Here is a 144,179-nt window from a genome sequence, read left to right as displayed (position 1 = left end):
CCTCCCTTAAACACACACACACACTATTTTAATGCAACCATTTACTTACCCCCGCAAAAACGTCCGTCCTTTCCCCCCACTCAGTGCATGCGGGATGGGGAACTCCTGCCTGCAGTCCCCACCATAAAAGAGGGCAAGCAGCTTGCTGCAGCCCCCCGGACGCTTATGGAGAGCTTACAGCCCAACCGCGCTGTTCCGAGGGCTGGGACGCCTTCTCACGGAGGGGAACCTTTTTGCTTTGGGCTGCGGGATGCTCCCCGCCTGCGCCGCTCTCGGCCGAGCTCACAGGAGCTTGGCCAGGCACAAGCGCGCGCACAGGCGCGAGCCGGCGGGCGAGGCAGGCAGCGTTCCAGCGGGTAGGCGGCGCGCGAGAAAGCGGCCGCAGCTGCGAAAGAGGCCGCCCCAGGTTAGCAGCTAGGGCTGGAATAGCTCAGCTGCCTTGGGGGCGGGGGGGCACGACCGGACAGGGGAGGGTGGAGAAAGGCGGGAGGAGATCATCACTACTGCTGTAACCTCGGCACTGTCCGAAAGCTTCTTCCCACTTTAATTTAAAATCTGTACTAATTGGTGTTGCTAAATAAATAAATACACGAATAATAGGGTCACCGTGCTGTTTTATTGGGGAGGGGTAGGGCGGGAAATGGTGGCAAGGTTAAAAAGCCGGGGGGGGGGGGTAATTTAACAGATTCCGGGAGACCGAGGCTGCATGAGGCGCTGTTTGGGTTATAGATGAAGCGGCAAACGAAGGGCAGGTGTGCAGGAGTGATATTGCATTAGGCTTCCGCCTACCTTTGATGCACGCACGATGGATTGATCATAGGGTGAGGGAAGGGAGTGGGCTTTGGGTGATAAACAGAAAATCCCAGCTCAGGGCAGGTGCGCAGAGGTGATATTGCAAATGCTCCAGCTGAGGATACTTATGTAGCGATAATTGATCATACAAAGGGCGAGGGAAAGAGAAGAGACGGGCAGCATTGAGTTAGAAATCCTAAATTGGGGCAGGTGTGCAGAGGTGATATTGCAAATATTTCAGATGAGGCGCCATGCATAATGGATTGAGTATAGGGTTGGGGGTTATAAATAAAGCTCCAAGCATAGGCTGTCGTTGTTAAATGGATCTTTGCTCGCCTTTTGGTAGCAAACTGAGCATGTCTCGATAGCAGACTGAGATAGTGGGGAGTCTTTGGGTAAGAGCTTTCAAACCTCAGACAGGTGGTTATTTGCATGGACAGGACTGATCAATTCAGAATCACTATGTCTGTGTTCAATAGCGATAAAGCTGGCTTACTGCGTGCAGTTCTCTGGATTCTTTGCTCAAAAGGAAATAGATTGGACAAATCGGAAACATTAGAAGGAATTAATCAGGTGTCTAGGAGTCAATTTTATTGTTTGCATTCATTTTGCTAGTTCTTATGGGAGTCTTACTGTTCCTAAGATAGCAGCAGCCTTTGCTGATGTTAAAACTATGAGCCGTATACACCAAAAAGTTAGTTGCCAACATCTGTTCTTTAAAAACTGCTCTGTGTAGATGCATGGGGATGTATCTTGCTCATGTCATTAGAGAGTCATGAGTGGGTTTAAAGGAATTCCAGTCCCTTAGTAGTGGATTTTCTGGAAGTGGTGCAGCTGTGTAAAAAGGGGCCATTTTTCTCTTTAAGGTGATTGACAAAGACTGGATGTACGTTGAACATGTATCTTATAAAAAAAAAATCAAGAATTAAATTATTTTTCTTTTTTTGTCAGTTTGAAAATTCCCAGGATCTGGCAAAGTGAGGCATCATGTGAAAACACAAATAGTTTGTGTCGCTATGTGTTAAGAGGTTTGTAATACCCACAAACCTTGAAGAAAAACTGGTCTAGACTCTTTCCAGAGTAAGAACAATTACTCTGGATATGGCTCATGCCTTTTTAAAGAAGGCAGAAGCCTTTCAGATTCATCCTTCTAGTATTACTTTGCTGAAGACACATCAGGAACAAGTAAGAATTATTATGGGGTTTTGAACCTGAGTTTACAAAATATTTTGTGGTGTGTGTGTGTGTTCTGTCTTCAGAACACCAGGAAATGTTGCATCCTATTTAAAGTTTTGGTTTTTCAATGTTTTTTTTTTTTTTTCCTGCCAGGAAAAAATCACTTCAAGTTGAATTGTAGAGGGAAAGTACCATATTCTGTCTATTTTGCTATGCTGGTCATGTTTATGAATGCCTTAAGAGAAACTCAGCAAACATTTCCCGTCTCTGCTATGAACATTTGTTCAGAGGTGTTTCCACAGTCCTCTAATATGAAGGTTCATTCAGATCGATGTTCATCTTCTTTAGATTTGGCCGTTAACCTCCTTTTGGGCTTTCCTGGATCATTTCTTACAATGTAATCAAAGTTCAGAACAAAATAATTGCTTGAAACATGCCCCAGTGTTCAAAGTCAGACTTTCTGAAATAAGTCACAGCTTTCTGTGGATGAAGATCCACAAGGATTACAATAGGCTGACTTATCAGAAGATCCTTAAACAGGACATTAACTTGCATAGCATAGGAGTCAGAGACGGTCTAGCACAGCCAGTTTCTTGGCTTGGTACTTAGACTCCCTACCACCTCAAGCCAAGGCCCTTTTTAAAGATTGGGGAACTGAGCCCCAGAGTGGCTAAGTGACTTGCCCAAAGTTATACAGGAAGCCTATAGAACAGCAGGGACTTGAATCCAGGTCTCCCATTTCATAGGCTTGTGCCCTGACCGCTGCACTATCCTTCTTCTCTACTGTCACTCGTTGACTCCCCTCAAAAATGAGGCATTGGCTACTTCTATTCACTTGTGTTTAAGGCTTTGGATGTGGTAGGGCTGGATTCAGTTTCTGCCTCTGCCACACGCTTCCTGTGTGAGCTCAGGTGAGTCTTTTCATCTTTCTGTGCCTCCACTTCCCAACTGTAAAATGGGAATGTTAGCACTTCTCTATTGTGCAGGGAGGATAGAGTCCCACATTTGGGAAGCCACCCTATATTGGAGTGATAGCCTGCAGAGTGAACATCTCTAGCTGTCTCTTCTCAACTGAAGCAGCCAGGCAAGGAATCTCAAATTTTTGGTTTACTGCATGGGTTTGTTTTTTTTTAAATGGTGGTGGTATTCCAGTAGTGCCTCAAATCCCTAACCAGCTTTGAGCCCCTACTGTACTAGTCACTAAACCAACTAAATGGAAGACTCTCCCTGCCCTAAAGAACTTACTAGACAATATAAAAGAAGGACAAACACAGAGGGCAGATGACAAATAAGCAAACAGTCAAACAAAAAGATCTTCTAAGTTGTCATTTCTCCTCAGTCCCTCTCCCTTTCCCCACAGTAAACATCTTCCCTCCCATTTCCCTCTACCTAGCTGCCACAGAAAATCTCCATCACTGCCCTTTGTGAATACAATCCCATGACAGAAAATGTCACTGCTGCCCAATTGAATCACATGAGTTGCTATAGTTGGAATATCAAGTAGTTGCAATGTGTTTTCTAAGGCACATTAGAATACAAATATTAAAGACCTGAGCCTGCACCTTATGCTCATGCAAAATATCCATTCAGGAATTTTCCTGAGTAAGAACGTCGGGATCAAGCTAATTGTTTGGCTAAGAGAAATGGCCTGAAGTTTCCTTATCCCCTTAGCTCAACAACTGAGCTATCATTTTGTCTTATTGTTTGGATCACCAGCTGGGGAGAGTTGAAGAGAAACGGGGCATAGTGTTTCATGCTAGCAGGGAAGCAGGACTTCTTGCAGAAGGCTGACTTACGAGGAGAGGCTGAGGGAACTGGGGTTATTTAATCTGCAGAAGAGAAGAGTGAGGAGGGATTTTATAGCAGCCTTCAACTACCTCAAGCGGGGTTCCAAAGAGGATGGAGCTTGGCTGTTCTCAGTGGTGGCAGATGACAGAACAAGAAGCAATGGTCTCAAGTTGCAGTGGGCGAGGTCTAGGTTGGATATTAGGAAACACTATTTCACTGGGAGTGTGGTGAAGCACTGGAATGGGTTCCCTAGGGAGGTGGTAGAATCTCCATCCTTAGAGGTTTTTAAGGCCTGGCTTGACAAGCCTTGGCTGGGATGATTTAGTTGATGATGGTCCTGCTTTGAGCAGGGGATTGGACTAGATGACTTCCTGAGGTCTCTTCCAATCCTAATATTCTATGATTCTCAGAACCAGAAATGTCCAAAATGGTGCAATGGATGATGGACATGCACAACATTACATATTGTAATTTATATGTTAATAGACTGCCTAGGGACTCAGCCTAGCTTGTGGCCTTTTGGTACTACCACAATATACGTGTTATTTAGTAATCATTCATTGCCACCTGAACTGTAAGCTATGAATAGAGGTGGTTGATTTTTCCACTAAAAGTTTAAACCATTTTCTGGCCAACTCTAGCCATGGGAGTGGGACTGTATGCATGTATAGATTAAGGGCATCAAGGGTGGATTTTCTAGTTAGGCCAATACAATTTTACTTATTATAGTGTCTTTCATGTAATCTGCATTGTTGAGTTAAATGGGGCTACAAAGGTAAGTATAAAAATAATTGCAGAGAAAGAGAGACATGAAGAGGAGTATATAAGCTTGACGAGATTTTCAGATGAAGAGCAGATGAGACAGATGCATGCAGGTACAACTGTGGATGACAGGTGGCACTGTCCTCTGTCAGACACAGCATACTAGACTAGATGGATCAATGTTCCTCTGATGCACTGTGGCAATTTCTATGTTTCTGCAATAGACAGGAGAAGACTTGTGTACTAATACAACAGAATAGTGAGGAGGTCAGTGCAAAATGACCAGAGGGTAGGGAGGGAAAGAAGGGCCAAGAGGATGGTAGGAGTAAGATTACGGAGAGTGTTAAAAATAATTCCTTATCCTGCCCACTTGTATTCACAGAAGTCGTCCTTACTCCAGTGACTGGTCCCAATGACATTAATGGGAGTGTTTGCAGGAGAAGGGACTATTCAAGTAACAGGTCTGCAGGATCTATTAGCAAATATGAGGAAGAGTTCCTCCGGATGGCTAGCCTGACTTTATTATCAGAAGTAATCTGTTGCTGAAAGGATGTGCTGTCACTAATTCAGCTCCCTGCTGGATTAACGGACAGGGAAAATGCCCCAGATCAGCAAAGCATTTAACCATGGGCTTAAATCTGCTCCAATGCAGCAAGCACATGCTTAAATCCAATTGATGGCAGTAAGATTATGTGTTTAATTTTAGGCGCATGCTTAAGAGCTTTGCCAAATCAAGGCCTAATTGATGATTTCAAGGTTTGCATAGTGAATTTTATTTTTCTTAAAAATTAGAAGATGTGTAAGGCCCAGCTGAAAATTAAATCATTATGAAGTTTCTACCTTTTTAGAAAAATAATTGCTTTATTTAAGCAACACAGGAAAAATTTAGATGGCTACTGCATATGGCCACGTGCCCCAAATTTGATTTATATTTTTCCTCCTGCATTTTTTTTTGTGGAATGTGATTGTAAAACTGTTTTTTCCTTCCTTGCACACCTTTTATGCTTTAATTCACAGTGGCCTAACCAGAAGGAAATAATTTGACATACAATGATAACTATATTTTATTCCTTAAGCAGATTTATGACAATATACAGGAAAATGGGGAGTTGCCTCTTCTGTGATTTCAAGGAAGGACAAAAGAAATGGGATATGTTGTCATTTCATCTAGATAAACACGTTCCGGGCCACAATCTGCCCTTATTTACCCTGCTACAACTCCGCTGACCGCTACTGAGCCTTAAAGGCTGGTTTTGAAGTCATTTCCACCACATTGGCTCCTGGCATAAATGGCACAGCTCCACTGGAGTTTGGTTCTGTAATGCTGAATGGCTGTAAATATGGGCCATTCAGTTTTCTGAGAATAACTGATTAAAAAAAAATCAACATCATAAAAAAAGCAGCTTCTAAGAATCCATCAATACAAAGTACATTAAGACAATTCTCTTCCTCTGTTGGTGGTCTTTGTCAAAACTGAGATGGAATTTATACTTGTAAACAATAATGCAATTTATTTACAAGTTAAAACATTGCTCGAATTAAGGGAACAAGGAAGCTGATTAGCTTAGCAGTTGTCAATCAATCAATGTTTTTGTTTTCCCTGTGAGTTAGTCTGCAAGTTATTATTGTAAAGACATATTGTCAGTCCAATTTACTCTTTCATGTCTGAAGACCCATAAATAATGTTCAGACATCAAATTTATCTGTGAAATAACATTCCTTAAATTCAAAAAGACAGAAGTAAACTAGTGTCATTTAGACGTTTCCAGAAGCGAGATATTAGAGAGTCAAAATGTATTTAAAGCATTTCATTGTCCTGCAGTCCCTATGCAGGGAAAACTCTGACTTGGATGGAGTTTTGGCTGCTTACAGACTGTGGGAGGAGGCTTTACTGAATAGGACATATGAAGAGGGAAAACTGGTTTGCCGTTAGTATCAGTGTCCAGATAAATTTGGATTTACATCTCTGTGAGATAGGAAATGTATCCAACAATTTTCCTGTAAAAAGAAAAATTGAAATATTATGGCCTGAGCTAGAGTTGAAGTGTGCTTGGGGTAAGGAGAGGGGATACAAAGAGGGCTTTATGAAACTTTTCCATTCCTGTGATCAAGAGTCCAGACAAAGCTGATCCTCTTGTGCAATTTAGAGCACCCTGAGGGCTGCTCTAAGTTACACCAGCTGCCAATGACTGGAAGGAGACATTTCAGCTACCAGAGGTCGATGGGGCATGCTGATGATTCTTCCATGCCTTCTTTCTTCTCGCCGCACACTGGCGCCAGCTATGGGGAATGGGATTGTCTAGGAGATGCCTCAGCACTTCTGACTCACCCAGGTATCCTCGCTTTAGCTACATTCACATACATTCTTTGTGCATGAAGAGAGGCATGAAGCTGCCCTATTGCATCCCAGGATCTGGCCATTTCCAAGAAACTGATTTTACTCAAAACAGAACTTGCTGCTCTTGTTTTTTTTCTGCCTCCATCCTTTCCCCTTCCAAGATGATATTAATTAAAGATCAAAAGCAATATACTATTTTGAGTGCAATGATTTCTTAACATCTCATATTTGAAAGCAGAGGAGATCATGCTGCTAATCTTTAAAATGGTTCTGATGGGGATCTAACTGATTTCTTATTACAGTTTGACTGTCAGTTGTCACCTGGTGACTATTTAACATAGCTTCCTGTGGCAGTTAGAGTAATATTAATCTGATATAGAAATTACTATTATGCATATGTGATTGTTAGGGACTATATACTAAATTTCAGATCAGGGTGAGTATTGTGATTGACACTTCTCTGCAATGTAATCCCATGCTCCAGGGGAGAAGTCATGTATCCAGTAGCAGGTTACTCCCCCCTGTGTCCTGGCTATGGTGTACTGTCTGTGCATTAGTTGGGGTGAGGAGTGGACGCCAGGTCTGTCCATTCCTGACACCTGCATGCCCATGTATATAGGGAGAGTAACTGCTTCAGAGGTTGCCATTGCCAGTTACCTGGCCAATCTAGGAGAAAGAGGTGCTCATGCCCTCCAACTTTCCTATGTGCACCAGTAGGGCAAAGGACAATCTTTTATGCTTTCTATTTCTATTTTTTTTAGGACGATAAAGACAATGTAAAATTGATTTGATAATACTGAAATGAAACATTCTCTCATCTTCTCTAGGGAATTTATTGCCATTTTTCTGAAGTGATTAATATAATTTAAAAAGAAGGAAATTGATTTGCTGAATAGCATCATTCCTGGTTTTCTTCAGTTTTTTTTTAAACATTTTGCACTCGAGGCTTTCTTTAACCATAGTGACTTAGGCAGGCAGATCCTTCGCTCATACAGTTATTTAGGCAAAGTCAGCCCATAGAAACTGAATCCGAACCTAGCTGTGATTAAGGAGCTTGTTCTCAGCATTTAGAAAATGTTTCCTTTGACTTTTCTCATGCAAAAAGTCCATAGAGTGCTGATCAGGGACTGAACCTGCTACCATTGAATCAATGGAAATTATGCCTTTTGACTTCAGTAGAACAGGGTCCCTATCCAGCAGAGCACTTATACACCTGTTGGAATTACACATGCTTGAAGTTCATTAAAGTCAGTGGAATTACTCACGTACTTAACATTAAGTGTGTTCACAAGTGTTCTGCTGGATCAGGGCCCAGGAAATGACCAGCAGTTTAGTATCTTGTACCACTCATGGTTTAGAGGCAACATGGTTGTTTGTGGCTGTTGGAGTACTTAGATCCATTCTTCCTTTCCCCAGCTAAATCCCAACCCAACCTTACAATTACAAAGGAGCACAGAATCTCCTCTCCCACACAACAGCTGAGAGAAGATTCCTCTCCTTCTTTCTCCTACATGCTTCCCAAGCACTGAGTTACTTAAAGTGGAGGCTCGGGTTTTAAATGGGCCCTGGCCCTTTTCCCCTTAGATTTCCTCTGCAAAATGGGGATAATACTTAGCTAATTGCTTCTTATGGGGACAGAAGACTAAATCAGTAAATGTTTGCAAAGTTGTCTGAAGACATGAAGCACTACTTAACTGCTAAGAATTGCTGTTACTCAAAAAAAGAAATTTGTGCCAGACAGTCAGTAAGTGTTATCAGTAGAATTACAGGACCAGTGAAACTTAAATGATGTATCTTTCTAGAAAAAGAGTGTGGAGTTGGTATCTAGCACAACTGAAAGTGTGAGAACAAAACCTTCCGGCAGAAAATTCAGCTGTTACTTTTAGAAATCTTTATAAACGTCATTTAGTGTTGGTTTCAAATATCTTGAAGGAATCAAAACTTAGCTCTTCTCTGCACGTTGTACCACTTAAAAACCATAACCCTCAAATGTTAACAATACCTGGGACTAAAGGGGGTTGTAAGATGGAAGCTTTGATAACAAAGACATAAAGATGTCAGTCAACTATCTCAAAATGTACACAGTTGTTTTAAATGTCACATGAACCTACAGCTAAGTGATGGATCACAACTTTCTGTTGTTTCCAAGTACTCCTGTTGATTGTTTTAACTCCTTCATGAATTGATCATAATCTGCATCACTTGCCCCAAATGCTTGATTTCTGTCCATGTATCTAGAATCACTGACAAAAATCACATTTAATATCATTCGTTCACCTATAGGGTCTAAAAATTCAGCCACGCTCTGCAGAGACAAATGTAACTAAGAAGGTGTTTGAAACACTGCACATTCCATTTATAATTTTCATAAATTTACCAGCTGTGAAATCTTCAGCTCTATTTAGTATATAAATAAATGGTGTGCTAAACTATTTGTTGTGAATTCACTGAGATCCAAGGACTAAATTCTGCCCCTGTTTAGGCCCTGATTCAACAAAGAGTGCTCTTAGGCATGTGCTTAAATCCATCACCATAGCCTATGCGTAGGTCCCACTGGACACAAAGTTAAGCGTGTGTCTATGCGCTCTGCTGAATAAAAGCTGTGCTCTTTTTCAACACTGTTAAAATCAGTGAGTTTGCATAGAATGTACATCAGAGTAGGATTTGGCAGCTTAGGGCCTGATCCTGAAAACTCTTATGGATATGCTTAACTATTACTCAGAGTAGTCCTGCTGAAATCCATGGGATTACTTGTAATAGCAAAGTTAAGCACATGCACAAGTGTTTGCAGGATCAGGGCCTTTATTTTATTTTTTTTTTTTAAATACAGTCTTAATCTTGTAGCATGGTTTGGTAGTGCTTTCTCTTTGTCTCCCCTGCTCTTATCACCCTTGTAGGTATCCACAAGATCATTAAAAAGCCCAACGGAAGCAAGAGCAGGCTAAAAGAAGACCTATTGGGGTAAACATTTTCAAGTGGGTTGAGATTTTTCTTCCCCTTTTTGTGTGGGTGTAACATTTACCTGCAACTTGGTTACACATACATACCTACGTATGGAACAGAAATGTGGTAGTAGAGGGCTCCTCAATCTAGTAGACAAAAGGTACGACAAGACCCAATGATTGGAAGTTGAAACGAGGCAAATTCAGACTAGAAATAAGGCACGGTGTTTTAAGTGAGGATAATTAACCATTGGTACAACTTACTAAGGGCTGTGGTGATTCAACATGGTTTGATATTTTAAAATAAAGATTGGATATTTTTTTTTTTCTGAATGATGAACTCTAATTCAACCATTGTACTTGAAGCAGGAATGCATTCAGAGACATGCTGTGTGCCTGCATTGGGCAGAAGGTCAGATTGATCACAGTGGTCTTTTCTTGGCTTTGAATCTGTGACCGTAATAATTACTCTGATTACCTGATTTGAGCCTGCCGTTGGAGAGTTAATTGCCTTGCAGTGGAACTTAGGAGCCTCCGTCATGGACCTGCACCCTGTTGTGCTAGGGGCTGTCCAAACAGAAGAAAAATGGTCCCAAGATCAAAGTTTTTAATCTGAGTTAAGGATGTACCCAACTGATCAGTTTACTGAAGTTAAGAGGACTAATCATGTGGTTTAAACTGGACACATACCTTGCTGAATTGAGGGCTACCTAATTTTTTGTGTGTAGTGACTGCTTTATCATTTGGGCTCAATTTAAATTTGCCCCCAAAATCCCCACAGATATTATACCTTCTTATCTCAAGATTTGATATGCTGCCTTTTCCATTAAAAATAAAAAGGGTGTTTATGTTTCAGGTCAAATCCTGATGACTTTAAATGCAACTATTCATGGAAAGCAAATGGACTATTTAGAAAAGCCTCTGGCAAGCAGGACTTTTGCCCAATGCAAGAGAACATTTTGCAGGATATGTTTTGAGTAATAAGTACTAACTGTGATAAGAAATATTGTGTGCAAATTCATTTTTTTCCACACACTAGAGAAAGTAGGACCTGCGTTTATTCTATTAAATGATATGCAATAACATTTTTTCCCCCAAAAAACACAAGAAGAAAAAAATCACTTTGGGTTTCAGGAATACAAAAAATGAGATGCAGGATAGCAATTTAGTAATCCCCAGTAAAACCAATTTTAAAAGCAATTAGCTATTGCATAGTACCTAGAGCTACATTAAATCTTCAGCATGGTATTAACAAGTATGTGTTAGTCTGGATTTACACTAGCGTAACTGACCGCAGAATCTGGCCCTATCTCTGTAGACTAACACCACTGAACATCAGTGAAGTTGCATCAGATCGAGCCCACCTTTTTCAGGTGAGTAACAACTAACCTACTATCTCACAGTAGAAGAAAAGAGAAGTGTGTGGACTTTGGGGGGAGAAAAGGCCCCTATCCAGCACCATCTGAAATCAATGAGTCTTGCCATTGACTTAAACAGACACTGGATCAGGACCTAAACTTGGTCCTCAGCTGGTGTAAATTGGCATAACACCATTATCCTCCACTGGTCAAGTTCTTAATCAACTGCAGTGTAGCTGTGACTTTGTTGATTGAAACCAGCTGAGGATCTGGACCATTGCTGGAGGAAGCTTTGCATCTCTTCCCCTACCCCCATATCTCTCTGTAGCTCCCTTTTCCTTCTCTACATTCCTCTTCCTATTCCCCATCAGTTTGTGTATTACGTAAATCCACAATATTTTCTTATAAACCTTTTTTTGCACAGATTGGGCAGCTATTACTTCATTAGAGAAAATTTGGAATTAGCTTCTCCATTGCCCTATACCTCATTTAGTCATGCACAGCTGTGCAAAGTAGGTATAAAATGCCACCATTCCAATATAGCAGTGTTTTCCACCTACTTCATACTAAAGGCTTGTCTACACCTGGAGTTATTCTGGGATTGCTATAGCTATTCTTTGAAAGTGGGTTAACATAAACAGGAACAACCCATTCTTGTTCCAGAATAAAAGCGTCCACACACGGAGTTTATCAGGAATACCTATTGTGCTTCTATTTTACACCCCATTTTCATCCAAATTAACTTTCAAGTGTAGACAAGCTGTACATTTGCACTGCTGTAAATCACTGCCTAAGTGCAGCAGACCAGATAATCTCACCCCATGGCTGTCTTTAGAAGAGGAAAAAGATGTGTTCTTAACTCAAGTTAACTATAACACAAAGTAAAATCCAAGGGAAGACAAGGCAGTCTGTAGTTTTTACATCAGTTAGCTAGTCAGGTTGAAGTCTAAGTCATTGGCAAGTGTAGACGCTCCCATGGTTTTTGTTCAAAGAAAAGGACTTTTCCTGCTTTAAATGGGAAGTGTAGACATGCCCTTAAACTTGATCTGCTAACAAGTGTGAAAACTACAAACTGTCTTGTCTTTTCTTGGATTTTACCTCATGTTAGTTAACTGAAGAACACAACTTTTTTCTTAGTGAAGATGCACTCAAAGCGTACAAAGGTGAGAACACATACATTTAAGCAACAGGGTTTTACAGTCTTTCATTATATGAATAACATAAGTACCCATGACATTTATACATAACTCTGTAACACTGCTGTACAATGCATAAAGAAATCTAATTAACCATTGGTTTCAGAGTAACAGTCGTGTTAGTCTGTATTCGCAAAAAGAAAAGGAGTACTTGTGGCACCTTAGAGACTAACCAATTTATTTGAGCATAAGCTTTCGTGAGCTATGGTCTTGCAGCACTTCTGTCAATCAGCAGAGCCACAACATATGATTAATCATTACATGTGCTATTTGCACTATATACAGATTAACTGACATTTTAGACTGATCCCACCATGATTGTTTTACTGATTAAATTTAAAATAAAGTAATATACATAGCAAATGGAATTAGATCTAACTGAATAATACTAGCCTTAGTCCATTTCCCCCCAATCTAGGTTGTAATAGGTTCTGAAATACTAATTATTAATGACTTGCAATTTTTAGACTAGACTTCCACAATTTAGTCAGGCTACACACCAGTCTGTAATTTTTGAATGATCTTTTAATTTATTTGGATTACAGATTTTAATATGACGATTTTTCCCTCCCCCCCCACCCACCAGAATTAATGCTTTGATTAAGTTCTGGGAATCCATGGCTCCTGTGATCCTTGTTCAGGCAAAACTCCCATTAGAAAGGTTGCTTTAATGAAGACTGCAGTGGGACTTCACTGATGCTACTCATCTGAAAAAGGTGGGCTAGATATGATGTAACTCCATTGATGCTCAGTGGATTTACACTGGCATTAACTGACAGCAGAAGCTGGCTTGTATTAACAGGTGTCTGATATACAATGCTGAAAGTTTAACGTCCCGCCTATGCAGCAGCTAATGATTCTTAAAATTGGTTTTATCTGGGATTACTAAATTGCTACCCTGTACTTTTTTTTTTGTATTCCTGAAAGCCCAATTGATTTTGTTGGTTTAAAAATATTTTCAGCATGTTTTTGGAAAAAGTGGGATGTTACCTTTATTCTATTCAAATGATATGCAGTATCTCTTAATTTCTTTATTGGGTGAAAAAAATCAGTTTGCCTGTTCAGTAGGAACTGGAAGGAGATCACCAATTTCTTTACCAAAACCAGACTGCATAACGCTTTGTTGCTTTCCACTACCATCTTTTCGTCTTGTTCTGCCCATGGTGAATTCAGCTGCTGACACACTTACTTGTTTTTTTTTTTTTTTTTGTATGTGTCTTCAAACAATGTCCAAGGAAACATCTTTCCCTCATCCGTGGGTCTTCTGGAATCCATGCTGTGACTCAGACTCTCCCTTATCTATAACGGTACTCCCCCACTTCCTGATTTATAACTCATAGTTGTCTCCTGAACAGCTGCAAGGTTCAGTCTTTATCTCCCGATGGTTTTCATTTTCCCTTGCATTTCATTCAAGCCATTTCAGAGTAGCAGCCGTATTAGTCTGTATTCGCATCCGATGAAGTGAGCTGTAGCTCACGAAAGCTTATGCTCAAATAAATGTGTTAGTCTCTAAGGTGCCACAAGTACTCCTTTTCTTTTTATTCAAGCCATTATCACTGTGATAACCCTGTGTTTGCGTATACTTGGCACTTCTCTGTTTTTTCCCATGTGTCTCGTTTGTGTTTACTATACGCCCTTTAGGAATTTCCTCCGACTGACCATTTTGTTGTCTGGAATTCTTTCCCTCCTCCTGAGACTATTCAGGAAACTACTTAACTATGTGCATATATCACTCTCCCTATGCAGAACAGTACTTAAGCACACGTTTAATTTTAAACATGTGGTAACGTCCCATGGATTTCAGTGGAATTCAAGCACATGCTTCAGTACCAGCCTGAATATTGATGCTTTACTGAACGAGGCCCTCCTTTCTTTCGTGCCTTTTTCTTTTTTAAAGCCTTGCTGCTGTACAGCTGAATATTATTTTGTGCTCTGCTGTCTAATTTATTTATTACAGATACTTTCCCTGGCTTATGTAGGGCACCTCTTGTTCTGTCACCTCATCTCCATTAGTTTAAAATCTTAAATTCCCGTCCCCTACTCTTCATTTTATATCTTTTCAGCTATCAAGTTTTGTTTACTCTTTTATCTGGATGTAACCAGTCCCACTTGTATAAACCCAATTTATTCCAAAAAGAGACTTAGTGCGCCATAAAACGAACAGGAATATTGCTCTCAAGGTGCTCAATAAGCTGACACAGCACACAGGTTATGTTTTTATGGCAATATCACTTCATGAAATACTATACCCTGCACTGCTTGCAAATCACACAATAGTTATCCATTTGAGGCTCTTAATCACCAAGGCAAGTCACTTTATCAATAAACAAGCAAAAAAGAAAAAAAAACTTGAAGGGCAGGAAAAGATAATTTATACGGACATCCAGTAGTTCAAGTCTTCTGAAAGTTCTCTGCAGAGCGCTGTCCCAAGCTGAACTCAACAGTTCAGACCCAGAAAACAAAACAGACTTGACCAAGAAGTCTAGGTTGCCTCTGTTTGCTTAGTCATTTTCCCATGTGCAAAGCCTTATTATATAGTCTCACCAGTTAATTCTCCCCTGAGATCTGGCAGCATGCTGTACAGTGTTTTGGTAATTTAAAATTGGAGTCAGACATTATTGTATTGAAATCCATAATATTCCAGGGGTAGGCGCTGTAAAAATTGAACTGAGCTGTAATAACAAAAATTGGCAAGGAAAAGGACAAACACGAAGCTAAGAGGAGGCATAGCATGTTCCTATTCAAGTCGTGCACGTTAACAGCACTGCAGTAAGTTAAAACACTAACTCTATTTAGCCTGTTCAAAAAACAAACACACACCAAAATCACAACCGGTAGTGGATTTAGTATCCATAATGGAAGCAATTTTTGTCAATAACATTCATGCATTCAAATCCTTTCTTTCTGACTCAGCAGTCCTATCTTCATTCTATACTCTTGGCATTAAATGTCTAGCAGATGCAGTGGCTCAGTAAACCTAGGAGTCATCCTCAGATTATTCTTTCTTTTGATGAAAAAAGAGAACTGGTGGCACATTTTCATTGCTAAATTTGTATTTAGAGAGTTGAGCCAAATAGAGCAACTCTTTCTGACTACGTCCGAACTTATGACCACTGGCATAAAAATCTAGGATAGCAAAATCCTTGATTCACAGGCTAAGTCGTTTACCTGGAAATGGACAGGTTATGGTGACAGACCTCTTTCTTGGACCAACAAACTCTACAGTTAAAAGACTTGAGTCTCAGACAAAATTCTCATTAGCATCAGTGGGAATTTTTCCTTCAAGGAATAGACCCCAGTAGTACTGTTGTCTGTGATCACGAATAGTATCACATTTCATGTTCTTTCCCTTGCTAGGAATGATGGGCTTGACCCTGTACTGTTTGCACAGCCCAAGCTCCCATTGATTTCAGGGGGAGTTTGCATGCATAAAAATGCCAGATGGGGACCTATGTCCTGATTATGGACTTCTTGGTCTGCAATGTCTTTCCATCTTAGACTTCTCTGCTGGCAAAATGATGGATATTACTTAAATTATTTCAGGTTTACCTGGGAAATTACTTCACTGGAGTTTGGCTCTGTCAGTTTCAAGTCTTCTATGCTGAGAAGTGGTTTAATGAGTTGGACAATGTCCTCTACGTGCTATGGCCCAGATCCACAAAGGTACCTGATGCCTAACTTCTCTTGATTTCAAAGGGAGTTAGGCACCTAAATACCTTTTGAGGATCTAGGCCCATGTAACTACTAAACTAATTTCCACTTTTGACCTGTGAGCTGAACCCAGATTTCCAGAAATAAAAGTATATTGCACAAAAGCAATGTACCATCTTTCTGTTGCAAAATAGAGTATTATAATCAAAAACACTTAAAGCCTCTTGGAAATAATGATCCACTGTTTGCCCCTCTACTGAAACTCTAAGAAAGAACTATAAAGGCCAATATTTATGCAGTAGGCAGAAGACCCCAAGGCAAGATTTTCAGCTCCGTCCTTCAGTTTTGTGTCATAATTAACTGATTCTGCAAATGAAGACACATATGGAAGTCTGTACAGCCTAATAATTAGAATAGGGCCTGCGAAATAGGAGATCTGGGTTGTATTTCCCCACTCTGCCACTGACTCATCCTGTGTGCTTGGGCAAGTCACAAGTCACTTAACCTCCTTGTGCCTAATTTTACTCAGATATAAAATAATACATATCTAGCTTTATAAAGCACTTTAAGGTCCTTGGCTGGAAGGAGCTGTTTCAGTAGCTGTATCAGCACCATTATTATACACTGTTGTTATAACTCACTTTGTGCATACAACTACAAGCCTTGGGCGTACAAAAATGGGTGTACAAAAGTGGAGGATGGCTGGTAATCTGTACCATTATGTATCTCACATAAACCTTTTCATTCACCTCAAAAATATGGCCAAATTGAAACTGACTTGAATAGAGCTAAATTGGAAGAGTTATTCTTTTTCAGATTTTTTATTTTTATTTTATTTTATTTTTTTTTGCCAATTGTGCCTCACTAGATGATTGCCTGAACATGCTTCATGGAGGGTGTATTATTAGAATATTGGCATGTAAAGTCCTATAGCATATGGATGCTTTCAATGCACTGTGAGTCACAAGGCCAATTAGGATGAAAAACCACCAGCACCTGAAAAACAGAGATTTCTGTGAGGCTGCACACCCTGAGGTCTGATCTTCCTACTCCTAAAATGGTATAAATGTCATCAATCTTATATCTTACTGGTTGCTGGTAATCTCTCAGTGAAGTGAGTTGGCTTTTTAGATATAGTTGTGTGGGTAGCTACACCTAAGGGGAAATAAATCACGAGAGTGGGGCAAATTTGTTAGCAGAATATTAAAAGCAAAGCTTTGGAAAAGGATGCTCGTAGTGAACCAGGAAACAGTAAGGATATTTGCTCTGTGCTAGTATTTATGTGCTTTCTACTTATACTCCAGTTTACCCTGAAGACTATTCTAAACTCTGGCCCCCCTCAACAAAATGTTTCCCCTAAGGCTTGATACAGCATGACCAGAGGGCAGCAGAAGAGTGTTAGAAGGAAACCTTATTCCCTGTAGAAGAAGAAAGTTTGCTATAGATCAATTAGAGCACCTGAAGCCAGTCACCTGATAAAATCCCCCTGCTTCAATCAGACAAGGGAAGGAGTTGAAGCAGAGTGGATTGGTGTTGGAGCAGAGAGCAGTTTGGCGGGGTTGAAGTAGAGTGGATTGGTGTTGGAGCAGAGAGCAGTTTGAAGGGAAGCAGAGGAGAGTTTGGACAAGTGCTGCGGTGGGCTAAGAAGACCAAGACCCTAGGTAAAGGGACACCTGGTTTGTGCAGAGGGAGGGCAGGAAGCCCCACAAGCTGAAGGGCAGGAGAGGGAAGTAGCCCAGGGGAAGGAACCGCTAGTTCAAGCGGTTTACCGCTATCCCGAGGGCCCCTGGGCTGGGACCTGGAGTAGAGGGTGGGCCCAGGTCCCTCTCTGTCCATTCCCCTCCTCTAGGACACTAGTGGGGCAGTTAATACCCCAGTTCAGGGGCAAGAAACGGTGCCTAGAACCCTCCACAAGAAAAGAAAGTGCGAGATCCATTGAAGTCATGCCAGCAATTTGCCGCAGGCTTTAAGCTTGGATCTCCATTACAATTTTGGAAACCATTTTCATAGTGGTAGGACTACAAAGCTGGAACTCCCCATGTAAATATACTTCAAAAGAGAGGGACCATTCAGACATATTTTACAGTTACCTGGTTCTTTAGAGACTTGTCAGACAAGAGGCCTAAGATGCTATAGAGAGTGAGGCTTTTAAGGAGCTATTGTATTTACATAATAAAAAATGTTAATGATTAATTTCCTTGGTTGATTCATGCCCTGCCCATACAGGCATCAAATGTTAACTACAGTTACATTTCAGCATGGTTGTTGCTAGCAGGCTTCTAGCACAGAATCCTATTCTCCTCGAAAAGGAATAACACCTCAGGGAGAAGGAATAATGAGTTTCCTCTGAATAACAGGGATTTGCCCCTAGTACTCACAAAACTGACTTTTACTGCCCTCTCACTGTTCACTATGCTTGTATGTGACATTCCTCTCTCCTTCCCTTTGTCCCTCTGTTTTGACTGTAAGGCCCAGGTCCACAAAAGTAATTAGCAGTAGTGTGCTGTGATATTTTCAGTCAGGCATGCAATTCTACACTTGCATGCAAAATGGAATCCTCCGCGTAGTGTGACTCTATGCATGTGGCGTGTGTGAGGTCTTGCTGTGTTGAGGACACCATTTTGTTCTACAAAATGGCACCCTCCATGCATGTTCAGGGGCTGGATGGAATTGTCTTGTGGGCACAGCCAGTCCTGGGGCATGCAAGGCATGTGTTGCGTGCACACACACGGCACATCACTGATAATTAGGCTCCAAACACTCATTGAGCTGAATGGAAGTTAGGAGCCTAAATACCTTTGTGGATCTGGACCTAAGCTCTTTAGGGCAGGGAATGACTTTGTTTGTACAGTGTCTAGCACAGCAGCGTCCTACTTTTGCTTGGCCCCTAGGTAGTACCATAATAAACCTGATTAATAATAATATACTACTTCCACCAATGAATTTGAGGGTTTCACTCCTTTAGCTTGCAAGTCTCTGACAACTGCCACCTGCACGTACCTGAGATCTCTGGTAGTTGGCATCTGGTCAGATGTACTTTGCTTTTGCTCCTGGCCTCATTAACTCCCGCTGATGGGATGAAAAAGAATGGTGGCCCTATGGGCTTCCACTACTGGGACTGACCCAGAACTGCCTCTAAAGGGCGGGTTTCCACAGTTCAGACCGGAACATGGCCCAAGTTAACACAGCATCAAACTTTAACTCGGCAGAACCCTTGCAAAATGGCTTCTATGGTAGGGAAGAAGAGGGATTCTGGGAAGCTTAGTTGTAGCTAAAACATTTTGGGGTTGTTTTTTTCCCCAGAGTTTTAGGCCAGAAGGGACCATTAGATCTATTCCGACATCCTCCTCATCACAGGCCCTTGAATAATTTCACCCTTTGAGTCTGACCTCAACGTGAAGAAGGCTTTAACTAATAGGTCTCTTTATTACAACTTTTCAAGTTGCACATCTGATTCCTTTTATCTGCTCTGTGGTTCAAATGTGGTCACTCTGCCCAGTATTTTGCCCTTAAGGTATAACCTAAGATACATGGCCAAGGTAAGGAGTGTGGGAGAGGTTTCTTTTTTGTAATTCTCCACTACCTGGAAAATATAGGGCCAGGAAGAATACACTATTGGTAGACTCTGCTTGTGCAATCCTCACTTGAAAATTGTGGTGATCCTACAGCCAAAAGTTGCACCAATACACAATGCCCCACTGGTCCTTCCATACTATCGCTGCCAGTTTGGGTTGGCGAATCCCCACGGCTGCATTTGGAGGTATATACAAGCTTTGTTTTAGTTTTTAAAATGTCTTGTATCAATAAATGTTAATAATTAAGCTAGTAAAAGGCATAGAAGATTTGTGAACGGATCTAGCTGATCCCGCTGCATCTCTTCTTTCCAAGCTACATTCACAATGCATTATATTAATTCATTATTTAAAGTGGTAGGAAGAGAACCCATAATGTCCTTTACTGAATGCAGAAATTAATTCCAGATATAAATCTGAGCTCTGACTGTAAAACACTTGAGAATTATTTTAGCTATCTGCACCCATCACCACAGAAAAAAATGTTGTCGCCCTCAGAGGCTCATTAGACAGGATGTTCTACTCCCCAGCCCCGTACTATGGTCCACGTCTTCCTTACTAGCAGCTGCACTGGTGCAGATAGCTAATGGAGACAGGCAACTTAGTTTGCTGGTGGCCTGCGCGTTGGGTGTAACAGTGAGTGTAAAATTGTTCCATTTCAGATCTGGTAGCATTATGCTCACTTGGCACTGGGACGGGAAACAGAGAATCAAGCCCACTGTTTCCTTACATGGAACCTTTCACCAGGAGCATCACAGGGTATGTCTACATGGCATTTTGGAGCAAGTCTCCAAGCCTGGGTTGACAGACCTGGGCTAGTGGGGCTCATGCTAGTGCTCTGAAAATGGTTGTATAGACTGTACTTTGGAGTTTTGGCTCAGGCCTCCAAAGGCCCAATCTTGCAAAAGATGATCTGCACAGGCAGACCCAATCAGCTGTAAAGAGCCAAATTGGGGTCAGTGGGGCTCCTGATGAGTGCAGAAGTCCACCCATCTGCAGGATAAGGGCCAGGTCCAGATTTGCTACAAGGGAAAGTGAGGCACAGAGAGGTTAAGTGATTTGCCCAACATCACACAAGAAATTTGCGGAAAGTCAGGAACAAAATCCAAACCTCATGTCTCCAGTTCTGTGCTTGGGCCACGTAGCAGGGCCTTACCCTGTTCAGCACCAGACCCCACCACTGCTTCGGTTTCTCCTGCTTGCGCTGAGAATCACATTCCACACTGGAAATATTTTCTCAGTAACTCTGCCCTTCCGGGAATCAGGTTTATTAAGATAAAGTTCAGAACAACCCAAATCTTCTACTCAGCCCCATGCAACTGGCTCAGTCTCTTGGAGCAGAGTTCTTAGTCTTTCTTGCCTCTGCTGAGACTTTCATTCTAGAAGGCTACTACACCACTTACCCAGCCCTCCTGCATGGTGTCCTCCTCACTGCCCTCCTGAACCTGAGAGACTCTCCCTCACGGACATCAGGCTGTTCTTACCTCACAGCAAGCCTGGGTCTGAGATCCATGCGCCTATCATCTGACCCTAGTATTCATTCCCTGCCCTTGGAGAGATGATCTAAGCCTGGCACAAGTGAGGCTGAGCCCCAACCCACCTCATCGGTCTGCTTGCCCTGTGAGAAGCTGCTAGATGGTTTTTTCTTTATATTTGTTTGTATGTATGTATGAAATATGTACATCAGAAATCACATGTAGACAAATAGTTCTATTTAAGTATTCTTAACCCGCCCCCAAACTAATAAGCATATTTACAAAGCAACTAGTGAGCACTACTTTTGAAAGCCTCAAGGCCACTCCTAACGCTTTACGTCCACTTTCTGATTTCATACGTCCACTTTCTGATTTCACTGCACGTAAAAGTACTTCTTTAGATAAAACATATACATGGAACATAATAGTGTCCTATTAAACAGTATACACTATTCACAAGTTCAGTTTCCATTAGCTTACCTTCATCGTGGCCTTCAGAAATCCAACTAATACTTGCAATACTCATGTCTGACTTTCTGCCTGAATTTTCAGATTAACTCTCAAATCCATTCCTTTCTATTGCCAGCACAGACATGACTATGAGGGTACTTTTATCATGCATTTGACTGTAGCATCTGGGATCTAAACAATCCGCTGACCTCCTGGGTCATTCTATCTTTTAGGTTCTTTTGCAGTCATAGATTTTTAAGGCCAGGCGGGACCATTTTGATCATCTAGTCTGACCTCCAACATAACACAGCTGAAGAACCTCACCCAATAATTTCTGCATCAAGCCCCAAGGATAAACCCTGGAGCTCTGTCCCTGCTCACTGTTTCCCTTCATCCTTCAGCACTATACCTCCATTCATTGTTCACTCCTTCAGCAGATTCTCTACAATTTTGCTCTAGGTCCTGATGTTTCTTCTGCATGGCCATTTTCTTTTGTTCCTCTTTCCTTCCAAACCAAGATTTTCCTCAGTTCTAGAGCTCTTCCTTATTTCTGAATTGAATCAGAATTGAAATTGGCCTGAGTCAAAACACGAGACAGGAACACGAGACAGAGTTTTAGATTCAAGTCTCAATCCCAGTGTTACAAATGACTTATATCATTATAATACTGGAAGAAAATAAAACAAACAACCCCAATCAATCACAAATGCCTGGATCTGAGCTCCTCTGAATTTGAGCTCAAGACTCAAGATTTAGAAATGGACCTTGAAAGGCCCCATCTCCAATTTTAATACTGCTGCTTTATTGCTACCCTGATTCTCCCAGAACCTATCAGTGTGCGTGATAGCTCACTGAGTGACCGTGGGACTGTGAAAGGAACTGTCCCTAATCATCACTCTTCTCAGCCCACCCTTGCAAAATAGCACTGCATGCAACTGACAGCTCAAAAATCTGATTCTTGGGGAAATTTTGAAACTCTAGGTCCAGGTTTTCTAGACTGGTCTCCAAATATGCACCCACAGGTAACTATAGGTGACACGAATAAATGGAAGTGTATTTTGTAGCAGTTAAATGTCTGTCTACCTAGTTTATTAGTATTATTTCTCATTTATATTGTGGTAGCACAGAGTTCTCAACCAGGTAAGGGCCCCATTGTGCTAGATTCTGTACAAACCTATAGTAAAGGATGGTGCTTTCACGAAAGACTTTATCATGAGTCCTTAAATTACTAAATAAGTGCTCCCACAATGATTTGTGCATGCAGAATTACAGCTTTGGTTATTTTGGGCCTGATTCTGCCATCCACATTCACTATAAGTTGTATCTTGCATTGCAGGTAGTCAGCTGGAGCTCAATGGGAATATATAAGGAGTGAGGTACAACTCAACAAGCTTATCCAAATCTGACCCATAGTGTCTGAAAAATTGGAGGCCACTTCCACAAACCAGAGCACGAATATTTAACTGAATGACTATTCTTCAGGCTGCAATTCTTAACCAGATAGAATATGTATGATATAATGTAGACCTAAAACCCATTAAGTAGTGATTACTAATATCTCTGTATGCAAAATACTCATACAGTAGAGTATAACATTACAAGACAGAAGTCACAAAGTTAGCTGCACCCAGGCTCACTGCCTAAGCAATGAGGAGAGCTGCTATTTAAATGGAAGGGATTGCAGTCTGTGGTTAGAGTAGGGGACTGGAACTCAGACTCCTGTGCTCTACTTTTGGCTCTGTGAACCACAGAAAATCATTTAACGTCTGTCATAGTTCACTCATCTCTAAAATAGATATGACAAGGCCAGGGTGTTTGGGGTATGAAATAATGTTTTGAAAGCATTTTGAGATCTTTGGCTGAAAGGTGCAATGGAAGTATAAACTACTGTGATTATAATAAATAGACTGCCTCCTCCCAAATCTCTGAACAATTTAAATGCCTCAGTATTTCCAATAACTTCTCTGATCCTGCCTGTAGCTTGGTTTCTTTATTGAATATTTTCCACAGCTGGTAGTAAGACAGAAGGAAGGAATAGCAGGAAGAAGAAATAAATGCAGACTTTGGAGATATAAATGTGGCTAAGAGTATAATGTCTAGATAGGACTGCACTGAAGTGGGAGCCTGTAATCACAAAATCTGCAGGAAAAACAGGACATTTAACATCAAATACTATTCAGTGATGCTGCACTCCTTTAAAAGTAGCTGAGTCAGAATGGCCAAAGCTGCAACCCTGTGTTTTAGATGAAATGTCCTGAATCAAAGACCTTTTTTATAGATATCTGAAGCTTTCTAGTCAATTTAGTAATCGAATAGTAATTAGAGTTTTTATCAGAAAGAGTCATCGAGAAGTAATGGAATAATGAATTATTTGGAGTTTTTAGATAAATGTCAAACATTTTCACTCCGTGATCACAGACGTTCATATTAACATTTCCCCTCTCTGACACAGAGCCCGTTACAAAGGTACCGGCAGAGCAAGCAGTGAGCGCAACTCTTAACTGGCAAAATACAAGAGCCCTCTATGATTTATGCATTTGATCTGAATGATGAAAAAGATCCAGACTAAATGAGATCACAACAGTGGTAGGAAGCACATACTGTATGAGACAATCAAAGCCAAATGTGACGGTTTATATCTGAAGGCAACCAGCTGTTGTATGGAATGTTACTTTTTTAAAAAAAAAATCTACGCTAGTAGTAGCTTTACTTGGCATTACCTTTCTCAAGGGTAGGGACACTTTAAATCTGGTCCATGGAATGATTGGAGCAATGGAAAGTACATATACGGTTGTCACCTTTTTAGATGCATGATGCCATGTATGGATGGAAGACACAGAAGAGGTAAACCTATTCTTGGCAAAAGTTCATAACTTTGATTGCTTGTGATAAATTTTAACACTATGGAATAAACTTCAAAATTTATTTGTTCTCTTACTCACCCTAAGTTTTATGAAAGAATATCTATGGCGTTGAACTCTGACCATGACTGGAAGTATCCGCTGTGCTATCAGTTATGTCATAACATGAACAGCGTTCACTAGGGTGAAAATCGCTATGTTCAGAGAGCCCGACACAATGCTCATGCACCACTTAAGCCCTGTTTTGAGAACTTAAGTGGTATATTGGCCTGCATGGGCTTTGTGTAGGCTTTGTGCACAAGAGTGAATTTCGCTCTAGGTGGTGCATGATCAGACGATCTTTTTTTATGGGTAAGTGTTATGGTGCAATAGCATAAAATGCTTTAGTCAATACCTTTTAACTGAATATTGCATTTATGGGCTAGGTGAGAAACTCTGAGCAAATTTTTTCAGCAGCGCACAGGGACTTCCACTCCCATTAAAACCCAGAGGAGACATGCATCTAACTCCAAAGCCCACCACTTTGAAAATGTTCCCATTGGCCTTTTGCATCCTGCCTTCTACCCCCCAGAGTACGCTATGGTCAGAAACACAACGTCTGTTTAATCTTTTTGCTTATTTCACAAATGGAAGGAACTTAAAATCAATTGGAAGAAATTAGGCCAAAGGCTGAGTGCTTTCATCACCCGAAAGAAAAATCTCCATCTTTTGGGCTATGTGGACTGGAGAGTGTTATTGATCTTATAAGATGGCTTAGTAAATTTTTAATAACATTCTTATATTTTAAATCTTGTTTTCAAGATATCCTTCCACTCCTAAAAGGAGTTCTTGGCAGGATGCTAAAACCTAAGAGGAACAATCTGAGACCTGAGCAAAGTGCATGAAAGAGAAACCAGATTAAAACAGAGAAGGATATGGGGGATGTTCATTTGTGTACCAGTACCAAATACAGCACTAGATGCTAGTTTCAGGGCTGCAGGTTGGACTCCCACTGATGAGAACATAGAGTGAAAACTATCCCCTATGAAGAAATAAGCACTGGTCTAAGCACTCTTTAAGTCCTACTTAAGACATCTACATAAATCTACATCTACATAAATAATCTTCATTCTTGAGCCAGCCCACTGCACTACAGTGTATTTCACTGGTTTTTCTAACCCATTCATTCCCAAGCGGGGTGTTGAAATTAAGAGGACTGTTTTGTATGGTATGTACTGTCCGGAATGAGGACTTGCAGCTGTGCCTGCCCAATCAGACAGCCCATGAGCACAGCTGGACCACAGCAGAACCACCAGATGATTGCCGTTAGGCTAAGGCAGTTAGGGGCTTGTTTTTACATTGCAGTTGCTGGGCTTATCAGTGGATGCTGGATATATATGTTTGTGGATTCTCTGCCTCCCTGTGCTTGCCTTGCTCCAGCCTAGACCCTTTCTTGCACCTGCCCTTATTCTAGTCCTGTACCAGCCTTGCTTCTGCCGTGAAATCGGCCTTCCCTGATTCCAGGTAATCTGGTTCTGATTCTTGGCTCTAACGCTATTGTTACCCTTGATGCTGGTATTTAAACTCTGACCACAGGCCTAACTCCTGCTTAAACCACTAGGCATGACAGCCTATGACCTGGCTCCTGACATGTACACGTCATATGTGGTGCTCTGTTCCTCTAGAGAAATCTTTATTCTCAAGATGAAGTTATACAATTGTAAACAGTCCCTGGCCAGCAAAGGTCTCTTAGTTCTTAGGTTCCCTTTTAAGGATTTCCCTCCATTTTCTAAGGGTTAGAGGGTGTGGGAGAACCTAGCCCCTCTTTCTGCTGCAGTGCTGGGGGCACAGTAGGGAAAAGGTTAAGAACCACTTTGTCATAGGGTAGGCTGGCCTTTTAAAGAGTTGGGCTTAGCTGCCACCTGTGACTCTTCAGCTATTTCCAAGGGGGTGCGACGATAAAAGGGCAACAAGCAGCACAGGTAAGAAAGAACTGCAGGTAGACTCTTCCAGAAGACCCTGGAGCAGTGGTGCCCAAACTTTTCCTCTCGTGCACCGCGCCCCCCACCCCTTACCAGTAATGGAATCCGTCCGCACTTCCCCTCCTTTACTGCACAGGTTGCTCAGCAGAGGAGCTTGGGCTGGAGACGGAGCTGGGGACAGAACTGGGGATGGGGAAGGCCTGGGTCTGGAGGTGGAGAGGGAATGAAGGCAGAGCTGGTCTGGGGACAGAGAGGGAATAAAGGCGGAGCTGGGCTGGGAATGGAGCAGGCAGTGTAGCTGCGGCTGGGGGAAGAGCATGGGGCGGACTGGAGCTGGATCTGGGCTGGGGGTGGAGTGGAGCGGAGCTGTGGCTGGGATTGGAGATGGGTTGGGGGCAGAGTAGGGTTGGGTGGCTGGCCAGGGCCCTGCTGTGTAACCTCCAGAGCATTTCTCTGTGGCCCCCTGGAGTGGGGGTGCCCCACAGTTTGGGGACCACTGGCCTGGCAGATCATCTGTTACATATCTCCAGCTATTATTATGGCTAAGAAAGTTTTTCTTGGTCTTCTTTTTACAGGGGAAAAAAGGATAGTCAGTGGAGTTTATGAGCAGAGGTAATCTAATAGAGCTAGTAGTAACAGCTGATTTGCTTAACATTTTCACAAATAAAAGCATTGGGTCTGATTCCCGGTTACTCTAAGGCCACATTGTACTGTCTGGTAGACTGAAAGGGCCTTTAAGTGTTTTGTAAATTATAGTTAGACCCACTTTCAGGCTTCTTTACACTAACAAACTGATGTAAAGAGGCATTAGTGTAAGTGAGAATGCAGCTCAGTATGTGGTGGGGGTGGATACTGGGGAGAACTGTTTAGTATGAGCACTAGGGGAGGGGTGCAGCAGTTTAGAGTGGTTTAGGGTGCGCACTAGGAAGGAAACATCCCCTCATTCTCTAGGAGGGAGAAATTCAGCAGCAGCTGTGTCACTGTATCAAAGGTGGGGGAACTAGTCACACCTTATCATAGACTATCAGGGTTGGAAGGGACCTCAGGAGGTCATCTAGTCCAACCCCCTGCTCAAAGCAGGACCAATCCCCAATTTTTGCCCTAGATCCCTAAATGGCCCCCTCAAGGCTTGAACTCACAACCATGGGTTTAGCAGGCCCATACTCAAACTACTGAGCTATCCCTCCCCCCAAAAGCCAAGTGATTCTTAGCTAAGGCTCCCTGTATCCCACACCTAATATGAGATAGGGACTTTGTGGGCACATAACTTCAGCAGTTCCCTTCTTCCCATCCAGCAGCAACACCAAGGTTGCGTAACTGGCTTCAGTAGGAGCTCCACAAACATGTCCAACGGGCAGAATCTGACCTATAGTACGTCGGTGGCTTCCAAAGTATATGCAGTGCTTTGGGATCTTCCTCAGGGGAGGCCTGTCATGAAAATCAGTTTGCACCATTTAAGTCAATGGGAGTTTTGCTACAGACTTCAACAAGCACAGGACCCAGCCCTTTAAACAAATGTCTACAGTTATCACTGTGGTGGGGATCATCAACATTATACGTCTCCAGCTGTCACTTTCCAAAGAATCCTCCCATGAACCAGAATAAAGAAGATTTATGCTAATGGTAAGGAGTGCTCACCACAGTCAACCACATTAAACAGGTTGAGGCAATCCAATGTACATTTAGAACTGGCTAAAATCTTCCTGGATTAATGCCATTATGAAAAGCAAAGCAAAATCATCTTGACATTAAAGGAAATACTTATATCAAATTGTATTCCACTTCCCCCACTTGGTAAAATGTTTCAAGGGATCATGGTGCACTGGTGTTTTCTTGAATGCTGTTCAAATAAAGGGATTTGCTCCCCTTCTCTCCTTTTTCATGCAAAAGAACATATCGAGAGATTTATTAGTTCTGTCTTGCAAAAAATAGGTATTTGATAGTTCCCCTGCAGGTAGCAGCTTGGTATGTGTCCAGTACACTTAGTTTTACAGTACCTATGGGGTTGGGGGGAGTAACCCTATTAGCGTCAAGAACAGGAAGCATCTCCCCATCAAATGTTGCATTACGTGTGACACTGACATTGTTCAAAAACTCCAACATTGACAATATCTTGCCTTTGTTGGCAGAATACCCCACCCCTGAAACCATGAGTGAAGGAAAAACAAAAATTATACTGAGCAGAGATGTGCAGTTGCAGTGAAATTCACCCCACAGCACAAGGTCTATGTATTCACGTCCCACTTCAGCTTTATTTTCAGGTCTTAGGTAGCGCCCATGGCCTTGTCTAAATGCAAAAGTTGAATGGTTTAAACCATTCAAGGCATAGTTATACTGTACAGTCGTCCTAATGTGGATACAGGGAAGGGGAATAAGCTATACTAGTATAAGGCACCTTTATAGTGATATAACTGTATCTACTTTAGGAGGGCTGTACCAGTATGACTATTTAGGTTTTAAAAAACCATCACACCCTAAAAGGACTGTTACAGCAGAACAAAAATCTTCTTAAGCCTGTGTTTGCCCCCAGTACATGCATGCACTTTGTCCATGATGACTATCTCTGTACTTGCAAACTTGTATTTCTTAATGGAAATTCCAGTTGAAAAGTTTCTGCTGACTCCTATGAGTTCTTGTTAGCAACTAAGTGTTGGAACAAACAACACTGGTTATTGAGTTCATTTCATGAGACGGCTGGACCCCCAAATGGAAAAAAGAGGTCTGTAGAAATGAATAGAAACCAACTGAAAGATTATAATGGAGGCTATTCAAATTTTCAGCAATGTTATGTCTGAAGGTTGTCAGCTATATGAAAATCATGATGGTGGCCACTGAAGCTCTGTTACTGAGAGAAGGGTTTTAGAGTGATATATTGGAGATGGAGCTGGCCAAATGGAGGGATGAAACCATGCCTGTAACTCAGCAATCCTCAACCTTTGGGTTGGGACCCCATTTTAATGGGTTTGCCAAGGCTGGTGTTAGGCTTGCTGGGGTCCCGGGCTGCAGACTGAGCCTGGGTAGCAGGGTTCAGGCTTCGGCTTCAGCCCCAGGGGGGTAGGGCTCAGGTTACAGCCTCCCCCTGGGACTTGGGTTCAGCTCTTGGGGTTCAGCTTTGGATCCCCCGCCCAGGGTGGCAGGTATCAGGTAGACTCAGGCTTTGCCCCCCACCCTGGGGTCATGTAGTAATTTTTTTTGCCAGGAGGGGGTCGTGGCACAAGGAAGTTTGAGAATCCCTGCTGTAACTGATGGCGCTCTGAACTTATTAGGTACCCCTAAGCCACCCTTAATACTGAGGAGAATCCTGAAGGTGTGAGTTTTCTAGAGAGAACTGACGTTCAGAAAGTGAGAATCATAGGATGGATCAGACCCACAGTCCATCTACTCCAGTATTCTGTCTCTGGCAGTGGCCAGGAAGGTGGAAGAATCCTACAGTAGGCAGATATGGGATAATCTCTTCCCCACATTAAGTTTCGTGTTGGTTTCTAAAAGATTTGCTCAAGCTCTGAAGCATGATGTTTATTATCCCTTCCAAAATGGTTATTAATTGAATTATTTTTTATGAGATAGCTAGAGAAATTGTTGATAAAACAAGAATATTCCACAGGAAAATATATGAGAAATAGAATTGTGAGACATGAAGCAGAGTTAAAAGACTGAGGGGTGGAGAGCGGGCTTGAGAAATATTCAACTTTCTGGAGCAGGGAATGACTTTCTGTTCTATGTTTGTATAGGGTGTAGCACAATGGGCCACGACTGGGGCTCAGAAGTGTTACCACAATATAAATTATTAGTAGTAATAAATTAAAATGTAACTGGGAAGGAATGAAACAGATGAGACAAGCTAGGTACTTGCCTTCTTGGAAGCCTACAAAAATGCAGTGAAGAGGAATGAATAATAACTTAAACAAATGCAAAGATTTCACAAAGTGCAAGACAAAATGCTGGGACACCCAGGATTTGTTTGAGAAAACAAGGCAATGAAATGATTTTTGTCTAGTGGCTGTGAAAGTAGAAAATAATATCCTCAAAAAACCCAACCCCAAATAAGTCTGAAACAACAAAGTCACAGGAGCTATGTTAACAGTTTTGCTCTGCAGTGAGCTGGCAATAGCTGGTCATGAATAAAAGTCATAGAAACAGGCCTGTTGTCAGTGCAGAGCCACAGACACATTTGAAGAATGAAAAAGGCCTATGTTTAAAACACACAGGCCCCCATTCTTCTACCCTGTACTCAGTCTGTGACTTGAATTAACAGCTCCTCCTCGCCCTTTACATTCTCATATTTTATTGAAAAGACAATGCTATTGCACAGGGAGAATGAGTGCAGTACCAAGCAATAGAAATAATACATTAAAACACAAAAGCCTGAGATGCATAAATGTAAGTGAAGACAAAATACAGCCATATTAAAGTTGCTGTATTAAAAAATAAATAAGCCTGATTCTCACTTATACCAAGGCCTCCTTATACCATGCTGGCAGAGTAACAGGGCCCTAAAGTATGTGTAACTGCAGTTACTCCATCTTTTAGGACCCTTTAAGCTGGCACAGTAGAATAAACAAGGCTTAATATAATTGAGAATCAGGCTCAATATTGAGCCAATTGTAGGTTCCTCTCAGTTCCAAATTCATAATAAAACTTCAAGCAGAAAGGGGAAGAGATATCTCACAACTCCATGGAAGATGTATGGATCTGTAGGGTTAAATTCTGTTCTGCTTTACATCTCACGTAAACCAATTGGACACGATTTCCACTTCCTTGCACCTCATGCAGTCATGGAAACCTGTGAAAGCTTTTGTGGAATACTACTAAATTGGAATGCTAGCATTTTATACTACCCACTTGGTCCGTGTGTAAGTGGCTGCTCATGGAGAATCAGACCCATTGACACCAGTGGGATCACGCAAGATGTAAATCAGTTCAGTGGAAAGTCGCAGATCCTGGAAAGAACTGAGCAGCTCGTAAGCAAAAAGAAACATCACAACCAGGCAAGTTAAAACCTTCTCCTCTTGCAAAATATCTGAGGCAGAAATCCACCCCCACTTATATCTGTGCATTGCCATTGAAATTAAAAAGAATTATAAATGAGAGCAGAATTGGGCACCAAACTGATAAATCGGGCCTTCCTTGCACAGCTTCCACGTACAGGAACTCCTCACTTAACGTTGTAGTTATATTCCTGAAAAATGTGACTTCAAGCGAAACGATGTTAAGGGAATCCACTTTCCCCATAAGAATTAATGTAAATAGGGGGGTTAGGTTCCAGGGAAATTTTTTTCACCAGACAAAAGACTATATTAATTATATATACACACAGTATAAGTTTTAAGCAAACAATACTGGTACACAGGAATGATGATTGTGAAGCTTGGTTGAGGTGGTAAAGTCAGAGGGTGGGATATTTCCTAGGGAATGCCTTACTGCTAAATGACGAACTAGCTGTTGGCTGAGCTCTCAGGTTAACTCGTTGTTAATGTAGCGTCACACTCTACAAGGCAGAAGGAATGAAGGGAGGAGAGGTGTGTGTGTGTGTGTGTGTGTGTGTGTGTGTGTGTGTGTGTGTGTGTGTGTGTGTGTGTGTGTGTGTGAGAGAGAGAGAGAGAGACAGATGTGCATTTCCCCTTTAAGTATGCTGATCCCTGTCTTAAGTACACTGCCTTGTTAATTAGATCAGCAAGCTGAGACCCACCTCAGCTGCTGCCTCTGGGACTGTTGTGTGTCCCCCTGCTCTCTGGAAGATGGGGTAAGTGGGGTGCAGGGGGGAGGGGGACACCCTGACATTAGCCCCCTGCTTTACCCCCGCACAGCAAGCAGGAGGCTCGGGGAACAGCTCCAAGGCAGAGGGCAGGAGCAGCACATGGCAGTGGGGGAGGGACAGCTGAACTGCTGGCAATTGATAGCCTGCTGGGCAGCTGCTGCACAGGGAACTTAGGTGGAACTGCTAGGGGGGCTGTGGTCCACCCTAGTTCCAAGCCCCCACCAGCTAGCTCCACCAGGCTGCTCTTCCTGCAAGCAGTGGACAAAGCAGGCGGCTGCCAAACAATGTTAGAAGGGAGCATTGCACAACTTTAAATGAGCATGTTCCCTAACTGATGAGCAACGTAACAACGAAACGTTAACTGAGACGACTTTAAGTGAGGAGTTCCTGTATGTCATAACTTTAATCATCTGTTCTGTAGTCATCTGTCACTTGAGATCTGTGATCCCTGGAATTCTGTCAAAAGGGTTTGTGGCTAAACCCTGGGAATGTCTCAACCTCAGGATGACCCTAAGCATGCTCTCACACGTTGAGACCAAAAGATGCCTTTGTTTCATAGGATAAGGAGGCTTTGATCATTTTGTTCCAATGGTTTGCAAAATGATGCAGCCAAAGAAAGTTTCAGAATTTTTAAAATGCATTTTCTTAACTTTGATCACTGAGTCTAATAATATCCCTCATTAACTCCAAAATTATATCTATCCTTGCAGGACATGACATTTTGTATTTTGTTGGTGTCCCCCATCTGCATGAGTACTGATGATTCTTGTAGTAGAAAATGCATCTTTCCCACTCGGAGCTGCAGTTACGGTTGCATGTTTGTGTCTGCAAAGCTATCCAAAGGGCTTTGACTATCACATTGGCAGAATCAATTCATAGCACCAGTCTGAGTGGTGGGGAGGTTTGAAAGCTGCTTTTATAAGAGTTCTTCTTGTACATTCCCCTTTGAATGAACAGCTGGCCTTCTGTGGCAGCAGTTCTTAAACATCAAAAATGTTGAATACCATGCAGAGGATGTTCTCAGCTTACATAATAAATATGACTATCTCAGAGAGCTACATTTTAAAATCAAAGGAGCTCTCCGGGGATTTGCTGAGGTCAGAGAAGCTGGGGATAGAATGAAAATTTCTGACAAGGACACTGAAAGGCAAGTGGGAGAAGCGACCTTTCAAGATTTTCCTTTTGTCACTTCCCTTTTCACAATAAAATGCAGATGTGGACTAGATCTGTGCAACGTTTCAAAACTCCTATGGCTATTGTTGAAACAGCCACAAATTATACAAGCCTGGTTGCAGTGTAAAATGTATTGGTGTGCTCAGGTAAATAGCTCTGGCTGCTTCTGTGTGGGTTAATGAAACCCAATCCTTCACTCTTGATGCAATCCATTAAACACTGAGCAGCAGCTTTACTCAGAATACCAATATTTCTAGATCTCCCTCTTTCTGTTGAATGACAGACAAGTTGCTTGTAGATCAATTAGTGAAAATGTCCATTTGTGTTTTTAAAAAATCTGGGACCAAAATCTCCCCTTGCAGGTATGACTAACGGGAGAGTAAACTGTGCCTGCTGTAGGCCACACAGGATCTCCCCCTCCCCAGAGAATTCCCAGGAGCTGCAGTTATGGTTGGAGGTTTGTATGTATATGTTTGTATAATGTAGCTTTATTGGTGCGATGTGGCTGTACAAGAATGGAGAATTGGGCCCATTAAGCTGACACTGGCCTTTTAATTCACAAAACATATTCAGGGGCCTTAGTCTCCCACCAATTGAGATCTAGTTATGGGACAATTCTTTCCTAGAGTTTTAAACTCCAGACTTCATTAGGTGAAGCACTCCAGATACAAATGCATCTGGGGATTTGGAGCCAGCTCCCAGACTTCTGCCCAAATATAAACCTATTTGGAAGCAAAAACCTGGTTCTGACTAATGCTCTCTGTCAATTCAGCCTCTAAAACCGCTGCTGCTTCAAGATGCACTCACCAGGCCCCAGTTTTGCATCGCACTGATGCATGCACTTAAAGCTGTGTGCTTAAGTGCTCTGCTGAATTGGGGCCCAAGATGGAACAAGTTTCAAATGGAAACATAACTTTGATTGCCACATATAAACTGGTAAGTTATATAGGAATTTTCATTCTCTTTATTTGCATTCAGAAAACTCAGGGGGAATTAGGAGAAATGAACCTCCCTTTAGTGCCAAGCCTGCAGGATAATTCCCGATTAGAAATGAGCTCCACAGAGCTCCTTTCAGGATTAGCTTAATTTTTAAAAGGGTGTTGCCAGGTAAGTATGGGATGTATGTTCTTAACAATGAAAGTTAAACTGAAACACATTCTGCTGAAGAATCTGAACTTTATACAGTTCAGTGCTTCAGCTGTCCTAGTTTGTTAAGAATAATCTAGGTGACTGTGGTGCTTAAAAAACAAAGGCTAACACAGTGCCCATCTACAAATGAGATACAGCAGGAAGAGTAGACCCCTGAGAATTCAGTGCTTACACTGGGGGACAGGGGGAAGGAGAAGAATCCAGCAACTGCTTCTATCTTTGTTAGAGAAATAGTGATGCTATGATCTTTGACCTTTTATTAACAAGCAAGTCACATATGAAGGACAGTGATTCACTGCAGGACACCTTATCTGCATTTGAACAGACTCAACCCCAAGGTATTCCTTTGTCATATATTGTAAGTACAGATGGCAATAGATTCCATGTAGCAGTGGAAATAGGTTTACAAATTTAAAGTGCTACTTTATCCTATTTGGAATATGGAACAATCATTAATGAGTCTTAGAAAATTACGGCGAAAGCAGCTTTTGACTTTTGTAATAAAACATACAGAACCCTCGCTAACTAATGCCTATTGTCATCATGAAGGTCTCGAGACTAAAGGATGTCCTCTTTGAATTACGAAATGATAAAAGGAACATACAGCAGTATTTGAAGATGGTATGAAGGCTGAAATCTCCCATCTGCATGGGACCGAATGGAATGACTCTATTGATTGTACTGAGTACATTTTGCAATCCAACTTGAGGAAAATTTTCAGCTTTGTATCTACTATTGTCCAGTCTACACACAGATAAAAATACTGCTCTTCAGCCATGACAGATAAACAAATCATTCATATTGCCCTTTCAGGCACAGCTTAAGATGCTCTTATCAAGAACAATGTTTAAGGGCCAATAAGTCCCTCAGTATTTTGTACCAATCAAGTAACGTACTGAAGTAGGCTAAGAGGTGTGAACTAAACAAAGCAAAAGTAACCCAATGGGGTTAGACACCATTCATTTAAAAAAATCTGCTCATGAAATTATCAGCATTTATGAATAACAATGCTGCTGCTATGACAATAACAATATAATTATGATTCCTAGGATATTATATTATGTGAAAGTTTTCATAAATAAAAGGTTTGGTTTGGTTGTGAGCATGTTATTAGCTAATTGTCCACCTCCCCATTCACTTTTATACACACGATATGATCAGTCTGCTTCCCATATCCAGTTCCCATGGGGAGAAATTAATTAAGTGGAATTTAGGTTGTATGTGAGACTTACGCAGTCTCTCTGCATAGGAATGAATTTCTCTTTGGCACTGAATCCTTTCTTAAATCTTTGAGAGTGTGAGTGCTAATTTAAACTTTGCATATGTGACACACTGGCTAATGTATTTGTTCTTCTCTGCTGCCTACTGGATGGAATGTCAGATCTGCTCAAGTCAATAGAATTATTCATGGCAATTAATGTTGCAGAATTGGATCCATATCTTCTAGTCATTTTGTGCTACAAATACATACAGCCAATGATATAAAGGTCAATACTGCTTATTAGAATCCATTAGAATCAATGTTTGAGGATGGGCTGAGGCTGTTGAATGTTACACATTATTCAGATAGACCTCAATTCATCAAAGTACTGAAGTGTATATTTTACTTTAAGGACATGAGTAATCCCATGTCTATTCGGCAAAGCACTTAAGCATGTGCTTAAGTTCTGTTGACTTCCATGGGACTTAAGCATGTGTTTAGGTGCATTGCTGAACGGGGGCCTAAATATCACCACTTAGTAAACGGTGACTGAGAACAAGTTCAGACGCTCTGAGCACCTAGGAGTTGTAAGATACCAGAGATACCTTCAAAATCAGATACCACAATGGTTGGTGAAGAATAGGAACCTCAACAGAACTATCAAGTTTTTTGTGACCGTTTCTCTCTCATTTTGGCAGTTTATTCTTTATTTTCATCTCTCCAAACTCTCTGATTCAGTACCTGCCCCACTAACCCAACTTCTGGGTCAGCTTGCACTTCTGCTGTCCACAAAAGTAATAAAGTATGAAATACAGCTCTCCAAACATCATTTTTTCATACTCCATTTCCCCAAGGATTTGTTGTAGTGCACCTGACTGCATTTCCAACACCTGTTAGATTCATTCTCAGTTCACAAAGTTTGTTTTCTGTCATGTACATGGCACTTACATGGTGCAAAGTCAGCTTAAAGTAGCTGGAGATTTGAACTGGAGAATTTCCCCTTTGTAGGTAGAATCTGTGCTGGTGGAAGTGATTCTGCTGCTTCTATGCCAGCTCTGTTGCCAAACTCAACCATCTATTGTGCTAGAACTCTTCCTCCTGGCATCAGAGGAGTCTTTGGGTCCTAGGGAATTTAGGCACCTCCGGGGTGAGATAACAGCTGCATGGAGGTTTTGAGCTGAATGGAGGTGCCTAAATGTTGGACTTTGCCACTTGAGGTGCCCATCAGGTGCCAAAAGCACTCTGTGGATCTAGCATCGAGAGCCTGTCATAACAAATGTGGGCAGAGCCCTGCTCTTTTTATGGGTTTGATAGATGAAAGGGGAAAGCCGAGATCTATGCATTGTTATGGTGGAGCCAGATTACTGTCAGCTGCTGGACTAGATCACTGGGAGAAGAGATAAGGGTGGGCCCCATGTGGCTCAGGGTGAGAGGAGAGCGGGGGCAGTGGTGCTTAAGGCTGCCTTATCTCTACTAATACTGTTATGTGAACCAGGTGACCTTCTGGGGACTCATTGTTTTGCAGTGGGTTTATTTTCCCCCTTGTGCAGAATGATCAACAAGGACTGGGCCTCAAAACCCAATCTGTGCTTCCTCACTGCCTTCAAAGATCCCACCTTGCTCCCTAGCAATACAGCTGCCCTGGGGACCTCATTTAAAGGAGAATCTCCATTTGAGAGGTTGCCTGATAGGAAAAAATAATACAACATTTGACTCTGTCTTTTCAGCTGGATTTCTACAGTGCTGCTGGAGGGGGTGAGATGCATCTCCCATGGCTTCAGCCCACCCACTGTTCCCTGTCCATCTCCTGCCTCTCTCCCCTGTTTGGATCGTGGACCAGGCAGTGTCCTCCAAGAAACTTGTGGGTGGGTGGCTGGCTGCTGCAGAAGTAGCTGAGGCAGGCTCCCTTCAGGGTGTGTGTGACTTGAACACTGAGGGTTCCTCTGCAAGGATCCCAGAGACATGCACAGGTCTGGTGTAAGTATTTACAAGGCTCTCTAACTGTTGAGAAGGCAAGTTAATGTTGTCAGTATTTTACGAAGTCCTAGGATGGGTGTCAGAGGATTCTGGGTTCCATTCCTACCTCTGGCACGGACTTCTTGTGTGCCCTTGAGCAAGCCACTTAACCTCTGTGTGTAGGGTGGCCACTCGCGCATTCTCAGAATATCAGGCATTCTGATACCTCCAGGAATGGTATTGGCTGGCCTGACGTCGCTTGCACGGGACATGCAAGGTCATGCCTCCTGGAGGATGCCATCCTGAGAAGTGTGTGGCTCTGTCCCACAGGTGTGACCTTGCACACACAGTGCATGACAGGTCATGCTAGCAGGGGTGAAGTGGCACGCTCTTCAAAATGGTGTCCCCCTACCGGATACTGGACAAAACCACATCTGATTTTGGCTCAATACTGGATGGGGACAAACCACTCAAAAAGAGGACAGTCCGGTTTAAAACCAGATGAATGGCCAGCCTGTGTGCCCTGTTGCCTGCTCTGTAAAATATTACTAGTGCTTACCTTGATTAAAGGAGAGCTGTGAGGCTAAACGCATTATTAATGCTGGACAGTGCTCTGAGATCCAGCCTGCAGAGGGAGATATTGTATCCTACTCTTATGAAAGAAAGAAAGAAAAAATAGTCCACCACTTGGAAGCTCTCTTTTAGTGTTTTTGCTTTTCTGCTCTGCACTAAGGGCCAGATTTACAAAGTATTTCAGTACCTGAAGATGCAGGGAGATACCTAGTAGGATTTTCAAAAATGTCGAAGTGAAGTAGGCATCTAACTGTCACTGATTGTCAAAAGGAGTTAGGTATCTAACCTGCTTAGGTGCCTGTCTGCGTCTTTAGGCACCAAAATACCTTTGTGTAGCAAGGCCCCAAGTCTCATCATTTGCCTCATTTAAAGATAACTGGGAATAGAAAATTAAATGCTTTAACCATTTGAAAATATAGGCCTCTCTGTTATAATAGATTTTTAATATTTTTAAAGCATGAAGTTTTGGAGTGAGACTTGCTAACATTTCCCACCTTGTTTGTTTTCTCGTCTTCCATTTGCCAGCCTTCCCATTAGTGAGCATCCAACCCAGGATACACTGGAATCCTGAGAGAGTTAAAACCATTTCAGTATTGACCAGTTTTACATATCAGTCTCATTTAACTTTAGAATTAGGTGGACAGAAGCAAGGATATTAATAAGAAGAAAGAAAAGCTAACTACCATTTCTTTAGATGCCAGTTCCCTCAGGATGATGAAGACCGAGGGAGAGGTATTCCCTTTCACTGGGTATGTTGCAGGGCCTGTAAAAGGCATTTAACCAGTTGTAGGAGAATTCCTCCAGTTCAGGCAATAAACAGCCGTAGAGCCCTTTGCAAGATCTGGCTCAGGTAGAGTTGGGAAGGGGAGCCCCATGGCATAAGCTGTTCTGGGGGATTGCTGGCAGTCCAGTGGGAAATGGGCTATTAGTTAGAGCCACTTCTGACTGCTCTGCTTTACTGTGTGTGTGTGTGTCCCCGTGTCCCACAGTAGCCTACAAGCTAATGGACACAACTGTGGTTTAAAGCCCCCTTTTCCTCTCCTCTTAACTGAAATCTAACTGAACCTTCCACTAAAAATCAATGGAAATTAGGAGCCTAAATACTGCTGAGGATCTAGGTCTTTGACACTGTGATGATTAGCATGGCATATAGAGAAGGGGAGTCGTCGTCAATGACTTCTGCATCTTGCTGCATGGCAGGACCAATGCTTGCTAGAGGGAAAGCAGACAGCCAACAGATTACACTGCTGTGTTCTGTAAAACCCCTCTCCCAAAACAAAACCAAGGAAAGCGCCCTGGGATCTGATGTAGTCTGCTTTATGGGGAGAATTCACAGTTTTGTTGGATTTCTGCAGTGTGGAAAATGGGTGGATCTTTTGTAGAAATCATTTTGGTCCTGACTCACGAAGGGACTTAGGTGCTGCAATGCTGAATGTTGCAATGCCTAACATTTAGGCACTTAGAAAATCAGAAGAACAACACTAGGTTTCCACAAAGCCTGAGTCGGGAACCTATGCTCCCTGTACACTGCGTGGGGACAGATAAGTGCCTTAGAGAGTGATCCACAAAAGCCAGCAGGCGAGGCAGGGAGCCGTCTAAGCTAGCCTGTGGGAGATGCTGACAAAAGGGGTGTGTCCTAAACCCCACCCCTTTCAGGGAGTTAGGTGTCTATGACTGGGAACCCATCTTTTGGAGTCAGGTGGCTTAGGTGCCTAAGTTGTTTCTTACAAGAATGAGTTAGGTGCCTGCTTTGCTCAGCAAAAAATGGCTGGAGGATGAAGTGGTTAAGGCGCTTCTCTTTGATGTAGCGGTGCTAGGTTCAATCCCTCTCCGCCTGAGGGGGAGAAAGGATTTAAATAAGGGACTCCCTCTTTTTGGGCAGGTGTTATCAGACTCTCCCATAGCCTACAGGTTCTGAGGGCTCCCTTAACCTCTCCTGCTAAAGCTGTTCAGCAGTGTCATGGACAGCGTGTGAACTGTCCACCGTGGAGGCTAGCTCCCAGCTCTGCCCCTTATTCTTGAGGCCCCACTCCTCTCCCACCAGTACCCCTCCCCATGGCCACCGAGCCCCTCGCTGCCCGAGCGCCGGGTGGGTGGCGCAGCACCTCCAGCCCTGGAGCACCAGGCAGCACGAGCACTGGCCCCAGCTGCCCCAAGTCCAGCCACTTTACCCCCATGCGGGAGGAAGCCAACGAGGGTCTGGGGGCGGATTGTGGGTGGGGCCATGCCAGGCTGTTTTGGGCCAATTAGTCTCCTCCAGCTTGTGATATCTGCCGCCTATGAACTGTGTATTAATAGTTATGAGACCAGGGGGTTAGACCTTGGGTTTCCCACCTTTGTACCCTGTCAAGGTTCCTTCCCCACTCTGACCTCTAGGGTACAGATGTGGGGACCTCCATGAAAACCCGCTAAGCTTATTTTTACCAGCTTAGGTTAAAACTTCTCCAAGGTACAGACTATTTTACCTTTTGCCCTTGGACTTTATTGCTGTCACCACCAAGCATCTAACAAATATATAACAGGGAAAGAGCCCGCTTGGAAACGTCTTTCCCCCCAAAATCCTCCCAAAACCTACACCCCCTTTCCTGGGGAAGGCTTGATAAAAGTCCTCACCAATTTGCATAGGTGAACGCAAACCCAAACCCGTGGATCGTGAAGAACAATGAAAAAGCAATCAGGTTCTTAGAAGAAGAATTTTAATTGAAGAAAAAAAGTAAAAGAATCACCTCTGTAAAATCAGGACGGTAAATACCTTACAGGGTAATCAGATTCAAAACATAGAGAATCCCTCTAGGCAAAACCTTAAGTTACAAAAAGACACAAAAACAGGAATCTACATTCCATTCAGCACAGCTTATTTTATCAGCCATTTAAACCAAACAGAATCTAACGCATATCTAGTTAGATTACTTACTAAGTTCTAAGACTCCATTCCTTTTCCGTTCCTGGCAAAACATCACACAGACAGCGAGAGCCTTTGTTTCTCCCCCCTCCAGCTTTGAAAGTATTTTGTCTCCTCATTGGTCATTTTGGTCAGGTGCCAGCGAGGTTATCCTAGCTTCTTAACCCTTTACAGGTGAAAGGGTTTTTCCTCTGGCCAGGAGGGATTTTAAAGGTGTTTACCATTCCCTTTATATTTATGACATACCCTAACCATCAGGCTACTGAGTCATTCTCTCTCTGGCCCACTAAGTATTTATAAACAGTGGGATGGCATCTAAAGGGGAGGTTGAGGGAGGCTCACATCAGAATATCCTATAGCTCAGTAGAGCATACTCCTGCGAGGTGGGTGACCTTTCCTCCCCCACCCCCTCAGGCAGAGGGGGGAATTGAACCTGGCTCTCCTTTATCCCAGGTGAGTGCTCTAATTACTGGACTAAAGGAATAAGGTGTGTGGTACCACATCCTCCTTCAGCCATATTTTGAATGGGACTAAGCAGCCTCTGAGCATGCCTTCCAGGTAGGTGGGCAAACTCCTATTTTCCTCTGGTTCATGCTCTGAGGCTTAGGTGAGAGAGAGGTGTACAAATGCTTACAATGGGACAGGTGTGCATGTGGCCAGAGGCAGAAATTCAGGCACCAAGAAAACTTAGTTATGACTAGGCTGGCAGATGTAGAGTTAAATACCTGGGGCAGTGTTGCTTGATGGACCACAGGTGGAAATCCAGCTGAATATTCAGAGGCTGTTTATCAGGTAAACAAGCTTATTTGGGCTAAGGCATGGCTTGAGGGTTAGAGAAGTGAAGAGGATAAAGGTGGGATACACTGTTTACTCAATGCCTTTTATTGTGTGCTGGGGCTGTTTGTTTAAAACAAATAGCAATTTTCTTTTTGTTATATTGCGTTCTTACTGAAACCTGTCCTCTTTTGGATTCACTATGCTTAATCTTCCTGAAAGGGATTGTTGCTCTGTGTAAGCCTGTGGATTGCTCCTAAGGTAATCAGAGACAATAAGTAAATGTCAGATTTCAGAGTAGCAGCTGTGTTAGTCTGTGTTTGCAAAAAGAAAAGGAGTACTTGTGGCACCTTTAGAGACTAACAAATTTATTTGAGCATAAGCTTTCATGAGCTACAGCTCACTTCATTGGATGCATTCAGTGGAAAATACAGTGGGGAGATTTATATACACAGAGAACATGAAACAATGGGTGTTACCATACACACTGTAAGGAGAGTGATCAGGTAGGGTGAGCTATTACCAGCAGGAGAGCGGGGGAACCTTTTGTAGTGATAATCAAGGTGGGCCATTTCCACCAGTTGACAAGAACGTCTGAGGTACGGCGGGGGTGGGGAATAAATATGGGGAAACAGTTTTACTTTGTGTAATGACCCATCCACTCCCAGTCTTTATTCAAGCCTAAGTTAATTGTATCCAGTTTGCAAATTAATTCCAATTCAGCAGTCTCTCGTTGGAGTCTGTTTTTGAAGTTTTTTGTTGAAGAATTGCCACTTTTAGGTCTGTAATCGAGTGACCAAAGAGATTGAAGTGTTCTCCAACTGGTTTTTGAATGTTGTAATTCTTGACGTCTGATTTGTGTCCATTTTTTCTTTTACGTAGAGACTGTCCAGTTTGGCCAATGTACATAGCAGAGGGGCATTGCTGGCACATGATGGCATATATCACTTTGATAGATGCGCAGGTGAACGAGCCTCTGATAGTGTGGCTGATGTGATTAGGCCCTATGATGGTGTCCCCCAAATAGATATGTGGACACAGTTGGCAATGGGCTTTGTTGCAAGGATAGGTGCCTGGGTTAGTGTTTTTGTTGTGTGGCGTGTGGTTGCTGGTGAGTATTTGCTTCAGGTTGGGGGGCTGTCTGTAAGCAAGGACTAGCCTGTCTCCCAAGATCTGTGAGAGTGATAGGTTGCAGATCCTTGATGATGCGTTGGAGAGGTTTTAGTTGGGGGCTGAAGGTGATGCCTTCTGTTATTTTCTTTGTTGGGTCTGTCCTGTAGTAGGTGACTTCTGGGTACTCTTCTGGATATGTCAATCTGTTTCTTCGCTTCAGCAGGTGGGTATTGTAGTTGTAAGAAGGCTCAGTAGAGATCTTGTAGGTGTTTGTCTCTGTCTGAGGGGTTGGAGCTAGTGTTCCCTGGGTAGAAATCCTAAAAGTTCAGGCCCATGTGAAGTGTCACATTGATTTTATGTATGGTATTTATCAATATAGATTCATAAACTAATTTTCAATTAAAAGATTTATTTTGAAAGTAATCTTTCCTTGCCCCTTTTAAGAAGAACACTTTGATTTCCAACCTTTTGGGGAACTTCACAATAGTTTCAAATGTTTAAAAAGCCAACAAGACTCAGCTCTTCCTGGAAAAGTGCTTTTCCTTTTACAGATTTCAGTTCACTGCTTCTGCATGGGCCCAGCTATGCACGTTAAATGAAGATGTCCGCAGTTGCACTCAACTGAAGTGGGAACACAATATCAACAGCAGGTAAATTTGATGTGAACCAATGGGTGGACAAACATGAACTGAGGAATTTAATCCTGATTGAGACACTTAAAACTAGACTGCATAAAGCATTAGGGAAGCCTAAGCAAATGCCAGGGAGGAAGAGAGATTATTTAAAGATTCACGAGTATATAATTACGGGGGAATAAACTAACACAGAAAGAGAACATTTAGGCTGAATATCAGGAAAACCTTCTACTGTATAAAGCTGTGGAATAGTATTCCAAGGGAAGAGGTGGAAGTCACATTCCATGACTTAAGATGAGCCTGGATAAAACATTAGACAATGTACTGCATGGCGTGAACCTACACTACTGAGTAGATGGACTGGATGGGGTGGTGTAAATGACTTAATAGGCCTTTCCCATTTCTAACTTCTATGGCCCAGATTCTCACAATCAGTAGAACCACAGGTGGAGTGAGGTGCTGGATTCAGAATATGTCCCTGTGGTTCTCTGACCTTGGGTAGTTTATTCGAGTGACTATCTGGAGAATCGCTCATTCCAGTGGTGTGCATTACTATGTGGCATACGGTGGCTGAATACTCTTACTTTCCTAAAGGAAAACAAAACCTTGGTCAATGCTTTATTTGTATTCTAGCAGCACCCTATACCAGGATCAGGGCTCCCTTGTACTGTGCAGAGTGAGATATGGCCCTTGCCCTGAATTCTAGGCTGGATCCTCAGCTGGTGTAAGTTAGCATAGCCCCACTGAAGTTAAACCAATTTACACTGGCTGAAGATCTGGCCCTACAATGTTCTCTCCATCTTACTTAGATTTTAGTGTATTTACTTTAGCACGTTTGAAGCACTTGAACTCGTATAACAAAAATTGCTTGGGCATATCACTTCTGAAACTTAACAGAGTCTGCTGTCTCAATCCCCATGAAGTGTGACAAGATTCCTTTCATCCCTGACTTTTAAAATTGAAAAAAGCAGGAGATACAGAGAAGGGCTTGAAGGAGAATATGGAATCCTCTTAAGCCATGTCAAATCTTTTTTTCTTTTGACTTTGATTCTTCCTTCTCTACACTGAAACTAAACTAATCGGGAACATACAAATCAACATGACCCATGCAGGGAGAGAGTCTGGCTAAGCACTGAGGAGCAGCCTGTTTCGTCAAGTCCTTCTCTGGTGGTGTTAGTCTGCTTTAATAGTACATTCCACGCTGTGGCTACAGTACAGGCAGCAGAAATATTAAGGGCAAATGTTTCTGAAAACTAAGGATGCTCTTTATCTTTGCAATATTGTTAACTGACTCCTCTAAAAGCAGTTTAGAGGCTTCTGATCTTTGCAATACACAGTATAGTGGCTTGTACCATTGCCCTCTATTGGAATGTAATAACTCTGCTAACATATGGCAGTTCCTCTGATGGGCTAGTGGAACAGCTCCTTTAGCTTACAACATTTGTTGAGAGCCAGAGGTCCTGTCTCTAAATGCAGGGGGAATTCTGGTATGCAGAACGTAATTACCAGCGTTGGAACTTGGCCAGGACACTGAGGTTAACAGCACTTCTTTTAAACAGTGTTCCAGTAATATTAATAACCAAAGGCTTCCTATTAATACTTACTGTGCAACATGCATTATAATAGACAGATGCAGCTGTGTTCATATACTTTTCTCCATTTGTATTAAATACTCATGAATATATTTAATATTAGCCAGGCTGGTCAAATAGTATGACGTGATATGGAGTTTTATACTAAAGCAAGCATCCTCTAACTGTGGCAGGGAAATTATTGGTGCTGTAGTGTGTAATCAGCAGTATTATAATGGCTATCTTTAAAACAAAGATAAGTACATTCAATATTTTTGTTGATTCCTACTCAGATACAGCTATTGTAATGGAATAAAATATTAGAGTTTGCCATGTTGTATCTAAAAGTTTGTCACTCTTTTTTTTTTAATAGATCTCCTGTTAAGAATAACCTGAATGCATTTATCAGTGATTGCTTGTATAGGGACAGATGAATTGTTTGAATACTGAGCGTGGTTAAGGTTTCTGTAATACGTGGTGAATTCAATTTCAAGGTCTCACATATGAACGAATTCAGAACATTGCTAATGAAATAATAGCTAGCTTTTTTTTTTTTTTTTTAAAGAATTGTTCCAAATTATGACTACTCTACTGTCCTGGTGGTTCTGTGTGATTAAATGATTTATGGGCAATTAGCCTCCTAAGCTTCTGTGTGCCATCCTGCTATAAACCATCTTGCTGGGCGTGCAATGTAGGAGTTTTCAATTGTCTCCTGCCTCAGTCCTTGTTAATGGGGGTATCCTTTTAGCTGTCATCATTCTGCCAGTGAAGACTTGTATGTATCCTGCTGGATTATGAGAGCTTGGCATCCATAGTTCAGAGCCTTAAAATACTCTAATGTCATGTGCAGAGCAGGTGTACAAGGGAGATTGGACAAAGTTACTTTTTTTTTCTCCTGAAAAGGGGCTATTGCATTTATCAAGCATTTTAAATAAAATCCTGAACAAAACCAGCAGCTCCCAAGAGTGATCTTGTCCTGTCCAGGTAAAACTTTGATGCATGTATGTTTATAAAGTCTGGGGATGTGATTATGCTCTGAAGAGCCTTGATGGAGGGTCCCAGATCTCCTGTGTGGAAAGAGTCGACTGCCACTGCAGAAGCCTCTCTTCCAAGACCCTACTGTATTGGTCCGGGGATCCATTCAGGGGTGTGTATGCATGTGGGTGGAGAACACACATCATACCCATCTGGCCCTGTAGAGATAAGGTACTACCCCATGTCTCTCCCCTTCCGTAAAGCCTTGGGTGAGGGGTAGTCACAGCCCACTTCATTGGAGCTGCTCTGCCAGTGGGCTAGAACTTGCACAAAGCTATACCTGTGGGTCTGTCAGTAGTGAGAGAGAAGAGAGATGGGTCAAAACATGCACTAAGACCCCAAAACATCTCCCTGCAGGTGGACCCTGAGCCCAAGTGGAGCACTGTTGACTTGAGTGGGGCCCTAACAACTGCTTATAGAATTGGTACCCATGAAACAACCTGGTTTGTGGGTTTTTTCATTTTTTTCTAAACATGGCTAGATATATTTTAAGGAATGGAATTTAATGCAATGTTACCAACCAGCTCTGGCATTTTGGGGGCTGATTCTTTTCCTATTAACTCTTACCTCTGGTAGCAGATTTGGGCCCCATGTGACGTGCTATGCAACAGAGGAGGAAAGCCATCACCCAGACTATGTTTTGGAAACAGATTTTTAACCTGAACGTTTGATTGGTGCAGTATGCTAACAGAACCTCCCGTGGTTCTTGAGGACTGCTTACAAGAGTTTTCTTTTTGCATATCCTAAAATGCAAGGTAATTTATGTGCTTATTTGTGAGTCTTTGCATCTGTGTAACACAGCTTAGAAATGTTAAGTATGGGTGCTAACAGATAAGGCATCAGTTACTAGAGGGGGGAATAACTTAAAATTGTAAGGCACTGCAGTGCTGCCATCAGCTGTTGTTGGCTGCCTTGAAGCTGGTAAACTACCAGAACTAAATAGTATCCCTGGTCCATACTTATATTTCATAGATGACAGTTGGAGACTGGTTACCCCTTCCACAGTTGTTAGTTGTTGGCAACATTGTGATATTCTTCCTACATCAATTGTGAATGAAACTAAAATGGAGGGGTGAAGCATTTTAATCACTCACAACTGTCAGGAGTCATTAGATCAACCTCTGATATGCTGTGTGCTCTTCCTGACGTGGCAAATGATACTGCTGGAAATGTTGTTCATGCATGTGAGGCTGTTCAGACCAGTGCTTTTCTTACTTAGGAAAGAAATCTTACAGCAAGTGCAGCCGTTGGATAATGATAATGAAAGCTATCAAGATGGAATCATGGAAACAGATGAGTCTGTACGTGCCGGTTATGAATACCGCACGGCAGGCAGCCCAGTTCCTGCATTCACTTAATGCTGCAGAGCTCCTTTGATTGTGTATGGATGGCTGTAGGGCACTGGGCTTTGCTGCTGAATACTACACCTGTATTACATTTAAGTGTCAGCCAGGGAAAATAGTCAAATATATCAACAAAGACTAATAAAGAACGTCCATGTTCTATGGGCCTGTTTTAGGTGCACCCTAGGGCTCTTTGAGCCAGCTGAGTTGATTCAAAGGTCATCATGAGACCCCTCCCCTCTGGTGAGAACCCCAACACAAGGGCTCGGTATGCCAGGCACAGAACTGGCTCTGCATAGCCTCCAGTTCAGCCCTAGGCTCAGGGCAGCGTTCAGGGTGGGGCTGGGGCACAGCAGGGTGAAGATGTTCTGGGGGTGCATTGGAGTAGAAAGGGTGTGGCTGGAGCACATCAGCACCTTAGCAATTCTGCATCCCTGCTGTGATCCATAGCGGCCACTGAAGCAGGGATGGAAGTTATTGCAGCCCTTAGCACTGGTGGTGGTGATGGTGAGCTGAACTGCTTCTCAGAGCCCCTGCATAGGGGAGCTTTACCTGATACCCTTACATGGCACTCACCTTACACATGTACTGTCACAACTGTCTCCAGTTTCTTCAGTACACTGCACTATACCAAACAGGCCACATAACATGGCTGCTAAACGTGTGCTGTCTGATACCTAAATTGCTGTCATGAGCTCCTCCACCTCTCTGTCTCCATCCATCATTGTAGTTGTGACTCTGTGGTATGTGCTAGACACTTCTGGTAATCACTGTTCTGTATTAGTGACAGAGCTCTGTTTTGTAAGCAAAGAAAACCCAGTGCATTGCACTTTGATTCACAGAGTATTAAATCTCTGTTCTAGTCAAAGAAACGCTTTGCAGTGTGGCATACAATGGCCTGTCAGACTGTAGCTAATGACTTTGTTGTCAAAACAAAATTTTTACCTTGCCAATATGACTTTTGATTTTTTTATAGAGAGTGAATTGGTAGATTTTTAAAACAAAGCACTGAATATCTTTAATTCAAGAATTTTAATATAGATTCTAATAAATGTAGAGTGTTTTGGGATGTTTCTATATAGTGTTTATGCTGCAGTGCCAAAAAGTAAGCATTTGCTCTCTGATACACATAGATTATCTTCCCTTTCCGGCAAACTCCTGAGGCATTGGATGGCTCCCAGAGGCCCCACAGACTTCCATCCGGTTTCCCCCAGTTCATACAGCTTGCTCTTGGCCCTGTTCCTTACCCTTTTCTGTCTTCTGCACAGGTGTTGATGCAGTAACTTGAGTATTAAGTGACTCACTAGACTGAAGAGCATTGTGAAGCATTCAGACTGCATCCTGATAGGTTAGGGCTTGATCCAATCAATAGAAGTCTCTTCAGGGACTTCGATAAGCTTCAGCTGTGGCCCTTGCTGATTTGAAAATGTAGTATAACTTTCTTGTTCTTGATACATGTATTTATGTTAATCAGATTAAAAGTATTAGATCACCTTGTTTGCACGTATCTGAGGCATAGAAGATTACCTTATAAAATGGCCAAACACACAATACAGAAGGTTTGGAATTCCTACAAATCTACTTTTTAAAAAAAGTCTATGTTCAGGTTTTGTTGTAAATTGCTGGTCAGCTGGAAGCTTGACTAAAATTATATGAATTAACGAAGAAATTTATAAAATGAAAAACACCGATTGTTGAAGTTTTTATATCAGTTTCTTCAAAATTTGTTATCTTCCAGCAAATAATTTAACATTTAAGGAGAGATTAAGTTAATTGCTGTGGAAGAAAATTAACTTTGAAGAGGCTTATAGCAGATCACTTTAAACTATTCAAATGTGTGGCTAATTTTTGATGACTGTTTCTATAGTTTATTAGGTGCTACATGCCCTTTCATTTCCTGTAGATTCTCACCTCACAGCATAATTATAAAATCAGTTATATAGTTGTAATCTTTACCACTGGTTTTAAACACATCACAGAAAAAAACAGATCAGGATATAGTTTGAATGCTTCCCATAGGTTTTATTTTCATTAGCAGGCTCTATTTCCCTCCTAAGAAAGGCGCGTTGTTGAATATATTTGCATAATATTGTGCTTGGAATTATATATTCACAGATTTTTGTCTGCACACAACTAGCTGGGTGTAGATACTCATTTTTAATAGGAAATTGGCAAGGGTCCAAGTAATTGTTTCCTGTTGGAAAAAAACTCTCTCTCTCTAAGGAATTACAAGATATGAGGCAGATTGAGGGCAAGCATGTGGTAACAAACAATTTTTGAATAATTTCATTGCAGTTCAGTGATGACTTTGAAAACTTTTCAAGTAAAACACAGAAGCAACTAGCTCAATTTTTTTTTGCATTGCTATTCTCTCACTTTCTGCTACTAGAAGGAAAGGAAAGTCTAAAATAAAACTCTAATTATGAATCAATAGACAGTTTGACTATCCAGAAACTTTTGAATTACTTCAGTACATTCCTGCTCTGAAATTAAAAAACAACTCCAAAATCCAGTATTGTAGCTTTCTCAATTAAATTGTCTCAATATTTGTTCAGTAATTACTACTTCCTTCATTTAGGTTAAATTTTGCAGGTGGTATATTTATTAGGTAAATCAGGCCTTTGAACATTCATATAAATTCTGAGTAAGTAGTCCCAAAAAGAACTTCATCTCAACATTCCTTAAAAGTTGCCATAGAAGTGTTAGGCATTTGATTTCTTCCATCCACCTTTGAAAGAATCCAGGTTTTTAAAGCTTATTTTCCACCATTTGTTGCTGCTTCTCACACTGAGGAATTTTGCTATGGTACAGAAAAGTGGGCTGGATTTAGAAAGCTCGTATTTGAAAAGGTATCTTACATCTAACACATTTTGTAGATGGTAAAACTGAGGCAGAGAGATTACAAGTCTTGCCCTGGTGTCTTAGAGCAGCCATTGGCAGAGCCTGGAATAGAACTCAACTCTTGACTGAGCCTCTTGACCTAGATATTAGAAAACACTCCTCTTAGTTGATCCAAAATGAGACTCAAATTGGAGGTAATTGAAGAGAATACATTCCCAGCATTCAACAAATCTCATTTTTTTTTGCTAAATGTTACTGCTTAAAAAACCCCACCCAGGCTAGTCATGACAAGAGTTAGTCAAGAGAGGGGACCTTTCTGGTTTCCAGTGAAAACACCATTTAATCACTTATTTAGTTCTGCCCCATGGTAGCCAGTGCTGCCATTATAGACTGCTATATTCTAGGAACTTCTATGTGTGGCCTTACGTAGCACTGTCTACTGGGCCATTGTGGCCTCTCTTATGAAGGCATAATGTGTTCCTTCACCACTACTCAGTTCTTAACAGCTACTTACCTTCACTGCCTCTCAGAACCATAATTTAGCCCATGGACTTTAAAAGAGTGCAACCCCCCCTGCTAAACTGACTAATCTCTTTGGCTAAATCCTTCATGTGGAATTAAGAGGTTGTACAGGTCCATTTTCCTCCACCCCCCAACTATTGCTCTCCATGTTCATATTCCACCTATCTTCTAGGACAGTACCTCAGGCAATCATGATATATTTCGCTTCTCAGTAGACCTCTGCTATTAACTCCCCATTTCTACAGCAGGTAATTTTGTCCTCTCAGCACATCACCATCCTTTTCTGGATGTGAGTAGTGGAGTTAAAGCAATGTTCATAACTCATGTCACTGCTTGAAGGAAGCAGATACCATCAGAGTGGAATCAAAAATGAACATTAAAACAGTGGTGAGAGATGGGGGAGGGAGAATATATTAGACTGGTGTCATTATAGCATCATAACAAAGAAACTGAGAGGAACAAAATGAGATCTTATATTTTCCTTAAGTTCACTAAACCATTCCTCTGCACTTTATGGATGTGATGAACATCAATAAGATTGATTAAAAAAGGCAGTAGGATGTTAAAATTATACTGTAATGGTTGCAGCTTCAGTATTATTCATGTTCACAATGGGCTATTACCTATACATTGTTCCTCACGGAGGAAAATAATACATTAATTGCTTCCTTTTTACCTAGCCTAAAGCTGGTCAACAACTTTTCCTTAAAGATTGCTGCAATTACAATTTGCATAGTAAAACCAGCTTTTTCAGCTTGGCAGAAACTGTGCCATAAGCCCGGCTGCTCCCAAGCAAATGGCTTTGCTTACTTACAACATGCTACCTGCTGTTGTTTGATAGGAGTGATAGGAAACCCAATACAAGTGGTCACATGTACCAGGGACAGACTGTAGCAGCTCAGGGAAAGAAACAAAATGGACCCAATCCTGTTCCTACTGAATTCATTGGGAGTGCTGCTGTTAACTTTACCATGCAAACAGAACTAGAACCCATGTCCCCTGATGTAGGCCATGTGATACTTTCTCTGGTTTTTTGGAAGGGATGTACTAGCTGTGACACCTACCCTGTCCTGGCCCTATTTATCAGGTGCAAAGAGCTTGCACAGAAGGCTGCAGTTTCTGTTTGACTCACCTTGGTTACCACAACAGATGGATCTTATTTGTGCCAATTCAGGCACGTTAAAAGATTGAGAGTCTCTCTGAAGCAAAGGGAATTAGGGATAGAGGAGGTTTTGCAGGGAGGGATCCTAGGAAAAGTCAAGCTGATAGTGAAGCTCAGATGGAGGTCTGTGTTGTTTAAGTTAGTAATAAAGCTGATCCTCAGAGAGAGGATAAGCTTTCGTGAGCTACAGCTCGCTTCATCGGATGCGTGCAGTGGAAAATACAGTGGGAAAACTTATATACACAGAGAACATGAAACAATGGGTGTTACCATACACACTGTAACCAGAGTGATCAGGTAAGGTGAGCTATTACCAGCAGGGGTGTGGGGGGAAACCTTTTGCAGTGATCATCAAGATGGGCCATTTCCCTCAGTTGACAAGAACATGTGAGGAACAGTCTGTGTGTGTGGAGGGGGGTGGGGGGGGGAAATAAAAAACATGGGGAAATAGTTTTACTTTGTGAAATGACACATCCACTCTCAGTCTTTATTTAAGCCTAAGTTAATTGTATCCAGTTTGCAAACTAATTCCAATTCAGCAGTCTCTCGTTGGAGTCTGTTTTTGAAGTTTTTTGTTCTGTAATCGAGTGACCAAAGAGATTGAAGTGTTCTCTGACTGGTTTTTGAATATTATAATTCTTGACGTCTGATTTGTGTCCATTTATTCTTTTACATAGAGACTGTCCAGTTTGGCCAATGTACATGGCAGAGGGGCATTGCTGGCACATGATGGCATATATCACATTGGTAGATGCGAGCCTCTGATAGTGTGGCTGATGTGACTAGGCCCTATGATGGTGTCCCCCGAATAGATATGTGGACACAGTTGGCAACGGGCTTTGTTGCAAGGATAGGTTCCTGGGTTAGTGTTTTTTGTTGTGTGGTGTGTGTGGTTGCTGGTGAGTATTTGCTTCAGGTTGGGGGGCTGTCTGTAAGCAAGGACTGGCCTGTCTCCCAAGATCTGTGAGAGTGATGAGTCGTCCTTCAGGATAGGTTGCAGATCCTTGATGATGCATTGGAGAGGTTTTAGTTGGGGGCTGAAGGTGATGGCTAGTGGTGTTTTATTATTTTCTTTGTTGGGTCTGTCCTGTAGTAGGTAACTTCTGGGTACTCTTCTGGCTCTGTCAATCTGTTTCTTCACTTCAGCGGGTGGGTATTGTAGTTGTAAGAATGCTTGGTAGAGATCTTGTAGGTGTTTTGTCTCTGTCTGAGGGGTTGGAGCAAATGCGGTTGTATCTCAGAGGTTGGCTGTAGACAATGGATCGTGTGGCGTGGTCTGGATGAAAGCTGGAGGCATGTAGGTAAGCATAGCGGTCAGTAGGTTTCCGGTATAGGGTGGTGTTAATGTGACCATCGCTTATTAGCACCATAGTGTCCAGGAAGTGGATCTCTTGTGTGGACTGGTCCAGGCTGAGGTTGATGATGGGATGGAAATTGTTGAAATCATGGTGGAATTCCTCAAGAGCTTCTTTTCCATGGGTCCAGATGATGATGAAGATGTCATCAATGTAGTGCAAGTAGAGTAGGGGCATTAGGGGATGAGAGCTGAGGAAGCGTTATTCTAAGTCAGCCATAAAAATGTTGGCATACTGTGGGGCCATGCGGGTACCCATAGCAGCGCTGCTGATTTGGAGGTAAACGTTGTCCCCAAATGTGAAATAGTTGTGGGTGAGGACAAAGTCACAAAGTTCAGACTAACACGGCTGCTACTCTGAAACCTCTCAGAGAGGTTTACATGATGCTGATGTATGTGTACTATGTTAAGAACAGAACAGGAACTCTTTCTGATTCCTTAAATGTTTCAGAGCTCCTCTATGGTGATGAAAATATTTGGTTTCAGAGTAGCAGCCGTGTTAGTCTGTATTCGCAAAAAGAAAAGGAGGACTTGTGGCACCTTAGAGACTAAAATTTATTTGAGCATAAGCTTTTGTGAGCTACAGCTCACTTCTGAATGCATCTGATGAAGTGAGCTACAGCTCACTTAAGCTTATGCTTAAATAAATTTCTAAGGTGCCACAAGTCCTCCTTTTCTTTTTGAAAATATTTGAAAATGGGTAATAGCACTTTTCCACCTAAATTCTGCCTTCCCTCTGCCCTCCTCTTTCAATTGGATATTATTGTCTTCATTTCTTGCCATAAAGCATGTAGTGTATTGGCAAACAGCTGTCACATTTTGTTTCAGAGGTGGCTGCATTTTACTGGTAAGTGAAGTGATTCATATACTGAATACAGATATTTGGAATCCATGAGGATGACAAATACTATAGAGCTGTTATGAGTGTTTGTTTTGTTTTTTTTAAGGATTTTTAAAAATTGCCAGTAAGTGGCCAAGCCAATTTTTTCTTTTTCTTTGTTTTTCTTAATTTAAATAATTCTTGATAATTCAGGTTCCCCTTCGGAATCCAGCCAGACTCGACAGAGAGTCCTGCCACCCACCCATGCTCTTGTCTGAGTCTCCAATTAAAACAACAAAGTAACCAATTTGGTATTTCCATCACGTGTATGTGTTGTGATTTCCTGAAGCTGGCTTGCAGGCTGGTTCAGTATTTTCTTTCTGTGTATTCCTACCATTTTCATCAACATGTGAGCTGTTGAGCACCCACCACTCCAATTAAGATCAGTAGAAACTGTGGGTGGTCAGTGCTGCTCAAAGTCATGCCCCTTAGTATCTCAGGCTGGAATTTTCAAAGGAACTTTAAAGAGCCAAGTGTCTAACTCCTTTTGACTTTGAATTGGAGTTAGTGCCTAACTCCCTAGGGCATTTTTGACAATCCCAGCCTGGGTATCTTTTATGTCTTGCTCTATTAGAGAGAGATAAGGACTGCCCCTACACTACACATGTAGCACCTAAGGGCAAGGCTTACCTCCTTTTCCACTTGGGTTTCAGTGATTTTTACAAAGGCTATTTGTAGAAGCAAGTACTAGGAATACTTGTGTAATGGTTATGTGCTTTGATGTGCTCCTACTGCAGTATGTTACAGAGTATTAAAGCCAATGAAATTAAAGTTTAAAAGGCATAAATAAAGAAACCAGATTTCTCTGTAGCAGTTAGGACAGGCTCACTTTCAACTGTGTCTGTGAATGCAAAAGCTCTCTCAGAGCTAGCCAGCCAATGCTCTTAGGGCAATTTAATATGCCTTACTAATATTGGGCATGATCCTGTGCCCCTGTAGTTTTGATGGAGAGCGTAATTACGGCCAGGCTGCAGTACTAATGGTAGGGCATATGCCATTAGAGACTCAATTCATCCTTTTTCATTTTTAGTGGAGGGGTGAATTTGGGCCCAACTGCTTGTGACAGATCTATGCTTATTTTCTGCCCCCTAAACATCTGGGAGCAGGCAGTCTGGTGTAAAAGCAAGACAAGAGAAAAGAAATATAAAGGCATATAGATGCCTAACTCTGATTGTCTTTGGCCTTATCTAGAAAATAAAAGAATTGAGGCAGAGGACACCTAGGCTACGTTATGAGCAGTGAACGTGATTTTTAAAGGTGCTGGAGGAGGCACCTTCTTTGTCTGAAAGATGGGGGGTGTTTCACATCATGTTAGCCAACTTGGTTTTAAAAGGCACATTTTTCATTATCTGGACGTATTGCTGGACTAATGCATTCCTTCTGAGCTTTGGTCAAAAAGGCACACGTGTTTCCTGTTCATAATGACTAATTTCCTGCACACAGTATGCACTCTCCTCACCTCCAGAGAGCTGACCCTCTATCATCAAAGTGATTTGAGTTTGGCCACTGACTCGGTTTGGCACAGGATCTTGTCATCAATGTCTTCTTTCCAAAAGAGCTCTTTTAAATCACCTGCAGCACCGTATAGATTTTTTCCTACCAATGTCCAGTGCAAGAACCTATCCCTTGAGTCATTAAACGTAGAAGCATACAACAATAGCTGAATCATTAGCAAGCGTACTCAAATATTCATTCTTCAGCATCATAGGCACTTCTTCTTTTCTCACCAAGGCCATCCCGGCTCCCTTAGCAAAGGAAAGTTAAAGGAGAGACCCTGTTCTGGTTTCTTAGAACAACCCAGTTCATTCTCAGTTCTTACCAACCCTCTCTACTATCATGGCTCCTGCTTCAGTGTTCTTGGGAAGAAGTCCTCACTTTTCCAAACAGCAGTGTTATACATGCTGAGGTCCATCCTGCTTTGGTAACTTAAATCTTCCCCGTTTAGAGCCTGATGCTGCTCTACAGAAGTTGATGGGAGATTTGCTATTGACTGCACTGGGCTCTGGATCAAACCCTGTAAGCACGAAGCCAGAAACCAAATATTCCCTGAAACCTGTTAGACCTTTAAATAAAGGAGCTACTAGTCAAGAGACAAGGAAAATGGGGGAGTGAGCAATCAAACAGGAAACTATTAGAAAAGGAAGGATTTTACTTTGATTATTTTTATAGTGCTGTAAGCATGCTTTGCACTTTACAGACAAAATAAAATGACATGATCAGTAAGCAAGGATACTGCATGACACCATCATGAAACACCCTTAGGAGGCAGCAGTATAATAGAGAAGCCCCTAGCAAGACTTGGCAGTATAATTTGTGTGCCTCATCTTCAGAGGGCCTCCCTTTTGACTAATTTAACTATGTGCCTGCAAATAATTGTGTCCACATTTTTGCAGCCTGATGTCTTGGTTGAGACTTAGCTGAAAAATCAAGCCCTGCTTGTCATCTATAGTTGTGAATGTCTTAACGCAATAGTAGGCTTTGATGATGCAGTGTTTGATATACTCCGATAGGCAGGCAGCCATTCCTCTTATTGCCTCACTTCAAGTTGAAACGTGCCCACTATTTGTGGCATCAGGCAGCTGGTCAGGACTACTGTTCATTGACATGACTATTTGGTCTGGAAACAGAAAATCTGGTATTGGGCAATGTTAGGGTTGCCAGGTGTCTGGTTTTCGACCAGAATGCCTAGTTGAAAAGGGACCCTGGGGGCCCGGGGCTAAGGCAGGCTTCCTGCCTGCCCTAGCTCTACGCGGCTCCCGGAAGTGGCTGCCAGGTCCCTGCAGCCTCTAGATGCATAGGCAGCTAGGGAGGTGCCACATATTGTCCCCGCCCCAAGGGCCGGCTCCGCAGCTCTCATTGGTCAGGAACTGTAACCAAGGGGAGCTGTGGGGGTGATGCCTGTGGGCACAAGGGCAGTGCGCAGAGCCTCCCTGGCCACTTGTGCATCAAGGGGCTTCAGGGAGCTGGCAGCCGCTTCCTGGGAGCTGTGGTAAGCACCACTGGGACCCCAAATCCCCTCCTGCACCCAAACTCCCTCCTGGAGCCTGCATTCTGGCCCCCCACACAACCCCCTGTCCGAGCCCGGAACCCCCTCCTGCACTCCAAACCCCTCATACCTTGCCCCACCCCAAAGTCCACACCCTCAGATGGAGCCTTCACCACCCTCCTGCACCTGAAGACCCTGCCCTAGCCCAGATAAAGTGAGGTGAGGGTGGGGGAGAGTGAGCGATGGAGGGATGGGGGATGGAGTGAGTGAGGGTGGGGCCTCAGAGAAGGGGTGGGGCAGGGTGTTCAGTTTTGTGCAGTTAGGAAGTTGGCAACCCTAGGCGATGTCAAGGTCAGAATATTGGATTATTAGATGGGTGACTGCTCTGATCTAGCATGTGTCCCTTAGGCTACCTATGGTAGATTGATAGAATGCTCAAACCCCAGAGAGGTGGAGCCTGGATAGTGTGTTAGCACGCCACTTTCTAGAGCTGTCAATCCAGCACCGTGCTTGAGCACTACATCCACTTAAAAATTAAATGAAAAGAGGAGTCTGTTCACTGTCACTGCTTCTTAAGGTACTGTTGTTGAAATGGTAACTACTCTTTTTGTTCAGTGCTACCTTTATGTTATGCAAAAATAGACATCCAATGTTTTCTATTAAAAATTGACATGAATTTTTCATGTTGGGAGAGGCTTGATTTCTGTGCTTGTTTACCATACTTAGAGTATGTTTTGGTCTGTTTCCCTTTAATTGTTTGTTCCACTATAATATTACTGTTTGTACACAGTCCTATTGAAATCAGTTCAATTATTCATTTCAACAGACTTTGCAAAGTAAAAACTTCTCTGGTGCACACTGTAAAATTTCATTTTTTTTAATAAATACACTTAAATTACTCTTGACAAAAAAAAGTCTCAAACTAGAGGCTCCATCTGTTTTTGCTGGTTAAATAAAAAATGCTGTAACCGATTTACAAAAGTTACTTATAGCAAAACTTGCCTCTGCAACAGTAATCAAATTTCAGCCAGATGTGATCTGAAATGGCTGCAATAGCATGGTGATGAGAGAGCTATAAAATTTTAGAAAGATTGGGATGGGAAGGGAGGAATTAAATGATACTTTTAACCAACAACATGTGGTGATATTATTGTGCAGTAGACATTGATTAATGTAAATGATTCTGGTAAGATCATGTAGGGGTGTAAAAGGGTATAGGCATGGGGAAGAGAAAATCTTTATGGATCCTTACTTAGATTCATAGAATCTATCAAAGCACTTTTTATATCTTGCAAAACAACACCTGCATCGGATCAAATTAGCAAACAAAACCCACAGTTAGTAGCAGTCAAGGATGAGGCAGGATGCCCCTCATCTCCCCTAGCTCCCATCCCAAAAATACCTCAACTTCTTATTTCTAAACTTTTGAGGGGAAAGGCTTGTGCATTCCTTTCCACCTTCATATTGCCTACAACAGTGTCAGTAAAGCTAATTATCAGAGGGGTAGCCATGTTAGTCTGGATCTGTAAAAGCGGCAAAGAGTCCCGTGGCAGACATGCATCTGACGAAGTGGGTATTCACCCACGAACGCTTATGCTCCAATACGTCTGTTAGTCTATAAGGTGCCACAGGACTCTTTGCCGCTAATGTTCTAATTGTCCATAATGGTCTCACTTCTATCTCCAACAGATATCCAAAATCAATACGTACCCCACCTTCATCCAGCTTGCCCTCTAATGCAAACCCTTAACTATGACCTCAGATGCTTCTGTATCCATTGTGATTGGATCAGAGCTGGGGAGCTCTGAGAGTGGTTTAGGTTGGACATTAGGAAAAACTTCCTGTCAGGGTAGTTAAGCACTGGAATAAATTGCCTAGGGAGGTTGTGGAATCTCCATCATTGGAGATTTTTAAGAGCAGGTTAGACAAACACCTGTCAGGGATGGTCTAGATAATACTTAGTCCTGTCATGAGTGCTGGGGACTGGACTAGATGATCCCTTCCAGTCCTATAATTCTATGACTTTAGCCACTGAATGTTGAATGCAGCAGCCAGAAAGTGGGGAGATGATGGAGGCTGGAGAGAAAGTGGTTACAATAGTCCAGGAGAGAGGCCTCATGCTATGGTTCTTTCATACAACGGGCTGTCCACTTACATTCCTATGTCAGCATGTTTTGGAGGGTAGTAAACGAGAAAGATCAGGTTGGAAAATTGCTCTGATCTAAAATTCCAAGCCATAGGAAGATCTGATTCATTGTTGAGGCCTGTTCTATAAACTTGGGACTTTCCTGCACTGTTTTCTGTTCAGTATTATTAACCAAGGGATGAATCTTGCTGCTATTAAAGATGATGGGAGTTCTGCCTCATATTTAGCAGAACTGTTCTTTAAAAACCTTTCTCTCGCACTCCTGCAGCCTTCTGCACAGGCAGCTATGGGAATATGGACTATAACGTGTGGGGCCATATTCCGTCCTTGTGTGAGAATGTGCTATGCTGCATGTACATCTCGGCAAAATCTGGACGTCAGCATCCCGTTAGCCTTTGCCATTTCCCTCTATTCATGGATTTTTTTTTTTTTTTTGAAAGCCAGATGGGACCCTTACAATCCTCTAGACTGACCTCCTGCAGAGCAGAGGCCACTGCATTTCATCCAGTGACTGTTGCCTCAAGCCCATAGCTTCTAGCTGAACTAGAGCCTAAAAATTGTGCAACAAATGTCATAACTTCTGCAAGAGATATTGGAGGATATCAACTGTTGGTCTCTTACGTGCAAAGTACGATCAGCAACATTACTCCACCAAGCTATTCTCTCAATAAACTTTACAAAGGTCAGCAAAAATAAACGAAATGCTCCATGCTGAGCTACAGCAACGAACACTGCTTCTTCTGGAAATGGTGTGGGTTTTTTTTGGTTTTTTTTTTTTTTTTTTTTTAAGTGTCCATAATCCAATCACGATTTAAAACCTCCTTTTGTTAAGTGGTAGCTACAGCTAAACAATCCATTATTTTTTAGCCTTGTACTTTTCCTGTGTTTCCTATTAACTGGTAGCTTTAATCACACTTAGGCTCTTATCGCTCTTTGGGAAATTATATTTCCCCTTGTCTGTGAGATGAGACTGCTGAAAGACAGTCTATACGGTTTCCCTCCCTCCTGCTTTGTTTTAAATAATGTTTCAATTCCACACATCTGAGGTGGTCTAATAGCTGTTTTGTAGGTGGCAGTTTTTTGATTTAGGAGAGAACTGACTACTCTGTAGCTTGATTTGAATTTTAGAGCTCAGACAATTGCAAGTGATTTTTTTAAAATGACTGCCTTATACAGCCATTAATAACTACTGTTTTCTTTAATGGCTTTACAATTGAAATTGTATGCAACTTATTTTCACTCGTATTATGAAAAATATATATTTTGACTAATGATTTTCAACTGTTTTTTTTTTAATTATTTGCAGACCCCTAAAAAATTTCGAATGGAGGTGCAGACCCCTTTAGAAATCTTAGACATAGTCTGCAGACTACAGGTTGAAAACCACTGTTCTAGACTGTATTCAACTGCCTGAAACTTAAATTCTATATATTAAATGTTGGAGTCTTTTGCTAAAAGCTGAGTATCCATAGATTTAGTATAGCATCTGTGGAAGGTTTCAGAGTAGCAGCCGTGTTAGTTTATATTTGCAAAAAGAAAAGGAGTACTAGTGGCACCTTAGAGACTAACCAATTTATTTGAGCATAAGCTTTCGTGAGCTACAGCTCACTTCATCAGATGCATGATGAAGGACTCTACTTAAACTGCTTCCTTTGCATAAATTACAATCCCTGCAAATTTTACCATGAGGAAAACATACAAGTTGATACCAAAAGGGAAAAAGTTAGGGTGGGTTGAGATTCTCCAGAAAGGGGGACAGAGAATAAGTTTTATCTCATGAGCTATTTCTAGTCTCCTATCTGACTTCAGAATTCCTTAGGAAGTACCTGTGTAGTTTATGCTCTAGCTTTTAGCAACATTCTAATTCTGCCTGCTACAGTACATGTCCCCGTCTAATATTGATGATTTCTTTATGATGCTCATACGGTCAGTTGTATAATGAAATGTGTAAACAAACAATCAAAGCCTAGATTGTGCCTTGGGGGTACAATGTTGCAGTACTGAGGAAGCAGAGGAGTTATGACACCTTTTTAGCCAGTACAGCACTGGGGCGCTAACTCAAGAAAGTACTTAAATGCCTGCTTCACTTTTAAGCAGGGGCTTAAGTTCAATTGACTTCAGTAGGGCTTAAGCACCTGTTTAAAGTTAAGCAGATGTTTAATTGCTTTATTGAATCAAGGCCCTAGCCATTGCTCCATCCTTATTCCTCCTCCTTTACAGAGGGAAGATGAAAACATGATTGGGAAATCTAGCCATTTTGTGGCTGGCTCCTGCACAATGGACTCAAGTGATGAGAAAAAGGTTCTCTGCACCATGTCCCTCCATTTACACACCCATAAAAGGATTGCAATAATCTGACCCTAATTATTTTCAGCATCAAGTATCCATCATGCAATTGTTGTGCATTTCACTCTTAAGGTATGTTACAATAAGTTTCTTTTGTTTTGTCAGTTAATATATAACATGCAAATGAAATATTGTACAATTCATGAAATGAATACTATAAAATCTGAAATAGATTTGAAATACCTGGCAGGGACAAAATGTAAAATTAAATAATTGACTCTGATGTATATTAGTCATGCTATCACCCAATTAAAAGGACAATGGAAACAATAGTGATTTTTTAATATTTAAATGAGCATGGACTGCATTAAGGGGATTATGAAGTGTTTTGTATAATGCAGTGATCAAGAATAATGTTTGATGAGACAAAGCTGAGCTGCACATGGTTAATAAATCAACTTTTAATTTCTCCTTGAGATAGGTTCAAGCCATAAAGTTTGAATCTGAAATTTCATATGAACTTCTCCAGACTTTGGAGGTGCTGAGATCTAGAGCTTTAGTTTGGGCTCATCTCTGAGAATCCCCTTACACATATGGTTCATTTTAAACTTATAAGTAGCCCATTGAAGTCAATGGGACTATTCATATGCTTACATGCTTTGCTAGTTTTGGACTCTGTCCCTAAGCTGAGGTCAAACATAATTTTCCTTGGATCTTCAGGACTGACAGCTGTTGCTCTGTTGGTCTCTGTTTTAATCATTATTCTCTTCCATATTGCCACCAAAGATTCCCCCTCACTTAAGACTAATCTTAAAACACATTTGTTTTCAGTGACTTCAGATTGATTTGATCTAATTATTAACTGCAAAATAGTTTAAATTACAGATTTAATGGTAAAGCAGCTTTTGATGCCACAGCATAGGGTCAGGGGAGTCAGAAATGGATGTGTAACTTTGCAATAGCAGGATATGGGTCCTGATCCTGCAAGATCCTGAGCAACTTGGGAGAGCTGCTGTGTGCCCTCCATTCCCATTGAAGTCAATGATAGCGGAAAATTAATCTTGCAGGATTGCGTCCACAATGCCAGCTAGGGAACGTTTCAGATATTAAGCTGTTCTGCACTTTATCTTGGCCCAGAAGCCATGCTATGAAATTTGTAGTTATATGAAAGTCTCAACCATAGCATTAATCTTGTCAAAGGAAAACATTTTTAATGTGTTGCATATAACAGCTGCACATCTGTTGATCCTTATTAAAGTTTGCATGCCCCCTAAGGCTTTAAATTAGTGTTCTAAGAAAAAAAATAGACTTAATTCCAATGTCTTTTAGGATCTTTTCTCTTTTTCATAACTTTTAAAAAATACTGTTTAAATTCATTGACATTTTACTTTGAAATTCCTGCATCATGGAGAATGAATCAAACTAATTGACAAAATATAAGATTTATACTGGGATGTTAATTATCTAGGCTAACAGATCCCAGTGCTCGGTCATATAGCAGAAAAGAGGCACAAGACTTCTTCATTTTTTAATAGCAAATCCCTTAATACAGGAGTAGATTTATAGCATAACTGCTCTAAATTCATCACTCTCAGTTACAGTCATTTATAACAGAGATGGCCAAACTGGGGATACCTGCTAACAGGAGTGCCTGTTGAATTAGCACCCTCTGAAGGAGTTTATTCAAATAGCACCCTGAGGTTGGAAGGGAGAGGTTTACAAAATAATCCTAATGAAATGCAAAACTAATTGAAATGTTTTTATTTTCATTGTTTTGTACCAGTTTGGACAAAGGGCTACTTCCTCCATAAAACTTCATATTAGTGTCTCCGGGATGCTCACTAGTTAAAAAGGAGAGTCAAATTAAAGGATTAGATGCAGCCTGACCATAGCAAGAGGCACTTTGATGAAGGAACTTTGAAGAGGACGCTGTGTGCAAATGTGTTGTAAAAACAAATAAATGCTTTTTTAAAAGAACTGAGGGCTGCTGCAGTATCACCACCAGCACACAACAGCTGAGGTTTGCATCACTTATAACAAATCCAGTAGCTAGAATACAGTCTTTGTGGGAAAGAAAGGGGAAAAGCAGTCCGATGAGGGTACAGCAGGAATGTAACTGGGTTACTGTCCTGGCTAGGAAGGAAGAAGCCAGTGTGCATTTATTATTCACGGACAAGGATCCCATTATGCTAGGCACTGTACAAACACAGAACAAGATGGGCCCTCTCCTAGAGATTTTATGGGCTTAGGGTGAAATTGTTGTAGAGCGCCAGTTGTAATCTTCATGCTTTTTTCGATATTTTTTTTTATAAAGGGCTGTTTCCAAAAGGTGCCAACAGGACTTGGGGGTCTAGAAATTGCACTTGCTGGCAGTTTCCTTTCACATTTCCTGCCTGACTGTAGCCAGGATGACAGAATTTGCAATGTGGTGTATACAGAGTTATGATTTCTACTAATGGGGTGAGGGGGTCTGGCTGACTTAGAGGCTTTGTAATGTACAAATGAAACCTTTCATCTCTAGGTCACTGGTTCAAATCCAGCCCAGGTCTCTAATGAGCTGCTACAAGGTACCATCATCTGATGGCTTTTTGGCTTGTAGGAAATGAATTCAGTGGTCTCAGTCCAGTGGATGAGGTTTTACATCCCAAAGCCCAGCAGTCCCTCATAGGACTGACTTAGATTGTAAGCTCTTTGGGGCAGGGACTGTCTTTTTTTTCTTCTGTGTGTACACAATGCACAGCACAAGGGGGTCCTAGCCCATGGTATTATGGTAATACAAATGATAGCGCTAATGGGATGGCACTGGGAAAATCTAGGTGGTACTGTCATTGTTTTGTGAACCCATTTTCACTGGAACTACATTAGGAGTTCCTGCCCGCAAACACTTTACACCGATAGCTGCTATTTAATTTTGGCCTTCCAGATGAAGGGCTTAACTAATTTGGGAAACTTCACTTCTTTCTGAGCGTGCAGCTATGTATACACCTACGAATAAGTCAGGTACTACTCTTGCTTGTTCTGCCCCACCAAACTGCAGTGCAATGCTGTTTTATGTGATCCCCTTGGAAGTGCAGTTCCCCACAGCAATTCTTCCAGCCATCATGATGCTCGTTGGCTGGTGGAGGAACATCTTCCCTGCAAGTACCACTTTTAGCATCATCATGAAGAACAGAGGCTTTAGATCATTTTTACGCTACCCATGAATAGGCTGGTGGGTCAGCAATCTTTCCTGAGGCGAGTCTTACAAAGCTTGTATGTTTGTGAACCAGAAGATACTAGGCAGAAGCAGGGGAAGGTCCACACTTATAGGACTGTTTTGCTTTATTAATAAGTTGATAGTTCCCTCACACCGCTAAATTCATTACAGTGTGATAAAGAGCAGGAAGACTCTAACAGGTGACTTCACTGTTATGCCTGATTTATGCATTGTTAATAAGTGATGACAACTTGCAAATCCTTGGTAGGTCACTAGGTGGCATGTGAGTTATGGAGAAATTAAGCTGGGTATGATCTTCTCAGAGACAATGTGGTGGAGGCGTCTTTAATGGCTCTGTCCCCATAAAGAAACATTTGGGTTAATCCACTGCCATCTGTCTTTATTTTGCTAACCCACTCGATTGGGCAACACATTCAAAATGCCACTGCAATTTGTGTCTCAAAGAAAATCTAAATAAAAATGATTTTAAATGTGATAAAAATCACCTACACATCATTTTCTGATCAAGTTGCAGACGGTGGTTTCATTTTGACAGGGCATAGTGACCCATGGTTTTGTGTGGGTTTTTTTTTTTTTTTTCTTCCCCACAAAAGTTTTCCAGTGGCTGTTAGATGCACAGCACCTTTGACAAGCAGGTTACTTTTATGTAGGTGCCTAAAATATGGCAGTCTGATGAACTGGATGAGACCACAGGAAATATATGTAGACATTGGAAAGTCAATGATTTTCATAACTGGTTAAAGTCCTTGTCATGGCTTTGGGTATTGGGTGAACTGACACTTGGAGGGGTATGTGTGTGAATATAGTGGTGAACAGAGACTTCGGCCATCCCTTAATCTACAGTATGAGAGAAATGGTAATGCCTATATTTACATTCCCAAAAAGGTTTGATACCCAAATGCTGTGTGGTGATTTGTGGGCGGATTCCATACTGGTAGTTATGGAAAGTCTGAGTGACATGCCCTACAGATTTTTCTCTGCAGTTAGTAGGAATTGGCTTGATTTAAGCATCTCGTCTCTGAAAGGATATTTCTGAAGAACAGTAACTGGTAGTGGGATTTTTCCCCTGGAGGATTTCTCATACGTAGGAAGTTTCTTGGAAGATGAGTAGCTTGAAAAGATTGGTTTGATTAGCTCTGCAGATTTTTGGTATTTGAAGGTAGTTATTTCAACACATCTCCACCTAGGTAAATAAGTGTGTCTTTTCTCACTGTTTTCCCTGACAAACCACCTTGATTTATAGGCCTTCTTGCACCTTCATGAGTCCTGGTGTACTTTAAAAAAAAAAAAAATGCCCCCTCTTCTTTGTGTCTGTTACGTCCAGTCCTGTCACAGTAACGGTTTTTAATGATATGGTGCTTATTCCAGTGCTCCCTGAAATCAATGGAAAGTTTTTTCCATGGCCATTAAGGGACTCCTCCAGAGGACAGGGACAGAGGCCCCAGAAATATCTGAGATTTATCTCATGCAGCTTCTGCGCGCGCGCGCACACACACACACCTTGCCCTGGTGTGTGTGTGTGAATGGACATGGAAAAATGAAAACATTGGGCCCTTGCTAGATTCCACACTGCCCCATCTTTTCACCTAAAATAGCTGTTCCATACCTAATGATGTTACAATTTAAAATCTGATACCTTTGAACCTTCCAAGAATAGAGGCAAATTGTGAGTGAATCCATTGAAAAGCTGGATAAATCTCTTCTTTCCAATGGTGTATAGAACCCACTGCTATCTTTCACAGGTTGTAAGATGTCAGACCTTAAATCTACCATGGAGGCAGGATTCAATCCTGCTTATTTTACATCTCAGACTCACATAATTTTAGGGAAAATTCCACATTATGGGGGAAGTGGGAAAACTTGTTCTGGCTATATTTTTTTAAAATGGTGACTGCTAGAACCTGCATATATATTTTGAATGTTAGAAGACATTTTGGTGGAGGTGGAACATTGAGCAGAGTGCAGATGAAGAGAGTTATTGGTAAAGAGACAGAAGCGTCTTCATATGGAGATCTATGTAGGTCATGTTCAGATGGGTCAGATGTGAACAAGATTTTACATAAGAACTGCCATACTGGGTCAGACCAAAGGTCCATCTACCCCAGTATCCTGTCTTCTAACAGTGGCCAATGCCAGGTGTCCCAGAGGGAATAAACAGAACAGGTAATCAGCAAGTGATCCATTTCTTGTCGCCCATTCCCAGCTTCTGGCAAACAGAGGCCAGGGACACTTCGGAATATGGTTTTTCATCCCTTCTCATCCTGGCTAATAGCCATTGATGGACCTATCCTGCATGAACTTATCTACTACTTTTTTGAACCCTGTGGTAGTTTTGGCCTTCACAACATTCCTTGGCAACAAGTTCCACAGGTTGACTGTGCGTTGTGTGAAGAAATACTTCCTTTTGTTTGTTTAAAACCTGCTACCCATTAATTTCATTTGGTGACCCCTAGTTCTTGTGTTATGAGAAGGAGTAAATAAAACATCCTTCTTTACTTTCTCCACGCTAGTCATGATTTTATAGACATCTATCATATCTCCCCTTAGTCGTCTCTTTTCCAAGCTGAAGAGTCCCAGTCTCATTAATCTCTCCACATATGGAAGCTGTTCCATACCACTAATAATTTTTGTTGCCCTTTTTTGTACTTTTTCCAGTTCCAATATATCTTATTTAAGATGGGGCAACCAGATCGGCATCCGGTATTCCAGATGTGGACGTACCATGGATTTATATAGAGGCAATGGGAGATTTTCTGTCTTATTATCTATCCCTTTCCTAATGAGTCCCAACAGCTATTTCTGACTGCCGCTGCACACTGAGTAGATGTTTTCAGAGAACGATCCACAATGACTCCAAGATCTCTCTCTAGAGTGGTAACCGTTAATTTAGACCCCATTGTTTTATATGTATCATTGGGATTATGTTTTCCAATGTGCATTACTTTGCATTTATCAACATTGAATTTCATCTGCCATTTTGTTGCCCAGTCACCCAGTTTTGTGAGATCCCTTTGTAACGCTTCACGGTCTGCTTGGGACTTAACTATCTTGAGGAGTTTTGTATCATCGGCAAAGTTTGCCACCTCACTGTTTACCCATTTTTCCTTTTAATAAAGAGCATAAGAACATAGGCACTGTTTGCCAGTGTAAGTATCCTAACCATAATTTGTAGTGTCGTGACTACAAAGTGCTATGCACACCTGTAGCTCTGTATACTGGTATTAGATTTTTATGAGAGGAATACTGCTTAAGGTTTATTCTGCTCAGTGAATTCCAAGCTTGAATAGTGTCAAAGAACTAGTTCAGCATCCTTTCATGTTAACGCCCGACAGCCTGTCAGAATGTAGGAGAGATAAAAGGCCTGTTGTAATCCGCTGGAATAATAGTAATAAATACAGACTTTAAAATTGTTAAAATGTAAATGCAAAGCTTATTTTTGTACATGGTTCACTCTTAGCTGGGAAAATTAATGCACTAGCCTGAGGCTTCTGTGTTAATGACCCCTGGCTATATAGTAATGAAAGGCCTTGTACTGCAACTTGTTCCCTATTGCAAAAATTCTTCATGGAGCTACTTCTTTTTATGCTGTATTCTATAGAAGTTAAATTGAGTAATATACTGAACGTGGATGCTCTCTTTCCTGCCCTTCCCCCCCCTTCCCCCACGCTGAAATGTGTTCGTTCTGCAGTAGATATTTATCTGTGGGATCATACCCTCTTTGCAGCTAAGATTGAGCTATAATTTACTGGGTATCAGGCCCCTAACTTTAGAGGACTCCCTAGAGATACAAAATTACATAATACTGTTACCTGAATGGAAGACTCCATGCTTTTGTCTACACCTTGTGATTCAGTACATATATATATTTTTTTACTTTGCATTTCCTTTGTTTGTTACACATAAAAACGGCCATATTGGGTCAGACCAATGGTCCATCAAGCCCAGTACCCAGTCTTCCAATAGTGGCCAATGCCAGGTGCTTCAGAGGGAATGAACAGAATAGACAATCATTGCACTCCCAGCTTCTGGCAAACAGAGGCTAGGGACACCATCCCTGCCCATTTTTGGCTTAAAGCCATTGATGGACCTATCCTCCATAAACTTATCGAGTTCTTTTTTGAACCCTGTGGTAGTTCTGGCCTTCACAACATTCCCTGGCAGCAAGTTCCACAGGTTGAGTATGTATTGTGTGAAGAAATACTTCCTTTTGTTTGTTTTAAACCTGCTGCCTATTAATTTCATTGGGTGACCCCTAGTTCTTGTGTTATGTGAAGGAGTAAATAACATTGCCTTAATTCACTTTCTCCACCCCAGTCAAGATTTTTATAGATCTCTATCATATCTCCTCTTAACCACCTCTTTTCCAACCTGAAAAATCCTAGTCTCTAAACTGAAGTTGTTATTTAGGAGCCAAGGAGGATAGTGGAAAGGCAAGCTTAGAATATGTTTCCTCATTCAATTATGCCCTGCTAGGGTATGTTAACTCTTGTGGGTATGGACATTTCAGATCTTATTCTGTGCACAATATCCATTTATAAGTGTGATATCACAGGTAGAATAAAAGCCCACTTATAAGCAGATTTGTACATGTGCCAACCCAGAGGAAACTGAATCCAAGAGTAAGCGAGATGTGACTCATGTTTATGTTGACCCTATTTTAAATTCCCCAGTAAAAATGTCCTTTACCACATGTGCTTCAGGTTAGTTCTTAATACAGCTGGGCAAAATTTTTCAACAACTTTTTCAGCAAAACATACAGATTCGGGTTGGGTGTGTGTGTGGCATGGGAAGACCTCCCTTAAATTCTGGGGAAAAAAAAACGGTTTAGTTTTTTATTTTTGAAACAAAACGTTTTGATTTGAAATGTCTTTTCATTTTGACATTTTTCAGTTTTATTTATACAATTAACACAAAGAAAAAGCCCAGTCAAAATGAAATGTGTGTGTAAGGAGCAAGGCCAAATGAAACATTTGGTTTGACCTGAAATTTGTTTTTGGCTTTTTGATTTGCCAATCATTTCATTCTTGATTTTTGAGCTAAACAGTTCTTTCATTCTTTCGTTCTTTCGTTCGTTCTTTCTTTTCACCTTTGCAGAATTGGCAGCAAACTGAAAAAATCAGTTATTTGCATAGGAGTGTTTGGACACTGTTGGGAACAACTGTTATAATAAGGCTAGAAAGATTCCATTTAGCCCAGGATATTCCAAGCTGGCTTCTTCTGCTGTAAACACAGAGGAGCACAGTGTCCTCAGCTGCAGAAAGTCAGTTGGCAGAGGAAATGGGAGGCATCTGGAACCCAGGATCTACTGTCTGAGGTCTGCAGCAAGCTAGTGTAGCTCCAGAAGTGGGTGGTGCTTGATGGGGTAGGGAATCTATCAAGGGCAGCCTCTGCTTCCCTTGCTACAGCTTGAAGCTACCCTCCCTAGCGGCCTCCAGGTGTAAGGCTCCCTGGTATGCAGCTTCTTCGCTGGTGCAGAGTGAGAGCAATTTGTACCTATCTAAATGAGCAGGGGTGAATTAAGCCCGAAAGAGCTTGTTCTTCCATATTGAGACTGAGTAATTCTCTCAGCAAACAGTGTTTTTTGTTGGTTTCTCCTAGTAGTGGGTGACACAGTTTTGGGGGTGGGGAAGTAGTAAAGTAGCAACTGCTGGGTAAGAGAGAGCCTGTTTCTAAAGGGGTGTGCTGTGCAGACATGAGCTCTGCATTTTGGTCACTGCTATTGACCCTCTCACCTACCCTGCAATTTACCAAGACAAAAGGGAAATCCTTTTCAACATCAAAACTTCTCTCAGTTCCGCAGCCTGAAGGAGTGAATGAACTACATTTCTGGCAGAAGATTTTGTATGCCAACCTCAGAATTGTTAATCAATACATCTGTAGTAAAATGTTGGTACTGGTATGTATCCCATTGGAAATAGGAAGAGGGCATCTTATGTCCTCTACCTATCACCTTCCAGCACAGCAGAGGGCTCGATTTAGTCCTAAATCAGACTTCTTAAATGCATTCATATCTTCCAATTACTGTTGCTTCTGTCAGGCTGAACAATGGTAATTTCCTGCCACCTGTAGGTAGGAGGCTGTATCCTGTGTAGGAACAGAACTTGGTTTGAATAGAGTGTCTGGGGCAGATTTCAGAAGCACCCAAGAGGTTTAGCAGTACAAGTCCCACTGACCTCTGAATTTGCACTTTTGAAAATCTTCCCTGTTGTCTGATCTATCTCCAAGTATGTTTGTTTACTGTATTTGTGGGAGAAGGATGTAACAGCAGGAGGATGGCACCCAGATTTGTTCCATGGAGATACCCATCATCAGCTTTGTTTATTAGGATTATAGCCAAATTAAAGATATTAAATCTGGGGTCACTAGAGAGTCCTTCCATCTTTTCAATTGATAATCTGCTTCAATAATACAATGACACCCTGTTTCTTTGTATGAGAATTGCACAGTGCTTTTCAGACTCCCTGATCCTAGAAAAATACAATATATTGATTTACAGACTGATAGTGGAGACTTAAAAACATGCTTTAATAAGGCAAGTTGTTTTTTGCATGTTAACAGAATGAACACGATAGGCAAAACAATCAGCAGCTAATCACTATTAATGCCTTTGGCATTTATGGCAGTGACATTAATTATGATAGACTTATTTGGAATAGAGCTAATACTACCGAGAATTCTACAGTCATTTAGGTCTCATTGTTCAGTTAATGTAAAATGTTACAGCACTAGATGTTTAAGTGACTGATTGTAGCCTGGATACAATGCATGTTTTTGTTAGAGGAAAATATAAGAGCACCTGAATCACTTGATCACTTCATGTATTTACTACTACTTTGTAGCGTGACTAGTGGAACTGGAGAGAAAGTGCCAGGTTTCAGGAGGGACCCAGTGTAGTGTGACACAAGTCTACACACTGGAGGCCAGCTTGTTACCAGACAAATACAGGCCTTTCAGCATGTAACATTGTTCTCTAAGCATACTCAGTAAGGATTTCTGTGCTACAACTCTGCCTGCCTGCTTCATCACTTATTGCTAATGAAACATTCTTGTTACCTGTGCAAGTTAACTATATCAAGCTCTACCCACTTGTGACCCTGAATGATACTTCACATTCTATTGTCCTACTTATTTCCTTGTACTACTATGAACTAATTAACACTGATACTTAAATTTCCATCTTGGACTTTAGAGTTAACTCGTCATTGTGATGGATGGGCCGGTTCAGATATTTCAGAACTATTATTTCAGGTTGCTAGCATGAAAACCATAGAAGCAAGAAACTAAATTGATTTCCATGAAAGCTTAGGTTCTGGAAAACAAAATGGCACCACCCGCAGAAAAATACCTGTGACCCAGTCAACTCCAGCTGCAGGTCCCCAGTTTCTTTATCTCTTGCTCTTTGTGCTCTTACGTAGTAGACAGAGATTGATAGAAACATCAGTGAGAAACGTGAAAGTGATGCATCCATCTTTAGCATGAGCCCTGCGTGCTGCCTCCTGCTGCAACTCTCAGGCTGCATTGATGAATAAATAAATAAATTGTCAGTTTAACCACACCTGTTCCCAGGGATTTATGGAAAAGTGGTTTTGACATTTTTCACACCTCAAAGTTTTTAATTAAAAATGCTTAAAAACAAATGAAGATGACATTTTCCATGCAAGCCGACCTGAGCTCTATAATTCCCGCTGAACAGGATTGGAAGGCAGACTTTATGAAGCAACTGTGTTAGGTGTCGATGAAGTGTTATACTGTTTATGGCTCTAGGACACCTGTGGGAATAAGTCACAGCAGTGAATGACTGAATAAATCAATATTATATGTGAAGCCCCCTGGGCAGTATAATGTAAGTTTAAAAAGTGACAGGTATTGCTAACACATTTTGAAAGAATCTAATTTTAAAAGCTGAATCGTGCACGGGCCATCACTCTATAGAACTGACACCATTAAATTAATATGTTAAAAACTGCCAGGAGCTAAGACAAATTAATTGATAACAACTGCCAGCTGACCATTAAGTTATAGTTTAGAAGAAACGTGGGCTTTTCTGACAATTCTGAATAGAAACCGAGGGCCCTCCTCTGTGTAAATTTAGGATCAGATTTTTCCACTTTCATTCTGAGTAGTACCCTGCTCATCAAGCAGTGCTTTCAACTGAGCTCCTCACAGAGTAACGTGCTAGTTTGTGTGAGGAAGGGTTGCAGCATCTGGGTCAGAGACATTATATAAGGTAGATTTTTCATGGAATTTTAATTGGAACAGTGGTGAAATATTTAACTTGTACTAACCTTCTAACATCTAGGAATTACTTCTCAGCCAGGAGTTTTAGACCTAAAACATGTGACTTTGTTGTCTTAACTTAATTTAGGGCTCATGAAAGGCACTGGAATGGCAGTGGTAGAGTCTTTTTTTTTTTTTTTAACACGACGGGTACCGCAACAATGCAGGCTTCTTCACACTGTCCCACCAATGTGCCTTTACCCTATACAGGAGGGACTATTTCTTTGATTGTTGCACAACTTTGGTGTGGCTATTTATCCATTTGGCCATTGAGTGAGATTATCAGCTTATTTTGTATAGCCCACCATGGGATAAAGTTTTCAAAAGTGCCAAAATTATTTAGGAGACCAAGTCTCATTCAGAGCTGACTTACGTTCCTAAGTCCCATTGACTTTCAATGCTTTGTGTGTATATAAAAAGATCTACACTTTCCACAGTATGCATCTGATGAAGTGAGCTGTAGCTCACGAAAGCTTATGCTCAAATTGGTTAGTCTCTAAGGTGCCACAAGTACTCCTTTTCTTTTTTCAAAGAGACTTGGCTCCTAAGTGCCTAAATCACTTTTCAAAATGTGACTTGGGCTATTAAATCCACTTTGGTGCTTTTATATATTTTACCCTTGGTCTTGTTATCATGGGTCAGATAGATTTCAAAGGGCAATCTAGAGTTTTTGGGTAACTCCCCAAACTCACATTGAATTTTTAATCTCACTGAAGTCACCCTGTGCCTATACTTAGTAAATGTGTTGTGCTTTCACCTCTTTAAAGCACATCTCTCTGTTGAAGTCAACAGGGTAATAAGGGGGAAAAGTGAGGGAAGAAATGGATTTTATTGATGATGGTGAGCATGCAGCATCTATAGCTTGGCTAACAATTCCTAACTCTCCACTTGCTTTTCCCCTCTTCCCTTCCAGTGTTTTATGTACATAGAGATGTAACAACTTAATATGATGCAAATGGGGTACAAGCCCCAATATCCAGCCTTGTCCTTCAGCTTAACTGAAGTTTCTTCCCCCCCCCCCCCAAAAAAAAAAAAACCAAACCAAAACAAAAAACCAGTTTTATAAAAAGAGATATCTGCCACACAGGACTAAGGAGCTTTTTACTGGTGGGGGGAGGAGGAGGTCTGCATATTCCATAAACTATTTTTTGCTGATAAGTTTTTTTTTTTTTTTTTTTTTTTTTTTTTTTTAATTAAGGGAGGCTTTATAATGAGGAACAGTTTATTGGAACTAGGTTGCCACCCTTCTGCGCTGTATGAACCTGTGAGGTCATGGATTTTAGCCTGGTACAGTAGTGAACAATCCATAAGAAATGTAGATGCGTGCACCTCTGTGTTCGTTACTGGGAAGCTAGATTTCTCCCTGTTCTGTAGTATTACATAGCAATCACACAAAGAATCCTTGTATCTTCCATGCTCCCTTACCTGAAATATCCACCTGGTCTGGCGCATTATGCAGCGGAGTTCTCCTTCAAAATCTCCTCAGAGCTTCCTATACTCCATTTAACCTTTTCTTGGGTACCTCCACCACAGCCTTAAATTGACAGAAGTGGTCTTCAGGTAAAAATGGGGCAGAACTGTCTTTGGTGCATTAAGGGTGGTCTCTTAAAACAGGATTGTCTCTTGCATTGGAGTCTCTGCAGTAAAACATAGAGATGGGATGGTTCAGATTCCTTTAAACCAGGAGACTGGGGGCTGCTATAGAGCATACCAATGCTGAGGAATCACCAGCCCTGCTCCTTCAATCAGATACAGGCTGGCAGAACCTTGCACATGCATCAAACCTCCCTGATGTCTGTGGAACACAGTGTTGGATTCCAGGGGTCTACCCACATGCATCAGATGGTGGGTTCAAGGCCACCATTCTCCAAATTGTATATAGCTAAAAACACCACAATAATATATAATTGCTAAATGCCCCCCATATATATGCAAATACATAATATTGTGTGCAGACGCTATTCTGTATACATAATATTGCATGTGTATAACAATAAGCTTTTCTTACTCTTTCATTTTTGTAACCATTATCAACTCCTTTCCCCATATTAATGTCACCCTTTTCTGTGTTAGGTCTATTTTAGGTTGTAAAGGAATTGTCGCTTCTAATTGACTGTGAAGTGCCATTTCTGCATATTAGCTAGATCAAAGTTATAAGTAATTAATAATAATCTCTGGTTACTATCAGGGATTTTTTATTCCCACCCTGGTGGTTCTGTAATAACATACTACATTGTTTCACCCTTCTGGAGTGTACATATGCTGTGTTTATTACTGAAAAAAATCCGTAAAAATATTAATAAACCAATAATTTTTTTAAAGTGCCTGGATACCAAAACATGTGCTTTGTAACCATCTGCCCAAAGAAAGATAGGCTGGAAATTTCACATCAATGAGTTTCTTCAATGCTTAATTCATGATTGTGGATTGCTAGTTTTTAACAGTCACCTTTGAAAGCAATCCAGCTCAGTTGTCATGGAGATGCCTAGGATGATGGTATATGGGTAGCAATTGTGATGCGGATTATTTAAGAATTCAGCCTTCTTCCCTGCATGCGTTTTTTTTTGTTTTTTGTTTTTTTTTAAGATCCCACGGGGGGGGGGGGGAGGGGCCTGAGCACCCACAATTCCCATTGACTTCCCAGGATCAGGCCCTCAATGTGTAATATGGTCTTGAAAGTAATTTGCCTGTTCAACAAAATAACACCCCCTCCCCCAACTCTTTTAAAGGAATGGTGAGTGTGGGCAAGCACCTCTTCTGTGCTCTTACCACTTCTGTATATGTGCATCCCGCTCAGGAACTGATTCTGCAAGGTTTTGTGTACCTTCAACTCAAATTCAGCTGAGGAACTTCAACTGGGCTTTAGCTTATGTGATAAGAATTTGGATGCTTAATTACAACTGTAATTAAGTTGTCATTAGTTTATATTTGGTAGTTCCTGAAGCAAACTTCAATTAAAACTTGAATTAGTAAGACAGCTCAAAGCGGACATCAATGTGAAATGCCAGGCCCAGGATATGACAGATGTTGCCCATACATAATCGAGCATGACATGTTGACACAAATACCAACAAAGTCATTTTGTAGCTTCCATCTTTGAAAGTTAATCTCTTTTTTAAAAGTGTATTTATTCATTCCACTCCACTTTTGCCCTTTCTGCCATTCTGCTGGCTCCAAAAAAGGTGACTCCAGGTATTCAAAGTAAGTCTTTAGTAATGTACTAATAAAAATGTATAAGTATTTTTTCAAAAAGCAACACTAAAATCTGTAAAGTCCATTTTGAAATGTACAGCTCATCCTAACATACTTTCAAAAGCTGTCTACTTCTTTAAAGTAGCCTTTTGTTTGGCAACCTCCCCCAACCTCCCTGTATTATTGACTAGATTTTGTCCTGTCCAAAGATGACCAAAAGAAATTGTATAGTGGGAAGACGGTAGCTGTTAAATTTCATATGCAGTTTAGCATATCGTAAGTATTAGCTCTCAGAAAATCTCATTTTGACCCCTATATCCTTTGACTATTCAACATTACAGAAAGGGCCCGTAAGTCAAACTGTGAATAAATGACGATGCTAGCAAAGACTTGCATTAGTTCAAAATATAACACCATAACCCTAAATAGAACTCTTCTAAAGCTGTCATGAAGTAGTAAAGGGCAGAAAAAATACAAAAGTAAATGTGGACTTCAGGACTGGCATAATTTATCATATCTGATAGCTCAGCACTAGTAACTATAATTTCAAAGGGGGCACTTGCATTTTAGCAGCTCTTTTCTCATCTTTAGGGACTTGAATTGCTTAAAAACAAGTTGCATATTTATGAGCCTCTTTGATTTAAAATATTACATTGCTTTCAGAGATTACTACACTGCATTTTACTAACATCATCCTCTGAAACTTTCCCTTTCAAGTTAAGTCTTGTCAAGTCTGCTGTCTTAGTTTGTCAGTGCATGTAAATAAATCAGGTCCAATTCTAAATCTGTCATATAGCCTATAATTTATTTTTTCACTGTTATCCTGGTTCTTGTCTCACCTATGTTGCAGGGCAAGGACTGTGTTTTGTAAAGCACTGTGAATACTTTTAGTGCTATATGAATACTTAGTTGTGTGATGTATGTACCAGTATCTCACACTCACAGTGTGGCTCTTTGTCCCCCTGTACTAATGACTAAACCACAAAGGGCATTGAGTCTGCTACTGACTGGGAGCTAGCAGAGCTGAGTCTTTAAGCTCAGGTAGCAGAAGCTTGTGTTGTTGGATCCAGTGGCTGTGGGTTCGATCCCCTTGTGGTGCAAAGGAAATGATTATGGGCCACATCCTGCTTGCCTTGCTCATGTGACTCGTTTCAATAAAGCTTCCTGAGTGCAGGAGGGTGCCAGCATCACTTACACTGCACGAGGGGTTTGTGAAAGGGCTGGGTCACCCTCCTGTCTATTTTCACATGACAACCAGCTCGGGCCCTCTTCTGGTAAGCACCTCACGTGGCTTATTTTAGTGTCCTTCCCTACAACCTTTACAGGCTTATGCAGCCCCATATTTCCTTAGCTCCCTTGACCAAGGAAGGGGAAGATGGAACCACTCTTCCCCCTGGTATATCCCATTAGGCTCTGACTCTGAAAAAACCCTTCTCCCTCCCCCTACTTCCTTCCTGTGTCTCTTCTGCCTAATGGGCTTAGCTCTCTTCAGCCCCATCCCAATCCATCGCTCAGGCACAGCTCTTCTTAATAAGGTCTACTCTAGAGCGATTAGAGTTGCAGTGAGCAGAGTGCCGGATCAGCAGCTGGTACCTAGCCCTTTGTCACAGGGGTATGTCATATGATGGAGGCAGGCATAGCCATCGGCCTCTCTCCTACATTCTAGCTAGTAACTGCAGGGCTAGGCTGTGCAGATCTATGGTAGACCTGTTATACAACTACAAGTATTCTACAGTTGTGAGTATGTTCTCAACAATATCTCTGGAGGCATCAATGCTATATTCTATCTCTGTCTGCCTGTCTATGTTGCTTTCCTCTTGGTTGTAATGTACTACCTACTGCAATATGAGCCAAACGATGAGCCTTGATCAGAATTTCCAGGCTGGACAAAGGGGAGAGAGGGAATGAAACCGACCTCAAGCTGTGGATGGGAACAGGTGAGGAGCTGCTCCTGAGAGGCGACTTTTACCCAGTGATTAAAGTAACCACTATGTGTCTTCCAATAGCTCCACTGCAGGAGCAGGGTAGAAGGATACAACTGAGGTGGATGCTCAGCCAGTATATGCCCTGCCCTCTCCCAATACCCGTGCCACGTTATGCAGCCTGAGCATCCTTGTCTCACAAAGGGATACAAGTCCCTTGTTTGGTCCTTCCTGCATATTCAGTCCTCTCACACAGAATAATTGAAAGGGTATCTCTGTGACCCTGGAGAAGAGGTGGAGGCTGGATTTGCCCTGATACCCAGGTACTTAATGACCCATTCCCCTTCTATGTTCTAGCAGAAGCCTTCTGATTATTGAATAAATGGATTAAAAAAAGAACTCTGGGAGAGAAGTGTTGAAGATAAAGTGATCTGAACTTGCTCAAAGAATAACAGTCACTCATGATAAGTCTAACGTAGATTGCAGTGGTTGCAATATTGTAGTATCATACAGCCATTAGCCATGATGCTTTTCACTAATTCTGCCTTGGTCTTAACTAAAATAAAACTGGTTCCATGTGAGCCCTTTGTAAATGAGATCAATAGAGACCTTTCAAAGATTATTGAGAGACTGAAGTCATTTTTCAAGTATCGCTTCATAGCGATAATGAAAGGGCCTTTACCATACACTGAGCTGCAGAGGAAAAGCTCTGACTCCTGGCAGCACTGCAGATGCTGGTCCTCAAGTGGCAGTGAGAAAACAGTCTGATTCTTTCCCATTTACCCTTGGTAAGGAGAATACAAGCTGGAATTCAATGACCTCTGTGTCTGAGGTGAACACTGGAGAACTTAGCGGAAGATGAACTCTTGCATCTGGCAAGATTTCAATACACTCAGGAATGTGAGATCAGTCACAAAGGGTGCGCTCATACCACGTAACCAGTTGAAGTGGAGAAAAGTTTCTTTTGGCATATTATTTGCTATTAATTTTGCATGGCTTTTTGCTTTCTATTTATGCCTTGGTGGTGGTATTCATGCTTCCAGTGGGTACAGATCACAAAGTCGCACTTAGCATTTTTTGCTATTATCCATCAATACAGCAGAGCACAATTCCACTGATTTTAGTATAATTGAAGCAGATTAATTTAATAACTAAAAATTGAACATTAGCATTAGTTGAAATGGGAATAAAATTGCTCCCATCACAAGTTAAATTACTGCTTCTTTTCATAAATTTTAAAACACCGACTGAATTTCCACCTGCATTTAAAAAAAAAAAAACCACCTTTCTCTCTCCATTATTTTTTTCAGTAGGAACTCATGCAGAATTCCATCCCGGGAGGTAGCTGTCGTAAAGATGAAGGCAGACTGCTGCATGGAACGCTTACAGCAGAGAAAATTAGCTCCTAACTCATCCCTGTGCGTTCCAGAGGTGCAAAATAACATGGGACAGATCCTAAGCTGGTATAAATTGGTTCAACTCCATTGACATCAATGGAGCTCTGCCAGTTTGCTGCAGCTGAAGTTCTGGTTGCTGGGGTTGTGCCTGGCTGTCATTTTGTTATAGCTGGCGCTACACATGTAGTCCACACCCCTCAATGTAGCTCTTTATCCCCCTCTAGTGATGTTTGGATCATATATGAAGGTCACTGAGCCTGCCCCAGTCTTGGCACCTAGTGGCCTCGCATTAAATACACGCAATGGACCATGTTTCCAGGGCTCAGTACAAATGGTTTATGTACAAGATTACTTCTAACCATTTTTCCTGCCAAATCCCTCCACTGCCTTTTTCTGGTGAACTTTCACTTATGAGAACTAAACTTATTGATAATACTGTGTGCTTCTGTTTTTTTACCACTTTTCTTATGACGTTGCTTTGGTAATATACTGATAAGTGCAGTGTAAGAACCTAGGGAGGATCTCAAAACACTTCAGAAACCTTGACGGTTCATCACAGCACTGCTTGGAAAACTGATGCTCAGATAGGTTGTGATATCCAAATCTTGCTCCTCTTACTCGTGCAAATAGTCCCATTGACTTCTGTTAAAATATATATTTTCAAAATATTTCTGTTAAACAACATCCATCGCTTCCTCTTAAGCCTTGTCATGCTAACATTACTGTGACGCTGACCTCGAAAGCAAGCGGTACATATTGTCCGCAGATGCCAGACACAAAGCTCATCTGGAGGCTAATTAACTGAATCCTCCTTTTCATGGCTGCACTCAGTAGATTTTCTCCTCCTCTCACGTACACTCACTTTATGCTGGGGTAATCCCATTGAATTAAAGGGAGTTACTTCTGACTTATGTGAGTGCGATTGAGAGGAGACTGCAACCAAAACACTTCTAGCTTTATTGGTAGCGCTGATACTTAGAGTCAAAAGTCAATATCAATTCAGTAGGAACTCCGCTAGGCTTAGCATTGTAGTCTTGCCTATTAGTTAGAGCTGTGTTCACAAAAACATTTGTGGAAAGTGAACACACAAGGGATGGAAACGCAGTCAATGCAGACTTGTTTTAAAACAGTTTTATGCCATATTAGCTCAGCTCAACTTTGAACCTGGTTAGATTTCTTTTTCTCCTTATCAGTCAAATGTAAAACTGCACATAAAGCATTATTGAACGTATGCAGAAGGGAACAAGCTGGAACTGGCAATGTTTAGAGGGATGGCAGATCGTTGCATATGAAAGTTCTAAACATTGCATTAACATTAAACATTGATGGGTCGTATGCTCATGCATGAACCAAAGAGACTATCTTCCCAAGTTGGGATAGGAAAGGCTGTTAATTTTCTTAATGTTTATTAAAATTAAAATTTAATTATGAACCATTTGTTCTGAAGTTAATTTCTCTTTCTCCTCTTTGCCTTCATGTTCAGGTTGAGAACTGGGGAGTGAGGATTTGTAAGTAGTTTAATTTAATTAGCAATCTCATGGTAAATGTTCCATGGAGCATTAATAACTGACCTGTGACCTGACATCATTGGACTGCAAAGTAAATACCCATAGGGAGAAAATATGGTGAATTAACAGATTTAGCAATGACGGGGGAGGGAGAGAGAGAGCGAGCTTCAGTTTAAACTCTCCTTCCCTCATATCAAATTGCCTGTTGGGCATATTCTTGTATTACTATAACTCAGAGTGCTATCTTGCAGGGGTGAAATCTGCTTTCACTTCAAACACTTCGGGCTAATAGGGTGAATATTCCCTCCCCCGCCCCCCGATGCTTTTCATGGCAAGCCTGTAGCTCTGAGCGTCCCAATGTGGCCAAAGGCATTTCAGTTTATGCACTATCGCATAATTGAAACTGAGCAGCAGCTAGCATTTACATGGCTATAATCTACAGAAAATGGACTGCTTGGTGGGTGGCTATGGGGCTGGATCGCAGAACCCGGGCCTGCCATGTGGATAATATAGTACGGATTTCTATCGATATAGTTCTACTACTACCTCTTAGAATGCTTTTCATCAGTAGATCTTCAGGCACTTCAAAAAGGAGTTAAGTTTTATTATCCCCATTTTACAGCTGGGGAAACTGTACTACACACAGTCCTCTTCCTGGTTCCTCTCTTTCTACAGTGAGAAAAATGTGCCAATATCTTTCAGAGTTGTTTTGAAGTAAGTGATGAATTCTATTCTTGCACTAAATGTGAGGTTTTTAGAGGGCAGGGCTGCCACGTGCCCCAGATTTGTCCTCTGGGTAACGCTGAAGTTTGTAAATTCAGCAGCAAAGAGGAAAGTGGTTGTTTTTTTAAAAAAAAAAAAAAAAAAGAGAAAAAGAAAAGATACTTCTGTTGAAAGTATTTTGCTACTCAAACAGCTTCTTCCTTTCTGAACAGAGAGATTTGTGATGTCGGTGGCCCTGTGTTGTTAGAGACGCTCGTGTCTCGATGATGTTGACCTTCTAGCTGAAGATATCAAGAGGCCTGTGCTATTCACATATTCTATTGCTCTCATAAATTGAGGCGAACCATTTTTATGGTTGCTGTTTCCACAGACCTTTTGGTAACTTATTTATTTTTATTGCTATTTTCTGGAGAGGACATGTATAGAGCCAGAGGCTGTCTCTTTCTGAGCTGAAGTAGCAGTATTTTTTGGTGCATACGTGTGCGCACACACACATGAACATGAAGATCTGAAATCACCTGAGCACAATTAAAGTTAGCATGTTGTACATGCTTTAGCTAAACAGCTGAGAGTCTTTGTTTTATTGTGTTTTGTCATATTCTGTATGTAGAGATGGACTGATAAGTTTAAAACAAATAACCCCCGGGCGCTTTTCTGACTGTAGGGGAGTTTGGTTAGGACAGCACAAACTTGGGAAATAGTTTGGAAAGTCTGGGCTTCTATTCAAATTGACTTCAGAAGTGTTCTCTCTCTAGGGCCCATCTTTTTGATGGGTTCTTTAATAAATAGGGAATTTGTGTTTGGAGAGGCAGCAGTTATCTGGAGACAGCCTTAAACATAGGACATGGTTGAGGTATTTGAGCTGCAGGGATACAGCTGCTAGTATTGTGACTTGCAGTTCAATTTTTTTTGTGGATGTGTTTTTTACGTGGTGTTCGGTCTGTTTTATTTACCTTTTGGACACAGCAGATGGTCGTACAACAAGAGAAAGCTATGAAAATAAAACACTTTACTATGGTGTGGAAAAATTTACAAAACTTTACGTGGAGGACTTCTTTCAGACTCTTAATGACAGCAATGTACTTAAGAACATGCCTGACTTCAAGCATTTGAGTAGGTCCATTGACTTCACTGGGACAACTTACATGTTTAAAGTCGGGCAACTGATTGGGGGGGAGAGGGGGTTGGCCTTAGCCATTTGTGTATCTCAGATAACTGCAACCATATTTTTCCCCATATCCTCCATTTTGGTAACTAAGGAGTTGATCCTGTGGGGTGCTGAACATCCTAAACTCCCACTAGCATTGAGAGTTGAGGGTGTTGAACACTCCTCAGGATCAGGCCCTTTACCTGACAGCCGATAAGGTAAATTTCAGATTTACAACCAAGCAATGTGACCTCATGCGCTTGAATTTGGACCTCGCTATTGTGTTATCCAGCTTTCAGTTATGTGAAGCACAAAGCAGCCTTTAGCGGCAAGAACCGCTTTCCCCTGACAGCGAGATGTTCAGGGAAGGGAACTGTTCTTTCCCACTTTGGCAAAATTGTTCAAAAAGTTTTTGTTAAATATGCTGAATATAGTAACGTGAGCAAAGCTCTAGTTCTGGCAGGGCCCAATCCTGAAATCCTTAAGTGGTTTTTACTCAATCCTTTCTCAGCCAGAGCTCCTGCTAGATCCTCAGTAGGGATTGCAAGATTGACTTTGATCCTGCAAATATTCTGAGGACCCTCATCTCCCTTTGAATTCACTCTAGCAGCCTGCCCTTAAAACAGTAATCTGGGCTCAAATGCTCAGACTTTCCTTTTCTGCACTATGGTTTCTATTTCTCCTAAATTATCTCCTAGATGAAATTTCCCTTGATGTAAATGACTGTTAGTACATATATTTATAAAGCACCCAGTTATGGGTGCTTAATAAATGTATATACTAAGAATAACTCTCAAGACACAGGTTGAAAGCATAAGTGGTCTGTCAAATAAATGGCCAGGATTTCCTAGTTTACAAACACAAGAAATATCTTACAGTTCTTCCTGAAAGTGGCCAAGTTCATACTTAAATGTGTTTTTTTTTTTTTTTTTTTCTAGAGAGAATGAATTTCAGAAGCATGGAACCACTTGAGAAAGTGACAGGACTCTGAATTCTATCCTTGGGACAGTTAAGTTTTGGTATCCAGGCCAAGTGCTTGTTGTAATGTAATATGGATTAGAAGTGGAGATGCTAACCTTGGCATAAGTTATCTAGGGCTTTGATAGCTAGCATCTTGAATTCCACCCAGGGGTTCTTGGCAGCCAGTGAGGGAAATGGTTTCCAGAATGGAGAGTGTGCAACTCTATAGTATGATTTCCTTGACATCATTCTCATGTTTTGGTATATGAAGGCAAACCAAAGTGGTAGGACATGAGAAAGTGGTAACAGGATTCCCTAACATGGTTATGATTGTATTGCAGACAATGCATTAGGTTGAGTCTTTTCTCCAGCCTATGGATTGTAATAATTCCTCTCATTGTATTTATTAATTAGGTCCCTGATCCAAAGCTGACTGAACTTTCCATCAGCCCCAATTAGTCCAGTTCTGTGAGGTATTAAGCATCTCAGAGTTTGTGGCCTTGGTTTCTTAATACCCCAAATTTATTTTACTTCAGTCATAATACCTTTTGTCTGACTGTTTTTGTTTTTTGAGAACCTTTTCTGATATTAAATTCAGGTAGCTCATAGCTCCTGCTTCCAAGTTTCTGCCCCAGTATTCAGCACCAGAGACAATTGTGCTCATGAATGAAGTAAGGAAGAAGTGTTTTTTTGCTGTTGCACTTTTAAATTATTTTTTAAAAAGAAAAAAGAATAAAATTGCTGTATAATCTTGCACAGCTATTTTTGGTTGATCATGTTGTTCAAATGATTTTAAACTTTTTGAGGTCTTTATTTATGATATAAATGTCTTCAGCTCCATTATAAAAACATGTCTTAATATAGTTTAAAGACTCTCTAAGCAGTTTTCTACAAAGTGTTTTTTTCTCCTCTTAAAAGGTATAGTTTCTAAAAACATCGCCTTTTGTTTATTTACATCAGCTTCTTCGTTGCATCATCAAAAAGCAAAATGTATATTAGAGCTTGAAAGGCAAACCCTGAAAGCAGCACAAGTAAGGTGGTGATGAGAAAGTGGAATGAAATCAGGCTTTTGATCCACACTGCAAGGGAGGTGCAATGAGGCTTCTTAGCATTATCAGTAGGTACCAGGCTTCATCTTGCTCTGAAGTCTTCAAAGCAGCAGGGCTGCTTGTCTCATGAAAAGAAAGTATCGGCCTTTAAAGTGAGAGATTGTTAATTAAACTATGAAATCCCTGCCAAATATTGATGACATTTCAAGAGTGAATTCAGGATATGTAAAATGTGCTGGGCTGATATTTCTGGAGACTGAAGTCCTCTACTAGATACAGGAGAGGCAGCAGCCTTGCGAGCTTCTGTAGGCTGCCTGACCAATGTGCCTCCATTTCGATTTAAAGGGAAATGCTTTTCGGCATGAAGGGGTAGTAAATCCTCCACACTCATTCAGTCCTTTGTCCAGCTGCTGAGCTCAACAGAGAATAGGGTGCTGATTGATGTAGGCCATATAATTCTATGAACTGTGGAAAGATCAGCTCATTTCACAATGCAGTGGTCGCCAATGGAAAAGCCAACATTTACCTACAGGCACTTACTGCTTTCTGATTATTGTATGCTAACTATTGGAAAACCCTAACTATTTTCATAATGAGACAGTCATATAATTGAATGGTGCTGTTTGTTTTGGCATCATCCTGCACGAAGCCTCTGAGATGGGTTTGGCTCATTAGATTAGAAATCCAGAGTTAAAAATCTTCCCAAGAGCACAAAGTTTAAAGCGATGATCGGGGTTTATGTCATTTGAAAATTGGGGAGAAAGGAGTAGGGGGGAAATCTGTCTGAAGGGCAGAGTGGGCAAGAAGTGACTAGCCAAGGTTAACTTTTATATGTTCAATGAATCTCAGTGACTTCTTGGCCCTTAAATAAAAACTAGGAGGTAGCCGTAATGTACTAAACAGCCCACCAGCAAAGCATGGGTAGCTTGTGGTATTCACAGCATAAAACAGCTCCCAGCAGGTTGGGGAACTGTCGACAATATTACATTCCTCAACAAGATATTGTTGTATAGCCTCAAATGGTACGGTACTGGAGCACGTTGCAGAGTAACGGAATGAAAGCCCTTAAGCGAGAGAGAGAGAGAATGAAACTGGCTGAACGGACACACATCTGAAAATCAGTTTTAACCTGCCATGGCCCTTACCTGGGGGACCAAACTTCCAACAAGAATGTGTTCAACGGGAACATGTTTTCAATGAGCACGAACTCCTAGTTAATACCGGGCCTCAGAACCACTGTGCTGGAGTCTTCCAATTTATCCACTGCCTTGATAGGGAGCAATAGGTAAATTAGTAACTCAGCATTGAAAACAATGTAAGCCTGTTTTCCAGAGGTGCTGAGCACCCAGTGACTCCAGGGAGAGCTGCTCAACCCTTCTGAAAATAGCGTCCTGTAGGTTATAACATAATCACTTGCAGCGCACCAGAGTCAGATGACTGCTTCCGTAACATGTCTCTTAGCAAATGTGTTCGTGAATACCAAAAGCACTGGTCTCCTGGGCAGGTGGGGCAGAACTCAGCTGGGACATGTAGGATTGTTTCTCTCACCTCTTTCCTTACTGGATGTGTCACATTGAGGAGTATCTCCCACCTACTGATATTTTAGAAGGGTTGTTCATTTGGAAATTGTTGCTACAGTTATTTAACATTGGAAACTGGACATGCCATGAACAGGAATGTATTTGACTTGCTAAATTCACAGCTCAGTTTCCCAGTCTTGAATCCCAATCCCTGACATGAGTACGAAGTTCTAGAATAAACAGAGGTTGTCCAAGGGGGCAGGTAATTTAATGTGCACAAGAACAAGGATGTAGCACAAACTGACAGCTTGCCCTGACCATAGGGGGGAAATTCTGTCCTGAATATAACTTCAGTGGAGATGCTTGGGAGGATTCAGACCCTATGGTCCTTTATCTGCGTTGTATACTGAAATCCGAGTGACTACAGCATTAGTCCACCTGATGCGCATCACTTGCATCAATCCTCGCTGCTTCGAGCTAAATGGAATAAAAGCACTCGTCCTTATCTAAAGATGCGTCCCCACATATTTGATGTGAGCCTCTCTTGCAGGTGTCCTAAGTGAGCCCTGAGCTTTCTAGCTGCACTGCACCCTCTTTTGTATAAGATCAGATCACAGTAGTTAGACGTGGCTCATGATATCAAGTCCACTTGACAGCAAAGCAGGCACAGCCACGCTGGAGAAGATGTATCCGAGATTGATATTCCAAAGCAAAGCTTTCCATTGCAAAAGAAAGTGTAAGTGTGTGCGTGCGCGCGAGGGAAATGGGAACAAATGTACTGAAGTGACAGAAATGTCAGTTACTTTGCACTGTGCCAGCTCACCTCTGGCTGCAAGAACTCGGGGTTTCCTCCACACACGCTCCTTTAAGGTTGAGTCATTTTTTTCTTGCAAAAGCCCGAATCTCTCGTAGGAGAGCCAGGCGAAAGATTACTCAGTGACACCTGTGATGATTACAGAAGCAAAAAAATCAGCAGAGGATTGACACCTTCCAATTCTGCAGACCGAATGTCCTCACCTGATACCAATGGTTTTTTTAAAAGCCTCACAACCGTCCATCATGCAGACTTTGGGATTAAAAAAAAAAAAAGTTTAACCCTGACTTAATGTTCAGCTGTTTGCTATATGAAGTGGGAAAGTGAACATAAAATTTTAATCCATTCAGCAAAACACAGGGGATACAATACAATGAAACAGGTCACACCTTTCCTTCTGGTTTAATTACCATTTCGATTCCCACTTGCCATTATTGTACAGTTACTTAGGTTTTTTTGGGGGGTATATGCTTTTGTTGTTAATATTTGCTGAAGGCCCCAGGTCTGTAAAGAGATATAACACCTTTAAAATAGGCCCAATGGCCTGTGATGCGATGTTAGATGGGGTGGGATCTGAGTTACTACAGAGTATTCTTTCCTGGGTATCTGGCTGGTGAATCTTGCCCATATGCTCAGGGTTCAGCTGATCGCCATATTTGGGGTCGGGAAGGAATTTTCCTCCAGGGCAGACTGGAAGAGGACCTGGGGGTTTTTTCACCTTCCTCTGTAGCATGGGGCAAGGGTCACTTGCTGGAGGATTCCTGTTCCTTGAAGTCTTTAAACCATGCTTTGAGGACTTCCATAGCTCAGACATAGGTGAGAGGTTTTTCGCAGGAGTGGGTGGGTGAGATTCTGTGGCCTGCGTTGTGCAGGAAGTCAGACTAGATGATCGTAATGGTCCCTTCTGACCTTAATATCTATGAACCTTTTTTAAACATTTTCTTTCAGGTTTTGCCCTTTACACTTTCTATAGTTTGCTGGTTTGCTTTCACCTATTAAAACTGATGTTCTGTTACGCTGACTCTAATATTCTCAAAAATTAGTGGCTAAAGTTAGGCGCCTATGTTCAGCTTCAGGCATCCTCCTGATTCTCAAAATTGATGCGCACCCAATAGCCATCCACTTTGCTCTTGATAGCAACGGGAGCTACTGGCTACTCAGGACCACAGTGGGAGCTGTCGAGTAGCCAGCACGCTTAAAGATCCATCAGGTGCCGAAATACAAACTTGCGGTCTTAGCATCAGGTTCCTATTTTTGAGGAGCTGAGCTGCGTGGATCAGATTGGAAGCTTTTGAAGATGATGAATATTCTGTGAACTTTTATTTTAAAACTACCACAAAAAAGTAGTATAAAAACAGTAACAATTGTTTACTGGGGGGAGAAAAACTAGAGAGAGACAACGCTTCTATTTGAAAAGAAGTGGAGGAGATGCAGTTACAACCGTGAACAAATACATTAACATCATGCTTTAAAACTACTTGCATACCTTATTCTAAGCAAAGAACCAATTTATTTTTAAAAGTTTTTTTCATTGTACTACAGTAAATAGTTTTAAACCTCCAGGTCATCTATTGCAAGCAGGTGGATGTGGCATATGTGAAAGTTATCTTACAGATTTTAAGGCCAGGAGGACCCATCATGATCATCTAGTCTGACCTCCTGCACATTGCAGGTCACAAAACCTCACCTACCCAGTTCTGTAATAGACCCATAACCTGTGGTTGAGTTACAGAAGTCTTCAAATCATGATTTAAAGACTTCACGTTACAGAGAATCCACTATTTACACCAGTCACTGCAAGTGACCCATGTCGCACGCAGCGGATGAAGACAACACCTCCCCGTTTCTCCCCAGGGTATCTGCCAATCTGACCCAGGAGAAAATTCCTTCCGGACCCCAAATATGGCCATCACTTGGACCCTGAGCATTTTGGTAAGACCCAACAGCCAGACAGCAGGAAAGAATTCTCTGTAGTAACTCACAGCTCTCCTCATCTAGTGTCCCGTCATCGGCCCTTCCTTATTTCTGTTTTAACCTGAGGAGGATAAAACTATAACCTATCCAGCAACCTTAATGCTAATGACTTCTTATAGGGCTCAAAATGCAGTTTGAAACTACAGGCTGCATTTCCTTTCCACCTTCATTTGGCTGCTACCCAAGATTTCAATTCTATGTACAACAGCAGGCACCAGTGACAGAAAACTAGGAAAAGTGTTAGTAGCTGTACAATCCTCTTTATGTTTTGCAAAACTGTTTTACTTCTGGAATAATTCTATGAATTACTGTTATTCCAAGAATCTGATAAAGGGGGCGTTGCTTGTCTAACTTGTGCTATTTTCTCAGCAGTGAGGTGAATGAAGGCCAGCTTTTACTCTCCCACCTCCTCACGCTAACAATAAGTAATATTCTGCTCCGTGGTTCTTAGGGCAAAACAAAGTGGGGATCAAATCTGCTCCCTAAGCACCCTGAACGGGTCGACCGTTTGCAGCACAGCACGAGCTGCACTTTTATATTCAAACCCAACGTGTCTATATTTAGCTTGTATAACTTCACTTTAAAACAACTGAACAAGTAAACAAGACTTTAAGATGTCTCCATTCCTCCCCAACCCCCCCAACAGCCCTACAAATGGCTTTCTCTGTTCAGTTCTTTACATGCAGCTCTTAACAGCCCTTCCAAGTGGAAAGGGTAGGCAGAGACAGTGTGGTGTGGGACCCGCAGTGTCTGTTCCTCTGTGGAGATTTCTCTGTGAGAGATGTAGGGAGTGTAATCCGTTTAGAAGAATCTGTTTTCATCTTTAAAGGAAGTTCAAGAGGTGGCTTGATTATGGTGTGAAAATACCAGTACAACCTGGCCCAGTACCCCTCTGTACTGTCCTCAGTCTGTTGCAAGTGGACCTAGTCACAGAGCCCCACATGCTCCTAAACAAGCTGGGTCTGGCTAGAGTCTGTTTCTAGCTCTAGATCTGTAGGGCACACTCCCAGGCTCAGATCTCTGGTTTTATGTCTTCCTTGGGTGGTGGGACGCCACCCCCCCAGCCACGCCAGATCTGGAAACCTGTGCCTGAGGCCTCCAGATGCTTACGCAAGCACGCTCAGGGTCCCAATTAAGCTGTGGTCTGCACTTGTAGTTTAACCCCATTCAAAGACTGTGTGAGAGGAACGCAAGCAGCACAGGCTTAGTCAGAGACATATATATATATATATTTTTAACTAGTCACTTTGCTCTTTAAACATTAGAGAGTTACAGATCTTTGAAGAAAACCCAAAGCCCTGAGACACACCCTTCTCCTAGTCTGATCTCACGCCTTGTGTGAGGCGAGGCCTGTTAGCATTCCGGGCTCTGCAGATTCCCTCCTGCCCTCGCATTCCTTCAAACCCTTTGGTGCTGTGGTGATGGACAGCCTCCCTTGCTCACAGCAGTACCCTTTCTTAATTCCAGACTCTGTCCCCTTTCCCATTAGCTCAGCTGAAAAGCTCCAGTCCCTTCTCCCATTTGGGTGCCTATGCAGAAAACCTATTGTGTCATGGGGATAGACCAGTAGTTCAAAGTCATTTAAGGCTGATAACCTTAGACAGTAGTTCTGATGGTTTCTCCATGGTGGTCCTTCAATAAGGGCTCAAGCCCCTTAGTCTCCCTGACCAGAAAATCTGGAATACATTTCAATAGGCTTGTCTTGGGCAAGGTTAGATGTGTGTTGAGCACATAAACCAAAATGGAGTTCACAGTCTGATACAGACACTCTGTTACTAGTACCTTCACAGAAAGAAAATATTTGGCATTAAAAGATTCTTTAATCTAGCAGGAATTTACTTCTGGAAATTATAGCCAGACAAATTCAAATTAGAAATAAACTACAAATTAACACTGAGGGTGATTAATCATTGGAACCAACTACCAAAGGAAGTGGTGGATTTGCCATCTCCTTGAAGTCTTCAAATCAAGACTGGATGACTTTCTAGAAGATAGTCTTGATTAAATTCTAAAGTTTATGGACTGTGTTTTATAGGAAGTCAGACTCGATGGCATGATGGTTCCTTCTGGCCTTAATTTATTACATAGTGGGGATGTTGGGCATGAGAGAACTAAAAACCAGGTGGTAACAAGGCTCCTGGAAATCCAACATAAATTGAACTATTAGAGGTTTCAGAGTAGCAGCCGTGTTAGTCTGTATTTGCAAAAAGAAAAGGAGTACTTGTGGCACCTTAGAGACTAACCAATTTATTTGAGCATAAGCTTTCTTGTCTGCTCCCTGAGAAGATGGGTGTGGGGTGCAAGCACAGTAGAGCCAGTCAATGGCAGCATTAAATGATCAATATGACTGTGAGAAGGAGTAAGAAATAAGGACTCATTTTCAAAACGGTCAATGTACAATAAGCAAACCACATGGGGGGATTATGAGTTTATATGATTTTCATAATGTGAAAGTGCCCCAGATGATGCAAAAAGAAATGACCACAATAAATAGTCATAGTCATTCTAGTTATTAGCTTAGCAGGTCTAGTTTGGTTGCTTGGATAATAAGGAACCAATGAACTTATTTTCTTTTAGGCTTGAAATTTTGACTCTTATTGTATTGTTCATGTTTTGTGTCTGTGGAGAAAAAGCCAATGGGAAGAAAATGAAGAGTAGACACTAGAGCAGAATGTGAAACATATACAAATTTGTGGAGTGGAAGGAACACAGAAGAAATCCAATGAAAAAATAAATACTAAGGCTGCTGGGATTGGGGGGAATTGCATTTATTTCAAATCCCACCGGCCTTTTTTTTTTTTTTTTAAATCATATGAAAAATGTAATACAAATTTTGAAACTTGAAAAATTTAGGTGCGCTGTATAATTAGTTGAAAAACAGGGGAAAGTATTTCACAAAAATTCCATTTTTCCAGATATTTTTAATTTCAAAATTTCATCAAAACATTTAGCCTCTATAGTTTGTGTGTATTTCATATCCCTAATACAGAAGGCTATGATTTAGTCAATGGTATTTTTAGTAAAAGTCATGGACAGGTCACAGGCAATAAACAAAAATTCACGGTCTTTGACCCATACCCCTGACTAAATCTTGGGGGGAATATTGCCCATATAGAGATCTTTACACTTTCAGGGTATTACATTTTGCTCTTAGATGCTATATTTTTAAAGGACTAGGAGAAAAATGTCTAAAGTGTCTAAAAATGTCTAAATGTATAAAATGTCTTTAAAAACTTGGATGCCTGAAGTTAGCCATTTAAATGTCCTGACTTTTCAGCGGTACAGATATATTGACTTCAGTGGAAGCTGCCAGGTACTCAGCAGTTCTAATAAATCAGACCACTTTTATTTAGGTACCTAAAATATAGATTCAAATCTCTAACATGAGACAACTAATTTTAAAAGTATTGGTCTTATTGTATATTAGATGAAATGCAATATCACCACTCCAATGAAGCATTGGGCAGGCTGCCCCACCGAACACTCACATGGTAAATTTATATGTTGAAAAAGATTTACAAATTGGAAGCAGAGTAAAGAGAGAATCCTGACTTCTCTCAAAAAATTTATGTTCCTCACTCACAACTCCCTTCCCACCCCCGACCCCGGTCCTGATACCCATCTAAAGAAGATACATGAACATATGTCTTGGCCAACAAGCTCTGATACCATGTTGAAGAACTAACATGGTGAATGGGGGAAGCATCTCTCAATCTAGTCCTGTCTTGTTGTGACTATATTTGTATGGTGATGTAAATGGTTAAATGTTCAAAGCCAAAAATTGTGTGTATTTCCTGTTTTCCCTTTGTTTCCCTGACAGACCAACAAACATCTTTTCACTTCTTTCATTTTCTGAGATTTTTTGCCTTGATTTGATATTGACCTTGGATTTTCTTGATCTACAAAACCCCAGGTTTAAGAGGAAATAACCTGTTAGTTAACTGTTAATGGGGTAGTTGCTGTGCTTAATTTTGTGACAAAACTCAGTTGTGTTCTATTAAAGGAGATAATTATCAGGTTGCGTTATTCAGGGTGGTCTTATAAAACGTAGTCTCTATTGCATGAAGAAATGTTTATTATTTTAAAGGCAAAAAAGAAAAGAAGGAGCAAGGGAACACCACAACTAATTTTATTATTTAAAAGGCTGGAGTTCTTGCAGGGTGAGGTAGAGTGCTGAAATGCCACAACCATGCTAGAAACAGGCCAGGGAGATGTAGCATAAGTACAGTGGGTGGTTCTTTGGCTAAAATTTTCCCACAACAGGATATTTATTCTCTTAAAACTTACACACATCAGACAGACCACTCTTGTCAGGTTTCTCTCTTGGGAAGCCTTCAGCTACTCCAGTGATGGGCACCAATAGACACACCTGGGTAGAGAGGAACTGAAGAAGTTTCCTGTGGGCTAGGCACTGAGAGCGAGAGACAGTTTCTGCTCTGAAGAGCTTACAGTCTAAGCAGACAAGACACATGAAGGGTAGGAAGGGAAAGAGGCACAGAGTAATTATGTGACTTGCCCAAAGTCCCACAGCAGGTAAGCAGCAGAGCCAGGAATAGAACCCTGGGCATCTGCTCTATCCACTAGACCGGGGTAGGCAACCTATGGCCCGTGTGCCAAAAGCGGCATGCAAGCTGATTTTCAGTGGCACTCACACTTCCTGGGTTCTGGCCACCAGTCCCGGGGGGGGGGGGGGGGGGGGGCTCTGTATTTTAATTGTAAATGAAGCTTCTTAAACATTTCAAAAACCTTATTTACTTTACATACAACAATAGTTTAGTTATATATTCTAGACTTATAGAAAGAGATCTTCTAAAAACATTAAAATGTATTACTGGGATGCAAAACCTTAAATTAGAGTGAATAAATGAAGACACGGCACACCACTTCTGAAAGGTTGCGGACCCCAGAACTAGACTATGTTTCCCTGGAACCATGTTGCCTTTGTCGTGTTGGTTGTGAATTTGATTGCAGTGGATGATAGCCAAAGTCCAAACAAGAATGTTCATTCGTGCTTTTCCACAATTTTGTCCCAGGTTTTAATATATATATATATATAGTTAATATTAACACTACCACCTTGCGGGAAATATAGAATAATGGGGAACATGCAGTCACCTGCAGGCCAGGAGCCCGATTCTTCTCTCACAGGACAGTAAATCAGAAGCAACACTTATCTAGCCAGTGGAGTTATACTAGTGTAAAACTGATGTGAGAGGAGAATTTAGATGAATATTTTTACATGTCTTCTATTTACCCTTTCCTTTAAATTTAATATAATTCCCCATGTTACCTCCACACTCATACCTATCCCTCTCCATCTAACTCCCTTCCCATCACTCAGAATAGTATTTGATCATCCCCAAAATGTGAGAGTCCTTGAAGGAGCCAGGCTGCTTGCACAGTAATTTATACTGCATCACAATGAAAAACCCAGGTGTTAAAGTGAGTTAGAGGGCAATAGAATGTATATTTTTCAATGCATCATTAGCATAATTACAGAAACACCTGTGATGAAGAACCTAGAACTAATCCACTTTGAACATTTGCAGGATGTCCAACAGCTGGCGGTGGCGGGATGGTTTTGTGTTTGCATTCTTTTTTATGGCTTCAGTATAAAACATATAATGCAGGTGAAATAATTCTACAAGCATAATAGGCTGCATTAAAGTAGGGAGGAAGATACGTGCAAAAAAAAAAAAGTGAGTGCTAAAGATTCAAGCCAAGTATCAAATATGGCAGCCTGCCTTACCACAATGATTTGCATTGGCAATATGTGTACTAAAGACCACATCAGGAGCCATCAGGGGAGTGATATATTAATATCTCTGTGTTTCTACTGCATCCATTCCACAGTACACTTGTGTAGCTGCTTCTCAGTATAGTGTCTACATAGAATATATTTTATATTAGTTTTAGACAGACTATGCTGAAACATCCTGTTTTTTTTTTTTTTTTTTTTAAACAAAAGGTTTGCTAGGTGGCACACTGTGATTTATAGTGCATTTGCTATGAGCAGGTAGTCAGCATTCCACAAGGTACCACCCATCAATGTGAATAGGTCCCTGGTTGGATCGTAGTGTTTCTAGGGCTGTAATTCCCTCTCCCCCAATTGAAATGCAACAAAACCCCCCAAAACAAAAAAAACCCTTGTCTTTTACAATGGGCATTTTCCATGTCTGGTTATTGGATTAATATCCTGAAATCCTTGTAGTTAAACAGTAGAATTGTTTTTTTTAAATCTAGGTTAGAATCTGAAGCTTTGCCAGTTCAGGAGCAGTGGTAGGAATACAGTGGATGTATCAATACAACAGGGACTCTTTTTATTTATTCAACACACAGAACCTCCTAAGTCTCTGACCACTAAGTGCACTGCATCAGACATTATATCCTATACTTACTAGGTCTCTTCTTAGAGCCCCCATCCCTTATTCAGCCAGTCAGTGTTTGAACCGTAGTTCTTATTACTGTAGCTTTGCCTGTAGGTATGAACTGCTTCTTGAGGGACTAGAGGTGGTTTGTTTTTTTCAAGCCCACGCATTTCTCATTGCTGATGCTGCCAGCCATCCAGCTGTTGTATTTCTTGCATTGTGACAAAACCACTTTTCTTCAGCAAGAGCATATAATCATTATTACAGTTACATGTGCCAGTGCCTCTATGGCAATAAGAAAGCAGAAGTTGACGGGGTAAAACCTGTATGACTGTAGAAATGGTCATGCATTATCAAGTTTGGATTCAGATTAATCTTTGAATGTTTCTGCCATGTGCTCTACTCTAAGCATTTGTAATACATTCATCACGGTGATTTTTTAAGGGGTTATAAATTTAAGGGTTATAAATGTGCACGTGTGTTTTAATTGAGGGGTTTGGCCCATTATAGAAGGTCTACTAGGTCCAGTTCTGAATCTCTATCTGACTATTCCCAAAATTCAGAAGCTTCCAGATCTGGGATTTCAGTTTGAACCCTTCTCTATGTAATCTATTAAGTGGTCAATGGAGGACTCTGAGTTTCATAAGGTGTAAACATTTATTTTACCAACTTTTTGCCATTAAAGAAACTCTTACTCTTAGTCTCTAATTCTTTATTTCCCTCAAGTTTAATGTCCAAATGTTTGGCTGGTTTTGCACTCACACGCATCACTTCAAACAGTGGCAGCAACGGATCTGCTACTGATTTACACCAGCTTTCAGAGTAGCAGCTGTGTTAGTCTGTATCCGCAAAAAGAAAATGAGTACTTGTGGCACGCATCTGATGAAATGAGCTCTAGCTCATGAAAGCTTATGCTCAAATATATTTTAGTCTCTCAGGTGCCACAAGTCCTCCTTTTCTTTTTTTTGATTTACACCAGTGTGTGATAAGAGGAATGACTTCATTTAGGTCAATTGAGTTACGTCAGTGTAAACCCAATATTACTGAGACAAAATCTTCACCAGCTGAGCAGAGGACAGTGTTTTATTTTCTTTCTAATTTTAATCAATCCAGGTCCATGTACATATCCACAGATCCTTTGTATAAATTTCCAAATACATCTCTGCATTGAGTAAACAAGGTCACTACCTGAAAATAATTTAGGAGGGACGTACTATATCTCCCAAATAGACATTTTTGTTTGTTGTACAAGAATTGGACTTGGGTTCTGATCCAATCTCGATGACTGACTTGTTATGTGACCTTGGTTAAGTCACTTAATTCTTCTGTGTAGTGGATATAATAGTACTTTACCTACTTCTCGGGGGTTTAGTTAGGCTAGATTATTTGTTGTTTTGAGAACCTCATATGAAAGGTGTTTTGACAGCAATATGTTTTATTAGGAATGAAACTAGATTGAACTTCACCATGAGCTTCCCCTGAATTTTCCACTTGGAATCCCTGGCCTGAAGCCCAACATTACAGGTGTGGTTCTGGCCCAGTTTCAGTTTTGGTTTTCTGGTGGCAACGTTCAGTTGGTAAGAGTAAAATTTGCTCGATCTAAGATAGCTATTTTATTCAGATAAAACTTCCTGTGTGGCTTTCAGTTATCAAACTGTTAATATTCAGATACTAAGGGCCTGATCTGCAAACCCTCTGTGTGTGAAATGCCATTGCTTACAAAGCTTAGGACCTCCATTTCCATGGGCCTGATCAAAATCCCAGTGAAGTCAATAGCGGAGTCTTTCAATTTACTTCCATGCACTTTAGATCAGGCTGTATTTACATGGCATAGGTTCAAGGTGGATTTTAATCTGTAAGCGATGGTTATCCAAGAGTTGACTAATTCTACCAGCTGGTCAGCAACACTAGGGAAGAAGCCAGGCTGCAGCTTCCAATTACTGTGAGAAGCACCAGCTAAGTATTCTTTTTCAGAAACTATTTTCTTTCAAAGAGTGACAAGGTGATATTATTGACATTATTCAGACAAATGCTTCTTTCCACTTGTCTCCAAGCTTCTCAAGTGTATCTTATCTGTATATCCTTGTCATGTATTGTCTCTCTATTTTTCTGTCACTTATGGTAACATCAGGTGTGTTTGGTTTTTTTTTTTTTTTTTTTTTAAGGAACAAAGTTTTCTTCTCAGCTCATTTCCTGAATGTCAAAACCATGCATAAGGCCCACTCTTCAGAGGCTGTTTAACATAAGTAACTTTATCAGTGTCCTAATAGAGAATATTATGGATAGACCACATAACCAATGAAAAAGTACTGGAGATTACTGGAACTCAGCAAATGCCGGTCATAGATCTCATGAAAAGAAAGTTTTGATTTGCTGGGCACATTGTAAGATGATGCATATTTACTGGCACTAGAAGGGAAAGTTGACAGAAGAACACAAGGCAAAAAAAGATCTTGGACGGATGGATGTGGTATCCTGGGGGATCAAAAGGACTGTTCAAAGATTAGCAGAGGATCATACAGAATGGGCTACCATGGTTGCAAACCTCTAGTAATGGAGATGCCACATAAGAAGAAGAAGCATATAAAACCTGTGACAAAGTTCCTCCTCTGCCTTGGTGGGTCCTGCACTTATTGGCGGATTTGCTCGCCTCAGAGGTTCATGGCAACCCTCAGTTTGGCCACTTTCATGGCTCAAATCTGCCATTCACTCAGTTAGCCTCATCACTGGCCACCATGGGGAAAAGAAAAGAAGACCAATCCCCGCAGTCTCTGCTGATACACCTAGTGGATCGGGGAACAGGCCAGAGACCTTCCCCTCTGGTGGAACCCACAGTCCAGGTCAACTCCTCCAGTATCAAGTAGGGAATTGGGGGATGGAGGGATGGGAGGAACCCAGGCCCGCCCTCTACTCCAGGTTCCAGCCCAGGGCCCTGTGGAATGCAGCTATCTACAGTGGCTCCTGTAACAGCTGCGTGATAGCCACAACTCCCTGGGCTACTTCCCCATGGCCTCCTCCCAACACCGGCTTTATTCTCACCACAGGACCTTCATCCTGATGTCTGATAATGCTTGTACTCCTCAGTCCTCCAACAGTCCGTGTTCTCACTCTCAGCTCCTAGCGCCTCTTGCTCCCAGCTCCTTACACGCACACCACAAACTGAAGTGAGCTCCTTTTTAAACCCAGGTGCCCTGATTAGCCTGCCTTAATTGATTTTAGCAGCTTCTTGATTGGCTGCAGGTGTTCTAATCAGCCTGTCTGCGTTAATTGTTTCCAGAAAGTTCCTGGTTGTTCTGGAACCTTCCCTGTTATCTTACCCAGGGAAAAGGGACCTACTTAACCTGGGGCTAATATATCTGCCTTCTATCACTTTCCTGTAGCCATCTGGCCTGACCCTGTCACAAACCCTTTAAAAATAATTGCTTTGTTCTGGGCATGGTAGCTGCATATGCTGTCTTATTGTGTTGCTGAATGTTAGACTCCCATTTCAATTTCATTTTTTTTTCTGGAGCAGAGAAGAATAGAGTGATTTTCCCCCCCCCCCTTATATAAATGCACAATAGCGTACCCCTTTAAAGCATTATTGTCGTCATTAGACTTTCAAAAAAGCAGAATTCAATAACTTTATGAAATCTTTTTCAGTGGTTATCAATAGTAATTACTGTTACTAATACAGTAATTATTAATGTTCAATGGAACATTAATAGTATTCTCAATATAAGAAGGCAAGGCCTCCAGCAGTCTTTTCTATGGCAAATTGAATGGCTTTTTAAATGATAATCTGGACAGTAAATGAATGGAACATTTCAATAGAAGCCTGAATGGTAAAATGAATTGAAATTTCAGCATAATCTGAGTGGTATGCTAAGTGGCTGATAGTCACTTTAACATGAATGGCAAACTGAATGGTATTCATGAGAGTAAATTGCAAGATATTCCTCAGAATGGAATGTGGTACACCAATTTTAAATTTTAAAGACTCTCCAGTTTAAATAATTATCTGTGTTAAATTATACTACCTGTCTGTCTCCTTATAAAATCCAAGTAAGTAACTTAATAGCAGAGAACATATTTGAAAACATATTTGTTAGAGATGGTTGAAAATTTTTCAGTGGAACAGTTTTCCGTCTAAAAAAAACGTAGTCATAAAAATAAAAGTATTTGGTGGAAATGTGTCTTTCAGTGATACTTTTAATGGTAGAAAGTTGAAATGATTAATTTAGACTTTTCATTTTATTTTGTTTCAACTTTTATATTACATTATAATGTATTATATGCTAGAATGTTTAGACATTAATGAAACAAAACACCTTTTTGATGTTATGAAAATGGAACGTTTCTGTGGTTCCAAATTGAAACTTTTTGACTTTTTGTTCAAGGGAAATTCTGAAACTTCATCTTTTTCATTCTAATTGGAATGAAAACAAAGTTCAATTTGAAGTTGCCCACAGAATGGAAATTGCTTTCTGATGAGCTTTAATCTTTGTACAGTTAGTGACATCCCTTCAATGTTTTATTTAGATCAGATATTTTTGTAACAGACATATTAGAATGCCATTCTTCTCACATGTTATCTGAATGGCAGAACGGGGATTTGATTTTTTTTTTTTTTTTTTTAGATTCTTACGCCATAGCCAATCACCACTGACCAATCACTGAGCACCTTTCATTAGTGCCTTGTACTGGACTAGCATGTGTTATGCATGGTTCATTCCTTCTTTTTCTCTCTCCCTCTTCATGGAGGAAATGTGCATGCTAATTGAAAAAAATATTTTTTGCAGTGTTAGTTTTGTTAGTGATGGCAAGTCAAAGAAATGCACCTTGCACTTGGAACTGAAGGTGATTGAGGTTTCTTTGATCCTGTGGGAGTTTATTCCAGGGTCTTGGGCCAACCACGGAGAGAGCTGTGATGACTGGCAAGCTATTTATTTAAAGTGATACCTGAAATACAATGATGCACACTAGCACCAGGGAAGAATTTGCCATGGTTTTCAGCTATTCATCTAATTTGTCTAGTAAATACATAAAATCAAACTTTTTTTCTTCATTTTAATGGCTGACTAAAAAGATCATTGTTAAACCTTCATATCTTCTGTCATGATTATACGTGGCCCTTATGTATTTTGTGTTCTCCCTCTAAAACTTTTTACAAACATAAGCTATTTAGCGCTAATCTGTGCCTATGATAGCTTGCCTGTTATCAGTTGCAGGATTGGGACCTTAGTCTTCCTGTCAAAGCTTGCCTGGAGCAAGGTGTCTCGTGCAGTGAGCACCTCGCTGCTCCTGTACCCGTGTGAAATTTAACACATAATAGATGCCTGCCTGGGCTTTTAAATTCCACAACAAAATAAATAGTCTGTCACATGCTTTAGCTGAAGGTGTGTCAGATTGTTAGGCCCTGACCCATAGCTGAGTGTTTTGGGTTACCCAGCACCCACCCTTATAAAAAGAAGCAAAAAGAAAAGGAGGACTTGTGGCACCTTAGAGACTAACCAATTTATTTGAGCATAAGCTTTCGTGAGCCACAGCTCACTTCATCTCTAAGGTGCCACAAGTCCTCCTTTTCTTTTTGCGAATACAGACTAACACGGCTGTTACTCTGAAACCTATTAAAAAGAAGGTAAGCTTGCTTTTCTTTCCTGATGGGTCCTGATTTGCTATCGTCTCCTCCCTTCACTTCTAGACGTGGAGGACCAAGTCTTGTTGGTTCCACCAGGATCAAAGCCTGCGTGGCTTCTCTAGGCACTACTCAGTGGTTTAAACTCACTGCCCCGCTTTCCTTAGCGGGTGTCTCAGGGCGGCAAGGCCTCCAGCATATGGGCAGAGAAGGCATAGTACACCTTGTGTCACTTCCAAATATTCTTGTGTAGAAGGTGAATAATTATTGTTACAGCCATTGTACCAATGAGGCAAGTGAGACAGACCGAGCCATTTCTAGAATGGAACATGTGTCAGAGCCAGAGTTAAGACTCAGGAGTGCCTGTGCTCTGGTCACGGGAGCATAGCTTTTACTACTCTGTTCTTTCCTCTTAAATACTGCTGCATGCCATGGATCAGTCTTAGTCTGCTGTGACCCGGCTTGAGTAAAGCACTGAATCACTTGTTTAAGTTCATCCCTATTTGGCAAAGCATTTAAAGATTTTTCTATGTGCTTTGCTGAATAAGGGTAGGCTTATGCATGTGCTTGAAGTTAATGATGTGCTTAAACACTTTGCTGAATGTGGACATGTTAGGTAGAATGATTCAATCGTATCTCATAAAGAGATGTAAAAAAACCTATCTTGCACTTTAATTGTGTGCGCTCATTTTCAAGTCTTTAGAGCTTTAATTCTTCTTTGATTGTATTTAGCTCCCAGATAGCTATTTAAAATGAAAAAAAAAAAAAGGTGTCTGCCACAGTTTCTATGACTTTGCTTGCTATTGTCTGAAACAAAGGAGTTGCAAAGAGTTTTCCTTTTATGTTTGAGGGGAAAAGCTCTATGGATTATTGCTGAGCAAATACCTTCATTTCTTTGGTGAACATTCGGTCAAATGAAAAATCTGAAAATGCTTGGACTGTATTTGCTATCCATGCATATTCCAGCGAATAAGTTATTAGCAGGAATTTGCACAGGAAACAAGCAATTTCTAGTAAATATTTGAAAATATTCCTGGGAAGCAAATTTCAATCTTGTTGTAAGAAAGATTATTCACACCAGAAACCTGATTCTAAGAGTTATCCTGATGCAATCAGTCCAGAGACAGTAATTGTGATTCTCCATTGCATTGCACCCTGTGTAGTCTAGCTGTATAAAATGAAAGTTAAATGCTATGAAATCAGAATGGTAGTATTTTGCACTAACTTTCACCTGTGCAATGTAACTACATGAAGGGAAAAGCAGTGAAGAATCAGTCCCTGTTGCTTGATCTGGCTACATACGAAGATGAACATCTTCATCTCAACTGCACCTATTTCTCCCATGATTGTGTCCCGTTATGCCTCTCCTTAAAGTCAGTTGTGAAGGACCAGAGAGCAGTCTGTCTCTAGGCTTTTCCAGAAGACATCAGAATTAGGATTACCAACTTTTGCCACCTTTCAATGACTAGTAAGCATATGGCATATTTAATCAATGAATTGGCTTTTCAATTAAGAAAACATTTTTAAAGGAATTTGAAGTGCTACTTTGAAATCCTACATAATTTTTATTTTATAGCAGAGTCTTATGAGGGGGAAAAACCCACAAAACTGAGGCAGAGGCAATTCTCAGTGCAAAAGCAGGGATAGTTTTTGTTATTCTCTGAGATTGACTTGCGTAGAAAGGCTTTATAAGTTGATCTGAGAGTGGTCCATGATATTTCACTAGTGCGCTTGATAAACACTAAATTTAAGTAATTAAAGTTCCCAAAGATTCCTCAGGAATTTTTTCTGTGACACCTGCAAGATAATGAGGCTTAAAGCTAATTTATTATTGTAAGATAACGCAGGAGCGTTACTGTGAATAGCCATGTAGTGTACTCTCGTTTCTCAATATGTTGTTCATGTCATTGCGATACAGCTGCCCATGAAATTTGCTTTCACAGTCTAGGGTTTCTTTTCTTTGCAGAATGAACAGGTTTTCCTCTTTCTTTTTGCTTTTGCTGATGACTGTACATTATTTCTATGGAATATCCAATATTATAGATTTAGAAAGTTAAGAATCCTGGTTTCCATGGACAAACATATTCCTGTAATATTTAGAAAGTTTTTTTTCTTTAATTCTGTACCAATAATGATTCTTAAAGTTATGTCTGAAGCTACAGGGGAAATGGATATGGGGTACCTCAAAGATAATTTACTACTCCTCACAGAATTGCTGGTATAACAGATATCATGTTCAACTTTATTTATTTATATGGACTGTGGCGGAGTGGATTAGGCCCAGAGGCCCCCTTCTGGAGGCCTTATGGTCCTGCCACACCCATCCCAGGAAAGGAGTAGTGAAGCTAAGTCCTTCAAGTTGCCTAGAGAGACTGCGCAGGAAGCAGGCAATCAGGAGGAGGGCTGCAAAAGGTTAACTAATCAGAGGGTTGCAGGCTCGTATAACAGAGCTGCAGTGCTGACCAGAGTCAGTTCCTGGTTGAAGCCAGAGGAATGCTAATGGTGTTCCTGGCTGGCCAAAGAGACTGTAGCATTATGGGCAGCTCAGTGCTAGCAGGGACTGGGGGAATGAGAAAGAGCTCCTGGCTGGCTGCTGGGCCTGAACATAAAGGAGGCCTGAGGTAAAGGTGGAGCATTGGTGAAGGCTGGGGTTGTGGGGAAGTGACCCAGGGAACTGAAAGCAGTTTAGTTAAAGGGACGTGGTGATGCATGGTTGCTATCTAGGGTCCCTGGGATGGGACCTAGAGTAGTGGGTGGGCTGTGTTCCCCCCATAAGCTAATGGGGAAATGGCCAACAATTGGACAGTGATAAACCCCCAGAAGGGGATCTGAACTGTTAAGAGGCTTAGCTGGAGAGCTGGGGCCACAGCAGACCAGAGTGTGTGAAGAATCTTCAGGGAGGAAGTCCTGGGAGCTTGGCTCCTTACCAGGGCCAAGAGTTCTTAAAGACTTTGTTGGACTAATACCCCAGAATAGGTCTATTTGAGTTGTGTTCTGTACAGACGGTGAGTGACTCGACCAGAGGGCTCAGTCCCTAAAAACAACCAGAGAAATGACCAGAAGTGGTCACCATAAACTGAGAAGTGAAGACACACCTGATCGGAAGGGGGTGCTTGCATGAGGTGGGTGCCATGCTGTTACATGGACACATACACTAGGTCATGTGTGGGCTTATATTGTGGCATATAGCCACAATCCCTCCTTGGAAGTGGTGTGGAGCCAGAGAGCATAACTGCTTTGTCAACCTTAGAGAGGCTGGACGATGCAATCTCATCCAGTGGCCAGCTAGCTCCAATGGATAGGATGGGGTCATTCTCCTACCTTCTCCACATCCCTTTTCAGAGGTTAGTAGCAGACACCTTGTGCTCCTTGAGTGTAAATTCCATATTTTGCCTGGCCCATGTGTCTTGGATGAAGAGGTATTCTGAGAGGCTTGGTCAGTCTGTCTGTAATATGGTTTTGCATGTGTTTCTGTGGATTAATTGGCACAGTTCAGACCTGTAAAAGTTGCACTGTGTTCCCAAAATTGCAAACATCCATTTACTAGTCAGCATTCCTGGCAGTACATTATTGGATTTTTCTTTCTTTCGCGTCCTTTTCACAGTCAAGATTACTTTTTTTTTTTTTTAAAGGCTGTGTGATTTAGTTCTGTCTTCTTGCATTTGCAAAGTGCATTTCAATCTATTTTGGGAAGAATTTAATGCTTTTCTGGCATAGAACAACTTGAATAAGAGGGTAGCCACCTCCACGGTAGGTCACAGCCATTGCATGCAACATGAGAACTTATAGTTCCTACAATTTAATCATCTTTTCATGGCTTTCTGGAAGATGTGTGGGATGGAAATGTGTCTATCCAGAGAGGCTGGTAGTAATAAACCTTTTTGGTATGTGTCTTTTGCTATTAAACATGGATCCCTTTGGTCAAAGCCGCATGCTTTAACCACATCATCTCCTACTCATTCTATTTTCTATTGTCTTCTTTTTTCTTTTCTGTAAACCACTTTTAAAACCACTTTTTAAAACCACTTTAATTTACACCTTGTGAAATTCTCTTCTGTCAGACCATGCAATATTTGTGTAACTTTTTTTTAGATTATTTCAGATTTGCAGCATTTGTGTCTAGCAAAGCTTGTTTTGAGGAAGATATTTTATTCTTTCAAACTCCTTCAGAAACATTGCTCCCTTGCTAGTTGAGCTAGATCCAAACCAAAACCACAGCTCTGGCATTTAACAAAGTGGAACCTGAACTTTGGGGAAAGTCCAGATCTGAGCTTTCCATCTAATGGCCATCTCTTTGTAACAGGTGAATCAAATTCTGGGTTCAAACTCTCCTGTAGTTCAGCCCAGAACTTAACTCTAGATTCTCTCTAGTAGTTTCCAGGTCCAATTCATCAGCTAGTTAAGTTTTTTTTTTTTTTTTTTTTTTTTTAACCTGGCTTGAGTTTTGAAGCAAAACCTTGTACATAGAACTACTCCTAATGGATTCGAACCAAGCAGACTTCAATGTTTTAATTTATATTAAAAATCAAATTGTTCTCAAGACTGCAAAAGCCCCCAGCGTCATAAAAGCTATAAGTTGTCCTTGATTCAGCACCATGGTGATATTACCTATTGCTTTAAGTCTCTCTTGCTAACACGGCAGTGATTGGAATGCCTGTGTTACAGTCTGTTTTGATTCTGCCGTCACCTAACAATATTCAGATCTACTCATGCTGTGCCTGCAGCACCAAAAAAATACTTGCTTTATTCATAGCGGGCTGGTGTTGCTGCTGCAGTGATGAGGTGGATTTGGTCTCATTGGGACTGATTGTTGATGCCCCCCCTAAGTAAGCAGTCAATATTATCGATCCTGCTGGGTGAATTGTGTGCTCCTTGCAATGCAGTGATACATGCTGCAAACTAATGGGAGAAAGAGATGGCTCATCAAGCTGCTGCTAGCGTGAATTACTAGAATGAAAAGTGACTTCTGTTCAGAAAGCTGAAGGCTTAGCTGCTACCCAGGTCAGTGAAGTCTAATCAGGGAGTGAAGATGATGAGAGTACTTGCCTCTGCAGCTGCTGTCTTGCTTTTACATCTACCCTTGCATCTATACGTGTACCGTCTGACATGATTGCTACAGCAACAGCAGTGAGAAGATTTTGATGAAAGGTTTTCCCTCAGGAGGAGGGAATTTATTTGTTCTGCTTAGTGCAACTTTTCTCCCCATCACTTGGTTTTTGTTTTCTCCTCCCCCCCCCGCCATTTTTTAGGTTCCTAGTCCTCAAGAATTTCTGTTTTTCCTCTTTTTTTTATTTATTTTATTTTCCCCTCCAAAAAGTTAGTTAATTATGTGGTGCTTGGTTACTGGAATGGGGAGATCTTTTTTATTTATTTATTTTTTGTTTTGGTTCAGTAGCGCTGCTTGGTCTGGTTTTTGGGGAATGTGAAAAAAGAAACATAAGGCCCAATTCTGATCTCATTTATACTTTCACGTTACTCCAGCATAGCAGTGGCTTTCCTTCTTTTTGCAACAAACAGCTACTGCCTCTGTTTTTCTTCCACTGCTTGGGTAATTTAGCCTTTCAGCCACGTTCTAAAATTTCTCCTTCTCCAGGGTAAACAAGAGCCCCCCAAAATGTATTCCAATGGAAGTCCAACAGCCTTCATTCCTCAGTATAAAGTTCAGCCTTAGCCCAGGGGCTGACAAGCAGTCCTTTATCCCACCTTCTTCTACAGTATGCCACAGGGCCCCCCAGAAAGCTACGTTGCTCAGGCTTCAGCCCTGGGTGGCGGGGCTCAGGGCCCCGGGCTTCAGCCCTGTGCCACAGGGCCGAGGCTTTCTGCCCTGGGCCCCAGTGAGTCTAACACTGGTCCTGCTTGGCGCACCCCCTGAAACCTGCTCATGGCCCCCCAGGAGGCCCCAGACCCCTGGTTGAGAACCACTGTGTTAAGGCATACATACATTCAACTTCAGTTTAAGTCCTGATGTGTGCATGTAACTGGATATGAATGTCCCTGAACTCTTGTTTGTGTGCAGATTTCTTCTCTACAGTTATGCAAAGCTTAGAACAGTTCCTTTGAGTTAAAGCAGCAGTGCTAATGAGAATAATTAGCACTGGGTTTTAATATATTAAGGTTCCAAAAGCAACATCCTTATAGCAGACATAGCATTAAAAAGAGGGTGGGATATATTTTATTTTAATGAACAGTTTTATATATATGACATGAAACTGTCATTACTTAAGAGTAGCTAGCCAAGATGGTTGGAAGACTGTTTGTTTGTTTGTTTTGTATTAAAAGATGATAGACTTATTATTCCGTATGAGTATCTTACACTATGAGAAGGTCTAATTTAAGTCAAGGGGGCTATTCACGGGCGCAGTGTAGGACGCAGTATGAATAAGGGTATCCTAATCCGGTCCTTTACAATAAAGACTATTTAAATATCATTGAGCTGAATTTATCATCCTATTCTGTAACAAAATACAATCTGAAACTCAGAGAGGAAGGTATCTGAATAAAAAAGAAAAAATCAACTTAAATGATACACGAATTCAAGCTGTTAACAAATACCTTGAAGCTATATGATGGAATATGGGCCGCTGTAGCTGTGTATGGAAATTAAAAATAAATCAAATATTAAAATGCTTATTTTTACAAAGTGCTGCAAAAAATTCAAGGCTGTTTTCTGAAGATGTGAAGCTGAAAAGAATTTTGTACAGTTGCTAGCAAAGAGGAGGTACCTGCAACAGTGAGTGTGATAGCAGACTCTTAATTTTACTTTTTAATATAAATGTGTGGTGGACTTCAGCTGCAGATTGGTTAGCAAACTGCAGAGTTCATTTTGCAGTGAGAAAAGGGCTGATGAAAATCCCGAATGGAAATGTAATCACAAATGCTGCGATTTTTTTTTAAGGGGTGTCTGCAATTTTTGCTACATTGTGCACTTTCCCACAGACTTTTTAAGCTTTCATTTAAAAAAAACCCCACTTTCTAGCACTTTCTGTTAAGAGGATACAGCTATCCCAGTGCAAATCTGTGCGCTGATGCCTTCAACCCTGCAGAAAACCATTTCCTGCTCGGCAGCAGCAAATCTCTGAATTTCAGTAAGTACTGTGTGCTATGTAAATTAAGATTCTTTAACACAGCAAAGGTATGTCTACATTGCAATTAAACACTTGCAGCTGGCCCATGTCCACTGACTTGGGCTCACAGCGGTCGTTTAATTTATGGTGTAGACATTCAGGCCTGGGCTGGAGCCTGGGCTCTGGGACCCCGCAGTTAAGCAGCCCCGCAGTTAAGCTCCAAACCCTGCGAGCCCAAGCAGCTGACATGGGCAAGCCATGGGTGTTTAACTGCAGTGTAGATATAGCCTAAAGTCCTGATCCTGCAAACTGCTGTGCTCAGATAGACCTGTGTGATGCCCCAGTGAAGTCTTGAGCTCATTGTAGGAGCAGGGCGTAATCCTGAAAGAAGCTGGGTACCCTCAACTCAGTGGGGTTTGAGCACTCTCAGTACCTCCCAGGGTCAGGTTCACTGAAACAAAAACTCTGCTGGAATCCAGTCGCTTGTCAATCACATTCCAAACTTTAGGCCTAATTCAGGAAGCATGAGCAATGTTGTCACTGAATATACTATGAAAACATCACAGTTTTGGGGGGTCATATTCTCTGGCACCAGTTCCTGCAGTCTCCCAAATTAACCTTGCAAGGAGCAGAAATAATATGCATTGGGACTGTTAGAAAGGAATGTTGGACACCAACAAGCAGATTGTGTGAGCTGGCTCTACTCTAGAAAAGTTCCTCAGTGGCTCTTGTGATGAAAGTTCTGGGGGTGGCTTCTGTTGATTTTGGAGGGGGTCCAAATAGCGGTAGCTAGTTCTAAACCAGATTTCTGTTGTTTCATGTAGTCTTACATAAAAATGACCATATTGTGTCAGACCAATTGTCCACCTAGCCCAGTATCCTGTGTTCTGACAGTAACCAATGCCAGGTGCTTCAGAGGGAATAATCAGAACAAGGCAATTATCAGGTGATTCATCCAGTCCCATCATATGGCAGCTAGTGGCTTAGGGATGTTCAGAGCATAGGGTTGCATACCTGACCATCTTGGTTAATAGCCATTGATGGACCTAGCCTCCATGAATTTGCTTATCCTTTTTAATCCAGTAATGCTTTTGGTCGTCACAACACCCCCTGGCAATGAGTTCCACCTGTTGACTATGTGTTGTGTGAAGAAATATTTCACTGCTGCCTATTAATTTCATTGGGTGATCCCTGTGTTATATGAAAGGGTAAATAACACTTTTCCCCCCTCCCACACCATTCATGATTTTATAGACTATTATATTCCCCCTTAGTCATCTCTTTTCTAAGATGAACAGTCCTAGTCTTTGTAATCTCTCCTAATCATTTTTGTTGCCCTTCTCTTTACCTTTTCCAGTTCTAATATCTTTTTTCAGATGGGGCAACTGGCATGGCACACAGTTTGTTGATGGGTGCCTATGTAGAGAGTCTACTTCTGTCATGAAACAGGAAGAGTTACACTGTAGGAACCAGAAAAATATGCTATTAGCGAAACCAAGCAAGAACAAACCTATGACCCTTGTGTTATATATGCTGAGTTTGTTTGATAGGCTAGACTAAGGAAAGCACTTAATCACATGCTTAAGTCCAGCACTATTCAGGAAAGCCCTCAAGAAAATGCTTAGCTTTAAGTGCTGCTTAAGGCCTATTGACTTCAATGGGATTTACCACATGCTTAAGTTCCCTTCTGGAACAGAGAGAATTTACTGAATCTGGGCCATAGACAATAGAAATCTCGTTCTGACAGATGAACTAAGCGAATGACAAACTTATCTAGAAACTACACAACATATAAATGACTTAACACAATCTAATTTTGCCAAAATGTATAGTGGCAATTCTTTTCTTATCCTCTTGATATGCTTCTCCATAGTGTAAAATTTTATACATGTTAAAGTTTGAGTCAACTGACCACATTCTTTGTGGTATGTTATTTTTGCTTCTTGGCAAGTACACCTTTTTTCTCCTGTGGATTTTTTTCATGGAATATAGATCATTCCTATAGATGTTAATTTGGCAGGCAGATTTCCTTTGATGTCACACACCTGTCTAGTTGGCAGATGTTCTCCTACTAGCACCAAGTGACTGGTGAAAACCTCTCATTGTTTAATTTTAATTGGTTATCTATAAATGTTGTTTCAGTGTTTGGTAGCCATCTTGGGGAACTAATATTTCTGTGCCGATATTGAGCATATATTTAAATATCATGTGTCTCTGTACTTAAACGATCGAACACCCACTGAAAAAGTTAGGCACCTAAATGCGTTTAAAAATCTGGCCCTAGGGCCCCAGTTCAGCAAAGCATTTAAACTCATACTTAAATCCATCCCTATTCAGTTATGCACTTAAACACATGCTTGTCTGAATGGGGATGAATGGCTGAATTGAGGCCAAGAGAAAATAGGGATATCCCACTAGTCTAAACAGGTAGATAATTGCTGATATATATTTAGCATTTTGTACTCTAAATGTGGTTAAAAGTGGTGGGTTTTTTAGTGTGGGTTATGAAATGTTGGTAAGAACCCAAAACATACCTTAATTACCAATGTTTAAAAGGGTCATTTCTGGAACCATTTGTCCTGTAATAATTCAGTAATAGTTCTTCCACTTATTACAAATGAGAGATTACTTTTCAGCAATGCTGCCTCTGCTAAGAGAGTGAATGTTATCTTAACAAGCTGCTTCTCAGTAAAACAAAATCAGGTTAGAAGAATCTTAAACACAATTTTTGATTGACCTTGTTAGTCTAAATATATATAATATTTCACAAATGGTTTGTACTTAGCCTAAGTTGTATAACGATTAATTGGATTCCCAGAATGCTTTGTACTCATGCTTCTTTTTATTGTGGAAGGTTACTGATAGTTAAAGTGTTCCACTCTGTGTTCTTTGTATGTGCAGAATCTGTCAGAAGTATGATGTATGTTCTGTTAAAAACAGTTATATATACATTTTATGTTGGATACTGTTAGTACAAAACAATTCATGTCTCTATGGTCTAATGATATTTGTACTCTATGGTTTACTAACATCTGGAATGGTATTGTGTCTGATTGGTACAGATGTCTATGTATCCTAAAAAAATAGGTATGAAACTAGATAAGAAAAAGGGAGCAAGGTGTATTAATCTTCTACTTGTCATAAACGAGTGGACTATAAATAGAAGCCAAATTAAGTTAATATTTTGGTAGAGACTGAACTGCTGCCAAACTGTTCCCCAGAGATCAGTAGTAGTGTGAACCTTCCTGTTTGTGGTGATCTTTGATAAGGAAGACTTCAGATAACTTCATTCAATCGATGATCTACACAGAACTGCTAAGAGCCTGGGGCCTTATCCTGTGAGATGCTGAATGACTCCGGGGATGCACTCAGCACCCTCGCTGCCTCTTGAGATCAGTTTTAAAATTCTGAAATTAGGAGGAGTTGAATGATCGCATTACTTCCCTGGAGCTGCTCATCACCTGGCAGGATTGGGCCTTTTATTGTGGTTGGTTATACTTCCTTTACACTGCTTTATGGCTGCAGCTAGTCAGAAAATAGTAAACATTTTGCACCAAAAATTATGAAAAATTAAAATTTTCACTTTCCCCAAAAAATTTCATGGAAATTTTCCAGTTTTTCAACAAACTACTATTTTTTTGAGGGGAGGGGTAATCGGCTCAATTTCTTACATAAACATCCATTAAGGAGTTTTTTTTCCTAGCACCTTCCTTGGAACCATCTGGTTCCAGAAACAGGATCCTAGACTAGATGGCAAAGACATGACTGGGATGTGGGCGGTTGGGCCTAATGGTTAGAGCCGGGGGTAGTCAGGCCTGGAGGATACAGCGGAGCTGAGCTGGAGAGAAGGATCAGGGCCATGGGACACCTTGGGATGTTGTTGAGAACTGAGCTGAGCATCAGAGCCAGTGATCAGAAGCTGAATGCCAGAGGCAATGGGATGAGCCAGAGACTGGTCAGGAAGCAGAACCACGGGTTGCGGCCAGTGACCAGAAACCAAATGCCATAACTGGACAACTAGGGTCATAAGCCCGAGGCAGAGCCGAGGATTCAAGCCAGGAATAGGAGCAGGCAGGGAACACACTGAGCAGCCAGCGAGCTCTGGATGTTTCTGGGTTAAATAGTAACTAGTTCCATCCTTCCACCAATCAGGAAGTGCAGTCAATCAGGCAGCCCCAGTCAGGATCAGCTATGTCCAGTGTGTTGCTAGGAGACTAGCCCTCCTGTGACGGGCTTTCTGACACTAGACAGACCTCTGATCTGGCAATTCCTAGTTTAGATAGATAGGAAGTTCAGGTTTCAGGCTGGATCCATTTTTTTTCCATTTTCCCCCCCATTATCTTTAGTCCTTCCCAGCAATGGTAACCCATTAGCCTACCCTAGGAATGGTAAAGCATCTAAAGCAGGCCAATGAGCTGCTGTAATTTGGATACACACCCATTGAATATTCTATTCCCTATTTTTCTTTCTAAACTTTCTTACTCTTAGCTTCTCTCATTGACATAGGTACTGCCTCTCAGAAGTGGAGTTCCTGTGCTGATGGGAAAAGCTCTCCTGTTGGTGTAGGCAGCGTCTTCACTAAACGCAGAAGTGCTGTAAATGTACACAAGCCCTCCTATTTAGTGTGAACTCATTTTTTTCCCGAATGTTCACCACACTCCAGCTACCCCACTGATCTTTGGTTCCTCATCAACAAGAGTAGAACAGGAGCCTTCTGTTTAATCTGTCAGGTGCTCTGTACTTTTGAACTTTGCTTTAAGGTACTAGGATCTAAAGAGAGTGAGTGAGGATTCCTTTGTAAAGCTGCTTCTTGACTCCATATTTTTATGCACTCTCTATTATATAAATCACTCTCTCCTATAATTCCATGTCCCCGCTCTCCCAACCACACAACGAGTGCTTCCTCCCCCGCACTTGTATACCTTCTCACTTATTCTTTCAGCTGTTAACCATTGTGACACAAAATCTCTCTGAGGAAATAGGTTCCTGCATCACTAAGGATAATGTTGGCAATAGAATCAACGGACCAAATCCTGAAGTTCTTATTCAAGCAGTAGTCTAATGGGTATCAATGGGAGTTCTGCATAAGTAAAGAGTGAATAAGGACTTCAGGATTTGACCCAAGGAAATAGAAACAAGAGATGGAAAAGAACAATTAGGCCATCTTATCCGTCCTGCTGCCAGTATAAGATTGCTCCCTAGAGTCTAATTTTAATACCTTTTGCAGTCTTATATTAAATGACCCAAAGAATGGGACTCGTCCACTTCCCTTGAAACATTATTCTACACTCAGAGTGAGCTCCCTGCCCAAAAGTTATCTTGATATTCAGTCAAAACTTACTTAAAAATATCCATCCTATGATGAACTAGTTACATACCTTTGTACCACTGTGGGTTCCTGGGTACTTGAATATGTGGGGAATTTGCCCTCATTATAGCAATCTATGGCCTCCCACTGATGCTACTGCACTGACCTAATCTCTAAAAGTAGATATGGAAAACTGTGGGTTGCAGGGGTAAACTTGACATTGCAGGAGTGTGGGTAGGGGCGGCAAACCCTCAGCTAGTATAAAATTGTCCTAGCTCCATTGGAGCTATGTTGCTTATATACCAAATACGAATTTGTCCCATGTTTTCACCAGTGAAGCCCGATTGCTGACTGGAATAAGGAGCAAATTCTTATTGTAGATGAGGCCTGAATTTGTCTCCCCAGAGTGCATTAATTTTAATCCTCTAGGAAAGGAAGAGGGTGTTCCAGCAATGTTAATGGGTGAGGCAGAAGAATGTCTTCACTAACCACTGAGCGATATCAACATCACAAAACACTCACTTAATTTCATCAGGATTAATATAATCTGTAGCACTCAGTCCTAAATCACTGGTGACAGTTCATGGTGAAATGGAAAATATCATAGAGACTGAGGGCACTCGCTACAGCATTCCCTTCAGCAATAACATTTTTGACATATTCATCTTAATTAGAAGCAGGAGGAAGAGCAAGAGAGAAAATGGAGACAGAGAAATTAAATTGAGTTTGAGCAAGATCATAACGCAAAGAGCTTTGTATAATTCCAGATGCAGACTTTTGATATAGAATGAAGGAAATGAAATGCAGTCACTAAGATGTAAAGCAAAAACATGTAAATATTATAGGAATAGTTCTCCTCTTATTTCTCCTTTACTAAACTTTATCTTCCAATTCCATTATCAAATAACCCATTTGAAAAGCATCACTTTTTCTTTTATGGTATATCTTCTTAGAAATGGATCAACCAAAAGGACAGCATTATTGGGTTTTTTTATTGTCTCAAATATATAAAGATTGAGTAGATGTGAAATATTCTTTAAAGTGAAATCAATACGTATATTTAAATGTGCGTTCTTGATGCCAAAACTTTCAGCCAAAACTTTCTTTTGCAAAAAATGCAGATTTGGCAACACCAAAAGGTTTTGCAAACTTGTGTCAGTTTCATCCAGCTGTTTGTGTCTATAAACAACAAAAATTCTGAAAAAGTAAAATTTTGTTTTGGGGAGTTTGAAATGAAGCATTTAGTTTTTTCCATTTGAAGTGACTTGTCATTTTGAAATATCCTTCATTTTTATTTTAAAGAAAGTTAAATGCTTGAAATTAAAACAATTTTTTCAACGCTTTAGTTTGCCAAAATATTTTTAAAACTTTGGTTTTGAGTTGACAGAAATTATTATTACTTTTTGGAAGTGCCTTTTAACTAAAAAACAGGCACAGCTCTTTTTATAAATAGCCATATTGTAAGTGGCTGCGATTAGAGGAGGACAGAAATTAAGCCCAAATGTTGCTATTTTTAGATCTTCATATTTCACTCTTTACAATGGCCCATTTAGCTTAGGTCCATTAATAAAATTAGTGTTCTATAAAAAAGCAAGAGGGAGAACTCTTCCCTTTCTTTGAAACCTGTGGAAGAGAGAGAGATAAGTAAAGAAATGAAGAGAACTATTGAAATGGAACATACAGTAAAGGAGTAAAAAAGTGTGCTTGGCAAGACCTTGTGGAAGAAATGGGAAGGAATGAAATACTTGACAATTGCCTCTGGTTTATAGATGAGAATGGCTGGAGTTCATTGAAATCCTAGAGTAGTCAAGATAAAGGATGCAAAAGTGGTATCAATCTGACCATTCCTATTTTAAAAAATACAACAACAAAAGTTGCCCTGTACATGGTTTTGAAATACAGCTTCAAGCACATTCAGAACTTCTGCCTTTTATACGATAGGGCCAGGTTTTTGCACTTCTTAGGGTTACAATTTTCCATGCAAATGCCAATATGATGGTGCACCTAATTTGTGCATGCGTTGATGATTGCACAGGTTAGCTGTGTGCACTCAGACTAATTAGTTGCACTTGAGTGCCCACTTACACTTGTAAGCACTGTGTAAGGTAACTGTGTGGCTATACTATCAGAAAATATGCCTTGTAATGGAAAATTGAAGTTAGTTGAAGGCCAACTTAATGAGTAATACCACTGCTCACTTTGATACTTCTGTTCCCTGACTAACTGGATTGCTTCTGGGAGATGAGAAATATTAAAGTCATCTTTTTTTCCCTGCTGCCAACTGTATCAGGTGCATTTTCCCCTTATTGACAAGTACCTAATAAGCTAAAATCTTCTCACTTTCATCTTTGAGGTACTGTATTTATTCTGAAGGCCTTTTGGATTTTCCCCCTACTGTCACACACTTGGGGAAACATAATACTCTGACCAACTTTTCCTTGGAAGGAAGATATTCATTACTGCTATTCCTCTGACAGGAAGGCAGATGTTCACTGCAGAAATTTGTCTCAAATTGACATGAGTGTAGTAGTAATCTTTGTGAAAGGCAGACTTCCCACAGAAAAGGGCACATGAAAAAACTAAACCTGTAGCAATGTAAATTACTTCTGAGTAATGGAATGGGAGTGCTTTAAAAATGTTTAAATACATACAGAACCAGTATTATTAGGCTGCAGCGTTCCATAAAACTAAATGGTTGTAGTTTTCACTGAGGCTTGTGTAAACTTTCATTTTCAATTCACATACGTTCACATCCCTGTTTTGCTCCAAAACTCATCGGAGTCAATGGGGAAAAAACATTGTCTTCAATGGGCTTTGGATCAGGCCTTTAACATCTTGAGTTTTAGCCAGTTGAAAGTTCTATGTTTCATCTGCTTTTGCAATGAAAGTATGTAGCCCATTGAGTTAAGAGTTTAGGTTTCATGGTGGTAGTTGCTTTAGAAAATCCTAATTTGGAGGTTTGCACAGTTGGAACATAACAGTAACCCTAGGCTTGGCACCTCTTCATAGCCCTGGCACCTCTTGCCGCATCAGTTATGGAAGCAAGAAAATTGCTTGAGCCTCAGCACCTAATTCCTTGAGCCTTGGCACCTTTTTCATTACAAATTAAGCACTGACAAACACGTACAAATCAGCCAACTTTTGTTGGCTTTTGTGCCCGGGTTTATTTTGAGTCATACCCAGTCAATCTCAGAAGGACCATGACATTTTTGATGAATCAAGGCCAAGTGTTGACATGAGTTTTGATTAACTGTAGTCAGCTGGTCCCTTCCCTTGTGACCCCTGCATGGCCTAAAGTCACGGTATAGGCAGCCTGCCTCAGTTTTCCCTCTTGGACTGTTCAAATAAAACTTGTCTTCAGGGTTTTTTTCGGTCAAAAACAGCCCTTCTTTGGGGCTAGGTTTATTAAAATAAAAAACTGCAAATAAAATTCAAAATCCCAAAGTCCAATCTAGAGTCCACACATCACAAGGTTTCTTTTCCTCCTCCCATGCCTTCTTGCCTGGGTCCTTTGCTGTCCCTCCTTTGCTTGGACAGTCTCTGCCAGGCCTCCCTGCCTGGTACAACTCCCATGGTCTCAGGGTCTTTCCTGCAGGAGCCTTTTCCTTACTCTCTGCAGACACTGTAGCCACCTGATGCTCTTTACTGACAACTACCTGATCCAAACCAGGTGTGTCTCATTCTGTAATCAAGATTGGCTAGCCTGGGCCCTTAAGGGGTAAGCCACCCTGTTACAGTCACTCTACCAGCTCTAAACTCATGGAACATTTTAAACTTCTCTACTGTATGTGAACAGATAGTGAGAGGACAGTGCCCTGAGGCTGACAAAAGCAAGTTACTAATGAAATTGTAATGGTAATTTACCTTAGCTGGAGAACTCTCCTATTGCTTTAGAGATGGCAACGGTCAGTGTTTCCAGGCAACTGAATAGTCCATTGTATTGATTCAAAAATGATCTCTCATCCATTCCCTGTACAGCTCTACTTTTGCTATTCTAAACTCCTCTAGTCAACCAAAACATAGGACCTGATTCCGTGAAACATTGAGCACCCTTGACTCTCATTCAAGTCAATGGGACCCTCAAATTGCTTTAGAGATTCAGATCTTAGTTTTATTTTTGATTTATTTGCTAATATCCTCTTTTTTTCATGCATGTCCAATGTTTCTTATGGTTCCCCAAATATATTTCCATTTCTCTAATTTCCCTATCACTTTACCACACCTTCATTTTGGTGCCTAGTTACGTATGTCTCTCTGGGAAATGGTACTAATCTTATGGTCTCTCATTAGATTTTTACTGCCCAACACGTATCTACTTGAAATGTAACACAAAAAGACCATTCCCTCCATCCAGAATTCTATCTCTTGAAAAATTTAAGCTTTTAAAAGCCACAGGATAGCACCTTACTTAATGTTTTCTGTAATGACTTTATTTAAAGTTTGTCTTAGAAATACTAGATTAATCATTTCAACCAAGTTTTGTATTGTTTTTAGATATTTTTTTGGGTAAATTATGCGCATAAAATCAACTTACCATGGAAGAAATCAGGAAAAATAACTTACATTCTGTGTGTTTCTTTCTATCCCATACTAGATGACCCTTGTAGTCCCTTCTAACTCTGTGATTCTATGATTCTCTTTGAATATGACAAAGTTGTGAATGTCAAGACTATGAACCTAGTGGTCCACTGGCCTGCACCTTGTGCAGTTATTAACGCCACTACAAAGTGGGTGCAAACCATTATCCTTTTGATTGGGTAGCACTTTGAATCCAATTTTCACTTGTCTAAGTAACAACACAAAGTTCGGGATACCAGAGAATCGTGCTATGTGTCTTTTACAGGTTCGTATTGGTTGGGGAGCAGAAGAAAAACTGTTGTCCAGGCCACTCACATATTACTGATCTACTTTGTTGGTAAAGGATTGTTTATTATTTTGACTCTTGTCATACTATGCCCACAACTTGTGGGTAAGATTTCAGCAAAAATATCACTTAATGTTGCTTCCATTGTTCTGCCATCAGGAGTTGGAACAAAAGCTAAAGGCTTGGAAACTGCGATATCGGTAACCTTAAGCAACACTAAAATAAAGCGTAAGTTATGTAAAGCTGTATGAAATGTCTACAATGAATTCGTAGCAAGCAACCAAATAAATACCATATTAAGCTCATTCAGTTTCATTATGAACTTGAAACTTTGTTTGAAAAATTTGCCAAGGTTCAGAAATAGAGCTGGTAGAAAGTATTAGTTGAAACAGGTTTCTCTTGGAAAATGCCATTTACCCAAAACCGATTGTCTTGTGTATGAAGTCATATTGATTATGACGAAATTTCTTTTTGAGAATACATTTTAAAAATGCCACAATGTTCTGTCTGATATGTTTTAAATGAAGAAGTTTGATTTGTTTAGTTTCAGATTGACTTGTTTAGAAATGGACTTTTTTTATATAAACAAAATAAAGGGTCAAAATCTAAACAAAATATTTAAAATGTATCAAAACGAATGTTTCAATTGATCAGAAACAATTTTTTTTTTCATGGAAAACATTCACATTTTGGCTTGATTCAGGATAAAAAAAACCCCCAACCTTTTGAAACCTTGACAATTTTTTGCAGGCCAGAAAATGTTTTTTCCAACCCATTCTATTCATAAACCTTTTTCAATGAATTTGGAGCTGTTTTTTGGCAAACCCTTGGGAAATGTGTGGTTTTGCATCAAACCCATAGTTTCACGTGGCTTTGACACAGGCAAAGGAACATGGTTTTGACTCAGTTTTATCAGGAGATTTTGCATTTCTCTCACTCAAAACTAACTGCAAAATTTGGTAGTTAAAAAGCCACATGCACTGAAACAAGTGAATTAAGACTTTTGCAATAGGAAACTTAAGATTCACTCAGCTCACATGTTGGTAGAACCCTGACCAAATATATAACTATAAACTAAATATTCTGAAGTACTTGTAGATTTAAGCTTATCAGTCTGCAAGTATCCTATCATATATGCTATCCAGGAACAGGTTGGTTGTATGAAGTGCCTTTAAAAAGTATATAAAATACGTTACTTTAATAGAATTGATTTAAGTGGCGGCCTTAGATGAGCAGATTTCCAGTACCACTTGTACTGCGCTTCTAAATCATCATTCACTTTGATGTATTGTATTTTATTTAATTTATCTTATTTTAGTCCCCCCATATAGTATCAGGCATAGCCTCACTTATTTCCTGGGTCATCGCCTTTAAACACGCCAGGATATTATGTATTCTCTCTGATCTCAAGGTGTCATTCCCCTCAAAGTACTGTAACCGAATGAACCATTGCTACTTGTTATATTCCCTAGAAATCTGCGTCACTATATATTATCCACCTGCTCTGAAACGGGATCAGAGGCAGAGCCTATATTTTTAACAATAAAATTGATAGAATCGGTAATAATTATAACCCATATCCTGTTGTCATTACATTAGACCCCAAATTTTACAGTGATGTAGTTCCCTCCTCCCCCAACCCCCCACAGGTTGCACTATATTATAATTACCTTATTTCTCACATGCTATATTGTAGTTTATTGCTATATAGCTGTTTGTTCAGGTTGTATTTCCATTTAATGAGTGGTGTGGTACTTGGGTTTCATTTCATTGCTGCACCTTAGAATTTTTTTTTAGGGCTTTCAAATGATTAAAAAAAAATCACAATTGCAAGAATAAAAAAAGTAACATTGTGATTAAAACTGCAATTAATTGTGAAACAACAATATAATAGCAATTGAAATTTATTATAAATATTTTTTGATTTTTGTTACATTTTCAAATATATTGATTTCAATTGCAATACAGAATACAAAGTGTAGACTGCTTACTTTATTTGATTACACTGTAAAAAAGAAACAAAAGAAATAGTATTTTTCAATTCCCCTCCCACAAGTACTGTAGTGGAATCTCTATCGTGAAAGTGCAACTTAGAAATATATAATTATTATTATTTTTTTGCATAACTGCACTCAAAAACAAAAAGTGTAAAACTTTAGAGCCTACAAGTCGAAGCATGAAAGGACATATGAATGTTTAGCAAATGCTGGCTGGTGTTTAAGGCATTTAGCGTGAAATGTGCCCCTGATCAGAGGGCTTGTGCAGGGCCCTCTGCATTAAGGCTCATGTGGAGCTTGAGGGGTGCTCTGGTCCCTTTATTGGCTCTCTCTGCAAGGGTGAATTTTACCTGTGGCCTGGTAAGGGGCTACAATGACTGCTATAAACAGATTTCTCATTCAGAGTCTGGTCTTGTCATAGCTGGCAGTTACTCCACGGGGAGCCTCATGTGATATCTTCACTGAGAAGAGGAAGGCTTTGTGCATAAATGGGAGCTCATTCTGAAAACTAAAATCTCATCTCCGCAGCTCATTTCCATAATTACTCATGTGGAATGAAGTATTTCAGACATAATGGAAATGAAAAAAGTAAAAATTTGTGTAACAAAGAAAGTTAATAGGCATAGCTACAGCCTGACACAGCACTGTGGGCTTGATCCAAAGCCCAGAAAACTCCAGTGGAAAAGCACCCATGGGCTTTAGTGGGTGTTGGACAAAATAGGCCTTAATCTCAGTAGTTATTAGCTATGGGTGAGTTAGAAGAATGGTCTTTCTATTTTAGACCAGATATAGACCTCACCATCCTTAATTGTTCCTTTAAGTCACTGGTAGACCAGTGGATCCACTAATTCTTTATTGTACTTTCTGATTTTGATATATGTAAAGAATTTCTTAATGCTTGTTATCAAGTCTTAGGCTAATCACTCTAATTTTCCCTTTAAACTTCCTAATTTCTATTACGTTTTACTTGCCTTTGCTTGTATTTCTTTCTCTTTGCTTCACTTAGGCTGGAATTCCAGTTTCTCAAGGCTACTCCCAAATAACCTCTTGAATTTTCCCATACTGTGTCTACCATACAGTCAGTGTAGGTATTTTTAGTGCATCCGTCGTCATAATATCTGCGAAGCAGCTGAACAATGGCAAAGTGGCTTGCATAGAGAAACATTAGTGCAAACCCCACTCAGGTATATTTCCTTTTCCCTTCTCTCCTTCCTGCACCTCTGTTTTTTGAGTGGTGTTGGTGAGCCCATGTCCAACCCCATCATTTTGAGTGGAAAATATCTAAGTCCAATTTTCATGGTTGGGTTGAATAGCTCATAGCAAGTGTTTTGATTTTGGTTGGTCTCTAATGTCAATGCTGTTATAGAAAGTAATTAGTGTATGTGCATAAAATTACCTCTGCAAAATCACATTTCTTCCAGGCTAGGTTATGGCGCAGATTAAGTCCTATGACTGTTACTGTTCTGTAAAATCAAATGTTAGCTTCAAAGCTATCTCAGCTAAACTTACGAATCTTTATTTTATGGAACATTTAGGAATGCTTTATTAAATATCCCACACCAATATGTATGGTGTTTTTTTCCAGCTTCATCACATCAATGGCTGCACTACAGAGAGCGAAGAAAATACATCCAAGCCTGTAACGTTCTTCTTTCTCTGGCTTGCTGTATGGTGAGATGTTAATTATTTTGATATAACATTCATTAAAACTGTGCTCTTCCCTTCAAGACTTTGAAACCAACGTCAGGGAAACTGAAAGCTCCTGTTTCAAACTCTCTCTGATTATCTTTCCTCTAATTGACTTTCACTCATATCCAGTCAGGTCTTAATTTCCCTGTGTGGCTTTATGAGCCTGTCCATTTCTATTTTCTCTTCTTCTATCTCGCGTCACTTTTTAGGCTCAGTGCTGTGGAGTGCTGAGTTACTTTCAATTCTTGTTGACTCAGGCCATTCAGCATTAATTTGCAAGATCAAGAAAAGGCGATATCCTTGATGGTGCTGAGTGCTTCCTGGGAGGTGCTCAGCACTTTCCACTTCCACTAGAGCTAATTGGATGTGAGGGAGCTCAGCCTTCCCAGGATCACGCCCGATGTCCCAAATGGTTATGGACCAATGTACATTATCTAATCTGTAAAGGAGTAGGATCCAATCTAATATTTATTTCCATTTTAATTGAGCAATCGAAATAACGGAATACGGTTTTTTCTTCTAATTTTCTTTTAATCTTCCATTATCCACTTCCTGTAATTTTAAACACTTATTTTTAGGAGCAATTGTAGCTGTGAAAGCCAAGATTGTCCAGATTCTTGTTAAGCTGTGCAGAGCGTATTCAGAGCAACCTGTATTGTATGGAAGAAAACTGCATGGAAAGCTAACAGAATTTTTAAATGTAATTTACAGTGGAAAACTATTCTCTCTAAACAAGTTCACCAGGCACTTGACTACCACAGTATCTTATGACAGATGGTCTCCCAAAAGTTTTTCTAGATTCTTAGCTTGTGTTGGTGTTTTGATAACAGTTCAAAATAAAGTACATGTTTTGAAGGGTTTCTGATCTGTGGAAGACAAACAATTTAACATCTGATGTTCCTTTGTTAGTGGGAGTGAAAGATCACTTCATCGTTGGTAAGTCAGGATCATTTTACACACTGAAATATTTGTAATATTATGTGCTCTAAACTATGCTTTCAAACCTTGGAGGGCAGGGATGGATGGCGTGAAAGGATTTCTATCTCAGGTACTATTCCATTGGAGCAGCTTTAGATGAATGTATGTAACGTAGTGGTACAGTGTATGTATGGGCAAGTCTACACTACAAAATTAAACTGACCTAAATTATGTTGACATACAGCCACCAGAGTAATTAAATCACTTTTGCATACTGTGCTCCTTGTGTCGGCCATGCCTGTCCTCACCAGGAGCCTGCACCGATTTAACTGTCAGTGTGGGGCATTGTGGGATGGCTTCTGAGTGGCAGCAACAGTCAATGTAAGCAACGCAGTGTCTACACTGACACTGCATTCACCTAACTGCATCAACCTAAGCCCTACACGTTTCGCGGAGGTGGCGTTAAGTCGGTGTAGTGGGAGAGTTACTTCGGTGGGAGCTACATTTTAGTATAGATGCTTACAGAGTTAGGTCAATGTAAGCTGCTTTATGTTGACCTATCTCTGTAGTATAGACCGCGGCTGTATAATTAACTCCTTTATGTTCTGCTCTTGGAAACACACATGAATAACTTCATTCATGTGAGTAGTCTTAATGAGCTTTTGTGTAATGTACGGGTGCCCTATTGGTCAGCATGTGTTATGTCCCACCCCCATGTGAGCACTCAGCTTCTGAGTCTGGCTCATTAGCTCTAGCTGAAGAGCAAGTCCCTGGGTTATGGCCTGGTGTTGTCCAACGTAGCAGCTATCACATTTGCAGGATCAGGATCTTAATTTTAACTTGTTTTGTGATTGACTGGAAACCACCCATATGACACAAAGTAGAGACCATTAGTACCTCCATAAAAGGTGTTGGCTCAGCACACTAGACAACAGACAACATCTAATACCAGATTGGACGACGATGACATCATCATCATCATCATCATCATGTTCCCATTATGCCTCTGGCATTTAGGCCAGCGACAAAGCTCCTCCACTCCTGTCTGTTTCTGGCAAGTCTTTCAATGGTTCCCCAGCTATACCCCAGGTTTTTCAGCTCGGCTTCCACAGCTCTTTGCCATGTTGGTTTTGGGTGGCCTCATTTTCACTGTCGATCGTATTGCTACTCTGGTGATGGAATCAGTTTCCATCCGAAGCACATGACCAATCCATCTCTAACACTTCCTGGCAATGATGGTGCTTAGATCCTTTTGGCTGCACTGTGTCAATAGATCTTGGTTTGAGATTGTTCTGGGCCAAAAGATACGGAGGATTTTTCTGAGGCAGGTTGTATGGAATGAAGACAGGTTGGACATGTTATACTTTCTCATTCCCCAGCATTCTGCACTGTAACGTAATGTTGAAGGTACTCAGCCCTGATAAATCCTGAGTTTGGTTTTGGTGTTGTGTTTTGTTGATTTCCAGACTGTATTTAAGCTCCTGAAGATGTTCCTAGCTTTATTGAGTTTGGTTCTGGATGTCCTGGCTTGTTCGACCGTCCTGGGTGATGGTGCTGCCCAAGTATGTGAATGTTTCTACCTTGGTGAGAACATAATCCTCTATCCGTACTGGTGATGGTGAGGCAATATTAAAGGTCATGATATCTGTCTTATTGTGATTTGATTTTCAGTCCAATTTGCTGGCTGAATGTGTTGTCGAGTTGTTTTTTCTTGTATATAGTGTTGGGTATGTGATAGGAGAGCGACATCATTTGTGAAGTCCAGGTCTTCAAGGGGTGAGAAAGGTGTCCATTTAATGCCTCTTGGCATATCTTCTGTTGTATGCCACATTACCCAGTCGATAGCAATGTTGAAGAGTATTGCAGACATGACATGCCCCGACGTACTCCTGTTTTGACTTCAAAAGTGAGCTCACTGTAATCAACACTGTGTTTAAAGTTGGAACAGAAGCTTTTGACGATATTGATTATATGGAGAGGGATTCCATGTGCCTGCAGAATGCACCATGGGCTGGTCCTATGAATGCTATCAAAAGCCTTCACAAAGTCTTCATTTTGGAGTTGTGCATTTGATTTTTTCATCCTAAGTGAAGTAGTTAGCACTTGTCTTTATTATATTTCATCTTGTTGATTTCAGACCAATTGTGCAATTTGTCAAGGTAGTTTTGAATTCTAATTCTGTCCTCCAAAGTGCTTGCAACCCCTCCCAGTTTGGTGTCATCTGCAAATTTTAAAAGCATACCTCACTCCATTGTCCAAGTCACTAATGAAAATATTGAATAGTACCAGACCCAGGACTGACTCCTGTGGGACTCCACTAGATACATCCTCCGTTTGACAGTGAACCACTGATAACTACTTTTTGAGTATGGTCTTTCGAGTTTTGCATCCACCTTATAGTAATTTAATGTAGACCATTTCCAGCACAAATCCAGGGTTTAACAAGAACGTCTGAGGAACAGTGGGGGGGGGGGGGGAAGGAATAAACAAGGGGAAATAGGTTACTTTTTATAATGAATCAACTATTCCCAGTCTCTATTCAAGCCTAAGTTAATTGTATCCAATTTGCAAATTAATTCCAATTCAGCAGTCTCTCGTTGGAGTCTGTTTTCAAAGTTTTTTGTTGAAGGATAGTCACTTTGAGATCAGAAATCGAGTGACCAGAGAGATTGAAGTGTTCTCCGACTGGTTTATGAATGTTGTAATTCTTGACGTCTGATTTGTGTCCATTTATTCTTTTACGTAGAGACTGTCCAGTTTGACCAATGTACATGGCAGAGGGGCATTGCTGGCACATGATGGCATATATCACATTGGTGGATGTGCAGGTGAACGAGCCTCTGATAGTGTGGCTGATGTTATTAGGCCCTGTGATGGTGTCCCCTGAATAGATATGTGGGCACAGTTGGCAACGGGCTTTGTTGCAAGGATAGGTTCCTGGGTTAGTGGTTCTGTTGTCAGATGTTCTTGTTAAACCCTGGATTTGTGCTGGAAATGGCCTACCTTGATTATCATACACATTGTAAGGAGAGTGATCACTTTAGATAAGCTATTACCAGCAGGAGAGTGGGGTGGGGGGAGAGAAAACCTTTTGTAGTGATAAACACCCATTTTTTCATGGTCTGTGTATATAAAAACATCTTCTGTATTTTCCACAGTATGCATCCGATGAAGTGAGCTGTAGCTCACGAAAGCTTATGCTCAAATAAATTGGTTAGTCTCTAAGGTGCCACAAGTACTCCTTTTCTTTTTGCATATAACTATAGAGTAAGTCATGAAAGCACAAGTAAACTGAGAGAAAAGGCTTGAGCCAGGTAACAGTCATGGTTTAATTCACTAAATATTGGCTTCATCAGGCACAGGACAGGAGAAAACATCTCTGAGGAAGAATTTTTTTAATACTTTACTCAACTTGAGAAGGAGCTATTGTACTCCACAGTATATCAAATATATGTTTGGCAATAGACTTTATTAACCTATTAAATCAGCAAGATGAAATAGCCACTTTGTTCTATTTAATTTAAAACAATAAAACTAAATAATAAAATTGTGGCTTCATAATGTAGTCGCATGTTAGATAAGGAAGGCTTTTTATTCCAGTATTAGAATTTCTTCTGGTATTAATGCAATGTTTACACCCCTGTCTTTAAGTATGTGACAGTACATAATGGTCTATGCTTATGTTGGTGCATTACATATAATTAAATGTGCAAATTATATTAATGCCATGTAAAGGCTCTGAATTCAAATACACACCAACTGGAAAATGAAAATGTTGATCCTTCTCAAAGAAACAGTCAGTTAGGTTGCACATATGATATATACAGGTGACTTTGCTTTACCTTACTCTTAACATTTGATGAGAACCATAACTTTTTATTGTCATAGATCTTGAGGCCATCTATACCACAGGCCATAGAACTTCATCCAGCAGTTCCTGTGTCAAGCCCATAACTTCTGGTTAAGGTTGAGTTTGTCTTTAAGAAAGACGTCCAGTCTTGATTTAATGATTGTAGGTGATGGAGAATCTACCATATTCCTAGGTAAATTATTCCAGCGTTTGGTAAATTGTTCCAATAGTTTCCAGACATTTGAATTCATAACCTTTATGGTATACGGATTACCTTGTGGCAATGAGTTCTACATGCTATTCTTTGATATCAAGAGCTTAGCAGGATTAATAAATAGATTAGAAATGTACAGGAGTAGCAAGAATATCCAGGAATATAATAGTAATGGTTTTAGGAGTTTTTGGCGGGATATAAACCTTCAAGCTTCAAAATCTAAGCCATCCTGTAATAAAGGGTGCTGGAAGAATTTTTCCTTGTGGGCAGGTTATTCCACAACTGCCTACTACTGTGTTTCCGGCACCTTCCTTCGGAGTCAGCTGGTGCTGACCACTCTTGGAGTCTGGATGTTGCTCTGATCTGGTTTGATGCAGTGTGGCAGTTTTTATGTCCCTATGATATATGGCTGTGGAAGAATGAAGCCAAATTTTCAGTATTGGTGTTGGCTTATGTCATGTGCAGTGACATTTATATCCTAGAAACATCTTTAAAACAATGCTAAATTTGAGTGTTTTGTTGACAGGGAAATAGGAGAGCAGAAAAAAGGAGGAGTAGGTATTCAGAGGCTAGTGGGAGTTGCTTTATAGGGTAACTACACGTCCCAATAAAATTGGGATTGTCCTGATATTTAACTCTTTGTCCCACGTCCCGATCGATGTATGATCGGGATGCCATTTGTCCAGATATTGTAGGGTTGCCAGGCCTCTGATTGGCAGGGGGCTGGCAGGCTCCCTGGCTGGCTGGCTCTGCGCAGCTCCCCGGAAGTGGCGATATCTCCCTCTAGATCCTAGGTATAGCGATGGCCAGGGGGGCTCTGCATGCTGTCCCCGCCATGAGTGCAGCTCTACAGCTCCTGTTGGCCAGGAAGCGTGGACAATGGGAGCAGTGGGGATGGCAACTGCGGGCGAGGTATCATGCAGAGCCGCCTAGCCGCGCCTTCGCCTGGTATCCAGAGGGCGATGTGCTCAGCACCCACAATTTCTATTAAAGTCACAAGCAGCTGTGGATGTCCAGCAACTCCTGATATCAGGATATTTTTAATAAAGTTCAGTTACTAAAATTTGGTCAGAATCCTGAACTCAAGTTCTTGGCACGTAAATAAGGGGAATTGATTGTCAAATATTTCGTTTGTGTGAATGTGTCTGTAATTTTCAAGTCTGCACATATCCTACACATATTACTGATTTGGAATAGTAAACCATTTATTCTTTTTATGGGCAAAACCTTCTCAGATCACATTCAAGAACAGAATGGCAGTTTTAACTGTGAATTCACTGTCTTCTGTCAATTTGTGGACCAACTGTTATGTTTTATTTTTAAAAGTTTTTTTTCTTTTGCATTTGATATAAATGTGTTTAAAATAAATACTCTGGTTTTTCTCCTACTTGGAAAAATTAATCAGTTTTACTGCAGAAAATGGAGATTTAAAATTAATATCTAAAGTACATAGATCAAAAATGTGTCACTAATTCATCCCTGATGGATACAAGCATAATTTTATTGGATCTTTCATTTTACTTTTTTACCCCTTCATTGGTTCTGTGTTGGTTATATCAGGGATGAATATGTTCCATAATCTTAACCCTTCTCACCAAAACCTAGACATTTAGGGGTAGTCTTCAGGCGCGTGTCCTGTCATTTTGAGGGTACAATTCACACCCACAAAACTCTACCGCCATTTTATAAATCCTCTCACAAAACTGGTAGAGAGAGATTCAAATGCTTAAGTCTGAGCTCAACGTTTCTTTAGGCATACAAAAATGCAGGCAGTTTAGACTGAGTCGAATGAAAATATACTCCTTGAAGAGAACAATGAGATGGGTTTTTAAGCAGCTGAGAGTTTGTGACATGTGATTCCATGCAGTGGCCCTTTTTCTAATGTTTTGTACCAAAGTCTGCTCTGTGAACTGTTCCCAGACTTTGGAAAAGTTTGCATATGGATCTGAGCTATTACTGCTACAAAATGCTTAGATGCCATTATTCTTATATTATTTTACTTTCTTCAAAGGAATGCACTGCTAGAAGGTAGTTCTGTTACCTAAAGGTAGGGAGGGGATTTCCTTGCAGTACATTGCTAATCAAAGTACAAAATGCAGAATACTAAAAAGGTCACCATGGCACAGAGCTCTACTATATTTCACCGAATACATTAGGCATTTCATTGCTGATAGGTCATCCTAGAGACTAAGATTTTAATGAAACTGGAAAATGGCAGAAAGCTATTTTTTTTTTAACCCTGCTGTAGATTGCAAGAAAGATCGGAAACATGCAGAGTTAGGGTGCTGTCCTGCATTCAGATCCTCTGAGCCTGCATGCAGTCTCATTGAGGCTGTATGCTTCTTTTCCATGAAAACAAGAGGAGCGTTAACAATTACATTGCTCCATTATTCAAACACAGTAACCAGAGTCTGCTGCAGTCTAGAACCCCGCCTTCCAAATTGGAAGGTGATCTGCGATCTCAGCAGCCTCCCCTTCCCAGGGCCAGCCCACAACATTTTGGCACCTGAGGCGGGGAGCTCAAATGATGCCCCCATGCTCCCTCGCTTGGGCCAAAACTTTGAAAGGTCTAAATTCTGCCTTCTTCCTGTTCTACTCCTCTCATGGTACTGCTCTGCTACCTAACGCAATAAAGGAGAACTAACAACTTAAAATGCCTTGTTCAAAAATTTTAAGTAACACTTAACTTTCAAATGCCTGAACAGCAAATGTAACTTTTCTTGTCTGCATAGTAAACACTGGCATTTTTATTTGTTTGAATAATCAAAGGGGTGCTTTCCGTGCCTTCTTGGTTGTAAAGATTTGAACTGTCTGGGCCAGCTCATGGTCTATTGATATGGTTGCAAGGCCGACCAGACTCTCCTGTGTCATTGTGGAGCATAGATGTGTTTTTATTAACTTCAGCTTGGAGAAGCTGCGTTCTTCACTGGCAACTGTTACAGGAAGTGTTAGAAGTATGCGCAGAGCAACAAAAGCATTTGGAAAGAGGGTGGTCATCTTATTTGTGCACATATATTCCAGAACAGCCTTTGATCCTGCTGAAATGTATCTTGAAAGGGCTTTCAGTTCATCACCTAAATCACTTGCATCAATATCACGCATGTCATCATGTGTAAACACTGTCTTTAGTGCCCTGCATTGCTGGTGTAGATCTTCTTCAGGTATAGTGAGGAGTTCTGGAATATCATACAACATCCCAAATATACTGCTGTGTTCCTTGAGCTGCATGAAACGTTCTTCAACTGATTGTATTGCACAATCTAGCACCTGGTTAAAGAATTCAACTTTGAATTGTTGTTTGGGGTTTCTTATGGGATTATCACGTGCCTTGTAATCAAAATGTCATGTTCTTCTGTGATTCTCTTGTATTCTTGAATGGGTGGGAAAAACAGCTTCAGTGTGAAGTTCCTCTGCCAACTTCTGTGCACTCTTCAGAACGTTTTGAAATCCCTCATCTGACCGGTAAGACTGTCGGTATGACTTTGCTTTGTCCAGTTATTACATTGCTCCAGATATATCAAGGTCAACACCTTGGAGTCTCTTGCTTACAACATTTATTTCAAACAGTACGTCATGCCACAACACTAAGCCACACAGAAATGTGAAGTTATGTATGTTTCTGGTGATTCCATTTCCCTCTGCCACTGTTCTCCCACGAACAGTTCCTGTCATAGCATTATCCTCCATAATGGCAACTATGGCATCATCTATCTTCCCAATTTGGTGTATGATAGGCTTTATCACCTCCATTTGATTTTCCCATCGTGTGGCACTCAGTGGTTTCAGGGTCAGAGAGGATGTTCCCAGATGTTGCTTCAAAATTTTCCATCAATGAGTTGATGCAGAGAAAAATACATAGATGCTTTGAATTACATTTTAAAAATTCAGCAGCCTCACTAGAAGCTGATGCTGCATTACTGACCACCAAGCTCAATGAATGAGAACTGCATGGGACAAAAAAAGCTCGAGGGTTTAACTCTTGGATCTGTGTCTGCACTCCTCTGTTGTTTCCTTTCAGGTTGGCACCATTATTGTAGTCCTGACCTCTCATATCAGCTATCGCAATTCCTGTATCTTCCAGCTTTTTAAGAAGCACGTTTGTCATACCAGCTCCTGTAGTATCATCAATGTCAATAAATTCTAGAAAATGCTCTGACAGTCACCATTGCAGGGACATTTTCACTGGGTTCTGTTATTGTAACAAAATGCACCATTAAAGTCATTTGTTCTGCCTGGCTGATGTCAGGTGTGCAGTCCAGAATAATGGAGTAATATCTTGCTGTCTTCAGATCTGCCACAATCTTCGGTTTGACTTTTGTTGCCAGTAACTGTATGATCTCATTTTGAATTGTTTTTCCAAGATAGTGGTGTGTGTACATTTCTTGGGTGGTGACTTTTCTTAGATGCTCCTGGAGTACAGCATCAAACTCAGCCATCAGCTCCACAATGTTAAGGAAGGTTTCAGAGTAACAGCCGTGTTAGTCTGTATTCGCAAAAAGAAAAGGAGGACTTGTGGCACCTTAGAGACTAACCAATTTATTTGAGCATGAGCTTTCGTGAGCTACAGCTCACTTCATCGGATGCATGCTGTGGAAATCGCACAAGACATTTTATACACAGACACCATGAAACAATGCCTCCTCCCACCCCACTCTCCTGCTGGTAATAGCTTAAGTGGAAATCGCACAAGACATTTTATACACAGACACCATGAAACAATGCCTCCTCCCACCCCACTCTCCTGCTGGTAATAGCTTAAGTGGAAATCGCACAAGACATTTTATACACAGACACCATGAAACAATGCCTCCTCCCACCCCACTCTCCTGCTGGTAATAGCTTAAGATAAGCTATTACCAGCAGGAGAGTGGGGTGGGAGGAGGCATTGTTTCATGGTGTCTGTGTATAAAATGTCTTGTGCGATTTCCACAGCATGCATCCGATGAAGTGAGCTGTAGCTCACGAAAGCTCATGCTCAAATAAATTGGTTAGTCTCTAAGGTGCCACAAGTCCTCCTTTTCTTTTTAATGTTAAGGAAGTTTCCATTGTTTGGCACAAAGAGCTGATCTGAGGTGTCACACGGTGCTAGGTTTTGGGTAGCAAGCCTTCTCACAATGGCAATGAGCCTTTTCAGAACATTTTGCCAGTAAAGAGACTCTGATGCAATCTTCTCTTGATGCTGATCATCTGTGGTGGCCTTTAACCTTTGTCTCATCTCAAGCTCTTTCCACCTATGGAATGCTCTCTGGTGATTTGCTACCTTCTCCTGGCATGCCAGATTTCTAGCTAGATTTTTCCAGTCCTTTGTTCCTGTAGAACCCAATGTGGCTGGAACATTAGACTGGAAGCGTTTGCAACAAAAACAGTATGCAGCATTCTGGGTTTTTGAGTACATAAGCCATGCCTCTCCACTTTATCACCATTGGGGATTTCACGCCAGTATGTGGTGGATGGAAACTTGTATTTTCACTGTCTTTGGGGAACATGATGTTTTTCACTTGCGGTGGCCCATGCAGTACAAGGAAATCCCTCAGGCTACTGCTCAAGTGGTTCCACAGTCCTGTATCATCTAGACTCAAGGAACTAAACTCAGCAGCAGCTGTTTCTTGCGCCTCCACCACTCTCTTCTCTGATCTACACTTTTCTTCAGCAATGTGCATGATTACATCCATTTGAGATGGAGATATGGATGCTGCAGTAGCTGACCGGTCACCTGCACTCTGACTAACTGGAAGATCAGGCATCTCCCCACCACTCACAACCTCACTGGGGCCGGAGGGCTCACCGTGAACATGTGTGTCTATGTATCCCAGGAGAGCTCCTTCCTGCTTAGATAGAAAAGCTTCCTTTGCTTTCTTTCTTTTTCTGAATGTTGCCCCAGAGGAGTGTTTTCTTCTTTCACTCATGACTGCTGTTCTGTGCCAGCTATAGTGGCTCTCAACACTCAATTGAAGGGGACAAATAAGCAGGCTGGGAGCAGGGCCTGAGGGAGGGAAGATATTAGCGTCTTAAGGGCCTAACTGGCTCCTACTAGTTCAGCTGACTGCCTGTTCTCCTCAAGCAGGTTCAGGGAAGCAGCAGGAAACAGGAAGCTCCCTGAGAAGCTGGTGTTAATTAGTCCAGGTTGCTGGGGGTTCTAGAGAGGTACATAAGAGGTGGCTCCTCCTCTCTCTCTCCGCAGCTCCTGCTGCTTTCTGTTTGCCTCTCACCTTTTCTCCTGCCTGCCTGTTATGTTTCTTGTGCCCTCCTTCCTCCAGCGCAGTACTCCACCATCTCTGTGCATCTAGAGCAGAGAGAATACATACGCACCAGCAGCAGACACAATTTTCTACCCTGTGGGTCCCAGTGGCGCCCCCCCACAGTCTGGCACCTGAGGCAGCCGCCTCAGTTCGCCTCATGGTAAGGCCAGCCCTGCCCCTCCCACAGCGTGAAACAGCAATGAGAATTGCTTCACACAGAGGCCAACAGGGTGCCATATGGGTTCAGGGGCCTGAGCTAGGAGATTAGATGCAGATTTAAAGCCTTGTTGTAGTCTCACTTTAGAATTCTAATTTTTGTAGTGATTTGAGGATGTCCTATCTCCTGCGGTATACCCTGGGATAACCCCTGGGAACCACAAAGGGAAATGATAAAAAAAAAAGCTGTGTTAAACTTTGGAGATTGATTGCCATTATTATTTTATTTCAAGAATGCACTTTGTATTTTAACTGGTATTTCATTGACTATAGGTTTTGCTGTCAAAATTCTGATTGGCTTCAATTGGTTACTGGTGGAAAGACTTGCAGGTCAATGTATTAAAAGCCACAGGAGCTCTGGAGGGATGGGGGTGGGAATGGTAATAGAGAAGCTTCCTTGTACCTGGAATAGAAAATGAGCATACTTGGAAGACACAGTGTAACTTAATACATGAAATATGAACATGTTTATCTTATTGCTGCAACTCTTTTTCTTCTCTGTTTCAAAATGGGTATCAGAGAGTGGTAAAATGGCATGATGTACTTTTGTTCAACCAAGGAGGTTTAGATTGGTTTTATAGGGGAATAAGAAATATAAAATACAGCCCTAAATTGAAATTTCATTGCAATAATAAATGCAGATTTCTTTTTTTAAAAAAGGAAAGTTGTGAAATTGTTGCCTATCCAAGCTGCTGTCAGCAGTGAAAACGAAGACCTAATTTTTTTCATAGATTAGGTATAGGCAGTGCTTAATTTGTGCCAGGGCTGAGCCCCCGGCACCTCTAGGCTTGGCAGTTCATAGCCCTGGCACCTCTGGGCGTGCTGCAACAGTTACGAATGTAAAAAAATTGCTTGAGCCCTGGCACCTCTTTCATTATAAATTACAGATGAATGAAAGCTTTGTCATCCCAGTTGTGCGTACCTGCTTTCTTCTGGAAAGTTATGTTCAGTCTCAGAAGTAAGCTCTCTCGCCAGATGTATTCAGTACTTGGATCTTAATGAGATTGCCTGCAAGGGTATCTCTTATAATGGTTTGTGATGGAATGTGGATGTTTGTCTATTGAGAGCATCGTTTCCTAAAGGTCACTGAACAGCTGTCAGATGATGATAGCTGTCAGGGCTGGATCATGCCTTTTTCGGCAATGCTTTGAACAGGAGGCAGTACAGAGTTGTATCACTGCATCTGGGGAGCCTCGCAAAGATTCCCCAGTTCTCAGTGCATGGTGACCCCTGAGAACATCCAGTGTGAATTCTACTTCTTGGTGCATTGAAAGACTGCAATTGTGCTCTGCTCTTGAGTGAGGGTACAAGCAGAGAAGGCTTCATTTCCCTTCATTATTGACACACCCTTGTGGAAATGCAGTCTTGCCTTTTGTCTTTGTTGATATGGGGAATATTTATTTAAACTATGCTTTACGGCTCGAATCTCCTAGGTGCCCTGCAAGACTGGTTTCTTGCTATACTACTGATATCGGGGCTAGATCCTGCAAACAGCTGTTCTCACAAGTGGATCCCTTGACTGCAGGGGGACTAATCACCTGGATAAGAAAAGGAGGACTTGTGGCACCTTAGAGACTAACAAATAAATGTATTTAGTTGACTTAGTGAGAAATTGATGTGTTTTTACTTTTTCTACATTGCTATTAAGATTTTTTTTATTTACTTATTGAAGTACTGTATCTTTTGTGGCTGCAGTTTGTTAGTACAATCCCAGATGCATGTTCCTCTCAAAAGTCAGTATGTATGACTATAGAAGATTGACCTAATTCTGAAGTTTTTTTTTTAAATGCCTAATTCTATTCCCATTGAAGCTAATGGCAAATTTTTCTTTCTTCCCACTCTTACGGTCCTGACTCATGTTTCTGTTATCTCTCTTATTTTTCCCAGCTATTTATATCATGCCCATCACTATGGTATATGAGCACTTTACTAGTTCCCACGGCAGAGTTCTACAGAACTGAACAGAGACTTGCACCATAGAGTGCACCAGAAATTGAATAGGATTCTATAGAACAGTGGTTCTCAAACTTTTGTACTGGTGGCCCCTTTCACATAGCAAGCCTCTGAGTGTGACCCCTCTCCCCCTTATAAATTAAAACCACTTTTTTATATATTTAACACCGTTATAAATGTTGGAGGCAAAGCGGGGTTTGGGGTGGAGGCTGACAGCTTGCGACCCCCACCCCCCCGCCATGTAATAACCTCGTGACCCCCTGAGGGGTCCTGACCCCCAGTTTGAAAACTCCTGCTATAGAAATTACTAATGTATAAACATGTATTGTTACCAATATCCACAAGTGTTTGCAGAATCAGGGTCTAAGAAATAATAAATTTACCAAAGTGGGAAAAATAGCAGTGCAGAGAATTTTTTGACAACTTTGAGAAAATTTCCTAAAGAGAAATCGTGAAAATTTCACAGAACTGTAAGAAAGGCCTTTTCATTTAACAAACCAAAAACATACACAAACTTTTAATTACATTAAATATGTTTCTCAAAATATAAAATGGTATGCATTTCTAGAAAATCTATTAAGGGCATTGCTAATGATTCTACATGGAAGAAGCCCAGATACTACAGTGATGAGCAGAAGTATACAATTCTAAACTAGGGAGAGATACATTATGGTCCCAATCCTGATAGCTGATCTGTATGGGTTGACTCAAAATTGTTTCCATTAAGTTTCAGGCGTTCACCTGAGCATATCAGCTTGCGGAATCAGAGGTCTAAGATTCTGCTTCTGTTATGCTACACAATGGACTACACCTTACCTTGCAATTTTATTACTGAAATGGGCAACTGTTTTACATTCAAAAATGTTCATACTCCAAATTAAGCATTGAGATTTGAAGAAAGCAGGAAACAGATTATTTCTTACCAGTACCTGAGATGCCTGTTTTTATGAGATTGGGTATTGTAAATCTTCCTACTAAAAATACACAGGGCAGTGATCTTTTCTTAGTGGTTCTCAAACGTTAAGTGAAGGAACTATGGATAAGGAATTCAAAATATCCTTTATAAAAGCAGAGATTGTAGTCTGGGGGCCAGATCCTGCAAAGATTTAATTGTTAGTGAAATTTTATCTGTCCTAATGACTTTGAAGGATCCAGGCCAACGCTAATACAAGATGGAAAGAAACAAAGGGTTTTTTTTCCTGCTCTTTTTTTAAAAAATGATACACGCAAAATAGATCACCTCAGGATGCAAGTAACTTACAAAAGAGCTGAGAGTGACAGTTCAATATGAAATTCTTTTGTTCAGCATGGTTCTCCAGAGCCAATTAGTTAATACTTCCACCTGCAGCTAGTTTCTCCAACCTATCTCTGAAGGCTTTTCAAATTCTACTGGAACCAAACTATCAGAAAAGGTGAGCACAGATCTAGGTCACCCTAGTGTAGATCAGGAAGGAGGCTGGACCTAATTTGCCTTTTTTTTTTTTTTTTTTTTTTTTTTTTAACATCACTCTCCTGAATCTAGTAGATGAGTATTCTGCTGTCACTTAGCTATTCTACACCACTGCATTTCCATTGACTTCAGTGGAGTTACTGGTTGTTACAGAATCAGGCCCAGGGCCACCAGTATAAGTAATACTGATGTAAGTGATACCAGAATTGGGCCCAGGGACACCATCAAAATCTAGTACATTAATGTCCTGATAGAAAGATGAAACAGCCTCTGTCTCAGAAAACCCCCCTTAATCCAACAAAACATCTCTCTACAGTAGCTTTTTCTGTAATGGGCAGATCTTATTTCTTGCAAAATCTTTGCAACCAAATGGACAAAATTTATTGATAGCCTGACAGCCATTTTACGTTATCGCCAGGTTCCCAGCTAAACTATTAAAATTAATCAGGTGGCAAACTTTCATTATAGCAGGTATAATAAACAATAAAACAGGCTCCCAGTGTTGGAAATGTCAGTGAATAGAGCAATATATTAAAAGGAAGCAATTATTTTGAAGTCTCTGGGGAAACGCTCCAAAATCTAGTTAAATCAAATCAAACAGCATATATACCAAAATATTTATTTTTATATAGCATTGTGACAGCGCATTTTCCCACTCTTGTCTCTTTTCTAGCCACAAACTGCTCAGAGATCTTCTGGATCCGATCAAACACCTTGTGCAATTTATTTACAGTGTTCTCTCCTCCACCCTTACAAACTTGTGCAACCCTGTATTTACACCAGCATAGATAGAAGGTAGTTTTCCCCCTGAGGGATCTGTCCTGGTTCTGATCCTGAAAAAACAGCCAGCCTGCCCCATGCATGTTCTTCCTGTGCCGTTTTCTACTTTCTGGACTAATTGGTTAATTAGCTTTGTAGCTCTCTCCAGCTCCTCCCCAATCAACCAATTAGGTACAGCTTTGCCCCAATTGACTGTGGGGCAATTTAACTGGTAATCCAGTGATCGGAGTGTTGGTACAGCTGGTGTTGCCCAGCAATCTGTCACAAGCATTTTTCATACACACGTACCACAACAATATGGTATACAATCAAAAGCAAAGGCAAGTAGTATTTGGATTACAATATGTTATATCCTACTTGTACCACCTATATTGTAGTGCTAGGGATGAAGATGGGACCGTGGGTGATAGGTGATTTACTAAGTGTATGGAAGCTTGGCTCAGGGATCATGATTTGTTTCTTAAGATATGTCTACACTTACCGGGGATCAACGCTGTGATGATCGATGCACCAGGGGTTGATTTAGGAGGTCTAGTGAAGACCCACTAAATCGACCGCAGATCGCTTTCCTGTCGACTCCAGTACTCCACTGGAACGAGAGGAGTAAGTTCAGTCGATGGGAGAGCATCTCCCATCGACACAGCATGGTGCAGACACCTCAGTAAGTCATCCTAAGCTATGTTGACTCCAGCTACGTTATTCACATAGCTGGAGTTGTGTAGCTTAGGCCGACTTACCCTGGTAGTTTAGACCAGGCCTTAGAGGGCTTCCAATGTCCTAGGTGGGGAAAAGAGATTGGGACTTGACACAAGGCCTGAGGAAAGTCAGAGTCAATTAGATGCGAGAAAAACTAATTCAGGCAGCAAGAAGAAATACATCTTGGGTCACTTGTATAAAAATGATAGAATTAAGCACTTAGGGACAGTGGCCACAGCTTTTCCAGGTCAAACAGGTCTGGAGGATAGGAAAGCTGAAACCATGGCACAGTTATGAATTGCCATTGGCCAAGTATTTGCAATCTTAGGCAGAAACAGCATCTAAAAGCTAGCGATCTAACCAAGCAATGGGAAACAATATTCGGTCAGCTTCACAGAATGTAAGGGAATGAATTAGAACAGACGACCTACAGTTGCATGGAGAAGTTGAGTATAGTTTTTATATTTAGTGCCTGAAAGTTCAGCTCAACAGCCTTGAGTGTGAGGCATGACTGAATCTCCATAGTCAATACAAATATATATAGTTTGGGATTTTCAAAGAAGCATATGGGAGCCCTATCCAGCAGCACCTCTCTTCATGGGAACTCCTGCACATCTTTACCTTGGGAAGAAGCCAATGGCCTAAGGCATGGTCTTTGTCTTGGGTCTAGGTGCCCCTAAATTGTTGTACAGTGCTATTAAACAATGGTAACCTTTCATCTTAGAGCTGGGGTGAGTGAGTCCTGTGTAAAGTTCATTCTCCAATTTGTGTTATGTGGCGATTATTAGGTTTGAATGATGGTAGAGAAATGCAAGATGCCTCTTATACAGAATTAGATAACTGTGTGGTGAGAGGCACAGTTATGAATAGACGACTTGAAAGTACCCATGTTTTTTCCCCACTGAAGTCAATGAGAAGGGTTAGGTTGACTTCAGTGGGAGCATAATTGGTCCTTTGTATTGCCAAAACAAGAGTTAATGCCACTTATCGAGGCATATGTCCCTACTCAGGTGAGATTTTGGTGAGCCTGAGCCTGGAAATTCTTTCCTAATGGACACAGACTGAAAAGCAGTGTGTTTGCCTACGTTGTGCCTCTGAGAACCTTTCCCTCTGAACATGTGTGTACTGTACATTTCTCAGTACAATGCAGCCATTAACAAGTCACACCCATGACCCACCTGTCAAATACACGCCTCCCATCATGTGGCATAGCCAAATCCAAGAAAGAGAGATCTGCACTAGAGACGTATTTGTTCACTAAATCTGGATTAGGCACTACAGTTGCAATGACTTTGTGGTTGGCACATGGGGACTATCAAATTGCTGCTGAATAGGGCCCTTGCTTTAGCAAAATTAATTCAACCATTACAACCATCCACCTTGAGTCGCCTCTGAATATGGTTGTTGCTTGGGGCCTCTTTTTATGCTAAACATAAATCAACATTGTTCTGCTGGTTGTTCAGGAGTTTTTAAAAATCATGCAGAAGCTGGCTTGTTCATTTTAATTATTCAAGCGTTTTTACTAGACACCAGCGAGGCACTTGTTCTATTCCTCTCAACACATGATCTCCGCGCCCCTCCCCCCACACATCACTATAGACAGAAGACTGCAATTAATTCATTAGTCCTATTTTTTACTGCAACAATTTGTACAGTCTGAAGCTGTGCTGCGTGGGTGGTCTTTGCAAAACATTGTGTAGAGTGATAGTTAATACAGAGAATGCCATCTGTATAGCAGGGTAATGCAGAGCTCCTTCAAAACCTACTTTGTTCCTTGAGTAGAACTACCGTTTAACTAAAAAAAAAAAGAGAGAGAGAAATGAGTGCTGTAGAAATGGGATTAGCAGTCATTCCTGAATCTAAACTGACAATGACTGGCTCTGTCTTTGGACAAGACTTCCCGAGGGCTTGTCTGGAAGGCAGTTTAGTGCGTGGCAGGCTGGGGTATAAATTTAAAGTGCTCTAGCCTTCCATGCACTGCATAGCCACGTGGACCTGCTGCTGTGCACTAAAAGTTCTACGGTGCACTTTCATCTACTGCTGTTTGAAACAGCGGGCAGTTTGCCAAACAGCAAAATCGAATAAATAAGACTGATAGTACACTTCTTTGTAATGGGCGGATTAACTGGGTAATGATCGTGCAGTACCTTGAAGATCAAGGGCCAGATTTTCCAGCTTCCTTTTCTAGGGGTGCAATTTAGCATATGCAAATAATGGAGCTCTCAAATTAAACATATTTAAGAGGCCCAGTCAAAACTCATTTACATATCAAGCCCTAATAGCGCCATGTAAATGATAAGCCCTAGTATTTTTCAAAGCTTTATGGAAATATGCTTTTAATGTTTAGGTAGTTCCATGTTCAAGGCACTTGTATCAGACTTTGAGATTAAATTATGGTCCGGTGGGGTTTCTGCCATCTTTCAAAAATCCCCATGCATCTGGCCTGTATGTATATGCAGTGGTGCTGAAACAACTTTTTATAGTGAGGGTGCTGAAGGCAGAAACCATGTATTTGGGTTATTACTACTTCAAGCCAGGGGGTGCGGCAGCACCCCTAATTCCAGCACGTATGTGTGTATGATGTGAGAGGAATGTGATTTGTCTCCAGTCTGAAGGTCACATCTGAAATGGGTTCTTCATCTTATGCCAAGAATGAAGACAGTGAGAGCATGATATGGATGTAGGAGTGGGCTAATTGGGACCTATTTTGCAGGGCTTATCATTTGGTGCATCGATCTAGACAATGATGGGATTTTAATGTCATGTGTCCTAAACACACTCCTGCATCCTCTGCACTCATGTTAGCTGTGATTCAAAGAGGATTCCATGGCAATTGGCAGAGATGACGAAAGATTTCTAGGGTGCACAACTGATGTGTTCCGAATACTTTCATTGCGGTTCACTTTTTTATCTTTTAATCAAAATCACTCCATATACCAAAGGAAAAGGTGGCAGCCTCCCTTGTCCTGCAAGAAGTGTAGTTGTTAGAAAAGCCTGTACTTTGTTCCTCTAAAATATCCTGAGTATATTAGAGACTAACAAATTTAGTCTCTAAGGTGCCACAAGTACTCCTTTTCTTTTTGCGAATACAGACTAACATGGCTGCTACTCTGAAACCTGAGTATATTGACAGCCTATCATGGTCTTCAACTTGTATGACTGAAGTGGGAGGTGGAGATGAAGACCCTGGTGGAGGGGAAGGCTGATGTTCATTCGTTATATTAATAATTAATTATACAATATACCAGCACGCTGATGAATTCCAAAGTAAAAGGGGGGAAAAAGTGCTCTGCAAAACTTTTGACCCTCATTCTTCTGTGTTGGGTTGATTAAGCAGTATTCAGAGATCAACTGAACTACGTCAGACATGGAAAACATCCCAGCCTTCCCTTCAGATTAGTGGTAGGGTTTTATTCAAGGGATCCCAGTGGGGAGCCTAAGGGTATGTCTGCTTTGCAATAAAAGGTGTGACCACACCTTGGGTAGGCATACCTATGCCACCTTTAATCAAGCTAGCACAGCTTAAAATAGCATGGGCTGTACAAGTTCTCACGGGACCCTGGGTATGTACTTGCGTTGCTAGCTTGAGCTGAAGTTTACGACACGGCGCCTTCACTGCTATTTTTAGCTATTCTAGCTCTATTAAAGCTAGTGTGGGTATGTCTACCTGAGGTGCAATCAGACCTTGGCCTGCAATGGAGACATGCCCTAAGAGCTCCCTCTACATGTCATTGAGCACACAATGAGAGTAAAGATCTTTTAACTAAAACACCTTTTGACTATGTGTATTTTACAATTGTAACAGCCAGGAAAAGGAAATGAGAAATGGTGGGGGAAAATATAACACACATAGGACTTCCTCTCAAGCTTTTCGGACCCTACACTTTCAGCCATTGAGTTAACTGGGCCAAAACGAGTTACTATGCTGGTGTGAAATTAATATAGTATCCAGCTTCTATGGAGGGGGATGTAGGCCAATGGGAAGCCAGAAAGTTTTCTGGAAATATATTGTTTAGACAAGATTTTTATTTCTTCTGATCCAGGAAGTGCTATAATCATCAAAGGAACCTTGAGAGGTAGACTTCTGCTCAGATCAGACTATGTGAACTTGGTCCTCCAATGTAGGGAGACTGGAAATACGCATTTGCTTGGCTATTAATCTGTAAATCTTGAATTAATAAATCTGTCTTCTGATAGTTTCATTAGTGCAGCATCCAGATCCTTGGATGAAACTTCACTCTAGATGCTGAAATAAAGTTTGCCTGCAGAAAAAAGCTCATAATATCTGAGTAATGAATCAATACAGACACCCATTCAACCTTGGTCAATGATCTTGTCAGATCTCATAAGATGAACAGCACGAGGCCAACTTGGGAGACTGCCAGAGAAGAAAGTAAAGCTGGTGGTTCAGCCCTAAATCGATAATGCCCCACCAGCAATAGTGTTAAGGATGTTACATTGTTAGATGCTACCTCTTGGATGAGATGTTAAACTGAGGTGCCTGAAGTCATTAGAGCTCACATGGTGTAAGAGTTGATGAAGGATGGTCCTGTGTTTAAGGATACTCATCTGAGACTTGGGAGATATGAATGCAATTCCTGTCTCTGTCACAGAATTTCTGTGTGTCCTTGGACAAGCTGCTTCATCTCTCTTTGCTGCAGTTCTGAGGGTAAACCCATTAATGTTTGAGGTGCTCTGATACCATAGGGACAGGGGCCATACGTGTACATACATGGGTAGTTCCTTATCTATACAATGGAGATGATAATAGTTCCCTACCTGGTAGAGATGTCCTAAAGAGAAGACAACAGTACCTTGGAAGTGCTCACATTATTTGTCATGTTTATTATTGTAGGGCCTAGGTGCTATCTGAGAACTAATTCCCATTGTGCTAAGCACTGCACCAACAGAGAATAAGAAACAGTCCCCCCCCCAAGGAGTTTACAATCCAAGGGCTTATCTACATGGGAGAGTTAGTGGTATATGCTAAGGTATGAATTCAAAGCCATATAGCAATAGTGGTCTAATGCCCCATTTGGACACACTCTTGAGAGAGTGGATGGGGAGGGAGTTGGAGCCAATAGCCAATCAGCACAGGTGAGAGAACCAGCAGAATGAACACTGCAGAAAGCACTTTGAAGACACCATCAGTTTCCATCCGGCCTTGTTTGAACTGCTACTGCAGCTGCTGTGGCAGCTTCTCCCTGTGATCTCTTTACCTAAACCCACTTGGTTGGGGGTAGGGTGCAATGCCACAAGCTCCTCAAGTCCCCAGAAAAGGAGTTGTTTACTTGTGCACTTCTTGGTCCAGAAGGTGTGGCCTCACCTGGGCTCTATTTTACCTCGTACTCCCTATGCTGCAGTACCTGCTTGAATTGCTCCTTTCTGCAGCTGCTGTGCCAGCCTCAGGCTGGCTGGCTCCTCCCTGTAGTTTCTTTCCCAAAGCAGGTGGGGGGCACACAGGAAGAAACTGCATGTCTCCCAGTGCTCTGTCAGTATTCCCTACACATTTTTGAGTCTAGAGGGTGCTGAGGTGACCCCAACTGGGCCTCAATAATGCCTTGTCCCCATGGT

General features: G+C 41.1%; 1 protein-coding gene and 1 long non-coding RNA gene across 5 annotated transcripts in view; one reads left to right on the top strand and one right to left on the bottom strand.

Annotated features, from left to right (window-relative positions):
- Nucleotides 1-584, bottom strand: part of CA10 (carbonic anhydrase 10) — a 340,079-nt gene extending 339,495 nt beyond the window's left edge. Inside the window, exon 1 of one of the 2 annotated variants that reach the window (XM_043528364.1) lies at nucleotides 50-584. The gene's annotated coding sequence lies outside the window, so the exon portion shown is untranslated. The remainder of the gene's footprint in view (nucleotides 1-49) is intronic. The other variant, XM_007062783.4, reaches the window with a different exon arrangement.
- A 41,347-nt stretch (nucleotides 585-41,931) lies between these two features.
- Nucleotides 41,932-84,936, top strand: LOC122462933. Of its 3 annotated transcripts, none has more exons than XR_006285825.1 (5): nucleotides 41,932-42,069; nucleotides 43,473-43,571; nucleotides 46,742-46,917; nucleotides 61,617-61,814; nucleotides 84,004-84,936. It is a non-coding gene; the product is annotated as an uncharacterized LOC122462933 (long non-coding RNA). The 3 variants fall into 3 exon arrangements; XR_006285826.1 differs by lacking the exon at nucleotides 84,004-84,936 and adding an exon at nucleotides 63,466-63,702 and having other exon boundaries at nucleotides 46,739-46,917; XR_006285824.1 differs by lacking the exon at nucleotides 84,004-84,936 and adding an exon at nucleotides 63,466-63,613.
- The last annotated feature ends 59,243 nt before the right edge of the window (nucleotides 84,937-144,179 follow it).

Source organism: Chelonia mydas, chromosome 14 (genome assembly GCF_015237465.2).
Source record: "Chelonia mydas isolate rCheMyd1 chromosome 14, rCheMyd1.pri.v2, whole genome shotgun sequence".
NCBI classification, from domain to species: Eukaryota; Metazoa; Chordata; order Testudines; family Cheloniidae; genus Chelonia; species Chelonia mydas.
This window is presented reverse-complemented; position numbering and strand designations above follow the sequence as displayed.